The sequence below is a fragment of the Mytilus edulis genome, chromosome 2 (genome assembly GCF_963676685.1).
Source record: "Mytilus edulis chromosome 2, xbMytEdul2.2, whole genome shotgun sequence".
Taxonomy (NCBI): Eukaryota; Metazoa; Mollusca; class Bivalvia; order Mytilida; family Mytilidae; genus Mytilus; species Mytilus edulis.
In genome coordinates, this window is record NC_092345.1 from 18471970 (window position 1) to 18616148 (window position 144179).

General features: G+C 32.3%; 6 protein-coding genes across 6 annotated transcripts; 1 reads left to right on the top strand and 5 right to left on the bottom strand.

Annotated features, from left to right (window-relative positions):
• Positions 1 to 20443: 20443 nt before the first annotated feature.
• On the bottom strand, positions 20444 to 31968 carry LOC139510511 (carbohydrate sulfotransferase 11-like). The gene is made up of 2 exons (XM_071297085.1): positions 31854 to 31968; positions 20444 to 22076 (listed from the first exon to the last, which is right to left on the bottom strand). Exon 2 carries the CDS (start codon positions 21933 to 21935, stop codon positions 21192 to 21194), a length of 744 nt encoding a protein of 247 aa, XP_071153186.1. The 5' UTR covers positions 21936 to 22076; positions 31854 to 31968; the 3' UTR covers positions 20444 to 21191.
• Positions 31969 to 40231: 8263 nt separating this feature from the next.
• LOC139511626 (uncharacterized) lies at positions 40232 to 48530 on the bottom strand. Its single transcript, XM_071298549.1, has 2 exons — positions 47220 to 48530; positions 40232 to 44847 (listed from the first exon to the last, which is right to left on the bottom strand). Exon 2 carries the CDS (start codon positions 43817 to 43819, stop codon positions 42689 to 42691), a length of 1131 nt encoding a protein of 376 aa, XP_071154650.1. The 5' UTR covers positions 43820 to 44847; positions 47220 to 48530; the 3' UTR covers positions 40232 to 42688.
• Positions 48531 to 53545: 5015 nt separating this feature from the next.
• LOC139511627 (cysteine-rich secretory protein LCCL domain-containing 2-like) lies at positions 53546 to 64996 on the bottom strand. The gene is made up of 9 exons (XM_071298550.1): positions 64880 to 64996; positions 63525 to 64020; positions 63060 to 63136; positions 60695 to 60845; positions 59568 to 59695; positions 57963 to 58072; positions 56956 to 56991; positions 55407 to 55533; positions 53546 to 53980 (listed from the first exon to the last, which is right to left on the bottom strand). The coding sequence occupies exons 1-9, from the start codon at positions 64993 to 64995 to the stop codon at positions 53938 to 53940; spliced, it is 1284 nt and encodes a 427-aa protein (XP_071154651.1). The 5' UTR covers position 64996; the 3' UTR covers positions 53546 to 53937.
• Positions 64997 to 73926: 8930 nt separating this feature from the next.
• LOC139511628 (peptidase inhibitor 15-like) lies at positions 73927 to 95749 on the bottom strand. The gene is made up of 9 exons (XM_071298551.1): positions 95652 to 95749; positions 92685 to 93129; positions 91269 to 91345; positions 89395 to 89545; positions 87808 to 87935; positions 84318 to 84427; positions 77288 to 77323; positions 75256 to 75382; positions 73927 to 74417 (listed from the first exon to the last, which is right to left on the bottom strand). Exons 1-9 carry the CDS (start codon positions 95738 to 95740, stop codon positions 74381 to 74383), a joined length of 1200 nt encoding a protein of 399 aa, XP_071154652.1. The 5' UTR covers positions 95741 to 95749; the 3' UTR covers positions 73927 to 74380.
• A 5845-nt stretch (positions 95750 to 101594) lies between these two features.
• Positions 101595 to 111168, bottom strand: LOC139511629 (50 kDa spicule matrix protein-like). Its single transcript, XM_071298552.1, has 5 exons — positions 111060 to 111168; positions 105135 to 106069; positions 104318 to 104353; positions 103030 to 103156; positions 101595 to 102160 (listed from the first exon to the last, which is right to left on the bottom strand). The coding sequence occupies exons 1-5, from the start codon at positions 111146 to 111148 to the stop codon at positions 102118 to 102120; spliced, it is 1230 nt and encodes a 409-aa protein (XP_071154653.1). The 5' UTR covers positions 111149 to 111168; the 3' UTR covers positions 101595 to 102117.
• A 25298-nt stretch (positions 111169 to 136466) lies between these two features.
• On the top strand, positions 136467 to 141856 carry LOC139511630 (uncharacterized). Its single transcript, XM_071298553.1, has 6 exons — positions 136467 to 136527; positions 137200 to 137277; positions 139637 to 139809; positions 140414 to 140578; positions 141156 to 141202; positions 141741 to 141856. Exons 2-6 carry the CDS (start codon positions 137222 to 137224, stop codon positions 141810 to 141812), a joined length of 513 nt encoding a protein of 170 aa, XP_071154654.1. The 5' UTR covers positions 136467 to 136527; positions 137200 to 137221; the 3' UTR covers positions 141813 to 141856.
• The last annotated feature ends 2323 nt before the right edge of the window (positions 141857 to 144179 follow it).

The following is a 144179-nucleotide window of genomic DNA, read 5'->3' on the forward strand; positions in this document are numbered from 1 at the left end:
CATGTACAGTTTGCAACAGATAAAGTCACTATTGCATATCATTTACTTAAGGGTCATGTGTGTAACCAATGTAACCAATGTAACCATTGCTTCAATGGGGGTAACAAAACAAAATACCTATATTCGGGTGCACATTTTGTGCCATATCTAGAAAAGAAGGAATTTAAACTGACAAGTAAGTACTAATGAATTGAATATACAAGTTCAAAGAGCGATTCACGACCACTGAAAAATAACCTTTAAGCGTAAATAAATTTCAAAACAATATCCTTGTCGAACAACATAACAATGACACCCCCCCCCCCCTTTTCAGGCTGAAAATTAATTAGGAATTTAACTAAAGGCATAGCTCATGGTACTTTTATCATGTAATAGATTTGAAAATTTGTAGACCAGAGAAATATGTCATCTGCATAGGGTTCAGAACATTTAGGTTTCTGGGAGAAAAGGTCATGATTCATGAAAGTAGGGGGTTTATTAGTCCAAATAATTATGACGTCTGGCAAGGCTATTTTATTTTTTTCTGGTCTAGGAAGGCGTCCCAGAAAACAAAAAAATAGCCTTGCCAGACGTCCTAATTATTTGGACTAGGGGTTTATATAATTACATGTATATGCAAACAGAATTTTCTTGTTGTAAACCTGGAGTATTCGAATGTGAATGCAGTTGATTTTGCTAGGATTCCAGTTATAACATTTTTGGTTAAGCATGCACACTTAAAATTTAGACCTGTTAGAACAAAACCCATCTATATAAAAAAGATGTGGTATGATTGCCAATGAAACAACTTCAATGTATCCAAAAGAGACCAAAATGGCACAGACATAAACAGCTATAGGTCACCGTTCGGCCTTCAACAATGAGCAAAGCCCATACCGCATATATAGTCAGCAATGAAAGGCCCAGATATGACAATGTACATGATGTACAACAATTTAAACAAGAAACAAACGGCCTTGTTTGTTTAAAAAAAAATGAATGAAAAACAAATATGTAACACATAAACAAATGACAACCACTGAATTACAGGCTCCTGACTTGGGACAGACACATACATAAATAATGTGGTGGGGTTAAACAAGTTAGCATGCAGGATCTAGACTGTATAAATTATTTTTGAATATGAATCATTTCACAAAACTACCTTTCTTACCAATGGTCTGGATGGAGGGTCCTTCATTTCATTCCTATCTAATTCTTTATACCATTTATCTCTATTTATTTTTTTTTCCATTTTTCTGTACTTCTTATAATTTAACAACCCGTTTTTCTTCATTGTTACATGTATGTCTATTTTCTTTTATATTTACAAATGTATTGTGAACATTTCATGCATTATTCTCTATTCTTTAAATCTTTTCCTTACCCTCCTATAATATATTTGATCCTACAGAATCTTCATGAGAGAAAACAAAACTTTTACTACCTAAACAGGAAAAGCGGTCTTGTCATAAAATGATATTTTTCTAAATTAAAAAGCCTGTTAAGTCTCTACACAGTTATTTCGAAGTGCATTTCTTTAATATGTTAAAGACATTAAATGCAAACTTTTAAAAATTACACCTGCACTAAGTGGGTGTCATATTCTCTTGATGGCTTCAGGCATTGTAATGTTCACACAAGATATAAAAAAGAAGATGTGGTATGACTGCCAATGAGACAACTATCCACAAAAGACCAAAATGACACAAACATTAACAACTATAGGTCATCGTATGGCCTTCAACAATGAGCAAAGCCCATACCGCATAGTCAGCTATTAAAGGCCCCGGTAAGACACTGTAAAACAATTCAAACGAGAAAACTAAAGTCTTTATTTTGTAAATAAAGATAAAATCAAAGGATAATAAATTAACTATGTTCCTATCTAATAGGATATAGTAGGAACTAACTGATCTTAACCAACTTTGTGTGACCAGAGCTTACTAAATTAAAAGCCTACAGACCAAGTTTCATGGCAATTATAAGATATATGTTATAGACAAATGTTTTAAAGACTAATTTGATGTACATGTACATGTATCAGACATGTAGAATGTATAATAATTATTCAAAAGTCAAAATTATAAAAATGTATGAGTATGTGCCTTTCAGCATGTTTGGGCTTGTATGAAGAGGTGATATTTTCCTGCAATTTAAATCCTCGTGAATGTTTTTGTTGTATAAATAATCCCAGTGGCGGATCCAGAATTTTTCATAAGTGGGGGCTCACTGACTGCCTAAAAGGGGACCCGCTCAGGTCATGCTCCAGTGATTCCCTGGGCACCTCTGAATCCTCTGATATGTTTAAAATGTACTTTAAATAGAAAGGAAATTACAAATGGCATAGTATATTACATGTAATAATTTAATAGTACGTAATGTATTAAAAAGTCTAAGGCCAAAAACACTTGAAATAATTCAGGGTCAATTTAGGCCCCTAGCACATACATTGTAGAATGAAATTCAAAACAGTGTGGCTGTGGCCATTGATTGACACATTAAATTCATCCATTGACTGGGAAAATTTACGTGAACGTTTGTCTGTAACGACCACTGTTCACGACGTACCTACGATAGACATTTAAACTGTGGGGTCACCAAAGGTTTCTTAACGCCTTTAATTATAAAATAATTCGAAAAATTAATCAGGAATAACCTTTATGTTTTGATTTATTTAATTGATATAAATCAAAACATCGTGTTATTTCTGATGAATTTTTTGAATTACTGTATTAAGGTGTTGAGAACCTTTGGTGACCCCATAGTTTAAGTGTCTTTAAAAAGTACATAGTGAGCAGTGGTCGTTACATACAAACGTTCACCTAAATTGTCCCAGTCAATGGATGAATTTAATGTGTCAATCAATGGCCACAGCCACACTGTTTTGAATTTCATTCTATTTACATTTAAAAATGCATACTACAGCTGTAGTTATCAAATATTGCTTTTTTGGGGGCTGATTTTTATTGCATGTAATTTTAGTCTCAAGAGGCATTGTTTTCCATATATTTAGCCTATTTGCACTCATTTTCATAGGTCAAAAAATCTCTTGGGTGGCCGGTGACCCCTAAATTTTATTTCAATTTTATAAAATAGAGACATCAAGCTTTACAGTATGAAAAAATGAGCAACTTCTGTCATTTATTTTGCATTGACAATTCAATCAAATTGTTTTTTTGTCCATTTTCCCTATATTTCCATATAACCTATTTGCACACATTTTCAGAGGTCAAAATATCTCTTAGATGGCCGGTGACCCCCAATTTTTTTTGCATTTTTTCATTTACAATACTTCAAAGTTAAATTTCACAAAGTATAAGAAAATTCTGTCATTTTTTTTCTAAACCTCTGAACTACCTTAATTCACATCAAATCGAAAATCTTAGCAGTTCATTTATAAAGTTGGTTAATTGCTGTCTTCGATTGTTTCCCCCCTTATGTTACACCCCATTTTAATTATTTACGATTCAATTTTGTTGAAAAAGGTACCAAATTTCCGGACAAGACTACTTTTGTTTACATCATAAAAAGATGTAGTGGTACTAAGTTGATTGAAATCCTACCTGAATTGGTCACATATTAGGGGAGAGTTGAGTGCTTGCAAACATGTTTAACCCCGCCATTTTATTTATGTAACTATTAGGAGCCTGTAACTCAGAGGTTGTTGTTGGTTCACGATTGTCATATTTATTTCTCGTTTATTGTTTTTTTTTTTTTTATAAATAATGCCTTTAGTTTTCTCAATTTAATTGCTTCATATTTTTCTTGTCTGTGCTTTTTATAGCCGACTTTACGGTATCGTTTGTTCTCATTGTTGAATGTTGTATGGTTGCATGTAATTGCTAACATCTACTTAATTTCAACTTTTATGGATAGTTGTCTCATAGGCATTCATACCACATTTTCTAATTTTTATATCATGGTATTTCTAGTCTATCTTTGATAGAAGTAGTTTTGTAAGAAATATTAAAGCAACAACTTATGTTCATGCACTACACTATTCACAACGTAATGATTATCAATCATAAGTTCAAACTGCTCGAATGTACTGATGGCATCAGGAAGGCGCATTTCATTGAATGCACCTTACCGCAAACATGCGTATTTTCAATTAGTTTTAATCGCTCGTTTAGTAATCATTAAATGGAAAATCCGGATGTATATCAGTCTGTCCGCTATATAGAAGCTGTGACGAATACTATACGTTAGTATGATTATGGTATATGTCTGTCTGTCTTAAAAGAAGGACGAAAGATACCAAAGGGACAGTCAAACTCATAAATGTAGACCAAACTGACAACAGCATGGCTAAAAATGAAAAAGACAAACAAACAACAGCACACATGACACAACATAGAAAACTAAAGAATAAACAACACGAACACAACCAAAAGACTAGGGATAATCTCAGGTGTTCTGGAAGGGTAAGCAGATCCTGCTCCACATGTGGCACCCGTCGTGATTCTTATGTGATAACACATCCGGTAAATAGTCTAATTCGGTAGGTCACATTCATGAAAGGGAAGGGGATTGTAGTTACGACGTGAGGAGCTTATCCGATATCATTTGGGAAACGTTTATTCCATAACGGTCAACCAACTCGTGATGGCGTCCGTAAAATTTACAAAGGGATGATTTCAACTTCACCATTTGGAACTCTTGGTTTAATAGCTTCCTTGTGAGCAGCAACCCTCTATAAATAAAATCATGATATGAAATGCAAGCAGGGGAATATCGTATCAATTGGGAGATATATACCCCGTATGCAGGTGCTGCTGGAATGTTGCTACTTAGAAATGGAAAATTCACAATTGGAAAGCTGAAATCATCTCTTTTGTCGTAAAGTTTTGTTTTCAACCGACCCTCATTGTCAATTGCGAGATGTAAGTCAAGATATGAGGCCGACTTAACTGTATCTGTAGTATTCTTTATCTCTAGGTCGATGGGATAGATGCGTTCCACAAAGTCACCAAATTTTGAATTATTTAGTGAAAGAACATCATCTATAGCGGAAAGTAGAGTTAAAGGATATTGCTAACTTCTTGTCTTTCTTTCTAAGAAGTTCCTTAAATATTCCTACTTTGATCAGTATCATTGAGATGGTTGAAAATATTTTGGTTCGTGAGATTCTCGAAAAGTTAAACGTATGAATGTGATCTAGTTCTGTTAACTTCATAAACAATCAACGTTATTTTGATGCATAATTTAAATGGAGATCTAGGCGAAGGAGCTGTTGTTTCTAAGATATTTTGCAACATTCTTAAAGTTCTACTCTTATACTAATTTTAGTGTTAATTTTATCCTAATTGTATAGACATATGTTCCCTTTACAGCACTGAAGCACTCTTCCGGGAGTCTTTCAAATCTCATGAAGTAATATGATGAAATAAAATTTAAATACTATCAAAGACATTGGCTTTTTCTTCAACTATCGTCTCTTATAATATCTAATCGATATGACGTGAAACAAATAAGAATTTATAGAGCATTAAAACCTTATGATTATGAAAAAATACCTTAGTGGGACAATTTTCATAAGAAAGAGCGAATAGAACTGTTTTTCGTATAATTTTATGAATTTAATCGTTCTGAATACCACTGAACACTTAAGAAAGTAGTGAGCAATGTAACTACATGTATAACGAGTATTCGACTTATAGTATACAATGAATACGTCTTACTGTAAACACTAATATAAAAAAAAAGATGTGGTATGATTGCCAATGAGACAACTATCCTCAAAAGACCAAAATGACACAGACATTAACATCGTAAGTAGAATATGATTGTATTCTTATATTGTTGCAATTTTCTGACCAAATATCTTTTTCTGTTGTTACATGTCAATATAAAATTGTTGCATGTCTGTTCATTGTCAGTTGTAAAATACCCAGGGGTTCTCTTTTATCAAGTGAGAGTATCTTTGGTAGATCTCCCACTCTCGATCAATCGACCGTTGGTATATACCTACAAGCAGTATGAAACATTTTTATGGCTAAACACAGTCTTTCGTATTCTATTTGTATTCCACAATACTTTTTTTTAATATACTGAGATGTTAAATAAATGATACAAGTTAAAAAATATTTTTTAAAGAAAACGAGTAGATTTTATTCACATTTTATATGTATTCTAAAAAGTTTGTATCAGAAGAACGTTGACTCACTATTTTGTAGGCTCATATTTTTTTTTCTTAAAAGTACCACCTACAAATGTTTTGTAGTGAATTAAATCTGCTCGGAAAGAATTTTTGTAATGGAAATCAATCCTTGTTGCATAATATTTACTTTCATTATCTCCTGTTCAGACTCACATACAGAATCTCTCATTTTTTTTTGTACTTCTATTCCAGCTTAGAAGGCAATCAGAGAGGTTTTTTTTCTGAAGTAGCGACAGTGGTGGTTGACAAATTCATGTAACAAAATAAGGATGTCATGCAAATAGATAAAGAAAAGAGGGAAAACGAGTTCATGGACCCCTCATTTTTAAAATGCCATTTAATTGAAATATGTTAGAAGATTATATGTGTCAATTTTCGTGAAAACGTAAATAGTGCATTTTTTAAATTTGATAAATATACAGCAAGAAATGACGTTTTTTTCTACATTCGTGAACATTTGATAAATAAACATGAGTTATTTGAAAAACAAATTGCACAAATTTTAAGGTCATTTATATAAAACAGAATTTACAACAGATTTAACAGAAAAGAGCTTGTGTTTATCTTTTGAAACAAAATAGTTATGTATTTCTGTTGAAACGAAAAATACTTCATCAAATCCAAGTTTTGAGCAAATATATAAAATTTGGACATCATTTGACTCAAAAAGTAGCGCAAGAAGATATATTTTTTTTAATTATATATTTGATTTAATCAGACAAAAAGTAGCCGATATGCAAATTGTCAGCAAAATTTCAATATGGGTTCAGAACTGTATCGTATGTCTTTTAGTAAACAATCAATAAATAGTCAATGATTTTGCAACTTGTGAACCTTGTTTTCCTTTTAAAGGGTTACAATCTATCTTAATTTTAATTATTCCAATTAATAGTTATCAAAAGTACCAGGATTATAATTTTATACGCCAGACGCGCGTTTCGTCTACATCCTGTAATAGAAAACAAAGAATATGTGGAATCCTTCCATGGCAAGAAATCAGTTCATGCAGAATAAAAAAATAACTTAACTAACAAACTATGTACTTAATATGAATCAATCTTCACCATAATCTAATTGAATACAGATAGTATGTTCAAACTTTGTTTACAAGAATCTGAAAACGATCCGTGTAACGTTCTGTTTTACAGACTTTTTGGAATCCTCTGGTTTTAATGGTCTTAATACACAACCTTAAAAAACTTTCTTCTTCTTCTTCTTCTTCTTCTTCTTCTTCTTCTTCTTCTTCTTCTTCTTCTTCTTCTTCTTCTTCTTCTTCTTCTTCTTCTTCTTCTTCTTCTTCTTCTTCTTCTTCTTCTTCTTCTTCTTCTTCTTCTTCTTCTTCTTCTTCTTCTTCTTCTTCTTCTTCTTCTTCTTCTTTCGTATTTTTAGCTCACCTGGCCCGAAGGGCCAAGTGAGATATTCCCATCACTTTGCGTCCGGCGTCCGTCGTCGTCCGTCGTCGTCGTCCTGCGTCCGGCGTTAACTTTTACAAAAATCTTCTCCTCTGAAACTACTGGGCCAAATTAATCCAAACTTGGCCACCATCATCATTGGGGTATCTAGTTAAAAATATGTGTCCGGTGACCCGCCCAACCAACCAAGATGGCCGCCATGGCTAAAAATAGAACATGGGGGTATAATGCAGTTTTTGGCTTATAACTCAAAAACCAAATGAGCAAATCTGACAAGGGACAATTGTTCATCAGGTCAAGATCTATCTGCCCTGAAATTTTCAGATGAATCGGACATTCCGTTGTTGGGTTGCTGCCCCTGAAATGGTAATTTTAAGGAAATTTTGCTGTTTTTGGTTATTATCTTGAATATTATTATAGATAGAGATAAACTGTAAACAGCAATAATGTTCAGCAAAGTAAGATCTACAAATAAGTCAACATTACCAAAATGGTCATTTGACCACTTTAGGAGTTATTGCCCTTTATAGTCAATTTTTAACCACTTTTCGTAAATCTTAGTAATCTTTTAGAAAAATCTTCTCCTCTGAAACTACTGGGCCTAATTTAACCAAACTTGGCCATAATCATCTTTGGGGTATTTTTTTGAAAAATGTGTCCAGTGACACCAACCAACCAACCAAGATGGCCGCCATGGCTAAAAATAGAACATAGGGGTAAAATGCATTTTTTGACTTATAACTCAACAACCAAAGCATTTAGAGCAAATCTGACAGAGTAAAATTGTTAATCAGGTCAAGATCTATCTACCCTAAAATTTTCAGATGAATTGGACAACCCATTGTTGGGTTGCAGCCCCTGAATTGGTAATTTAAAGGAAATTTTGCTGTTTTGGTTATTATCTTAAATACTATTATAGATAGAGATAAACTGTAAACAGCAATAATGTTCAGCAAAGTAAGATTTACAAATAAGTCAACATGACCGAAATGGTCAGTTGACCCCTTTAGGAGTTATTGCCCTTTATGGTCAATTTTTAACCATTTTTCGTAAATCTTAGTAATCTTTTAGAAAAATCTTCTCCTCTGAAACTACTGGGCCAAATTAATCCGAACTTGGCCACAATCATCTTTGGGGTATCTAATTTAAAAATGTGTCCGGTGACCCGGCCATCCAACCAAGATGGCCGCAATGGCTAAAAATAGAACATGGGGGTATAATGCAGTTTTTGGCTCATAACTCAAAAACCAAATGAGCAAATCTGACAAGGGACAATTGTTCATCAGGTCAAGATCTATCTGCCCTGAAATTTTCAGATGAATCGGACATTCCGTTGTTGGGTTGCTGCCCCTGAAATGGTAATTTTAAGGAAATTTTGCTGTTTTTGGTTATTATCTTGAATATTATTATAGATAGAGATAAACTGTAAAAGCAATAATGTTTAGCAAAGTAAGATCTACAAATAAGTCAACATTACCAACATGGTCATTTAACCACTTTAGGAGTTATTGCCCTTTATAGTAAATTTTTAACCATTTTTCGTAAATCTTTGTAATCTTTTAGAAAAATCTTCTCCTCTGAAACTACTGGGCCAAATTTAACCAAACTTGGCCATAATCATCTTTGGGGTATCTATTTTGAAAAATGTGTCCAGTGACCTGGCCAACCAACCAAGATGGCCGCCATGACTAAAAATAGAACATAGGGGGTAAAATGCAGTTTTTGGCTTATAACTCAAAAACCAAAGCATTTAGAGCAAATCTGACAGGGTAAAATTGTTAATCAGGTCAAGATCTATCTGCCCTGAAATTTTAAGATGAATTGGACAACCCATTGTTGGGTTGCAGCCCCTGAATTGGTAATTTAAAGGAAATTTTGCTGTTTTGGTTATTATCTTAAATACTATTATAGATAGAGATAAACTGTAAACAGCAATAATGTTCAGCAAAGTAAGATTTACAAATAAGTCAACATGACCGAAATGGTCAGTTGACCCCTTTAGGAGTTATTGCCCTTTATGGTCAATTTTTAACCATTTTTCGTAAATCTTAGTAATCTTTTAGAAAAATCTTCTCCTCTGAAACTACTGGGCCAAATTAATCCGAACTTGGCCACAATCATCTTTGGGGTATCTAGTTTAAAAATGTGTCAGGTGACCCGGCCATCCAACCAAGATGGCCGCAATGGCTAAAAATAGAACATAGGGGTAAAATGCAGTTTTTGGCTTATAACTCAAAAACCAAAGCATTTAGAGCAAAACTGACAAGGTAAAATTGTTCATCAGGTCAACATCTATCTGCCCTGAAAGGAGTAGGTTCAGTTAGACCCATTTTTGGCCTCAAAATATAGCAGTTTTAGAAAATTGTGAAAATGTAATCGTTTAGATATTCATTGCAAAGTAGAATGCCTCTGCTACATAAATATGGGCTGTTTTTGACAACACAATGAACATATATCGGGTACTAGCATCATTAAGTCATGCTAAATTACTGAAATCTTCACAATTGTAGCATTTTAGTTAAATTTTAGACGGTTTCCGTCTGAAATGAAAGTGGCCGAATTCGTGTTCATTCATAATATTGAAATGTAAGTTGTACTTGATGATAATACATAATATATATAAAGATTGAGAATGAACACGGATGCGGCCACTTTCATTTTTGACAAAAACCATCTGAAAAGTGACGATTTTTGGCATATTTGATAGATTTTTCATATTTAAGCTTGAATCGGGGCGTTTTAAATGACTTATTAAGTTAAAATCTTCCACATTAACGAATTGAATCAATTGAAATAGACACTTAAGTGTTTAGAAAGTGTCTAAAATCTTTCGTTAGATGAACTTGAAAATTGAGGCCGAAATTGGCCCTTACCGGACCTACTCCTTTTCAGATGAATGGGACAACCCGTTGTTGGGTTGCTGCCTCTAAATTGGTAATTTAAAGGAACTTTTACTGTTTTTGGTTATTATCTTGAATATTATTATAGATAGAGATAAACTGTAAACAGCAATAATTTTCAGCAAAGTAAGATTTACAAATAAGTCAAACCGACCGAAATGGTCAGTTGACCCCTTTAGGAGTTATTGCTCTTTATAGTAAATTTTTAACAATTTTCATAAAATCTGTAAATTTTGACTAACATTTTCCACTGAAACTACTGGGCCAAGTTCATTATAGATAGAGATAATTGTAAGCAGCAAGAATGTTCAGTAAAGTAAGATGTACACACACATCACCATCACCAAAACACAATTTTGTCATGAATCCATCTGCTTCCTTTGTTTAATATTCACATAGACTAAGGTGAGCGAAACAGGCTCTTTAGAGCCTCTAGTTTTTTATTCTTGTGGAATCTGATTTTGGAGGCAGAACTTTTTAAGAATAATTAACAATCATTTCAGACAAAGGCCATGAAAATGTAATTTTACGTATAATGGTTTACTTTTTACAGATTGTGACTTGGATGAGAGAGTTGTCTCTTTGGTACTCAAACCACATCTTCTTATATCTATACACACAATGTAGGGACATATTTCTATTATTATAACCATATGTTGACATGTTCATGCCAATACCGGTAGAAAAGATATCCAAAAAAGTGTATAATTTTATAAATAAAGGCAACAGTAGTATACATGTAGGACTAAAATCTATGGCGGGTTCCAAATATATGGCAGATTTCTAATCGGCAAATGTGACGTTACAAATAAAGGCAACAGTATACCGCTGTTCAAAACTCATAAATCAATGGACAAAAAACAAAATCGGGGTAACAAACTAAAACTGAGGAAAACGCATTAAATATTAGAGGGGAACAACGACACAACATTAAAATGTAACACACACAGCAACGGACTAAGCATTGGACAAAATCCGATGAGAATAACCAATATAACATCAAAACCAAATACATGAATTTTGGATAGAAAAGTACCGTGACACGTCTTATAGTACACTCAAATATAGGAGAAAACAAACGCCAACACAACTCAATTCCATGGCAGATTTTTTGTTTTCTCCAAATCTATGGCAGATCTTTTACATAACGTCACAATTCAATAACGCCATATTACATCGTATCCGCCGCTTACGATGGCGGAACCAATACATGTGAACACCATTCCAGATAAAGGTATTTCCCTCGACAGCAATTTGCAGATGGTTTATTCGACTTTAAAGGAAGCCATGATGAGACCTTTTATCCGAAAGAGGGGCAAAATGTGATGTACCGGCCGACGCTCGCGTTGAATAATGACACTGCAGTTTCAATACCGGACATTTTCGCAAGGAGTTATGATAAATATTTTACGACATGCAAAGTTTATAAAGTGAAAGATCAAAATACCAGATACCAATTTGATTTAAATTGTCATGAAATAAAAAAAAGTATACGACGAAATAACATTATGTAAAAACCTAACTGTTCATTCTTATTTATCTTTTTTTTTTCATGATATATAAAAAAAACTGCCTTTTTATTTTTTATAGGACTTACTAGTTGGTTTAATAAATGTGTTAAACAGATTAAAAAATATCTATTTTTTACGGGCAGCATCATTTCAATTTTTACGTTTGTATTAAGTTATATATGAATTCATCATTTACGAAATGTTTTGTTTTTACCAGTATGGAACGTTTATTTCACAAATGTTTATAGACATGCTTACATTGTCGTATATTTCCACTTGTTTAAGACAAGTCATTTGTCGTATATGTATTGCATTGCTTGCCATTTGCAAAACATTTGCCATAGATTTTGAAACAACAAAAAAGATTAGGAATCTACACAACTTGCCATAGATTAGGATTGTAAAAAGATTTTGAAACAACAAAAAAGATTAGGAATCTACATAACTTGCCATAGATTAGGATTGTAAAAATTCTGCCATGACGTCATATTTGCCATAGATTAGGAATCTGCCAAAGATTTGGAGCCTACCATAGGTTTGAGCCTTGCATACATAAGGACAACAGTAGTATACATAAGAAGGACAAAAAAGATTAACAGAATCATAGTAATATAGGCATTGGTATCTTATCGCCTCGTGTCTTGCAATCACATGACTGATGTTATTTTATTGATTCATAATAACAATTCAAAGGGATAAATTAAAGCCTGGTTGCACTTTATGCTTTTTTATAACAGAACAAAACCAAATTTCACCTAAGAGAAACAGTCAGTAATTAAGATCAACATCGCTTGAGGGAGTTATAAACATGCTATTAATTAAGATCAACATCGCTTGAGGGAGTTATAAACATGCTATTAAATAGCATGTTTATAACTCCCTCAAGCGATGTTGATCTTAATTACTGACAAATGCACGTTACTGACTTTTAAAAAGAAATTGCTGGAAAAGATACAAATGTCAATAAAATACCACTTCACAATGAGCTGACATAAGCGTACTACTTTAAACTATCATCTTCCTCTTCCGTGTTAAATGTATATTTCATTACGTGCATTTTTGCAGATAGTAGCCTAGAGTTGCACCTTTCATACATCAATAACTGATTGAATTGTGTTGTTGTTTGATTATAGGAAAAATAAGCATATAAGGAAATGTGGGGTAAAAGTCAAATTATGCAGCAAATCAACAGCGACAGAAATCCGACATTTGTTATCTTTTGATAACCGTTTTTTTGTACGCTCGATTTATATATCAGTACAATGAATGTCCTTAGAATGTATAGCCTCGGTCACACCTTACCGGATAACACGAACGAACGCCTAAAGCCTCGGTCACACCTTAACGGATAGCTCGAACGGATGCCTAACGGATAACTGTTTTTCAATCCATACATGTCAGTTATACATCCGTCTTTATCCGTTAGACGTCCATCCACATCCGTTGTTGTTAAGCGTAAGTTTTATCCATCGACGTCCGTTCTGTCCGGTGGAAAACTTTTAACGGACGTCCAACGGGTGAAATGTCCATTGCACGTCTGGTAAGCGTCCGTTTTGTACGGTACTCGTCCGTTTCGTTTCCGTTATACATCCGTTTGAGGTCTTGCAGATAGATTCATCAACGGACTTCTAACGGACGTCTAACGGATAAAACAGATGTTAAACGAATGTGAAATGGACTTCTACCGGACGGATATAGGATAAAACGGATGATGAACGGATCTGAAACGGATAAATGCCAATTCAAAATTCCGCGTCAGAAAAGCCAATTAGATTTTCTGAGGTTTGTGAATTCTTATTATTCATAATTCATCTTAGAGTAAGGGCACGTATTTTTATTCACCGGGAGAAAAGCTGTAGTAAAAATACTACTCAATGTACAACAAAGTTGTAATAACACATGAAGGAAAACAAAATAAAGGGTCGAATGACATTCTCGTTTTTTTGAAAAATAAAGCTTATGATATAAATAGGTGACCAAACTTGTGAATGTATAGCAATTCTTGGTTGTTTATTACTTCTACTGCATACTCGGAAGTCGGATTAACGCACATGTGTTTCATATCATTTGTGTATGACTTAGTTGGATTTGTGGCCGTGACTAAGTTATTAAAACAAAGTATTTCAAAATAAAGTATGGGTTTTGCTAATTTCTGAAGGCTATCATTGTTAACTTTTGTGCTGATGTGTCTTTTTTTTAGACAGTCATACCACATCTTCTTATTTTTATATTTTAAATTTAAATAACACAAAGGGAATTAAAAGCAATGAAATAAAAATGAGAATGGAAATAGGGAATGTGTCAAAGAGACAACAACCCGACCATAGAGCAGACAACAGCAGAAGGTCACCAACAGGTCTTCAATGCAACGAGAAATTCTCGCACCCGGAGGCGTCCTTCAGCTGGCCCCTAAACAAATATATACTAGTTCAGTGACAATGAACACCATACTAAACTCCAAATTGTACACAAGTAACTAAAAGTTAAAATAATACAAGACTAACAAAGGCTAGAGGCTCCTGACTTGGGACAGGCGCAAAAATGCGGCGGGGTTAAACATGTTTGTGAGATCTCAACCCTCCCCCTATACGTCTAGCCAATGCAGAAAAATTCAGTTCAAGAGAAGTCCGAGTCTGATGTCAGAAGATGTAACCAAAGAAAATAAACAAAATGACAATAATACATAAATAACATCAGACTACTAACAGTTAACTGACATGCCAGCTCCAGACTTCAATTTAACTGATTGAAAATTATGTCTTCATCATATGAATATCAGGCAAAATCCTCCCCGTGAAGGGTTTAGTACCATACCATCATAACATATATGAGAAGAGCATAACCCGTGTCATGCCAACAACTGGTTTATTAATAATAAGTGTGTTTAGTTCCGATGTAAAGACCCTATAAGTGAATCAATATTAACGCCAAAATATGCAATCTTTAATGACTTGACAACAGTATCGTAACTATATCCGTTTTTAATAAGTCTATTTAAAGGTTTTGTTAGTTTCTGAGGTGAATACTGACATTTTTGTGCTTTATAAAGAATATTTCCATAAAATATTGGATGTGAAATACCTGAACGTATAAGAAGTCTGCATGTTGAGCTATATTTACGAATGATGTCCTTATACCGATGATAAAATTTAAAACATTGTTACATACACGAGCGAATCGTACAAGTTGAGATATATAAACACCGTAAGATGGTGACAATGGAACGTCACCATCTAAAAATGGATAATTAACGATAGGAAATGAGAAATCATCTCTTTTATCATAAATTTTAGTATTAAGCTTTCCGTTAATGATATATATATCAAGATCGAGGAAAGGGCAGTGGTCATTGTTAGTATTAGCTTTATTTAAGTTCAACAGGATAAATTTCTTTAGTATACATGCTGAAGTCGTCATTATTGAGAGCCAAAACATCATCCAAATATCTAAAAGTATTATTAAATTTGTGTATCAGATGTTGTTTCGATGGGTCTTTGCTGATTTTTGTCATAAATTGTAACTCATAGCAATACAAAAACAGGTCCGCAATAAGTGGTGCACAGTTAGTCCCCATTAAAAATCCGATAACCTGACGATATACCAAAGCGAATCTCCAAAGCGAACAAAAATGTTATCTAGTAAATATTCCAGGGCAGATATAGTATCAAAGCATGTCCAATTGACATAGTTTTTTTGTTTTTACTACTAAAAATGACCTAGAAGAGTTTGAACATATATATTCACATTCTGACTTTTTAAATGTCATACAAGTGAGAGGTTTACTAGCTATAAAACCAGGTTCAATCCACCTTTTTCTACATTTGAAAATGCCTGTACCAAGTCAGGAATATGACAGTTCTTGTCCATTCGTTTTTGATGCGTTTTGTTATTTGATTTTGCCATGTGATTATGGACTTTCCGAATTGATTTTCCTCTGAGTTCAGTATTTTTGTGATTTTACTTTTTATTAATTAGGTGTGTGAATTTTTTCTTAATGAGAATGTGAGGCAATGTTGTATATAGGGTAGAAAAATCAAAACTTTAAACAGATTCAAAATCACCTATATAAGCATGCAATTTATCAACTACTTCCAACGAGTTTTTGACACTCCAAAAGTAATCAATTCCACTATTTTCGAAGGCCTTATTTGAACAATTTATTATCAGGTTTTTGATTGTACCAAGTGTACTGGTAAGAAGAATAGATAATTTAGTAGTGGAGCAATGGCTAGAAGACGAAATAAATCTATATTTGTAAGGTGTTTTGTGTAGTTTCGGAAGCCAATACATGTTGGGACTTTCATTTATTTTGGTTTTGCTTGAAAAGCGGTAAATGTTTGTTACAGATGTCGTTTTCTGAAAATGGAGTCAGTTGGAATGTTGGTGAATTGGTGATTTCTTTATGTAGAACCTCAATGTAAAATTTACGTCAGACAATAATAATATTATCAGCAGCTTTATCAGCCGGTACAAAAACAAATTGCTTGGCTAGTTCTTTTAGTTTATGTTTGATACGAGAAATAGGTTTATTGTTGTTATTGTTAAGAGTAAAATGTTCTTTAAAATGTTGAATACGTATATCAACTATGTTCATTACTGAATTGAAAAAAGAGTTCAAAGATTTTTTGTCAGCTTTTCCCCCGTTTTATCCATTTCAAACAGTAAGTACGGAGTGAGTCGTGGATGAGATCACGACACTCATTCCAATTAATAATTGACAGGGGACGATATTTAGGTCCTTTACTGAGGAATGATTTTAACTCTCGGTCTTGAACGATGTTAAGATCTCCTGTTATAACATGGGAAATGGGTCCATTTAAATGTAATTGGAATTACTGCAATTACATGAAGTAGGTGTATTTTCACTGATATTAACATCTTTGCACAATTGGCTATAATTAAACACAAATTTCCGAGTAGATTTCTTGTAAATATAACAAATAAGAGGGAGTTCAGTATTATCAAAATATCCAGGAATTTGTTCTTTAACAGAAATGTTGAAAATACTAGCAATATTAACAAAATCAAAACCTTTATTGACATACTTTATTTTAATAAAATGTTTTTTTATGATTTTCAGCACGATCAATTTTAGGAAACAGTTTAGAATAACAATATGCCATTGTAATTTGAACGATTCCATACTTAGGACTGCTATATGAAATTGTGTTGCAATCCTCTTAAACTTTATTTAACTTATTAATCGGTAATGAACAGAGCTTTGTTAAAAGATAATGTCTGCAGTTGTTTTTTGAAATAGAAATTAGGTCCGAAATATTGGTATGATTGGTCCGAAATTGTCTTTGATTGCGATTTTTTCTACGACCATGAGAACGGTTTTTTCGAACAGTTTTAGAAACAATATCCAAAATGTTAACAGAACATTCTTGATATATTGCCAATTTCCATGATATTATCATTAAGACCGAGAGTGTAGACTGTCTGTAATTTTTTAATCCAATTTAATTCAATTATTTTCCGTGATCGTACAAATAAAGGCAACGGTAGTATACCGCTGTTCAAAACTCATAAATCTATGGACAAAAAACAAAATCGGGGTAACAAACTAAAACTGAGGGAAACGCATTAAATATTTGAGAACAACGACACAACATTAAAATGTAACACACACAGCAACGGACTAATTTAAAGCATTAGACAACATGCGATGAGAATAACCAATATAACATCAAAACCAAATACATGAATTTGGGATAGAAAAGTACCGTGACACGTCTTATAGTTATGTGAATTCACACTCAAAAATAGGAGAAACTATATATAATAAATAGAATACTGTAAATTCAGAAATTAATGCGAGGTTTTTATTATTGCGAAAAATGCGACTGAGTTGTAAACGCAATAATTTAAACTCGCATTTTGAAATATTTTATATGAATTTAACAGGATTTTTCTCAAAATCGTAAAAATTAAAATCGCATTCAAGTCTAAAATGACAAAATCGCAAAAATAAATGCACGCAATAATTTCTGAATTTACAGTAATAGAATACAAACTTTGAATGAGATTCACCAGGCTGCTTATTTACCACTTCCAAAGGTTGAACTGCTAAATATTTAATAGGATGATTGTGCTTCTTAAGGTGTTGATAAATGATACTTTTGAATTAATTGGGTCTTTTAAAACGATACAGATGTTCTTGAGTGCGTTTAGATAAATACCGTCCAGTTTCACCTACGTACTGAATATCGCATCCCGGTTTGTTTCATGTGAGTAAATAAATAAGACTGTTTGTTTTTGAAGTTATATCAGTTTCAAATTTTAAAGAACAAGTTCAGTATTTAATATTTTTCCATTTCTAATGAAAAACTATTTTTAAGACTAAAGTACAAATTTCCTGTCATATTCAAATATAACATCCTACATTCTAGACTAAATCGTTATTGTATTAGAATGTAAAGTATGATATATATAGCATATTGTAGACATTGCGTGTTTAAACTTTTATATGTCATTGAACTGTTAACGAACAATCTGCCTTCTGTAGATTCGTACAATCAAATCCTAATGTTGAATATTAATGTTGTTTTATTCCAAAACTAATGACATAGAATGCCATTCTTAAATTGTTCCTAATATGGAATGATAAACAGTTATTGTCTTTTGAAGAGGTAAATATACGGTTTCTTGACTTTTGAGCAAAATAAATATCAGTTTGTTTCTCAAAATATGATTAAACGCCATGTTTACAGAAATAAATGACTGTAATTGTTTCATTCAACATTTCAAGAGAAACATCACGGTGACAAATATTTACTTGAACCAATTGTACATCAATCATGATACCAAATGTTACATGTAAAAGCACGCAACGTTTGCATGGCACGGTAAATATTACTTTTCTTCAGGCGAATATGGATCTTATTCAAAATGCAATTAATATAGAAAACCCCACTAAAAGACTTCTCTTTCCAACAAAAAATTTCTCGAATTCCCCGAAATAAAATAAATAAAGGTAGTATTTGACAGTGCGCAGCAACATCGGTGTTGAAAAAAATTGTGATGTGGAAGTTCTTAAAAAGATTTTAAAATTTTATTCCCCGCTATTTTACAATTGGTGTGGAAACTCTTCATGAGAATTAAGTTCGTTGTCATGGTTTAATTAGGGATGTAAGGAATGTTACCCCGGTCTAAAATTCTGTTCACCTCTGAGTACACTAAGATTACGAATTATTTTCACTCACAACTAATTTCAAAATGTACAGAATGATCTTGGTTTTCTTAACAAGGATTTTTTTAGGTGATCATATTTACAGCGTTAAGCTTTACTGATATGTAATCAATGGTGGACTATCAATCCCGAGGGTGTCAGTAGTCAGTACTTCAGATAATGCCATGATGTATAGCTTAACTTTTTAAGATTGTCGTTTATATTTATGAATTGTAAACTAAGGTTTCAAGCCCTCAGGCAAGTTGGTTCTAAATTGATTTGGCTATTATCTTTTTTATCCTTTTTCACGATATTTTCTTTTAAATCACACCCCAAGATGGGTATAGAAATATGGTCACTTGGTCTTCTCCCGACCGGCAGTAAAACGCTTGCCGAAGTGGGGGCGTCCGTTTGGCTGTGCGGGATGTATCAAGTTCGCAGTCACGTCCGGTCAGAAGGGTGACGTTAAATCCGATGCCTCATGTAAAGAGAGTGTCACGCTCTTTGCACGTTAAGAACTCTTGCAACAACTCTTTGAGGGGTCCGTAGGTGGCCTGTTGCAAGGCAAAATTTCTGTCCCTATCCAATATACCCTCACTTTCCAGTGGCAGTCCAAATTTCCCCGACCATCATTCCAGATGGCCTCTATTGTATCAACCTACCTATTGTATTTATTGTGAACTTGTTCTCGTCCTGAATATGCATGAAATATTTGCCACTGGACGTTAAGCAACCAACAATCAATCAATCTTTTAAATCACATCAACATATAGACTTTAAGAACAATTGATTAACCTATAAACTTTGTATCTTAAAATGCAGTTTATGTTTAAAATTGTTTTTTTTTTTCATTCCTTTAAATTGTATGTGTGTAAATATTGTGTTATTCAGTCGATTTAAACATTTAATCAATGGTATGCATCCATGGTGCTTTTCTTGATTATCATTTACAGGGAACGCTAAGATTCGGATATTTGAAAGCCAATGATGTAAAAATAGATAAAACTTTCATACTTTGATCGTATCAAATTTTATTTTTATTTTTTGCAGTGGGCAGCCGCACAATGTCCAATGATATCAAATATAGAAGATGAACAATACGGTACATCGTCATCAAGTGAACTAGAAAGGGCACAAACTTCCAGACGATTTCTTACAATAATCCTTAACTTTATAAGAATGAACCAATCAACGAGCAATGAAGAAGTTGGCTTAAAAATAAGCTCATTAGATTGTCAAGTATGATGAACGTATGCTGTATGATATTTGATACAATGCATTAGTATTTGTGCATGAATATGTTTATTGGTTAAGTATCTACATGTACATGCATACGAGGGAAGTTACATAAATTGTGTAAATGATACATTTTATTTGCTAATATTTTCAGATTATGAATATTGTTATTACTTTCAAGGTAATGTAATTACTGGCTGTCTTGTGTTTGGGCTTTTTTTGGATATCCTCACACTGATCATTGCTATATTAGAAATGAGAATTTTACCTTAAATTAAAAACTAGAAATGGTTGTACCAAGTCAGGATCATAAAAGTTGTCCATTTCGTTTGATGTGTCATTTTGCAGTGTAATATTTTTGTAAAATGAACAAAGATTTACTGTAACTTTTTCCTTTTTATAGATAATTCCGTTTGACCTAATCCACGAAAATTTAGATACAAGGATAAACAATTTTAAATTCACATGATGAATACTTTGTACACATCACCATATTTGTATGCACGCTAAATGTAAATATATTTCATATAAAAGTAACAAGAATACAGAATGTATTTCAATTTCAGCACATATTGTCGTTTCCCACTTGTTCTCATTCACTGTTTATTGCTGAGATGCAGCCATACACACACGTATCATTATACAACAAAAGTCTTTTGTTATTCATCGATGTTTGACACATGTAAATATGTATGTTCATATGAAGTGACATGAATCAATATATATTTCAATTCCAGAAAAACTGTCGTTTTCAACTTTGTCTCGTGTGCATTCCTGACATGAGCACACGTATCATTGTAGATGCACGATTGTCCTCTATTAATTATCGATGCCGGACAAATAATCTGGCATATGATAAGAAAACATATGAAAATCAATTTTATACAGATGCCAAAGTTTTTTCAGATACGTTTTAGGTAATTGGTTGTAAAATGTTTGAGTGATTTTGGAACTTTCTGTATTCTTGTAAGATACGCTTCTGTCGGGGAAAACTGTCTCATTGAATATTTTAATTCCAAGGTATTTGAAGGTCCTTGAAATGTCATTTTTCATTGTTTCAAATTTACCGACGAAATCGTAATTCATCAAACAAGGTTGACATAGATTCTCGTATTTTGCCCAGTGCTGTTCATAAGATGACTCAAAGGTATCTGGGTCAGTTAAATATTTAACAAACTCAACAAATTTTATCGCGTCACTATGGTTAACTTCTTTACTTCTCTTTAATCTGATTATTTTCTCTGCAATATTTTTAAAAACCGGTGTGTCTTTTCGAAACATTTTGTCTTTAAAAGCTGAGAGTAGCCTTTCGAAAGGATCACGAACAAAGACAATTTTCTTGTATGTTTGCAGCTTTGTCTGAATGTCAGAGTAGGAATATTTATCCAGGGTGTTTCCATGTTTCGGCCAGGTGTCATGCACATCACCAGACCCCATTTTATTTATCACGAAATCTTTATTTGGAAAGTTATCACTTAACGCTAGAAATATTCTCTTCCAGTTTGTACATGCCAATTTCGGCATCATACAAAAGATAAATTTGTACTCGTCATTTACATACATATACTGGTAACTATGTCTCGGTATTGCTACGGGAATGTGTCCAATGTCTTTCAGCTTTCGACATACGTTCTGGAGTTGTTGTGCTCTAATTTCTGGCCCTTCGGTAAAACTACGATTACTCAAAATGTTCTCTTCGTGAGCCTATAATAAATAGAAAAAATATCCACAATTTAAAAAAAGAGCTTCTGCTTAGCGGGATATGATAGTATATATGATTATTATTTACAGTAGAACAGAAGATTCTTATTTAGAGATCATTCTATAACAAAATTGAGTTTAGGTCATACTTAACATTGATTATTGTTTTCTATCATAACACGTGTTATCTTAACAGTTCTTTATACCTTCCATCTACCAGACTGTATTATTTTTCCAGCTGGTCCGAGTACACAGTTATCGTCCTTTGATTTTCGTTGTCCTATTACAAATATAGTCCTTAGTGCGGACAGTGTGTTACTTGCCAATTTTTTTTATACCCCTTCCAAATTTATTTCTGCATGTTTTGTCCCTCATATAGCAAGTATGGGGGTGAAATGACACTGTAAAAAAAAATTGGGTCATAAATATTAATGTAAAGTAGTGATTAGGTCCAGCTGAAAAGGGTAAAAAATTAGCACTTCGGAAGCTGTCAAAAGATTTCAAGACCCCCATAACATGAAATTGTCCATATTTTGAGTTAGAGCTGATGAAGTTTTCTATAATTTTGATAACATTTGTCCCAAAAGTAGTACAACACACTGTAAAAATATTATTGAGAAAGCGCAGGTGGGATTTTTTAAATTTTCATTTATTGTCTAAAAGAAATGCACTACGAAATAACTGTGTACTCGGACCAGCTGAAATATTAGATTGACACTGGAAATAGAATAATATCATGCTACTGTTTTGCTTTTTCCTTAAATCTATTAAATGTGTTTTATGACCATAATAGTATTCTCAACAGTCAACTATAAACCCTCTTACATGACACAATTTCTGATCTACACATTTGATGAACTTAATTTGTAACGTGTTGACAACTTTTAAAGAAGACTTGCTATTATCCAAGGAAAATAATATTACAGATTGTGAATTGTCACGCCGTTCCGTGATAAAAAAAAGTTAATACATAGTTATGTTTTAAAGAAATATATAGAACTGCTTTGAAGACACTCAAGTAGTCGAAAGTCTAACACTAATTGGGCTGGTTAACGAAGATATATATATTTTGTAATGCAAACATCTTTCACCGCTGTATCTTGTGTCCGTGTGAACCATATATAGAGCAAGAATGGATGCGTAGGACGTAAAAAAGTCTAAACCGAATTGTTGCTGTATTCTTATTCATTGTGATTTTCATCATTTGTCCTAGTTTGAATCACGGCCGACACTCGGCTAACCGAGAGATTGGTCGGTTAATCTATATTGAGTATGCGGCTATATGGGCGATTGGTCTGTTAATCGGGTTGGTTATACGTCTGTTAAGAGTAAAACGCTTAATTTAATGTTAAAATCCAATAAATATACAGATTTTTGGCATGTTATAAGAACCAAATCAAAAAAAGAAAAGTGTCTGACAAAATGATATCTATCATAGAACATTTTGCATTTGTAAAAACATTTCTTAGTCTGCGCAGTTTTCAGTAAAACTAAAAGGCGTCGCGCAAGTATGTAGTATTTATGCTTATACGCATAGCAATTTTTTGAATAAAAGGCGAAACAAACAAATTTAGATATCATTTAAAGGACAAAAAATAGTACTGTGGTTCTAAAAAATAAATTGACATTAGTAAATATTTCATAATTGTAAAATAACGTGAATAATACCACGTTTTAGTGAAAATTATGGGAATAAAGTCTGTTAATGGGTTGGACAATTGAAATTGTGTCAGTTAAGAGTTATTTAGCCACAACAAATTTAAGAATGAGATGTTCCTGAGTAAACACAAATGACAATACGGTGCCACAGTATCCTAGAAAGAGCATTTTTATTTTGACTTTCTTTGCATTTTATTGAAGGGTGTGTCACTTCAATATAGCGTGATATGTATTGGCCTCTGGAATATGCATGAATTTTTTATTGACGTTTTCAATCAGCCTTAAGTTTTGTGTCTGTTTGAAGTAGCACGTTCTCAATTCCGACTGAAAGTGTCTTTCTAATACAACACAGGGTACATATAACGTGTTCTCGTTCACATATGAACATGATATTTGTCACTGGACGTTAAACCCTAATTCGTCAGCATCATCCAATTGGTTCTTTTCTTCTATTACTAAATCATATGTTGTTTACAAATCACTCTAAAGAAGTAAACGGAAAGGAGCGAATGCAGCTACATTTGGTTATTTTAAGTTTCAATTAATTTTATTCCGTTTAGTTCCTTTCTACATAAGTGCAGAGGAGAACTACAGTTGTCTATGGTGGCCGGTGAAGTCCATTTCGCGTTTTCGCGATTTCGCCTTTCATATTCTATAGGGCGAAAACGCGAAATAGCGAAAAGGCGAAATCGCAAAGTCGAAAACGCGAAAACGCGAAGTCGAAAACGAGAAATCGATTTCGCATTTTCGCGTTTTCGACTTCGCAAATTCGCGTTTCCGCCATATAGAATATGTAAGGCGAAAACGCTAAAGCGCTAAAACGCAAAATGGCATTAACCTGCCACCATAGTTGTCCGCATGTAAACCTCTAGAATTTGTCACCAATATAAGTACATCGCAATCCGTTACTGTTTCAACAGCCATCGGTGTTTCATGTGTGTATTCTTAAACAAGTATTATTTTTCTCTCGTTTTTAGCAATGTATCACTCTCTACTGTCCTTATATATTATTCTATATTCTGCGTTTCCATCCAGATTCTCGTGTATACCATGAGGGTCCGGATTGGGGTTTTTGTTGATTTCTGTACTCTTTAAATTGTTATGTCATTTTTTTTCTACATTTTGTTTATCTTACTCATTATTCTTTCTTTCTTTTCATATTTTGTCATCCCAATATATTATACTTACTGATGTTTAGTTACATTACGACGTTTATCTCTGATTTATATATATTGGTTACCAATGTAGATGACAAATTTGTGTCATGCATGACAATTAAGCAGAATCAACATGATATATGCGATCATTCTTGGATGAAATTAATATTACTTTAATATTACACTTTTTGAAACCATTTTTATCAATTTTCAATTTCATGTGTTGTTTCTGTATATGCTATGTTTCATTGCTCATGTGGTGTTTCCGTATATTTTAGCCGCTCGTCTTGAGCCTACTCATTTGATCCGATAACACCCCATATATCAATAAAATTATACTTTTATTGCCATTCATAACTCTTAACAGACCAATTAACAGACCGAGTTTTATACATCCGACCCATTAACAGACCCGGTTTTAAATAAAGATTGATTTATGTCACCAAAATACAGATTTTCGTGTAGATTTTTCACACAATGATATCAATATGGTTAACAAACATAATGCCTTTCTTTTTTCGATGTTCAAAATATTGAATGCAAGTAAATTTAACCAATGTGTCATTTTGTGTACATTTTATGTGTGTAAAATGTGTATAAATTTATTGATGAGTAACCCGCCTTTTCATTTTATAGATCTTACATCGAAGCTAGAAAAATAATAATTACACCACTGAATTCAGTACATTGAATTGTTTTGTTAGACATGAATACTTTTTATGATGAAAATATATTTAGAAAGTTATACCATGAAACATGCTGAACTTTCAATGATTTTCTCGATAACACCTGATTAACAGACTTTAGCCAACCCGATTAACAGACCAACCGCCGATATAGCCGCATACTCAATATAGATTAACCGACCAATCTCTCGGTTAGCCGAGTGTCGGCCGTGTGAATGTTCTCCATTTAATATGATAGATTATCAATCGACACGTACATGTATTTTAATTTCCATGCTTTAATATGGTCTGCTCTTCGGTCGAGTTGGTGTCACTTTGACATATACCCCGTTTGCATTCTCAATTGTATTCAATATCGACAAAATGATTATCTCCGAATCATGGAACAGTATGTGCTAGTACATGTATGTTAACAAATCAACACAAATGTGCACCTTAACTTCTTTATGGTAAACAACTTACTTATAATAAGTTGCAGTAAATTCACAATCTACTACAAAAGTTGAATGCATATGATATAAACTGTTCAAAAATTCTGACAACTTTTAGTTGTATAGAATATAAACTCAGTCAAAAATTTCAAAATGGAGTTTATCATTAATTCTCTACTTTCCACAATAAGTTACAGTATTCTCGCGTAAGAGCAACTCTTCCTAAAAATGCTACATAATATTGATTAAAGCTTCACACAGTTATAGTACACTACCTACTCAAATATAAACCGTGTCCTAGATCTTAAAGGAGTGATCATCAAATTTAATAACCTAAATATTTCTAAATTGAATAACGACTAGTGGAAGCTAAAAGGATATTAATAAAACACAGTAAACTGTTGTAGAACATAACAACATTGCGCACGATGTTGGTACGAATTCCATTTTCACGGGTGTCATTCGGTTTAACGAGAGAAATGATCGTGAAAGAATATCTAATGGTGGTCAAGTATTGCGAGACAATCGTGAAAGCTGTGTAACGGATCGTGAAAGAAATTCAATCGAGAAAACATAATATGAAAAGTCAATAAATAATGTAATTTGATTAAATGTAATTTAATTAATTACACTGACACATTTACAACAAATTATAGCTCTGTCAAAATGGTTCAACATTATGATCAGTATGTGAGAAAATCCAGTTTTAAAGTACTGTAACATTGTTTTCACTAAACAACAAATGGCAGATTGCTTCTGGACACTTCAATGACATAAAAAATGTAAACAGACATGATTTTTTCCCCAAATTTAAATAAAATAAAGTACTTTTATTGGAATAAGGGCATTCTATTTGGATAAATCAAATGGTTCTCATAATTATTTTGTATAAACATAATCTGAAACTTGGTAAAAAAAAAATAATATTTACACAAAATTGATTTTACGGATCGTGAAAGATCACGTACCGCTTTTTGAAGATCGTGAAAAGGATCGTGAACGATCTGATGCCACAAAGACGTTCAAGTTATTCTTCAATTATATGATAACTGATATTTGTTATTGGTATTGAGAAAAACTAGATTCGCCAAGATCCTCAATAAATTAAAGCATTTCAAAGTATCATTATTTTCACCTGACCTCGACTTTGCCTCATTTTATAGATAAAGATTTAGTGGTGTGGTCAAGTCCGTATCGCGGATTCGTTAAGCTTTAGGATAACTGTCTGTTGTTGTGATTGTAAGTTGTACATTTTCTGCTTCTGCAAGGTTTCAAATAACATTGACCTCATTATCATGAATCATTTGGCAATGTTCGTTTCATGTTGTTTGGCCTTTTGCTTATATACATTGTACCTGTATGCTATAGCGCCACGGTATTTGGTGTATGGTCTTCATGTCTGTCTGCATGTTTCATTTAAGGAATGACTGTAATATTTTTTCTGTCTATGAAGAAATAACATAAAAAATGTGGTGCACACTGAATAACGCGCGTAGCTCTTGCAGATGCACGAAAAACAAGAGACAGTGCAAAAGTGGGTGCCACAGTTTAACAAATTATTTTAACTCTAATTTCTAGCAAGTTATTATATTTTTTAAAGTATTACTTGATGAGTTTTGATGTATGCGATAACATATTTTATTAGTGATTTATTTCCGGTAGATGATATTTTAAACTTCAGTTCTCATAATGTTATTATGTAACAAATGTAATTTAATTAAAAAAAATTATTTGCTCACATTTATATTTTAGGCATTAAGCTTAATGCCTGCACACATTTTGCAGGATTCAACTATAGCTATTATTTAAGCTTAAATCCTAGGATTTAAGACTAATGCCTAACATTAGTTAGGTATTAGACTTACTGCCTAGGCGTTAGCTTATTGCCTAGGATTTAAGCTTAATGCTTAATTTCACATATTGCCGCTAACATATATATATATATATATGACGTCCATTGTGTTTGGTATATTAAATGATAGTAAGATGTCTTTGTCTGAGCCAGTGGATGTCGGTCAGGGTTCATATACTTTCGACCTTATGTTCCAAATTAATTGGCAAAACATAACTCTCACATTTGTCAGTTTCTGTAAGGACCGGATCGCCTATATTTGGTGTACGGGTGTTTGTAGAGATCTGTATGGCATGTTTCATCTGACATTGACCTGTTTTTATGAACCATTCACAATATTAAGTGTATTTAAAACTTCTAGTTAAACCCTTAATATTACAGACGTTCAACAACTAACTATACTATCATAAGTAAAGCAGACGAGACATTTTAGCATTTGCGCTCTTGTTTTCTTTAGTCAGAAATATAAACGGTAACGTAGCAGATGTGGATTGATTTCCAATGAGATAACTATATTATAGTTAAAAAAGTACTTCTGCACAAAATGTTGGTTATCGTTCAATTTCAAATTGTTCAGAAAAATGCTGTTTTTGCTATAAGTTTTTGGTTGATGGTTAACATTTTGCTTACCCATATCATTGCCTTAGTAGTGGCAGTCTGCCTGAAATGTACTAGACCGATACTCAGAGCTGAATTTATCACACTAATTTAGACACATTTACATAGACATCATTCACGATCAAAATAATGCGTTAACGTTGTCTGATCTTTCACGATCAACAAAATTCAACGTTTTCATATAAAAAAAAAAGAACACTTTTAAGGGAAACGCATACTTTAGTTTTACTGTACTATCAGGTACACCAAAGATTAAATTTCAAATATATCATGATATATTGAAATATGACCTTTATATATACAGAAATAGCATGGTTTTTTTTAAATTTATTCCATAGACATGCATTGAGCCTTTTGTGTTTTTTCAGCTCCATATTTTCCATAATCTTATTGCACAGTAATGTTGAGGAAGTTAAACCATTTTGGCAGACATAGTTTTTTGTTCGGATTTGTTACCCGTTTTGAAAATTAAGCGATCTTTTCATAAATTCAGAACTAGAATTTACATTTGAATTCTTTCACGATCTGGTACCAGAGCTTTCACGATCGTCTCGCAATACTTGACCACCGTTAGATATTCTTTCACGATAATTTTTCTCGTTAAACCGAATGACATCCGTGATTTTGCTATTTTAGATTAGCATGAAAATAAATACGTAGACTGGTCAGTTTGATAAAAATGTAGTGATTTCTGGTTGAATTCATTACATTAAACTTGAAAATAAAGACAAAAAAGGAACCGAAATTTAAAATATCAAGAATTATAACACTTAATTATCCCATGTTTACGCAAAATCGCCATGACCAACGTTACATTTTGTGCAAAAGATCCTACGTTTTTTTTTTCTGATCATCGTAAAACTTCACAGGAGTATAACTATTGTTATTTGTTATAAGTATTCGCGTGTTAAAGCAAAATCAGTATCACTGAAACCGTAAACCGGAAAAGGGTACTTTAGAAAACGGTCTGAAAAATGTCCAAGCATAATATGCAAGGTAGGCATATATCGGGTTTGCACATTTATATCGCGAAATTGGAAAAGCTGAGAGAATTTTTTTTATGATATTATTAAAGTTTTTTTACTTTTCTCCTGGTTAATGATATTTTTTTTGCCGGAAACCATGCGTATAGTTTCTATTGCAATTAGTTTTGAAAGTATAGTCATCTTGTCCCAACGAAAAAAGACCGCTGTATTTTCTTTACAATTGAGGTTTTAACCGGCTGGATATTAAATAAGCATGGTTAGATCAAAGATATTATAACTAGGCGGTAAAGATTTTTCTGCTTTTCTTTTTAAACAATTTAGTGTTTAATATTTTCTCGTTAGGCAACAAGGTTTTTAGATCGTTTCAAAAATTCAGCCATTTACGATATAATTTGTTTCCAGTTCAATTCGAATGAAAATAAAAATACATGTATAAGTTACAATACACCCAATGTATGAGAAAGAAATAGTTTAAACTCAAATGTTGACTAAATGAGATTATTTTATAAAAAAAAATATCAGGATCTTAGGTTTTTTTTTATAGCATATTTGTTTTATGTAAAAAACATTGTCTATCTGCAAATTTTTAATCGTCAAAAGTAACATGTATAAGAGAAAAAAAAACATTTCTGGCAATTATAACAAAAAAAGGATATGCATAATGCCACAAAAATACGAAAATGAGAAATGAATCCCGAATGTTAAACTTCCTAAGTATTTTGCGACAAAGAAAGCATCACGAAATGATAAAATGTTGTGAGGAAACGGAACCGGAAGAAATGCAACACCAGGAGTATGTAAAAATGTATAAATATGCAAAAAATAGGACAATATGAATTCAAATTCTTATTTATGATAAAAATAAATCTGTGTAAATTTGGAAATTAATATATCGGATTCATTAATGCGAACTGCTGCCGAAATGAAAATTATCAATTATTGCCTTGAAAGACTGACAACTCCTGTAAAAAAATAATCATTTAAAAAATATCTATACAACCACTTTGAGATTTATTTGTAAAACTGTGCATTTTTTCAGACAAACCGAAATCGGTTACCAAATTAACAACAGTAAAGTGACCTCATCAATAATATGCTTGAACGCCTGAAACTTTCTTTGAAATCGTCGTAATCGTCTTATTTTGAGAACCAACATCGTGCACAACGTCATCAGTTGTATATATCATACAGTAACAAGTTACTTACTCACTTACTTTTAAATAAGAAGATGTGGTATAAGTGCCGATAAGACACCTCTATATCCAAGTCACAATTTGTAAAAGTAAACCATTATCGGCCAAAGATAGGCCAAAGTACGGTCTTCAACACGGAGCCTTGGCTCACATCGAACAGTAAGTTAAAATTGACCCAAAAATTGACTAGTGTAAAACCATTCAAACGGGAATACCAAAGGTCTAATTTATATTTAAAAAAATGAGAAACGATAAGCTTTTATGAACCACATCAACAAATAACAACCCCTGAACATCAGATTCATGACTTAGGACAGATGCAAACAAATGCAACGGGTTCAAACGTTTTATAGGCACCAACCTTCACCCTTACCTAGCTAACAATAGTGTAAAGATTTTAACCCTTGACATCTGCCATTGTTCGATACAAACTAGTGTACACATGAAGGAGGATCTGGATTGGTTTTATAACATTGAAAATAATGGACAAAACATACAGAATAAAGAAAACAGGAAAACAGGCAAAACAAGATAACGAATAGAGAACAATTGGGTGCTAAAATGTAAAGAATAGAAAAAAAACCCAGACAATATTTATTAAGAATAGAGACAATTGGCTTGAAAAATTAAAGCATGCATAATACAGAATTGAAGGACACCACATCGAGACCCTCATATAGAAAGATACAAATTATAAGACATGTTTAAGTACAATGTCTTTTAGTTTTCTTACTTAAAAGTTTAAGGAAGTTCGCTTGTCATGTTTAGGATTTTGTCAGATTTTCGGAATCCTCTGGTTTTATCCGTTTAAATGCCTTTAAAAAAATGCCCGTTGACCACCATTTTTTTTTTTGAGAACTTAGACTTGTCAATAATAAAGCTATGAAAAGTCAAGAGAGAATATTTTCCCGCCAAAGTTTCAATGGCTGATATCTCGAAAACAAGCACATTGACCTATATCTATTTTTTGCTCTTTTGATTCCTTTATTAATCCCCTATCAATATAAACAAGTGTTTTGAAAATTCAATTATTTTGAAACTGAGCAACGAACATCTTTAATTCAAAATAGATAGCAACCAAGTGTTAGTATTGGTATCGATCTATGCTATGACCCAGACATTTATTGTTAAATTATTCAATTCTAACTTACCTGCCTTAACCATTTATAATTGTATATCGTAAGAAGATTAAACTTACAATTGACTTTAAATGCTGCTCCGGTCTATTAACAGCGATGTTAGAATCTGAAATATACCTAAGGGCATAAATATCTTTTAAATGGTCAACACATACATGTATATAGTTTTATTCTATGTATAATTGACCATAATATCATTAGAAATGTTTGTCAGACATTTACACATTTTAATTTCATGATATGCAGATTGGTTTTAATTTCGGAAAAAAAAACTTTCCTGTTAAAGTCATATATATGAAACGAGTTTCTTGGATTTTAATGTTTTTAACTTATTGAACCAAAGCATGCATATATTATTAGATCGTTGGTTTTCCCGTTTGAATGGTTTTACACTTGTAATTTTGGGGCCCTTTTATAGCTTGTTGTTCTGTGTGAGCCAAGGCTCCGTGTTGACCGTACATTGACCTATAATGGTTTACTTTTATAAATTGTTATTTGGATGGAGAGTTGTCTCATTGGCACTCATTCTACATCTGCCTATATCTATATACTAAAGTAATTCTCGCATGTACGTTTGTTTTTTAATATATTTATCACCAGTCCTATCAAATTATTATGTATTCTCGGCAAATAAAGTTTCATTCAGTGGTTGTTGCTCACAGGCTCATTAACTTTCGAGTTTGTCGCCGTAATTTACTGAATCGTGACAACGATAACCAATAAGAACAGAGCACGTGGAAAGTTTGACAGATGAGTGATTATAAAGAGCTACATGTATGACATAAAATATGCACATAAAAAACACGTTTCTGCCGTCACTGTTCTGTTTTTCAAGCTAAGCCTGTAGCGTTTCTCACGAAGTTTGTTAATTTGTATATAAGAATTACGCTTTTCAATGAATTATTGTCTGATAATTATACACGATTTTAATAGTTTGAAATAAAGCATCAGCATTAATATCACTGTGATGACAAGCCATAAGCTTGTAATGGTTGTCGTTGGTTTATATCTGTCATATTTTTTTCTCGTTAACTGTTTGGAGCTGCTAGTTTTTTTCAATTAAAATGTTTCATATTTTTCAAACATACCACACGGTAATGGGTTTTCTCATTACTGAAGGCCGTACGGTTGCCTATAATTGCTAACATCAACGTCATTTGAACTTTGTTTGACGGTTTGGAGGATAGTTGTCTCAATGGCATTCATATCAAATATCCCTATTGTTATAGTTAAGTCTGAAAAAAAATGACACAAGCTACATGTATGGCCCTCGTAAGGTAAACGTCTTCCGGTGACAGTTATTAAAATAAGTAACTCAACTTTGAATTATACGACAATTTCTACTAAAAATTAAAGATAAATATACATATTTAAGCTATCATTTCTAAACTTACTTTTATATTGATTTGTTTTACATGTTAAAAATAAGCTCCCAATTATTAAACCAGCTATAAATGTAAACGGAGTTTTTAACAGTCTCACACTTTTCTTTAACATTTCACTAAATTGGAATGTGTACGAACTTTTAAATCCTCATTGTTAGAATGAAACTTGACCATTAGTAATTCATTATTATCTTTGTTTGGTCAACCGAATGTATGTATATGTACAGTAAGTGTTATTTAAGAATTCTATTTGTTTTTCTATTTAATATATAATTCATTGAATATGTATTTAAAAAATCAACATTAATCGATATATGCATGGTTAACGAAAAGAGAACAAAGAAAATACAGAGAAAATTTTAGAGGAATGTATCAAAATGATAGATGATAGATCAGCATATTTTATGAAATATAATTTTAAACTCATCATATATATACAAAAGAGATAAATGCTTCTAACCTGTGTTTCGTAAAGATGTATGAATTAATTCTAAATTGGTAAACTTCAAATTAGAGATCTTCATTTTATAAAGCCTAGGAATGCAGTAAATAGAAACGTGATATAAGCTGGAAAACTTCAAATTGGAGGTCTATATAGTATGAAACGTTTCACATGGAACCAGTGAAAACCTTTTACAGCCGATTTCACTGAGTGTGTAACCACAGGTAATATCTTTGGTTAGCTTACTTGTTAGCTGAACCGTGGAGTCATTACTAGGTCAGGTATATTAACCTCCGTTGGAAGTAGTATAGTCCAACAGACAGATAGATTGAATATCTGTCGAACTAGTTTTCTCTTAAAGGAGGTTAGTTTACCTATCCTAACAATGACTTCACGGTTCAGCTAACAAACAAACTAACCAAAGATATTACCTTTGGCTACACACTCAATGAAATCGGGTGTAAAATAATCGTGGCAATTTCAATTTTGCTGGATTAGTGGTATTATTCAAATAAATAAATATGGTATATATCATGACCAATTAGCTTTTAAATTATTAACTGAACTGAGAACATTAAGGTCTTGTTCCGTTTTTTCTACCTTGATTTGTATCTTGTAAAAGAATTGATATAGACTACTTTTGCTTCAAATTTCACAATATTCCTCCACAAGTTTGACGGTCACCTTCAAAAACTACATGTAGTTGACTTGTACCTGTATATTATGTTTTCTTATTGTAGATTTTCTAATTTCAGTAGCTTAATAACATTGGCAATGGCAACGGGGAATGTGTCAAAGAGACAACAAGCTGTCCAAAAAAACCCATAAATCACCTCAAGGCTATTTTAAATAACAGGAACTGCAGTAGGGTTAGTTTTAAAACAGAAAAACTGCAACATGTACAATTTTCCAAATCTATCCGTCCAGCCAATTATTTAAAGGTTCATATCAATCATTCATTGCTCATTTTAAAATTCTGTCTGGGCTTCTCAGGATGAATTATTTCTCGTATACAGTTGTGTATTTTCATAAGGTCATGGGTTCGAATCCCGGCGAGGGAAGAACCAAAAATTTGCGAAAGCAAATTTACAGATCTAACATTGTTGGGTTGATGTTTAGACGAGTTGTATATACATTATGTACACAGCCATGTATCACCATCATTGATGGCGATCCGATGGATACATCTGTTGTAGAGTTGTCACTGACTCAGACGTACTTATAAATATAATTATTTTCTGTGACTGTATATTACATTAATTTGTAGGATCCTTTACTATAGATACTTTAGCTGATCTGTAACAATAACATCTTCATGCCTTATATATCATGTACTGTAGTACGCCGCTAGATTAAAACTGACGAGGATAGGTAACACACGGCCAGCGAAAGCTCTTTTAATGAGAGCCCAGGTGGTCGTGTGGTCTAGCGGGACGGCTGCAGTGCAGGCGATTTGGTGTCACGATATCACAGCATGGGTTCGAATCCCGGCGAGGGAAGAACCAAAAATTTGCGAAAGCAAATTTACAGATCTAACATTGTTGGGTTGATGTTTAGACGAGTTGTATATATATATATATACAACTCGTCTAAACATCAACCCAACAATGTTAGATCTGTATATATATATATATATATATATAAGTACGTCTGAGTCAGTGACAACTCTACAACAGATGTATCCATCGGATCACCATCAATGATGGTGATACATGGCTGTGTACATAATGTATATATCTGTAACAATAACATCGTCATGCCTTATATATCATGTACTGTAGTACGCCGCTAGATTAAAACTGACGAGGAAAGGTAACACACGGCCAGCGAAAGCTCTTTTCTGAGAGCCCAGGTGGTCGTGTGGTCTAGCGGGACGGCTGCAGTGCAGGCGATTTGGTGTCACGATATCACAGTAGCATGGGTTCGAATCTCGGCCAGGGAAGAACCAAAAATTTGCGAAAGCAAATTTACAGATCTAACATTGTTGGGTTGATGTTTAGACGAGTTGTATATATATGCCAGCGAAAGCTCTTTTCTGAGAGCCCAGGTGGTCGTGTGGTCTAGCGGGACGGCTGCAGTGCAGGCGATTTGGTGTCACGATATCACAGTAGCATGGGCTCGAATCCCGGCGAGGGAAGAACCAAAAATTTGCGAAAGCAAATTTACAGATCTAACATTGTTGGGTTGATGTTTAGACGAGTTATATATATATATATATATATATATATATATATACCTCCCTCTATACTAATATATATATATACCTCCCTCTATACTAATATCCCCCATGATGATGGTATTGAAGCCTGTAGGGAAGTCTGGAACTCTCGTAACACCTTACATCCACCAACTGAATGTCTCATCCAGCTTCTAACTTGGTTTTAAAATGCAATAACTTCACATTCAATGGTGAACACTTTCTCCAAGTTAATGGAACAGCAATGGGAACAAAGATGGCCCCGTCTTATGCCAATATTTTTATGGGGAAATTAGAACAGAAAATTCTCAATTCCTTTCTTTATCAACCCCTCTCTTGGTTCCGATTTATTGACGATATTGACATGAAGTGGGATAATACTGAACAAGAACTAGATTTGTTTATTCAACATGCCAACGATGCCCATCCCTCAATAAAATTCACATATCAAATTTCTGACTCTAAGATCACATTTCTTGACACTACAACGCAAGTGAGGGATGGAAACATATTTACAGATCTGTATTGCAAGCCCACAGACAAACATCAATATCTGTCTCCTTCAAGTTGTCACCCTAAACATTGCACCAAGAGCATTCCCTACAGCCAGGCCATACGAATAAAAAGGATTTGCTCCACCAACGATGTTGCCAAAAAACGACTACAAGAACTTCGCGGTCACCTAAAACATCGAGGCTACAAAAGGAAAGACATTGATAAAGGTTTTTCTCGTGCTAGCAACATCAGCCGAGATGAACTTCTACAATATAAAGTCAAAAAGGTCAACAGGAGGATGCCTTTTGTGTTGACTTACAATCCAAAATTTGACAACTTGTCTCACCTTATCCACGAAAGTTGGAAAGATATCGAAAAACATCCTAAACTATCCAAGATCTTTCCCGAGCCACCTGTACTGGCTTTCCGCAGGCCCAAAAGCCTTAAAGACTTGCTGGTGAGAGCTGAGTTATCCTCTCAAGCAGGCTCTTCGTCAGTGGGCTCTTGTAAGGGTTGTGGAAACAAACGATGTCTGACTTGCAAACAAATACTGGATACCCAGACTTTTAACAGTCACTCCACTGGTACAGAATAAACCATATTTTGCAATGTTAATTGCAAGACTACAAATGTTGTGTATCTCCTACAGTGTAAATGTGGTAAACAGTATGTAGGCGAGTCAGAACAGCCGTTTCACAAACGAATGAACGGTCATCGTAGCGACTACCAATGCAAGCCAGACCTCCCTCTTAGTCGACATTTGAGATCCCCTGGCCACACTAAGGCAGATCTCAATCGACTGACCATTACTATCATTGACCACAACTCTGCTTGGTCTAGGGAGGATAGACTTACTCGGGAAAGATTTTGGATTAGAAAATTAACAACTTTGGCACCAAATGGGATAAATGAAAAGATGTAGTTCGACACCATGCAGTGTTTCACATCTGGGTTATATTACTTATTATTACAGTCTCCGTTTCTATTTCTTTACCTTACTCATCTCTAAAATAAATCTGTTGAATACAACAATTTAAATTGCTTAATTTTTTGAGGGATGTATAAGTACCAAGCCACGTCCAACTATTTTACTTTAGTCAAAATTTGTTATTATATTTTAACGGCCGTTTGTTTTAAACATCGCAGACTCTAATGTAACTACACTACAGTTGTCAAATCTGAAATATTTAGAAATTTAGACCGTTCAGTGCTGTTTATTTGGAATTCTTATTGACGCAATCTTTCTTGTAACATCATAGTATCGACACCGTTAAAGCTTTAAAATTGTGCTAGTTCACATCGCACATTATTATTTTTATTTATAGCATAGACTATATGTGAACTCTCTGATGTAATTAGTCATATAACCTATGTCATATTCAACAAATTTTTAGAATGGTGCAAGCGTCTTAACTGATGTTCGGTTTGCCTTTTTTATTGTATAAATTTCAAGATTTAGTAAAAGTTTAATCTAAGAAGACTTAAAGATGATTCATTTAACATCAGAATCTGACTGACGAAGGATATCTGTTATCCGAAATATTTATAAATAATTACATTTATAGTTCCTTTTTATATCATTGGTGTTGTTATGTACACTTTTTAGGCGTTTATATATATATATATATATATATATATATATATATATATATATAGGCGTAAAAAATAAATGTCACATGTGCAGATGTATATATTCATTAAATAAAATAATAAAATAAGTAAAAAGTTAACAGTTCCATTCTATCGATTTCATCCTTCCATTGGGACTCTTCAGGATAACTGATGTAGTGTCGCTATAGGCGACGTCGTCAAGGAGGTTTATGACGTTCCGTCATTGTTCATTATTAGTAATTCTCTGGGTTTAATTTCGATCGGAACGTTGTTATGAAATAACGTTCCATCTCTTTCCTATATGCTTCATCCCGTCTACATTTAAAGATAGGCATTATTTGAAAATGCTTTTTACCACAAATATCAAGATGTGCACTTATTGGCGAATTTCTGTATTGTGGGTGTTTTATTTGTTCTTTGTGAACTCGCACCCGTTCACAGAGACTATTCCCGGTCTGTCCAATATAATTTTCGTGACAACCAGGACATGTGACGCAATAAATAAGATTTGTTGTCTTACAAGTCATATTGGCGTTCACATGAAATTTTTTGCCATCTTTAAACGATTTCATTTTACCCGTTTCTAAATATTTTGTATCTTGACCGCAAACACCGCATCTTGAATCTCCGCAAGACTTTATTTCAAAGTCACTAACCTTCGGTTCGAACCGAGCTCTAGTTAAGTGTTTCTTTAAGTTTTTAGGTTGTCTTCGGCTGTAGATTAAGTTTCCTTCCGGTATCAACTTTTTCATAGTTTCACTTTCGTGTAGGATCGGAAGGTTTGATTTAATTGTATTAAAAACGTCTGGTAAACACGGATCATGTGTACTAACAAACGGTATTTTCTTTAAGTTTTCATCCGTGTCTTTCACTTTCGGGGTTCGTAATTCTTGTAGTGTTAATAGTTTAGATTTTCGAATTCCACTTTCGATTAGACCCTCTGGGTATAACTGTTGTGTCAAATAGCCTTTTAATTCCTTCAAACGTACTTCCCGAATGTTATATATATAACTCGTCTAAACATCAACCCAACAATGTTAGATCTGTAAATTTGCTTTCGCAAATTGTTGGTTCTTCCCTCGCCGGGATTCGAACCCATGCTACTGGGATATCGTGACACCAAATCGCCTGCACTGCAGCCGTCCCGCTAGACCACACGACCACCTGGGCTCTCAAAAAAAGAGCTTTCGGTGGGCATGTGTTACCTTTCCACGTCAGTTTTAATCTAGCGGCGTACTACAGTACATGATATATAAGGCATGAAGATGTTATTGTTACAGATCAGCTAAATATCTATAGTAAAGGATCCTACAAATTAATGTAATATACAGTCACAGAAAATAATTATATTCATAAGTACGTCTGAGTCAGTGACAACTCTACAACAGATGTATCCATCGGATCGCCATCAATGATGGTGATACATGGCTGTGTACATAATGTATATACAACTCGTCTAAACATCAACCCAACAATGTTAGATCTGTAAATTTGCTTTCGCAAATTTTTGGTTCTTCCCTCGCCGGGATTCGAACCCATGCTACTGGGATATCGTGACACCAAATCGCCTGCACTGCAGCCGTCCCGCTAGACCACACGACCACCTGGGCTCTCAAAAAAAGAGCTTTCGGTGGGCATGTGTTACCTTTCCACGTCAGTTTTAATCTAGCGGCGTACTACAGTACATGATATATAAGGCATGAAGATGTTATTGTTACAGATCAGCTAAATATCTATAGTAAAGGATCCTACAAATTAATGTAATATACAGTCACAGAAAATAATTATATTCATAAGTACGTCTGAGTCAGTGACAACTCTACAACAGATGTATCCATCGGATCGCCATCAATGATGGTGATACATGGCTGTGTACATAATGTATATACAACTCGTCTAAACATCAACCCAACAATGTTAGATCTGTAAATTTGCTTTCGCAAATTTTTGGTTCTTCCCTCGCCGGGATTCGAACCCATGCTACTGGGATATCGTGACACCAAATCGCCTGCACTGCAGCCGTCCCGCTAGACCACACGACCACCTGGGCTCTCAAAAAAAGAGCTTTCGGTGGGCATGTGTTACCTTTCCACGTCAGTTTTAATCTAGCGGCGTACTACAGTACATGATATATAAGGCATGAAGATGTTATTGTTACAGATCAGCTAAATATCTATAGTAAAGGATCCTACAAATTAATGTAATATACAGTCACAGAAAATAATTATATTAATGAGTACGTCTGAGTCAGTGACAACTCTACAACAGATATATATATATAAGAAAATTATTAAAAGATAATAACGGTTTCAATGCATCACTTTTTTACTAGTACTTTCACTGCTTCCGCAGATCTTCAGGTAATGTGACTTGTATATAAATAAAACAATTGATTGACGTTAACAATAGTATGACGTTAACAAATACAAGGGAGACTACTAATGTCATTTTAAAACTTTAAAATGTTACGTTAAAATTAGAATATCATTTATCATTTAATCCCGGGTTGAGAATGTTTATGAATAAGTCTTCTTTCTTCCTCCGGAGAAAATCATTTTGACGATTGACCATATACAATGGAAATATTTTAAATCGTCCATTAGAACAACGATGGAAATGGTCGTTTGCCCTGATGAGTGTTAAATCTTCATGGTTGGTTTGCTGTCTATGTAAAGTCATTCTAGTCCGCAGTTCATTTTTTGTCTCTCCAACATAGAATTCCTCACAATTAGAACATATGATAGAATAGATGACGTTTGAACTTTTACAAGACATATTTTGCTTAACAGTAAAATGTTTTCCATTTTTGAAATAAATTGAACTTCCTTCTATTAAATTTGGACAAGTCATACAACGTTTATCGGTACATTTTGTTACAATTGGCACAGTTTCATCAAAGTCAAATTTTGAAGATGTTAAATATCGTTTCAGACTTTTCGACTGTCTTTTGCTGTTGATAATCTTCTTTTTCTGTAAGACTTTGTCCATTCTTTCACTTTTGTGTAAATTTGTTTCAATTTGTCGCATAAAAACTAAATATGTCATAATCTCGCGGATTATAAGTTGTGACAAACGGAATAATTTTGTTTAAATTGTTCGATGATTCCTCAGTAGTTTCGGATCGCCGTGATTCTGTAATAATTGGTCCTTTTGTTAGTGCCTTTTGAATTCCGTAATTTATTACTTGTTCCGGGTAGTGTTGCTTCTTTAAATACACTTTTAATTCTTCCAGTCTTTTGTTGCGTAATATGTCTGTACTTGTAATAGTGATTATTCTTGACGCTAGATTAAAAGGTATATTTAATTTTACATGTTTTGGATGGTTTGAGTAAAAATTTAAATACATATGTGTATCAGTGTCTTTAGAGAAGATATCTGTAACAATCTTATTTTCCTCCGTTATAATAACCAAAATATCCAAAAACGGCATTTCCCTGACATTTCTGTTAATAGTAAAACGAATATATGGATTTAAAGAATTTAAATCAGAATGAAAATCTGAAACAGATATATCCGAATTCCAAATTATAAAACAATCGTCAAGAAATCGTTTCCAGTTTTGACGTATGTAAATGGCAAATTCATTTCCGTACTTGTCACTCATTTTTTCGTATAATAATTGTTCCAAATATCCAAGTACCAAAGTGGCATATGAAGGCGCCATTTTAGTACCCATAGCTGTTCCTTTTTTCTGATGATAGTATGTTCCGTTAAAGTAAAAAATATTTCTTTCTAGTATAAGTTTCAAAGATGCAAGGATAAATTCTTTTGTTAATCTGTTTTCAATGACGTTTTCCGTATTTTCTAACCAATATTTTACGGCTGTAATTCCTAAGTCATGAGGGATATTTGTGTATAGGCTGACAATATCAAAAGTAATAAGTTCTGAATTCGGGTTGACAGTTTTTGGTAGATGATTTAAAAAGTCCAAATCGTCTCGTATAAAACTTGGAACTTCACGACATAAAGGTTTAAGCACAATGTCTATAAAATGGCTTAAATTCTGTGTAACGCTGCTGGGTCCGCCCACAATAGGTCGAAATTTTAAATCATTTGGTGTTAAAAGTTCGATGTATTCACTGTTTTGTTCTGATATCGCATTTGAAATTTCCTTACTTTTGTGAATTTTTGGTAAACCATAGAAATAGCTTTCTGAAAATTTAGAATTTGAAATGTAATCTATCTCTTCTTCAAACAATTCCGTTTTATGTTTCTTTAGTAATTTTTTAATCATTGTACTTGTTTGTCTGTCCAATTTTTTATCTGTCACCTCATAAGACATTTCATCTTGTAACATATTTAAAATATTATCTCTGTAATACTCACGGTCCATGATTACAACTGCATTACCTTTATCCGCTTCTTTTATTATTATTGATTTATCTGATTTTAAATTTTGTAAAGCTGTTTTCTCCTCTCGGGTTAGATTGTCCTTGACATTTTTATTGCTTGTAAGTGAATTTGTTTTTAATGTTTTAATAGTTTCTTCTAAATCTTTATCTTTTGTTGGTTTTGGAATCCAGTCTGATTTATTACTTACCAGTGGTTTATTTTCTTCTTCTTCGTTTTCTTCATTATCCTCACAAAAAATATAATTTATCCTTAATCTTCTGCCAAATTCATCAATGTCGGCTCCAAGTTGTGTTTTATCCTCATTAGGTGTTGGTGTTAATTTTAATCCTCTTTTTAAAAGATTTATTTCCCTTATTTGTAATTTTCTATGCGACAAGTTTATGATTCTAGGGTGAATTTTTTCCGTGTTTGTTAGGCTATTTCTTTCAAGAATGTCTCCTCGTAACTCGTGTTGACTGATGATTGAATTTGGTTCCGTATACTGCGATCTGGTGTCCCTCCCCCTTTGTCGTTCATCCTGCGTTGTCCTAAAAAATGATTCTGTACGTTTTTCCCTATGTATGTAGTACCATTATCATTTACAAAATTTTGTTGTCTTCTATCTGGTGCAGGATTTCTTTGTAATCTTAAATTATAGTTATTCTGATTCGTATTTGTTGTTTGTTTAGAATAATGCTTTTGATTTTGATGATACTTTGGTTTATTACGGGGCTGGATATTTGTGTGCGGACTATGTGATACTACTGCTTGGTTACTTAGGTCATTGTTGGTATTGTGTGAAGTTCCGGGATTATTTCCTTGTACTTTCCTTTCTTTCCGTGGAAAGGTTTTCTTTCTATATGCGTTATCAAACTGTGTGGTTTCTTCAGTAACGAATAAATCACCGAAATGTTCTTCGTATTCTTCAAGCCATAGCTGTTTCCGTTCCCAGATTTGTACAGATTTAGTTTCTTCTTTTTCACAATCAGATCTCCATAAATTGTTAATACTTTCTGTGATTTCGGCGTTAAATTTTGCAACAAAAGTTTCGTACATTTCTTCATCTATTTTTTTGTAGTTATGTTCATATCTGTTAGCTTTATTTTTCAAAAGTTTGATTTCAACCTCAAAATTACGAATAGCATTCTCGCGGCGAATATTAATGTCATCAGTGTGTTCTCCGGGAATGGTTTTTGGTCTTAACTTTCTTGGAATTACTGGCATTTCTTTTCCCAACCATGTTTCGTAAATAATTACAGTATTTTGACTTTTAAGAAAGTTCCAGAAATTTTGTTTTCTCTCATTTAATTTTCGTTTCCATAATGAGATAATGGATTTTCTTACATTGTAAATATCTTGTGAAGAATTTATCAAAAGTTCTTGTGAGTTGACTGCTTGCTGCTCATCCACAATATTGAAAGATATTTTCAGTTCTCGTTTAAGAGTTTCAATGATTTTAGATTCATCAATTTTTTGAGTCTTTGAAATATTTATCAGCTCTCTTAAATCTTCATGAATTAATATCAACTTACTTGATAATTCTTTAAATGCTGTAGTCTCCATATTAATAATGATCCTCAATTGTTCGAATCCCGAGTATTATCATGCCAATACATACGTAAGTAGATAAGAAAAAGTTAAGTAAAGTCCGTATGCTGGTAACACATAAGAAAATTATTAAAAGATAATAACGGTTTCAATGCATCACTTTTTTACTAGAACTTTCACTGCTTCCGCAGATCTTCAGGTAATGTGACTTGTATATAAATAAAACAATTGATTGACGTTAACAATAGTATGACGTTAACAAATACAAGGGAGACTACTAATGTCATTTTAAAACTTTAAAATGTTACGTTAAAATTAGAATATCATTTATCATTTAATCCCGGGTTGAGAATGTTTATGAATAATTCTTCTTTCTTCCTCCGGAGAAAATCATTTTGACGATTGACCATATACAATGGAAATATTTTAAATCGTCCATTAGAACAACGATGGAAATGGTCGTTTGCCCTGATGAGTGTTAAATCTTCATGGTTGGTTTGCTGTCTATGTAAAGTCATTCTAGTCCGCAGTTCATTTTTTGTCTCTCCAACATAGAATTCCTCACAATTAGAACATATGATAGAATAGATGACGTTTGAACTTTTACAAGACATATTTTGCTTAACAGTAAAATGTTTTCCATTTTTGAAATAAATTGAACTTCCTTTTATTAAATTTGGACAAGTCATACAACGTTTATCGGTACATTTTGTTACAATTGGCACAGTTTCATTAAAGTCAAATTTTGAAGATGTTAAATATCGTTTCAGACTTTTCGACTGTCTTTTGCTGTTGATAATCTTCTTTTTCTGTAAGACTTTGTCCATTCTTTCACTTTTGTGTAAATTTGTTTCAATTTGTCGCATGAAACTAAATATGTCATAATCTCGCGGATTATAAGTTGTGACAAACGGAATAATTTTGTTTAAATTGTTCGAAGATTCCTCAGTAGTTTCGGATCGCCGTGATTCTGTAATAATTGGTCCTTTTGTTAGTGCCTTTTGAATTCCGTAATTTATTACTTGTTCCGGGTAGTGTTGCTTCTTTAGGTAGCAATACACAGTTAGGAAAAAAACTTAAAATTGACACTCATAATTTTTAAACACCCTCTTTCCCCTCCTGTCTGACAAAGAAGGCTTTATATATGTGTTATGCATGTATATACTTGTAGAAAGAAAATCTTCCATAGATTTGATTTCTAATGGTCATAAGGGTGAAATATAATCCCTTTTGGGTGTAACCATGGCAACAATCTGCATTTCTTAGATACAAAATATAGCAAAAAAGGGGGGTGAACATGTCACAAAAGTCTCCAAAATTTGATCTAAAGGAAAATTTCAATGAATTACAGTGATACCTTTCCTGAATCCATAGGTTTATATCTATCAAGTGGTCCCAAAAAATCATATGCTTTCCTGCTCGTTTTTCCATAAAATTGAATTGAAAAGATCGAGCGCAAAATCTTTGTTGATAAACACTACAATAATTTATGGACCTATGAACGGTACGGATAGGAAAATACGGACTGTCAATCATAGAAATGGCCTATAAAACATGTTAAAATCAATCTAAATGTTCATATAAACCCACTAAGAAGGCTATATTATTCTTTAGTTATCTAAAAATCAATTTTATTGTACAAAAACTTTCACATTTAAAAAATTCACAGGGGCCATAATGCGAAACTAAACTTCTAACTGTGTATTGCTACCTTTAGGATTAATAATTTTTTTTCCCAATTCCACTTTAAATGGATTTCTGTTTTCTACTAGTTAAAACGAGCATTTTCGCCTGCTAGTTTTGAAAATCGGTTCAGAAATAAATATTTTATGAAGGTTAGCAGTTGACACTGTAATGCAACAAAAAAGTGATTTTATGAAACATGCCATGTCAAAGTGCATTTTCTCCTTTTTTAGTCAATTTTCTAAAACTATGCCTTCTAATCCTGTCTTTTCTTGTTTAAAAACTTAAATTAACCTTTACAGTAGACAACTTTTACAAGTTAAAGCTATTTTAAAGCTCTAGAATGTCAATTTTGTAGTGTATTACCATACCAAAGCCTTGGTTAAAATTTAGTAAATACTGAATTTATTTATAACAGTGGGAAAAAATTTAGGCTAATTCATGCTAAATTGTGACTTAATACTTGCTAAAATAATAAATTTGATTTAGTCGCATGAAAAAATATAAAACGTTCCCTTCTAAGGTTTCTACATAACGCGCAATCTTCTTTTCCAAGGGGTAGCCAATAAAGTATCAATTTATAACGGAACCAAGTCTTTGTGTCAAAATGTCTATATTGGTTGCTAAGGACAATAAACAACAAAACTAACATATATTGTCATACTAAAGGTTGTTTCTCCCTTAGAATTGTATCTATAACATAAATATCAATAGTTTTGTGGTATGTTTGTCTATAAAAAAAGCAATTATTTGCTTTGTCAAATGCCATAAGGTAGCAATACACAGTTAGGAAAAAAACTTAAAATTGACACTCATAATTTTTAAACACCCTCTTTCCCCTCCTGTCTGACAAAGAAGGCTTTATATGTGTGTTATGCATGTATATACTTGTAGAAAGAAAATCTTCCATAGATTTGATTTCTAATGGTCATAGGGGTGAAATATAATCCCTTTTGGGTGTAACCATGGCAACAATCTGCATTTCTTAGATACAAAATATAGCAAACAAGAATGTGTCCTCAGTACACGAATGCCCCACTCGCACTATCATTTTCTATGTTCAGTGGACCGTAAAATTGGGGTAAAATCTCTAATTTGGCATTAAAATTAGAAAGATCATATCATAGGGAACATGTGTACCAAGTTTGAAGTCGATTGGACTTCAACTTCATCAAAAACTACCTCGACCAAAAACTTTAACCTGAAGCGGGACAGACGGACGAACGAACGGACGAACGAACGAACGAACGGACGCACAGACCAGAAAACATAATGCCCCTCTACTATCGTAGGTGGGGCATAAAAAGGGGGGTGAACATGTCACAAAAGTCTCCAAAATTTGATCTAAAGGAAAATTTCAATGAATTACAGTGATACCTTTCCTGAATCCATAGGTTTATATCTATCAAGTGGTCCCAAAAAAATCATATGCTTTCCTGCTCGTTTTTCCATAAAATTGAATTGAAAAGATCGAGCGCAAAATCTTTGTTGATAAACACTACAAAAATTTATGGACCTATGAACGGTACGGATAGGAAAATACGGACTGTCAATCATAGAAATGGCCTATAAAACATGTTAAAATCAATCTAAATGTTCATATAAACCCACTAAGAAGGCTATATTATTCTTCAGTTATCTAAAAATCAATTTTATTGTACAAAAACTTTCACATTTAAAAAATTCACAGGGGCCATAATGCGAAACTAAACTTCTAACTGTGTATTGCTACCTTAAATACACTTTTAATTCTTCCAGTCGTTTGTTGCGTAATATGTCTGTACTTGTAATAGTGATTATTCTTGACGCTAGATTAAAAGGTATATTTAATTTTACATGTTTTGGATGGTTTGAGTAAAAATTCAAATACATTTGTGTATCAGTGTCTTTAGAGAAGATATGTGTAACAATCTTATTTTCCTCCGTTATAATAACCAAAATATCCAAAAACGGCATTTCCCTGACATTTCTGTTAATAGTAAAACGAATATATGGATTTAAAGAATTTAAATCAGAATGAAAATCTGAAACAGATATATCCGAATTCCAAATTATAAAACAATCGTCAAGAAATCGTTTCCAGTTTTGACGTATGTAAATGGCAAATTCATTTCCGTACTTGTCACTCATTTTTTCGTATAATAATTGTTCCAAATATCCAAGTACCAAAGTGGCATATGAAGGCGCCATTTTAGTACCCATAGCTGTTCCTTTTTTCTGATGATAGTATGTTCCGTTAAAGTAAAAAATATTTCTTTCTAGTATAAGTTTCAAAGATGCAAGGATAAATTCTTTTGTTAATCTGTTTTCAATGACGTTTTCCGTATTTTCTTACCAATATTTTACGGCTGTAATTCCTAAGTCATGAGGGATATTTGTGTATAGGCTGACAATATCAAAAGTAATAAGTTCTGAATTCGGGTTGACAGTTTTTGGTAGATGATTTAAAAAGTCCAAATCGTCTCGTATAAAACTTGGAACTTCACGACATAAAGGTTTAAGCACAATGTCTATAAAATGGCTTAAATTCTGTGTAACGCTGCTGGGTCCGCCCACAATAGGTCGAAATTTTAAATCATTTGGTGTTAAAAGTTCGATGTATTCACTGTTTTGTTCTGATATCGCATTTGAAATTTCCTTACTTTTGTGAATTTTTGGTAAACCATAGAAATAGCTTTCTGAAAATTTAGAATTTGAAATGTAATCTATCTCTTCTTCAAACAATTCCGTTTTATGTTTCTTTAGTAATTTTTTAATCATTGTACTTGTTTGTCTGTCCAATTTTTTATCTGTCACCTCATAAGACATTTCATCTTGTAACATATTTAAAATATTATCTCTGTAATACTCACGGTCCATGATTACAACTGCATTACCTTTATCCGCTTCTTTTATTATTATTGATTTATCTGATTTTAAATTTTGTAAAGCTGTTTTCTCCTCTCGGGTTAGATTGTCCTTGACATTTTTATTGCTTGTAAGTGAATTTGTTTTTAATGTTTTAATAGTTTCTTCTAAATCTTTATCTTTTGTTGGTTTTGGATTTTTAAAGAATTTAAATCAGAATGAAATTTTAATCAACGTTCAGTCATTATATATATATTGGCTTTCTGAACGTTCGGTCTCGGTTTTACTTGATGAAAATTATTTTAAAACACATGTACTCATTTGTTTAACTTGTTTACATATTAAAATTTTGTTTACAACAATTAAAACACTTTTTAACAATAATAAAGTTATTATGCATTAGTATTTCTGTGTTATACACGCTGAATACACCCACAGTACATATGAAATGTGACCAGGGCAATAATACAATCTAATGAAAACAGACAGCACCATTGCTGAAATGGAATTAAACCTAACAAACAAAGGTCCATAAGTTAGAGCTGGACAGTTTCCCAGAATTCGAATCTCTTAAACTATTTGAAATGTAGAAAACAAGCCAAAAATTGGAATGAATAGCATGAAATCCACCAAAAGTAAGACCGTGTTCGAAATGGTGGAAGGAGTCTACTGCAACTTCAGAGGCAAGGTTGTCGGCTATTCCCGAACTCCTGCGTTTATTAAATTGTGGAATATATGAGCTTTTCCCTTGCTTGGAAGTTGCATCTACTGCTATACACGCACCACCTGAAATTTTAATCAACGTTCAGTCATTAGGTCTTAATATGGAATAGGAAGAAATCAGAAATTGTCAGAGCAAACGATTGTAGTGATAAATATATATAAAACAAAGTTGTGTTCGGTCGATTTCAGTAAATAATTCCCGTTACCTTGTTGAGCTAAGTTAAACTCTTGCATTAACAAGACACTCCTGTTAAAGGGGCACTAGCTGTCAAATTGATGGTCACCGATTTTCCTCAAATTCATATATTTTAATAATAACAATGTAAAACATTTATCCAAACCATCAAAAGTCTAAAATAAACAATTTACAGAGCATGGGGTCGATTTTATGTAGCTTGCATTTCGTGTGTTTTAGTCTATACGCCATCTAATTAACTATCGAGTTGACCTCAGGTGACCATATAAGCGATGTAAACATAAATATAGATATACATAGATTAAGCCAACTCGTGCAATTGAATTTTTATAGGTCTGTTTAGTTCTATTTTTTAGATTAAAAATATATGTTTATTATCGTTTTAACCTGTATAAGAATGATTTTTTGTGGATCGAACCAGTCATCAATGATTTACCTTTGTTTCACTTTCTATGTTGTCATTATTTTCCTTTAAATAACCAGTATTGTCCATTTGACTTTTATATATTTGCAGAAAAAAATTCTTAAAAAATCATTTTTATAAATTAGTATTGTTTTCTTTAATGTATATTAATATATGATATATACGAACTCTGATTCTAAATTTCATAATTTTTGGTCAATAATTAAAAAAGTTTTCCATTAGGTCTCTATGTTAATTTTATTTTTTGAAGTGTTGATTACCTGATGGAATAAGTATAAGTAGTGGAACGGCCTTCCAACCACATCAAAAACAACACACATGTGCTTTTAATGTTTGTTTATTTGTACCATGTGACTTTGTATGTTTTAATATTAATGACCTTTACTGACCAGCAAACAAAGCTAGATTTCATGTCATGAGATTGTAATAATTTTTCTATATATGATAGGATTCTGCATTTTTCATTTTCTGTTTCAAAAAATATTAGATACAATGTACAGTCTGTAGTATAAACTAGTTAAACAGCACTTTATAGGCAAGGGATATGAAAATGAATATTGTTTTTATATGTTTACCTTCATATGTTATGTTAGTGGACATGAGTTATGACAGGATTTATCAACTATAAAACATACTTTTTTATGTTCCTAAATTGTTTGCTTCCAAGATGTGCATGTTGCACATTAATAAATAACTTGATGTATATTAATTTTAGTCTGTTTTTTAATAAAACTTTTCAGAGCCTCTTTGTCTTGTTATGCAACTCACCATGCTAATAGCAGGAAAAGCTTGTGTAAAGTAAGTTAACTTATATAATGATATAAAATCAATAATCAATACTACAAAGTGATAATAATTTGCATTGGTCAATTTGGTGTCCGTTATCTTTTAATATTGAATTATTCAATAATTTAATAGGTATAGTCACATGGTACAAATTAACAAAAATTAAAAGCACATGTATGTTGTTTTTGTTTTGATTTGAAGGCCTTTACACTACTTATACTTACTCCATCAGTTAATCGACACTTTAAAAAATAAAAATAACATAGAGACCTAATGGCAAACTTTTTAATTATAATTGGGTAAAAATGGGTCAATTTTGTCAAATTAAGCTAAAGAACATTGATAATGAATTATTCACTTGCAAGTGCAAGTGAATAATTCGACCTCATTAAATCCGTATTCATATGAACTTCAATTTAACCCCTTAGCTAGAGATGGACAACGCATGCATTTAACTTCTATATATTTGCAGAAAAACAATCTTAAAAATTCTATTTTTTCAAATTTATATGTTTTCCTTGATGTGTATTAAAATATGACATATACGAACTCTGACTATTAATTTCATAATTTTTGGTCAATTATTTTGGTAAATTATTAATAATTGACCAAAAGTTATGAAATTAATAGTCATCGTTCGTTAAATTGAAGTTCACTGGAATACGGATTTAATGAGGTCGAATTATTCACTTGCAAGTTTTGACAAAATTGACCCATTTTGCCTGCTAAAACAAATTATTATTTCACTATTTCACTTTCATTAATGATTGAACAAAAAAAAATTCTACTTTGTATTTTGTATATCTCTCGTAGCTAGTGCCCCTTCGATTAAGCGATTATAAATGCGTTATAGTGGCAAATATTCAATTAATGAAATAATGTATTAGGTTGTCAAACAAGTTAAAGGATCAACTCATCACGTTCATCAAAACTTGTATGTGTTGAATAAAAGTGTTGCCATAATGATTGTTGAAGAAATTTCCCAAACGCTATCCAACATGTCCAAGATATCCCGAAATTATAAATCTTTTGTCTTGTGTTTGCAAGCACCTGCGTCTAAGCGAAATGACCTCCAGTTATGACCCCTACAGTACTAAATAAAACTAGTTACGACTTAAGTAAAAAAAAAAAGGGGGACCTCGGATGTTGTGGGTAACCATGCTCAGAAGTCATTGTTAAGCCGATAACATTTAACATTACATTATATCTGTTTATTTCACGCACGCATCATTGTAGATATAACGGAATTTGATGACACTGTCGTACATAGAGGTTTAGGGCTATAAAATCAGGTTTAATCAACCATTTTCTACATTCGAAAATGCCTGTACCAAGTCAGGAATATGACAGTTGTTGCCCATTCGTTTTTGATGTGTTTTGTCATTTGATTTTGCCATGTGATTAGGGACTTTCCGATTTGATTTTCCTCTGAGTTCGGCAGTGTTTTTGTGATTTTACTTTTAAAAACACTTATGCATTGCATATTTAGAAACGTATGACTGTGCAATGTAAATACTTATTAAAGGTACCAGGCTTTTTTTTTTATTTTGTAACTTGAAAGCTGCATTACGGTGTCGAAATAGAAGTAATTTTAACGTTATGTTAAATAATCATAAGTCATTTTACATAAATAAGGCAAGACTTTTTTTTTCTCTTGAAGTTCGTGTCTCATAAAGTACTGCAAGTTTAATTTACAACACTAATAAGCGTAATCAAGTAACCGTATCCGTTTATTATCAAACTGACCCATTTCTTGATAGACTGAATTGGGTCATTCTAGATTTACATAACCTACCATGAGAGCTTATATATCATGTATAAAACATACATGTGCTGGTTTTTTTTTTATTTCTTTACTAAGTAAGTGGTCCTCATGTTAGCGACTGCACTGTGCATGTGGTTTTAATTGTGGGCTCACTTTTATGACATACTGTCTAGATAAACAAGGTAAAATGTTTGTGCGCATAAAAAATATGTTTAACCACATCACTGTATGACTTATAAATTGACCACGTGTTGTTGTGTTCTGTTTGTTTTATTTTTTTATTCTGTTTTTGTTTTGTACGAGTGACTCCAGTGTTAGCGTTTGATTTGGTCTATTGCATCGTCCAGTATTTGGGGGATTTCTGTTATTCTGTTATGTATTTAAAAGTTAAAATTTAACCCATCTGCATATTCTGAAACAATATAAGTTCATTTTCGTATGTACTGGCATCTCATATATTGAAGTGAACTTAACATTAAAGATACTATTGAAACTATAAGCTCACATAAACTTCTCCAAAATGAGGCAAAACAATTTCTGAGTTTATGTGCCTTGTATCTTCTTTATTGAGTTATGATATTTGAACATCTGTACACTTCTGTTGCCTATATTTTAACAGTATGTTCTATGAAAGACTTACTTTAAGGTGGAAGACTTTCGTTCGAGGAGATAACTCTTTAAATGAGTAATGCGTTTATAAAAGTCAAGTTTCATCAATTTATATTAAGCATTTACCTGAATCAGATTGAAAATTATCTATGTATACTGGAAGCTTAAAAATATATTGATAAAAATGGCTGACACAAACATACTGCTGATTTTAAGAGTTATTTCCCTTAACTGAAGTATACCTCCTTAATTCAACACTTGTTTCTGTTATCAACGAATGTCAGATTTCTTGACACGATTACATTATATAAAACAAAAATAGGCGGAAGATAATACCGTGGCGACATTCAAACTCATAATTTACATGATTAAGTTAGTGGGGAACCGAAAATGAAAAGGCAAAACAAAAACAAAAACAAAAACAAAAACAAAATACTAAAAGACAAATATGTTCACAAAACACTGCAGAGAAAACTAAAGACTGTGCAACATAAACGCAACACGAACAAGGCGTTTATGAGGTCAGAATTAAAGTGAAAGATAATGTAAACAAACACGCCAGTTTGTTTTGTCTTACTCAATTCATTTTATTGTTGGTTGTTTTCTTTGGAAATAGTACAGATGATAGATATGTCGAAATGGATATTGTTAAATGAATATAGTAATAAATTGTTTTACTCATGGTAATGAAATAACTGAACTATTTGATCAATGAAGATTATTTATTTGCTACTGCTTTTCTACAAACAAATGAAGTTATTGTTTAATCACAAATTTGATGAAATAAAAACATGAATACTTGCATGAGGCAAGCAGAATTGAAGCAAGAGGAGAATGCTCAAGAAATAAATAATTAAACAAATGCATTTCAAACATGAATAACAATGATACAAAAAAAAATTGTAATTAGGTTTTGAAATTAAACATGATAAAAAAATAATGTCCTTGCTTTGTGTAATATCCAAATTGTTTAAAATAAGTCCTGGTGTATTTAAAGTTGATATATACATATGAGAATTACAAGCATGTTCTACTGTTGGTTCATAGGAATATCTGTGTGCGATTCAATTCATTTCCAATTATAGTTTATCCACAGCTGGTTAGGATTCGTCTGCGAATGCATCATTTACCGTTGAACACAATCTTGAAATTAAAAGGAACATCAAGTTATAATAGATGATATCCACATATTAGTCAACATTATAAAAAAGTAAATCTTCAGCTTCACGTAGACATATTAGTTGTAAAAAGACTCTGAGATAGGTTCATTGATTGCGAGCATTCTTTTACACAATATATACTAAATAATGAATAACTAGCATTGCGTGTGTCTTCAATCTATGCTTCTTCTTCTCCAAGTCAATACTTAACAAACCACTATACTGATTCTTACACAGAATGTTAATTTTCAAACAAAATCGAATAAAAATAATCTTCTTATATAAATTATCTGACCTACATATACAGCATACATGTAAATCTTCGAAAGTTCGGTTAACAATAACACTAAGATCTGCGTATTAAGAACTTACTTTATGTCAATAAACTATTGAATATTAATAACAACAGCTGTATTGACTGTCATGCAATTCAACTTGCTATTCCTCGAAATATTTTTTTATACGCCGAATTAAAGAATCTTGGTTATTCAGGAACATTATTGCAGAAAAATATATATTTCCATTCTTCTTTAGTTACGGAATACCATCAACTTTTTGAGGATTACATTCATGAGTGTCTTACCTCATCTGTTAATTGCTGCTTGTATATTAAATTCTTATAACTTTCCCTTGATGTTTTTTTTTATTCGTTAAATTTGTTTTATTATTAGTTCTTGTCTTTTAAAATACCCGTTCCCATATGTTTTTAAAGGTGCATTTGTTATCCTGAAAATCATCGGCAGTATTTTGTTCTCGAAAACCTTGGTAAAATTTGTACCATGTTCTTGTGTTTGTCGAAAGGCAGGAAGCTCTTAATATATCGCCTTGAATATTTCTTACTGTCAATTGATCTTGTTATTGCAAAAAATTGTTTTTAGTGACAAATTAAAAGCCTACCACATGGTATAGAAGTAATATATATACTTTTAGTTTTCATGTCTTATTTACATATTAAAAGTTTGTTAATTATTTGTCACAAACTTATTGTTCAGAGTTTATATGACAATAAATATTTGAATTGAATTGAATTGTTAAGAGGTAACTCCAGCAACAGTGGATTTTTTTTTAATATTCAAAATTAATTTAAATAGTTAATCAAAATCAAACGAATAGTTAACTATCCTGGTTCCCGGTACTACGTTCCAGGTTTAGCTAATAGCCATATATATACTCTCTCTGAGAAGGAGCGTCTCCATGGACGCCATCTTTCAAAAGTTCGCCAACAGACTGCGTTCTGTTAAGAAATACCTCCGATTTTGAAGGGGGATGTAAACCAGTTCAAGGTAACGTTAAGCTCGTTATATTGGTATATGTGTTACATACTGAATATTGCGATCAGGAACCAGTCTAATAGTTTACTAATTTTAAATGATAGCACATGTCTTTATAGGTAGATAATGTGGACTTACTTGCACGATGTCTGGCAATATATTAAACTCCACTTGAAATTGTGACCTCCACACATTCCGAATGATGCAATATGTGGACACATTGGATCCTTGTCGTCATTGAATTCAGTGCACTCCTTCGATTGTTCTGTTGGAAAACAAACAACTAATATTAGTATGTGGTAAATTAAATTTGAATCAATTTATATCAAATTTGTTTATTTTTCATTTTATAGTTACACATTTTACACTAAACACTAATCTGAATCCCGGTATCTATGATGAGTTTATCTGAACAAGTATACGATTATTTCCTGGCATTTTCTTGGAGCTGACACAAGTCTGTGCAAGTGATAATAAGACCAGACCAGATTAATATACTTCCGAGAACATGTGAAATCACAATTTTTACGACAACACAGTAATTGTTTGATAGTATGCAATATATAATTGATATTCAATTAGACATTTATGTAAGTTGAACATATATATCGAGGTAAAATGACACAAAATACATATAAGTGACATCTGCATACATGGTACAATCAATACATTGACACATATATATTCACACTCATGCTTTAATTTCATTTTAAAGGAAAATGTACAACAGAATTCCTTTAGATATAGGAAGATGTGGTATGAGTGCCAATGAGACAACTCTCCATCCAAATAACAATTTATAAAAGTAAACCATTATAGGTCAAGGTACGGCCTTCAACTTAGAGCCTTGGCTCACACCGAACAACAAGCTATAAAGGGCCCAAAATTACTAGACAAAGTGTAAAATCATTCAAACAGGAAAACCAACGGTCTTATCTATTATATTAAAAAAGTAATAGGTTTAGTTAAAACACATTTTATTGTCTAAATAACAATAGGATTTGATACAATTTATAACAACTTAGGATAATCCTCTCCATATAAGTACAATATACAAAATTTCAAGTTGACAGCCATTATATATCCATTAAGTATCTGTTTAGACTACATGTAACTTAATATTCACGTTGGCATTTGGTGTAATGTCGGAACATCGGTTATCAATCCTATCAACATTTATATTGGAATGAAAAAAACATTTGATATCTAATTCGCTCGTAATAATGCGCCGATCTCTAGTTACCACTGAACTTGCATTTTCCAAAAATATACTTATGCCGGGTATACTTACTTGGGTGGTTAAAGAAAAGCTATTGGCAGAAAGATGCTATATCCGTTAATCAGCTTAAATCAGTTCCGTCTTCGTATTACTAGATTTATTTCACATGACGGGGGGGGGGGGGGGGGGGGTTAAGAAGTTCGCTTATTTAAGACCAGTCCATCTATAGACAGCATTTTTTGGATATATTCAACAATGAAGTGTCCAGTTATTCGTCCCATATCATACACTCAATTATTTTTAATATGCGTTTGGTGGCACTGACAGGTGATAAGAATTCAATATTAATTATAACGGCAATTATCCTTATCACACACATCTTTAAATAGATTGTCCTTATGCAAATTCAAACATAAGGTCCGCCCGATCAGTTGAAATAACATTGGTAATAACATTAGAAATACTTACTACAGCTTGGGTCAGTTCCGTCAAGCTTACAATCCTCTGAAATAATCAACAAGTTTCATAATTATTTCAAAAGACATTTGTATGAAAAAAGAACAAGTAATGATAAAAGTCGACCAAAGTTGATCTTGGTTGAACTTAACTATCCTTTTTAGGTTTCCTGTGGTCATATGACTAGTAGCTTTGCATCTTGATCTAGCTTCGAACTGGTAACGTTTGAGACTTCCTGAGGAAAATAATACCAGAAAAGCGCATCTGATGCACAAAATTTATAAAGTGCTAAATTCATTTACACAATAAAATGACAGCTTAACGATTCAAATTTAAAATTACTCACCTATTATAATTAGAAGTTTGGTCTGAGATATTGTAAATTTTGATAGAACTGGTTCCCGGATATTATTATTGGTTTTACAGTTATCGACTTATCGCATTAGACCTGTTACCTTTTATTGCACTTACATGAACAGGATCTGCTCACCCTTCCGGAGCAACTCAGATCACAACAGTTTATGGCGGAGTTCATGTTGCCTATTCTTCAGTTATCTATGCTGTGTTTTGTGTAATATTGTTTGTATGTTTGTCTTTTTCTGTTTTATTCATGGCGTTGTCAGTTAATTTTCGATTTATTAGTTTGGAATCCCCTCTGGTATCGTGCTCCCCTCTTCTATTCAAAGACTGATAATATACACGTATAGGTAGTTATTTGATTTATCAAAAGATCCAAAGACATTGTTTGTCTTCAGTTATTTATATGCTATATTTGAGGAGTGTTTCTGTAGCGCGTCTCCATTTCTTTCGTTGAGTGTATTTTATTTAGAATTGTACGTTTGGACCGTTCTTGACTAGTTGTATGACGAAAAGTTTTATTTGATATGAAAGCAGGAATTCCTTAGGTTTTGTGAACGTTTAGACTTTCGGCGAATAACACACTATTGTAACATTCATGTTTTTTTTCCCTTTAAAACATTAGAAAAAAATGTAATACTATATTCCTTATTTCATCTTACGGCATGTTTGATCTTCACATCTCCATCCAAGTCCACTGTCTTTCGGCACCATACATTCGGAACATACTTGACCATCCTTATAGTCGTAAGGTCTTGTTTTGTAAGATACACTTTAAAAATAAAAGAATAATCAGCCTATTTTGAAGATTTTCTTTCTCCTTGTTATTCAATCATATATTAAACATGAAATTCATTTTATTGTTTCATTTTATTTGTCATACTGTTTGCAAGTTTAATTAACCGATTGAATATATATTTTTCCTCGTTCAAAACCCTTTTCTAGCAAATACAGTAACCGCTAACTGATATTTTATCTGGTAGAAATCCCTATTCTTCTGAGCGTCTGTTTAAATCATCTAAAAAATGTATCAATATCATACAATTCCGTCCGGTCTAATTAGCAAAATAAAGTTTATCATTATCAGTTTACTGGTATTTACACAAAGAAAAAAAGCTTGAATCAGCCTATCGATGTCCTGTAGGAACCTACACTGTCGGTTTGTTGTTCTGATCACCGGTAGAAAGAAACTAATAAACAACATGCTAAATTCCGGTTACATTTGCAATCGTCATGAATATATATCTGAACATGATCACACAAGTAAACACACATGCAACAATTAGAAACAAATCATAGATATCATGTATTTTTTTTTCCAGACGCGTATTTCGGCTTCAATGACGCTCTAATGAAAAATCAAAAAGGACAAATAAAGTACGAAGACAAAGATTGAGAGTTTCCAGTGTTACATTTGTCACTTGTTGCAGTATCAAACTAAAATGCATTATATTTCATTAATTTTACATCTTTGAAATCCGTTAGATCATTTAAAGATACAGCACTTCAGTACTTTGAGAAAACAAATATTATCAATTCTAATGTGACATTCGTCAATTGCGTTGATTACACACCCGTTGCAAAATGTGAATATATGGTAAGTAGGCAAATTCAGGGGTGAGTTCAGTTATTTTAAAAATGGGAAAAGGGGGGGGGGGGTTCCAACCCAGGATAAAAGGGGGTTCTATTTATATCTCCCCATTCAAATGCATTGGTCGACCAACAAAAGCGGGGATTCAAACCCACGGATCCCCTGGATGGTCAATGCCATAGTTTGCTAAGGCTGTTACTATTATTCCACATCGTATGCTTTATATGAACGACCAACAAGAGGCCAATCGGTGTAAATGACGTCAATTGAAAAAAAAACGTAAGATTTAAGCATTCTACCAATATGGAACTTATTGTCAACAAACCCGGCAGATGCATACACATAGATAGCTAAATAAACAACATGAACATAAAATCAAACCAAACAATAAAAGGTTCATTCTGACAGAGGGAGTAACAACCTTAATTTGTTAATTTGTAACACACAACCTTTAACAGAAAATCTATAAAACATGTGTAATAAGCCACAGCCGAATTAAACATTGACTTCTGTTGTATAATAATTACATTCTGGAATAAAAGTGCAGTGATAGAAGAATTGATTATACAATGCCGGATGCACTTTTATCGTCTGCACGACTTTCTGTAATTTTAATTTCTTAAAGACATTTCAAATTGGAAACTTTTTATTTTATTACTTAACTGTAAGTACTTACGGAGGCCAATAATCACAGACCCAATACCAAGCATTGTTCCATACTTCTTGTTGATTTTCGTGTGAAATGTACAAGTTGTCACATTTATTTACTGCACAACCAACTTTAATGGTCCTCCAATTAACAACCTGGAACAGTTTTTGACATAACTAATTAAATCATTGATGTTTTTGTTACATGTTGAATTATTTCAATATCAGTTGTTTAAAATTCATGCATAAAGTTGTGGATTCAGAGGGGAGCGTAGATTCTTTTGATTATTTTTTATAAATATTAACATATAAAATCTTCAAAAATAACTTTTTGACTTTCTTCTCACGGTTGTATTTACGGATTTGAAAAAAGGGTTCTCTACCATGCATATATTTTTTTTTTGCACGTTATTTTTATGTATTACAAACATATAACATATCATCGATACATGTTGTTTCATTCGATGATTGTTGAATGCAAGTTGATTTACGTCCGATTTTAACGCTGAAGTTTACTCGATCGTGACATTGATAAACAATCAACATAGAGACTGAGTTCCCTTTTGTTGATAAAATCGTGCTTAACAGTTGTTATATAATTTGGTGTATATCATTTGTTCTTTAAAAATCAGTTGTATTTTTTTCAGCAAGTTCGGGAAGTCAATAATTACTAGCTTAAGGAAAACTTGGATAATATAAAGGATTTTTTTTTCAAAAAGGTTCAAGCACAATTTTTTCACGGTAAAACTAAGCCATTCAATTTAATGAAAAATCTTCAACTTTGTTTAAAATTTGAAGTTTTTTATGACGTAACACAATATGAAACCCATAAGTGTGCAACGTTATGTGGCAATTTTTTCAACAAACATGTGAACGTGTGGGTTTGATTTGATTGAAGCTAATTATGTTAGACGTCTGAAGTAGTTTTGATGTACGGAAGATATACAAATTAGATTTAAAAGAATGATTGCATTAGAAGAAATGCGCTTGTAAGGCAAACGTATTATACTATATTTTTATAATTCGTATATACATTACAAATCAATACTAATTCGTATATACATTACAAATCAATACTAATTCGTATAAACATTACAAATCAAAACTAATTCGAAAACACACTACAGTATTATTTGACTTGAAAAACAAACTTACTTGTAAATAATGTCCAACAACATTAGTCCATTTGTGTTCCATATAATTATAATCGGCTTTTTCGTTCATAAACAAGTGAACCATTCTCTCAATAGAATGATTACTTCCTGTAGTAGCGCCTAAATTTTGACCAACACGTACACCATTCGCGCTAGAATAAAAATTACATCTGATATAAAATTATAGCCCTGTTATATAGCTTAATTGAAAACCAATGTATACATAAATACGAAGAGGAGTATACGACATTTAGACAGTTACTTAATAACATAAAAAAAAATGAATGTGTTATCTTAACTTATGATCAAATCAGTATACCTACGATCAATCTTAGTCTTATTTTTTTTTTAAATCGACTCCAGATCAAACTTAATCACACCGAAGTGTAGAAAGTAGTGGTAGCATGTACATTTAGTAGTATTAATGAATAACTGATAATCATATTTTGATTGGTCCATACGTGGTAGATATTCTGCATTAACCAAGATGCTTGATCATTTGTTAGCTGTATTTATTAGATATAGAACAATAGTCAACGAGTTAACAGGAAACGTATTAATTATCAGAGTTGTTCGACCACGATTTATTTTACATGTGAAATCATCGGTTTTTCGATTTGAGCGTCACTGATGAGTCTTATGTAGACGAAACGCGCGTCTGGCGTACTAAATTATAATCCTGGTACTTTTGATAACTATTATTTCACTGAGAAATCACAATAAACCATTTCACACAATGTAATGAATACGGATGTTTGTTATGTTCTTGACGTCATAGTCTTTTCTTTTCAAATAAATAAAAGACCAAACTTACACAATATATATTCAGTATATAAATTAGAAAACACAAAACTGAGATAGTGATAGTAATCCTTCGAAGAAAAACATTGTTAACATTCATTTCAAGGGGTAAAGTATAATGTACACCTCCGTTGTGACCTTTGAAAGAAATCTTTTACCTTACGAGTTGACAATGGAGACATTAGAAGGTTGTAAATTACCATTGTGTTACATAATCAGGTTATACTATTACAAATTAAATTTACAAGATGACTAGAACATTTTAATTAAGAATTGAATGCTTCTTTTTGTAAATTTATTAGGGGTGTAAAAGCGTTGACCGAAGTACATTTTTTATGAAGCGCGGAAGCGCTTCATTCTAAAAATGTACGCACGGTCAACGCTTTTACAACTCTATAAAGTTACAAAAAGAAGCATTCAATACTTATAATTACATTTTTTAGCTATGATCATGAAAACACGAATTTTATATATTTTATTATTTAATTCACCTGTGCACTATTGTTGGAGCACGTGTTATCATGAGTGAAAAGTTGTATTGAGCAATGCAACTGCTTACGGAATAACACGTGATGTGCAGTTAGCCAATCAGAATAAAATATTATAACGAAACATATATCTAATGTAATTATTGTGATATGAATGTAATCCATGTTTTGTATCTGAACGACACGCGGTGCCGGATTTTTAGTGCACAAGGCATCAGTTAATATGAAGTATATCCAGACACATTATTTGGATTTCGGACCAACTAGTCTTTGTTCTTACTCATTTAACCTATTATGTCTGTTTGTTTTGTACACGTATCGTTGTCAATATAATGAAATTTGAGGCGACTGTCATACAAGTAAAAGGTTTTTAACTAGCTATAAAACCAACCAGATTTATTCATTCATTTTCTACATGAGAAAAAGCCTGTACCATGTCAGGAATATGACAGTTGTTATCCATTCGATAAATGTGTTTGAGCTTTTGATTTTGCCATTTGATTATGGACTTTCCGTTTTGAATTGTCATCGGAGTTCAGTATTTTTGTGATTTTATTTTTTTTCATTAATACCACGTGGATAGCAGAGAAACAGTAATACAAATAATTAAGGTTTAAGTGTTCTTTTGCTGCAGATGGAACCCTCGATCTCCCGTACAAGAGAACATGCTACCACGATATTGTCAAGATGTTTTTCAAAATAGTTGACCAAAAGTAAAAGGCAAAATTACAACAATACACGAAACACTTCACAAACAAAAAGGCTGTGCTACTTGCGTACTATATTTTAGACTTTGCAGATTGATATAATACTACTTCGTTATTTCATCATTATTTCATTAAGTATATTAATAAGAATGTTAATTTGATGTTAGACAGCTGGTGCATTGAAATAACCAAAAATATTTCGTTCAAGCTTATATTTTTGGAACAGGCAAGGTCAATAGTCAAAGTCACAATTCCCTTTCCATACCATTCTCGTTAATCAATTAGCCTTCATTGCAAATATAGCTATTTGAAATATTTTTTAAATGGTTATTTCTGTACGCGTCTAAAAATATTTCTACTCTGTACTTACAACTCTAGGTTTGTGTGCTTAAATACACATTCATCGGCTAATCCTTGTGCTAATTCAGCAAGATCTTGGTCCCAATCCTGAAATGGAAAAAAAATTAATCATCTTGAAAATAGGTGTTTACATTATTATTATGACTGTTTTCTCTCTAATCATCGTCAATCATACTGTTATTAACTTTAAACAAACATGAATATAGTGAAATAGTTATCGAAAGGAATATTAAGAAGAGGGAGGACAAATGAAGCAGGCAATAAAAATCAGTTAGTCGAAGGACGAGACATGAACACTTTTCAATAACAATAACTTGTTTTTTAATTTCCATAATTGCGATCTTTTCCCCGATTATAAGCTCAGAAAATGATTACTTACAGTTACCACTCTGTAGCAGAATTTGCTTGTCCTTTCAATCTATAACCACGAATATAATTGAATAAGCCGATTTTAAAGTGTGTGCAGATGACTTACCAGCGACCACATATTGCGAGCGTGTTCCTCTTTTCGATATGCTCTGTGTACATTGAGTGCCATGGCGGCCTCCTCGTCTGATATACGACAAGGTTTCTTGACTCCTTTAATGTGTAGAGATGCAGCCTCGGTTTCGGTATTAACCTGTTTCTTCTGAGGGTTCCTTGTTATATTCCTTTTAGCGTTTACACCAAATGCTGCTTTCTTTCCACGCTTGATTCTATTATTCAAGCTTTTCCATCCACGCCATATGTGATTCCATTTCTTATCTTTGTGATTCTGAACTTTGGTTCTTCTTTTGATTTTAATTTGGTCTCTTTTACTTGTTTTTATTCCATTTCTTACACTGAAGCTGCGTGAAATAAAACCTTGTTGGTCATTTCCCGTCATATTTTTCACTTTTTCGCTCATCGCATTTGCAATCCATTTCTCAGCACTCTCGTCAGAGATCGTCGAATCGGAATCTCCATTTGATGCAGTTTCATCGTTCCCATCTCTGTAAAACAAAATATATTCAGGCTTCATTTGATAAAAAAAAAAATCACTAACAAATCAAATGAGATATGCTATTGAAATTTCAAGCATTGTATTCCGTTTTATTTAACGTAATATGGTATTGAAATAAATTTGAGAAAGGAAAAGGGAAATGTGTCAAAGCGACAACAACCCGACCATAGATCAGACAGCAGTCGAAGGCCACCAATAGGTCTTCACTGTAGCGAGAAACTCCCGCACACGTAGGCGTCCTACAGCGGTCCCCTTAAAAATATGTATACTAGTACAATGATAATGGACGTCATACTAAACTTCGAATTATACACAAGAAACTAAAATTAAAAACCATACAAGACTAACAAAGGCCAGTGGCTCCTGACTTGGGACAGGCGCAACATTTCGGCGGGGTTAAACATGTTTATGAGATCCCAACCCTCCCCATATCTCTAGACAATGTAGAAAAGTAAACGCATAACAATACGCATATTGAAATTCAGTTCAAGAGAAGTCCGAGTCCGATGTCAGAAGATGTAACAAAAGAAAATAAATAAAATGACAATAATACATAAATAACAACAGACTACTAGCAGTTAACTAACATGACAGCTTCAGACCTCAAATAACTGATTGAAAGATTATGTCTTCATCATATGAAGTATTCAGTTTTTAAAGTTTTCAAATTAATCGGGCTTCCTTGAATAAATCTTGACATATGAATTGTATTCTTCAAGTAGGAAGAGCATACATATGGTTCTAAATCTACATTCATGAAAGTGCATTTAAAGTGTTGTTTTATATTTTCGAGGAATATTTAAAAAAAAAGTCATACTCTATTCACTTCAAATAACAATACTACTTACTCTTCTGAAAGAGGTGGTCCAAGGGCGATATGGTCTGGCAGAGTAACAACACCAGTAAACAACACTGTCAAAATTAGCAAGTGCATTGCTGTAATTATGATGCTTGCAAATCGCATACAGTCGTGTATTTATACCAAATTTGCCATGCTGGGTGTGACACTTTTGCAAATTAAAATATAAAAATTTTCATTTTGTTGAATACGTAAAATTTCAAATCTGCATCTAATAGTTAATTTAACTAAGGTAATCAGTCTAATCCCAAATTAATGAAACCGCGAATAACATTTCTGATTTTCTCACCGTATATATTTGCATAACGAAACGTCTTATGACCTTTCTATAAAATTAAGGAACATATTTGTTTTGTATCATATTGTTTCGGATGATCCGCCTTTCAAATGCAGATTGTGATTTTACCACGTAATAATAATTTCACATTGAAACTACGTCTGTTTCATATCTTAAGACAAATTTATGAACAGCATGAGAAAAAAATGTAATGGGAAAATTCAAACAAACTTGCAATTAAATTAAATGTATTACAGATAATAATGTGTCATAATCACACATGAGGAATGTCTGGGTCAGGGAACTCAAATTCTAAAAAAAAGATTACCTCAAATTTTCAATTCTAGAATCACATCTGCATATTAATAAGCTATATGTCATTTGATGTGATATTAGAGATACTTAGTTTTCTGTTTCAGTATCTCGTAAAAAAAGGGTTTCTGTCTACTAAATTACAAGATATATTGACAGGTTAAGTTAACCTACGACTAGCGATTTATTTGATGTATAGAATTCTTCACTTCTGGTTTGACGGAAAGACTTGAGAGAAAAAATCAAATACTTTGAATTTATTTATTAGTTTATAATAGAAAATAAACACCATCTAGAGTTTTGACAGGCTACGTTTAAGATAACGTGATCTTCTCTTTGTTCACCTTGAAATATCAAAAAAGGAAATCTGATAGTATTGACCATGGTTCATTTAAATAATGATGGAGAGTTGTATCATTGGCAATCATACCACATCTTCACAAAATCTTCAATTACGGCAAATGAACTTCAAATAAAACATTCGTGTTGTTGTTAATTAAACCTCATAAAATGAAATAAAAAATTAAGGAAATACTAATTTAGGAGCAATCATAAGAAAGCCGGCGAAAGCCACATTAAATTTAAAGAAAAATATATACATGACTTCCGTTAAATTAAAAAAAACTGAAATCTTATTATTGAGCGTTGATTAAATGCAAATGTTGTTCAACCTTAAATCTGATATATAAGATGATTCACATGAAATCAGTTTTGTTGCATTTAATCAATACAATAGGTATATATTTTTTAAATTAAGTTTATTATAGAGTAATGAAAAGCCAAACCCGTTTGTATTCTTACAACACAGTGCTTTGTATATATTTCACCTCCCAAGCAATAAATTAAAATATCATTGATTTGCACATTATCACCCCCATCAATTTATAAAAGTCTCATTAATTTGCGCTTATGTTCGACCACCCGGAATTTCGTTAATTTAAAATTTCCTACGTTTAGTTTATCACGTGATAAGTTAAATATCTATTTTTTCAAACATTTTATGCTTAATACATTGCACAACTTATACGGCTTTCCTATGCCGTATTCTTGTTCATGATATATACTCTATTACAGTTCTTGTCCATTCGTTTTTGATGCGTTTTGTTATTTGATTTTGCCATGTGATTATGGACTTTCCGAATTGATTTTCCTGTAAGTTCAGTATTTTTGTGATTTTACTTTTTTCCATCTTTATTTTCGGATACAGTTAAAGGTGCAATAATTTTTATTTCGTTATTGTTTATAAAGTTTATACCTATCTATTGAAGATAATTTAAATAATAGGCTTACATAACATGTAAGAATAAAAACAGGATATTAATTTCATGTCATACATCCAGAGAATTCTTTTAACTTTCATATTAGAAATGATACATGTATTCAAAAATGGAAAAAAACCCAATTGGTATAATTCTTCATTTAATTGCAATACTCGCTTGGCGTCATAAACATTTAGCAGATATCATCGTTCTAAACATTATTTTCCTGTCAAATTATATCTATGTAAAGCGGGTTTCAAGAAATTTTGACAAACATTGCCATTAGCTCAAATAATTTATTTCCAGCCATGTCATCGGACACTTTCACAGATTTCCATTTTAATGATGATACATAATCATGGGGTCACTGATTTTGTTATTTATGGTATTTAACAATCTGTTATCTAGTTGCTATTGAAAAACGACAAAAATCTACGATTTACGGTATATAACGCGATGTCGTTATGCTTATTTTGACGATTTGTTGTATTTTGTTCACCTACATTGAATGAAATATACTGTACAAACGAAGTCGGTGAGCCAATGATAATTTTTAACGTCATTAAAACAGAAATTCATGTACTTGTGTAAAAAAACTATAAAGTAGTAATTTTATGATTTTAATACAAGTTTAAAAACGTTTTTCGCTAATTTTATGTGCTTTTTATACAAATATTTATCTGTTTTGAGTGTAATATTTTTTGGATGAGTACAGTGTTGGTATTTGATTTTGTCGGTACCACTGACCAGTATTTTTGGTGATTTCTGCTATAATTTTTATGCAATGTTTTTTTGCACATTTGCCTTCATCTCATATACCTTGAAATTAGATATGATACCAAAAGTAGAATGCCTGTTTCATATGTTGAAATTTTTCTTGATATTGACACTGGTTGACGACTTTCAACTAGAATTTATAAGATTTCATATTTTCAATTGTCAATTACCAATTTCGCTGCAGTAGCATATCCTCCATAATTGTATGTCGTATACATATCTAACTCATAAATTTATTCTTACGAGTAAGCTCCATTCATGCTGAGAGAAAGCATGGACCTTATTCGATAGGCTTGCAGTTTATGTAACAATCATTGTCATGTTCCATTAAAATATCAGTAAAATCTATTACAATTCTATAAAATGGAAAGTAAAGCATTATAGAGGAAACTTATATAAGACCTGTGTAAACATCTGGTCTGTTTAAATACAATAAAACAAAACTAACAATAAAATAGATAAGCTATTCTTGAATAGTACTGTGTTATGGTAGGATAGAAATGTCAGGTCTCCACGAACAGTAAATATCTTTCAAACATTTACTTATCATATTTATTAATAATCTTTTTTTTTATAACACAAAATACTTCAATTTTATAATTAATCTATATTAATATACATTTTACTATAAAATATGATACATAAAAGTCATCAACAATCAAAACCAAAATAATGGTGATATATTTTTTTTTATAAAAATGTAAGCTTAGTTCTTTGATAGAAAATAAGGACTACTTTGGGAATAGTTGAAATTCGTTATTGGAAGACTAGTTTGAAGGTCGAAAACACCATACATTTTCTCATATTAGCTATAGTCATTGTGAAATCAATTGGCATTCATCCAAAACATTGTGGAGATTTTATCATATCAGAAATACTTGGCATACGTAAAGTGTTATCCCATCCAGTACTACAGTCAAAATTAACATTAAATTATTTCCCCCCTTTAAGTCTTGTTTACATTGACATTTTTCTAACAATATGAAGAATGATTTTTTGACCTGATCAGTACTACAGCAAAAATATACCATAACATTTGATTACATATACAATAGTAAACATAAACCCATGAATTAAGAAATGATCATCTTAAAACTTTCCAGTTTATATCATATATAAAATATTTTGAGAAAAGATGTTGTCTTTAATAGACAAATTGGATTCCAGTACAAAGTGTACAGTTTTGTCATAAAGTTTTTTTGTTCTATATAACTCTTTTAATTTTTGATTATTATAGAAACACAATAAAAGTAAAATATCAAGAAAAGGAACTAAAACCCATGTATTACAACTAAAATATTGTGTCTAATTCCAATCTAGACTTCCAATTACGTATTGAACTTTTCCAAACGTAGCAATCATTGTCTATTTAAGAACTAAGTTTGTAATTGTATATGTTGTGAACTAATTGTTATGTTGTACAAATTATAATTTTTGAAAGTAATCAGTGTTTTAACACATTTTGTATGGTTCTTTGTTACATATGACGTGGCTCTGTACTTTTAAGATCCCGCTATTATGTTATCGTTCTATTATAATTTTGAAAATACTTTGAACGACAAAATTATTTTATATTTCTTCCTGGGCCCCGTTCACATGACTCTACACTAACAGTTGATATGAATGTATTCACAGGACTCCAAATCAATCCTTTATGGGTTGATTTAAAATAAATATATAAGTAAGCTATGAAATTGTGGTTGTTAAATTTGATAAATGCTTATTGTGCTTCTTAGTTCGATATTTGTTTGTATTTGTTCTAATTGAGATTGTGACACAGTGATGACTGCTGTGCCCTATTTTGACGATTTTACCTTATGTCTGTTATGTTAACGCATCGTTGTAAATATAATGGAACTTGATGCGACTGTCATATACAAGTGAGATGTTTAGCGCTATAAAACCATGTTCAATCCACCATTTTTCTTCATATGAAAGTGCCTGTACCAAGTCCGGAATATGACAGTTGTTTTTCATTTGTTCGATGTGTTTTATCATTTGATTTTGCCATTTGATTAGGGACTTTCCGTTTTGAATTGTTATCGGAGTTCAGTATTTAATGATTTTACTTTTTATGAACCTCTAAACACAAATCGATGATACAAGCACTCAGTCTTTTCTAACGAATATTTTTGTCATATTTTCAATGACTACATAATACTGACTAATACTGAGCATTGATACAAAAAAAACCATTATAAGTACACAAACATATTTTTTCATGGATATAACTTTGATATACGGAGAAAATAAAAATAGAATTAAAACCATTCAGGTGTCATTACTGCCAGTTTTAGGACAGGGAGAATAACATTTAATGTTACATTAAGTATATATGAATTTGAATTTAAGACATTAAGCTGATAAATTTAAGAAGATACACTTTTATCACCTGGTTTAAAAGGATGTGTTTTAAAAAAATCTTATACTTTGTACAAAACCCTGTACAGATTTTCATTTGTACCAACTTGTAACTTGTTCACGACATATATACAATTTTACAAATGAGTATAAAATTTGAGTATTTTGTCTGCCTTAAAAAAAAAGATTAATATGAGAAAATATTTTCACTAACTTTTTGTGAAAATTTTATATTTCTATCCTTCAGGTTTACAGTGACGGTTTTTTTTTTTTTTTCTAAACTTATTTTTTGTTAAATTTCATGAAAGATGTGTTTGAATAGGCCAAATGTTTACACCAGTGTTAATAAAGCTTTCTCAATAGTACTTTAACATCCTTTTAATAAAGTGTTATGTATTTGCTTGACGTCTTTTAAATGTATAAAGATAATGGTTGCTACATAAACTGCAGAGTTGAACCTACTTCCTTTCATCATGCATGTTGGTATCATCCTAATAAGAATACATTTATGAATCTCAAATCGACAAAACATGGATTGTATCGTTACCATGCATGAATAATGCGTTTTCTGATACGATGTTTCTATGTTAAAAACTAACAAGCAACAAGTGTACGTGGCTTTATTGAGCTGGAGTTAATCCCTAACTTTTTGTTTTTACATTTGTATCTTTGTTTCAGACCATATGAATATTTGGACGTATGCGTATACTCGTATGGTTTAGTTCGAGATGGACCATACTTGTATTTGAACCAAATTACCTTCCAACATTTAAAAATGCCTAATGGGGGTTGTACGTGCAATATTGCTCCTGTAGTACCACATAATCTTTAATGGGGCCTTAAAATGTATTGTAATGTTGTTTATTTACTTCTTCATGTTTTTATAATCCTATAGCCCTGGTAGATTGCTTGTTTTGATCAAATTGTGGACATAATTGTTCTTTCAAAATATTTCAATTTGAAGCCTCCCATGAAGGAAATCCCCTATAAATATTGCCAGGTATGCCATATGGGGTCATTGTAGACAAACAGGTATCAAAACGTTGTATTGAGTTTTACACAAATTAATATTATTACAATTAGACGAATAAAGTGAATCAGTGTACATTGAATCAATTGAAATTAAATTATTCTAATCCTATTTTGCAACTCTCTCCCCGGATGGTACTTGCTGCTACAAGGAACGTCAGATTTCCTGCGTTTATATGTTTTGTTCATTAAATGTTTGTGTCCATGCACGTTCCTTTGCATTTGCATCGTTTGTTTCCAAGAGAAAAACTTGCCTGTTTTGCGGCAGCATGTACTGCAATTCTTTCTGTTTTCAATTATGCAGTTTTTAAAATTAACGTGTGTCAAAAGTTCGTTATTACTGATATCATAACAAGAGTTCAATATGCCAAATTTGTACTAACTTGCATCTTTACCAATAATATCATCAACCCTGCATCCCAAAATGCCCTATCAAATTACTTAATTGAACGTTTTATATTAATTCGATATTTCAGTTATGTTGTTCTGTAATATACATTTGTATCTATTAAACTTGACCAACTTCTTAAAATCAGTCAGATCGTGCGCATACAGTCCGACCGAATGAACTTAAACATCTTCTCAATGGCCATGGTTTAATGAAATTTGGCAAACAGCACACTACTGTTAACTTGATTTTAAACAGTCTTTTCTGTTGTGTACCATATACAGATATCATTTACTCTTTACAAAACTTTAAACTTTTGAAATACTAAGACTTATCTACCTAGGTATAGTTTATCAAAGCTGTATTTCGAAAAGCTTTAATTATTTTGGTCCTCAATGCACTTTAACTTTGTACTTTATTTGTCCTTATTAACTCTTTTTTCGAGTTTCACCAATGAGTCTTTCGTAGACGAAACGCTTGTCTGGCGCAAATACAAAATTTCAATCCTGGTATTTTTTATCAGTTTTTTTTACTTTCAGATTATGAGAATGGTAGTAAAAACAAGGCGCACTTCAATTTATGTTTGACTACTTATTAATTCCGGAGCAACAAGGACCATCCCCGGTTTCTTGTGTGGTTCTGGTTTTTCTGGTTTTTTTTTCTTCTATTTTTTGTACTGTTTACTGTTGTTTGATTGTTTGTCAATTCGTGTTTGCCTTCGGATGGTCATTATGGTTTTGATTTACGAGTTCAAATATTCCTTTGATATCTTTTGGGTTTCTTTTGTTGGATTATGAGCAATGCAATCGTGAATACAAAAACTGAGTACAACACTTGTTATTCTAGAGCAACACATTTAAAGACTACTTGACACAATTCAGTTATAGGAATAATAAATAGAATATAGTTATTAGTGATGGAACATTCACAACTAGAAAGTCAAAGACAAAACAACGACATAAAGACAAAAGACAAAGCAGTAAAAAACACTAAAGAGACAACAAAGGTTATGTAACACAAACCAGCAACTAACGGGAATTATTTCAAATCAGCAACTAACGAACATTATTTCAAACCAGCAACTAACGGGCATTATCTCAAACCAGCAACTAACGGGCATTATTTCAAACCAGCAACTAACGGGCATTATCTCAAACCAGCAACTAACGGGCATTATCTCAAATTCAGGGGAAAGTTAATGAAAACAAATGCTTGCAGTTTTGATTTGTCTTACACAATTCATTTTGTCTTTTTTCGTCTTGTTAAAATGCTATGTATATGTTGAATTCAGTAACTAGTAACCTTTTCTCTAGGTTTTGTCGGACAATTTTTATTGACATGATTTATCATTGTTATGATCAACTGTTCACAAAACACTCAATCTGTTTTAATACTTGGGAGTATCTGGTGAGAAATAGGTTATCTGAGCAATATCTGAGCAATATCTTTGGATTTGTGGTCCTCAGTGCTCTTCAACTTCGTATTTTTTTCTCGATTCAAGCGTCCCTGATGAATCTTTTGAAAAACGAAATGCGCGTCTGGCGAACAAATGTTTTATCCTGGTACATGTATCTATGATGAGTGTATTTGTATATTTTCACACTTGGTGATCATCTTTAAAAATATCAAATAAAGTAACGGAACTATATGAACAATGCAGATAATTTATTTGCTATCGCTTTTCTACAAACAAATGCAGACATTCTTGAATGATACATTTTATGAAATAAAAATATATATGATGTAGGTAGCTATAGATTAAAAGAGGATAATTTGACAAGTTTGATATTAATAAAAGGGTAAGCTTACGTAAGGAATAATCAAACAAAATATTTATAAATGAGTAGCTTATTTAACAAAACAATCACAAAAGAGAAAGCATAAGTATGAATAATATAAAAAAGATAATAACAAAAGAGAAAGCATAAGTAAGGAATATCATAACAAAATAATAAGAAAAGAGAAAGCTTAAGTAAGGAATATCATAACAAAATATTAACAAAAGAGAAAGCATAAGTAAGGAATATCATAACAAAATAATAAGAAAAGAGAAAGCTTAAGTAAGGAATATCATAACAAAATATTAACAAAAGAGAAAGCATAAGTAAGGAATATCATAACAAAATAATTAACAAAAGAGAAAGCATAAGTAAGGAATATCATAACAAAATATTAACAAAAGAGAAAGCATAAGTAAGGAATATCATAACAAAATAATTAACAAAAGAGAAAGCATAAGTAAGGAATATCATAACAAAATAATTAACAAAAGAGAAAGCATAAGTAAGGAATATCATAACAAAATAATAAGAAAAGAGAAAGCTTAAGTAAGGAATATCATAACAAAATAATAAGAAAAGAGAAAGCTTAAGTAAGGAATATCATAACAAAATATTAACAAAAGAGAAAGCATAAGTAAGGAATATCATAACAAAATAATTAACAAAAGAGAAAGCATAAGTAAGGAATATCATAACAAAATAATAAGAAAAGAGAAAGCTTAAGTAAGGAATATCATAACAAAATATTAACAAAAGAGAAAGCATAAGTAAGGAATATCATAACAAAATAATTAACAAAAGAGAAAGCATAAGTAAGGAATATCATAACAAAATATTAACAAAAGAGAAAGCATAAGTAAGGAATATCATAACAAAATAATTAACAAAAGAGAAAGCATAAGTAAGGAATATCATAACAAAATAATTAACAAAAGAGAAAGCATAAGTAAGGAATAATATAACAAAATAACAACAAAAGAGAAAGCATAAGTAAGGAATAATATAACAAAATAACAACAAAAGAGGAAGCTTGAGTGAGGAATAATATAACAAAATCATTTGAAACATTAGTTACAAGAATAACAAAAGCTATACAATAAATACTTGATATATTTTATAATTGAAATTGATAAAGAAATAAGTGTCTTTCTCTCGCTTAATGTCCAAAAGTTTTTTACTATGATATGATGTTGTTAAGCTTGGTGTACAAATGAAAATTAAAAGCATGTTCTACTGTTAGTCCATAACAATATCCGTAGGCGATTCAGTTCATTTCCAATCATAGTTTCTCCATAGCTGGTTAGGATTATTCTACGAAAGCGTCATTTACCGTGGAACATAATCTTGAAAATAAAATAAAATTTCAGAAATTAAAAAAGTCAATATCCACTTTGAAATTAATCTTTATAAAGTAGATTTATAACTATGTCGGAGTGTCAATTGCTAAATGACATTTGTTTTAAAGGTGAAGTCGTTCTTCAATTTACTATCAATTTTATTTTTTACTAAAATCTGAGAGAGGGTTCAGTTCTCGAAAACCTACATTAATCTTCCAACATGTTTTTATCAACTGTCTCCAAACAGGAGGCTCTTAAGTAAATTTGTCTCGTATATGTAAGTTGTCCTGCAAATGAGAGGTTTATCTGCCTATTAAACCAGGTTTAATCCACAATTTTCTACATTAGAGAATTCCAGTACCAATTCAGGAATATGACAGTAGTTAGCCATTCGTTTGATGTGTTTGAGCTTTTGATCTTTCCATTTGACTACGGGCTTTTCTTTTGGAATATTCCTCAGAGTTAATTTGTTGTTGTTGTTTTTTTACTTTTTATTTCTTTTAAGAAAAACTAGGTATTTCAGCATATCAAGAGCTTGAAACATCGTTTCTAAAATTGTCTCTTGTCCCTTGCAAAAATTATCTAATTAAAATGATATCGTTGTTTTTATTTGTTGTTGTGTTATTATCTCGCTTACATATCCCAGAAATCCATTTCTCTCGTAGAGTTTTAAATTTTCAATATAAGGTTTTTTTCCATTATTATCATATACACGATATTTCGGCAACGGCAATTCACAAAGAAAGGATTGTAAACTTATGTCGACATCTAATCAAAATTAAGAAAACAGTTTAATAGATTTAATTGGTAATTCATGTCGCTATGAGCAGTTAAATGGACTTACTTGCACGATGTCTGGCAATTAATTAAAGCCCATTTGAAATTTTCACCTCCACACATTCCCATTGATGCAATAAATGGACACATTGGATCCTTGTCGTCATTGAATTCAGTACACTCCTTCGATTGTTCTGTTGGAAAACAAACAGCTAATTTAAGTATGTGATGAACTTAAATTAAATGGTGGCACTTAGATATACAATTCAGTGTCAAATTTTTTTTAATATAGCTTCCTAAACGCTGAGTTAACGCTCGATTGTCCCCTGGCAAGTTCGTGGAGCTGACATAAACCTGTTACAGTTTTTTGTTGATGAAACTAATACCACTAATAGCATCTCCGAGAACTTTCGAAATCTCTATGACCTCATTAAACGACAACAGTTTTGTGGATGGTTTGATAACTGGCAATTTGTTTTTTTTATATTGGCCTGTATGAAAGTGAGGCTAACTAAATGACCATATATATCTTAGCAAATTTATGCATTGGACACATAGGTAACATATGCATACATAAAAACAATACATTGAGATATATATGTATAAGTACGTCTAAACAAGTGAAACCGTACGACAGATCCATCCATTGTAACACCAGTGAAGGTGATACACAACTGAAAACACATATCATATCTATAATTACTATATAAATATAAACACTCATTCTGTCGAGCACCTGACCACATATAGTTGATATAGCTGTTACATGTTATCTTTATTTTCTAATGGGCAAACCTAGATATCTGGTGGGTATTCAATAGACTTTTATGGACGTGGACCTACCTGCTTTCAAGCAGAAAATATAAGAATTCATTGATAACTTTTGGCATGTGTTTAATATGAGTATTTCAAAATGTGACAGAACTATTGTTATGGAGTTATAATTGGTTGAACCATTTAGAATAATTCTTTCCGGATCTTGTTCATTCAAGAAGAAGAGATAGGTATCGTTTTGCATTTGAAACTCGCACTTTCAGCTGACCAATTATATACCTCAATATTTCTTCCCAAGGTCAGCGGTTCTTCTGACTTACTACACCAAGAAAACTGATATTATTAGTTACATAGTGTGCTAGTGACCTAATACGGTATATGGGTTACTGACCCCATATATACCGTATTACGTCACTAGCACACTATGTAACGAATTTATCTTACCGACTATCTTAACGTGTGAAATTAAGACTAGTGATTCTCAAAATGAGCATTCAAAACTGTTAGCATTAAGAAAATACTTCCATTGATCCTACAAAAACAGATGCCAACAATAACGACTTGTAAGGTTTAAATGAACTTATTTCAATCTTAATCATCAATTTCTTCGTCTGTTGGAACTTTTAAGTTTTTTTCTCAGTACCGTTTGGTTTTTATAAAGGGACATAACACCATTACTAACCGTGTATGAAATAAGCCCCGCCCCCTTCTTACCTAATATGGAATATAAAAGGGACGTAACTCCACTACTAACCGTGTATGAGATAAGCCCCGCCTCCCTACTAACCTAATATCAAATATACACGGTTTGCACGCGGACGCTTTTAACCAATCATATTCCTAGAAATATATAGGAGGTAAGGTAAATATATATAGGTTACATTATGTTGAGAGTGATGCTATCAATCGAATTTTAATTACTCTTAGTTAAATCATAGTTAAATCATAGAATATTTTGTCATAATTTCTTAAAAGAAAAGATAAAAGCTTTATGTGTTAGGTTACAAAATGCATTGTTGGGTCGTCCGTTTGATGTTTTGACATATATAATCACAAGTACCATTTCATTAACGTTATATCATCATTTGCATTCGGCGTAATAATGTATAATAATTGTTGTTTATCAATCCTCTCAACTTTATAATTTATCACGAAATATTTACATTTCAATAAAAATAAACGATAAATGAATTTTGTCCGCTTTATTGTATAGATTGCTAGATGACGATGAACATTTCCGGTTAATAAAGCTATGTAAAGAAATACGTCCTACCCATTACTTCAGATTTCATAAATTCCGAATAACTTTCATTAGATATACTTACGACAGTCTGGATCAGATCCGTCAAGCTTACAATCGCCTAAAATAATCAATTTGTTTCATAATTATTCAAATTTCTGGGTTTGAGCGTTCCTAATGAAGGTTAATCCAGACATGCACATCTGACGGAAGAAATATATATTGTGCTTATTTAATCAACATAATAAAATCACAACTGAAAGTTAAAAGATTTTAAAGTTCACTCTTACTATATATCAATTTCAATTTAGTCTTTTTCGTTCATTGTTTTTTATATAAATAAGGCCGTTAGTTTTCTCGTTTGAATTGTTTTACATTGTCTTATCGGGGCCTATTATAGCTGACTATGCGGTATGGGCTTTGCTCATTGTTGAAGGCCGTACGGTGACCTATAGTTGTTAATGTCTGAGTCATTTTGGTCTTTTGTGGATAGTTATCTCATTGGCAATCATACCACATCTTCTTTTTTTATATATTACGCTATCACAAGTTTTGATAAGTTTTGCTCTTGTATAAACCGGCAGTTATCTTCTTATTGGTTGCATACAGAAATTCCAATAAAACATGTATATATTTTCTTTATTTTGTAATATGTATGTTATTTAACTAACATATATATTCTTCCACTTCATCAAGTGTCGATGATATTTATCCAATCGAAACAATCGAAACAGTAAAATTTCGATTTTTTAACATGCAATGCTTACAAACGTTTTGAATATTTAAAATTAAACTGTCGAGAGTGAATAAATATCGTATTGCACGAGATTTGGTGGTGGAACCTCTAAAGATTTTTAGATAATATACAGACAATCATAATTCATTTTTCCGCATGATCTGAAAAAAAATGTGCTCCTTTTATGTGACGTCAACAGACATGGTCACCTTTTTTTATGACGTCACAATGGAAGTTCAAAAAGAGGGAAAACAATTATACGTCATAATCGATATTTTTAACAATGACAAACTAAGTTCAATCAAACCACATGTTGATTAAATAAAAATAATCAACAGGTCAGGAAAAATATTAATCGAGTAAGAATTAGAGAAATGAGGATAACATACAACTTTTGATTTATTGAAAGATACCAACACATGGTTATTCCTCAGATGTTTCATTTTAATTTTGTATTTGCTTAGCTTATGTTGTGCGTTTCCAATCTTTTCGTTGTGTTTTGTTAGATTTTTGCTCTGACTTATCTCATGTTATCTCTCGGCGTGTAATTTTGCATAAAATGGGATTGGGAGTTCCTTAAAGATTTGTGATTTTCGGCAAATGACAAACTATATTTTTGGATTCGAGCGTCACTGGTGAGTCTTTTGTAGACGAAACGCGCGTCTGGCATATATACTAAATTTAATCCTGTTATCTATGATGAGTTTATTTACACGCAGTAATTGTAACTGATATGTTTTTTATTTGTTTTAAACATTTATTTGGTGATTTTTAATATAATATTGAATATTATAAATAGTTATCAAAAGTACCAGGATTATAATTTTATACGCCAGACGCGCGTTTCGTCTACATAAGACTCATCAGTGACGCTCAGATCAAAATAGTTAAAAAGCCAAACAAATACAAAGTTGAAGAGCATTGAGGACCCAAAATTCCAAAAAGTTGTGCCAAATACGGCTAAGGTAATCTACTCCTGGGGTAAGAAAATCCTTAGTTTTTCGAATAATTCAAAGTTTTGTAAACAGAAAATTTATAAAAATGACCATATAATTGATATTCATGTCAACACCGAAGTGCTGACTACTGGGCTGGTGATACCCTCGGGGACGAAACGTCCACCAGCAGTGGCATCGACCCAGTGGTGTAAATAGTTATCAAAAGTACCAGGATTATAATTTTATACGCCAGACGCGCGTTTCGTCTACATAAGACTCATCAGTGACGCTCAGATCAAAATAGTTAAAAAGCCAAACAAATACAAAGTTGAAGAGCATTGAGGACCCAAAATTCCAAAAAGTTGTGCCAAATACGGCTAAGGTAATCTACTCCTGGGGTAAGAAAATCCTTAGTTTTTCGAATAATTCAAAGTTTTGTAAACAGAAAATTTATAAAAATGACCATATAATTGATATTCATGTCAACACCGAAGTGCTGACTACTGGGCTGGTGATACCCTCGGGGACGAAACGTCCACCAGCAGTGGCATCGACCCAGTGGTGTAAATAGTTATCAAAAGTACCAGGATTATAATTTTATACGCCAGACGCGCGTTTCGTCTACATAAGACTCATCAGTGACGCTCAGATCAAAATAGTTAAAAAGCCAAACAAATACAAAGTTGAAGAGCATTGAGGACCCAAAATTCCAAAAAGTTGTGCCAAATACGGCTAAGGTAATCTACTCCTGGGGTAAGAAAATCCTTAGTTTTTCGAATAATTCAAAGTTTTGTAAACAGAAAATTTATAAAAATGACCATATAATTGATATTCATGTCAACACCGAAGTGCTGACTACTGGGCTGGTGATACCCTCGGGGACGAAACGTCCACCAGCAGTGGCATCGACCCAGTGGTGTAAATAGTTATCAAAAGTACCAGGATTATAATTTTATACGCCAGACGCGCGTTTCGTCTACATAAGACTCATCAGTGACGCTCAGATCAAAATAGTTAAAAAGCCAAACAAATACAAAGTTGAAGAGCATTGAGGACCCAAAATTCCAAAAAGTTGTGCCAAATACGGCTAAGGTAATCTACTCCTGGGGTAAGAAAATCCTTAGTTTTTCGAATAATTCAAAGTTTTGTAAACAGAAAATTTATAAAAATGACCATATAATTGATATTCATGTCAACACCGAAGTGCTGACTACTGGGCTGGTGATACCCTCGGGGACGAAACGTCCACCAGCAGTGGCATCGACCCAGTGGTGTAAATAGTTATCAAAAGTACCAGGATTATAATTTTATACGCCAGACGCGCGTTTCGTCTACATAAGACTCATCAGTGACGCTCAGATCAAAATAGTTAAAAAGCCAAACAAATACAAAGTTGAAGAGCATTGAGGACCCAAAATTCCAAAAAGTTGTGCCAAATACGGCTAAGGTAATCTACTCCTGGGGTAAGAAAATCCTTAGTTTTTCGAATAATTCAAAGTTTTGTAAACAGAAAATTTATAAAAATGACCATATAATTGATATTCATGTCAACACCGAAGTGCTGACTACTGGGCTGGTGATACCCTCGGGGACGAAACGTCCACCAGCAGTGGCATCGACCCAGTGGTGTAAATAGTTATCAAAAGTACCAGGATTATAATTTTATACGCCAGACGCGCGTTTCGTCTACATAAGACTCATCAGTGACGCTCAGATCAAAATAGTTAAAAAGCCAAACAAATACAAAGTTGAAGAGCATTGAGGACCCAAAATTCCAAAAAGTTGTGCCAAATACGGCTAAGGTAATCTACTCCTGGGGTAAGAAAATCCTTAGTTTTTCGAATAATTCAAAGTTTTGTAAACAGAAAATTTATAAAAATGACCATATAATTGATATTCATGTCAACACCGAAGTGCTGACTACTGGGCTGGTGATACCCTCGGGGACGAAACGTCCACCAGCAGTGGCATCGACCCAGTGGTGTAAATAGTTATCAAAAGTACCAGGATTATAATTTTATACGCCAGACGCGCGTTTCGTCTACATAAGACTCATCAGTGACGCTCAGATCAAAATAGTTAAAAAGCCAAACAAATACAAAGTTGAAGAGCATTGAGGACCCAAAATTCCAAAAAGTTGTGCCAAATACGGCTAAGGTAATCTACTCCTGGGGTAAGAAAATCCTTAGTTTTTCGAATAATTCAAAGTTTTGTAAACAGAAAATTTATAAAAATGACCATATAATTGATATTCATGTCAACACCGAAGTGCTGACTACTGGGCTGGTGATACCCTCGGGGACGAAACGTCCACCAGCAGTGGCATCGACCCAGTGGTGTAAATAGTTATCAAAAGTACCAGGATTATAATTTTATACGCCAGACGCGCGTTTCGTCTACATAAGACTCATCAGTGACGCTCAGATCAAAATAGTTAAAAAGCCAAACAAATACAAAGTTGAAGAGCATTGAGGACCCAAAATTCCAAAAAGTTGTGCCAAATACGGCTAAGGTAATCTACTCCTGGGGTAAGAAAATCCTTAGTTTTTCGAATAATTCAAAGTTTTGTAAACAGAAAATTTATAAAAATGACCATATAATTGATATTCATGTCAACACCGAAGTGCTGACTACTGGGCTGGTGATACCCTCGGGGACGAAACGTCCACCAGCAGTGGCATCGACCCAGTGGTGTAAATAGTTATCAAAAGTACCAGGATTATAATTTTATACGCCAGACGCGCGTTTCGTCTACATAAGACTCATCAGTGACGCTCAGATCAAAATAGTTAAAAAGCCAAACAAATACAAAGTTGAAGAGCATTGAGGACCCAAAATTCCAAAAAGTTGTGCCAAATACGGCTAAGGTAATCTACTCCTGGGGTAAGAAAATCCTTAGTTTTTCGAATAATTCAAAGTTTTGTAAACAGAAAATTTATAAAAATGACCATATAATTGATATTCATGTCAACACCGAAGTGCTGACTACTGGGCTGGTGATACCCTCGGGGACGAAACGTCCACCAGCAGTGGCATCGACCCAGTGGTGTAAATAGTTATCAAAAGTACCAGGATTATAATTTTATACGCCAGACGCGCGTTTCGTCTACATAAGACTCATCAGTGACGCTCAGATCAAAATAGTTAAAAAGCCAAACAAATACAAAGTTGAAGAGCATTGAGGACCCAAAATTCCAAAAAGTTGTGCCAAATACGGCTAAGGTAATCTACTCCTGGGGTAAGAAAATCCTTAGTTTTTCGAATAATTCAAAGTTTTGTAAACAGAAAATTTATAAAAATGACCATATAATTGATATTCATGTCAACACCGAAGTGCTGACTACTGGGCTGGTGATACCCTCGGGGACGAAACGTCCACCAGCAGTGGCATCGACCCAGTGGTGTAAATAGTTATCAAAAGTACCAGGATTATAATTTTATACGCCAGACGCGCGTTTCGTCTACATAAGACTCATCAGTGACGCTCAGATCAAAATAGTTAAAAAGCCAAACAAATACAAAGTTGAAGAGCATTGAGGACCCAAAATTCCAAAAAGTTGTGCCAAATACGGCTAAGGTAATCTACTCCTGGGGTAAGAAAATCCTTAGTTTTTCGAATAATTCAAAGTTTTGTAAACAGAAAATTTATAAAAATGACCATATAATTGATATTCATGTCAACACCGAAGTGCTGACTACTGGGCTGGTGATACCCTCGGGGACGAAACGTCCACCAGCAGTGGCATCGACCCAGTGGTGTAAATAGTTATCAAAAGTACCAGGATTATAATTTTATACGCCAGACGCGCGTTTCGTCTACATAAGACTCATCAGTGACGCTCAGATCAAAATAGTTAAAAAGCCAAACAAATACAAAGTTGAAGAGCATTGAGGACCCAAAATTCCAAAAAGTTGTGCCAAATACGGCTAAGGTAATCTACTCCTGGGGTAAGAAAATCCTTAGTTTTTCGAATAATTCAAAGTTTTGTAAACAGAAAATTTATAAAAATGACCATATAATTGATATTCATGTCAACACCGAAGTGCTGACTACTGGGCTGGTGATACCCTCGGGGACGAAACGTCCACCAGCAGTGGCATCGACCCAGTGGTGTAAATAGTTATCAAAAGTACCAGGATTATAATTTTATACGCCAGACGCGCGTTTCGTCTACATAAGACTCATCAGTGACGCTCAGATCAAAATAGTTAAAAAGCCAAACAAATACAAAGTTGAAGAGCATTGAGGACCCAAAATTCCAAAAAGTTGTGCCAAATACGGCTAAGGTAATCTACTCCTGGGGTAAGAAAATCCTTAGTTTTTCGAATAATTCAAAGTTTTGTAAACAGAAAATTTATAAAAATGACCATATAATTGATATTCATGTCAACACCGAAGTGCTGACTACTGGGCTGGTGATACCCTCGGGGACGAAACGTCCACCAGCAGTGGCATCGACCCAGTGGTGTAAATAGTTATCAAAAGTACCAGGATTATAATTTTATACGCCAGACGCGCGTTTCGTCTACATAAGACTCATCAGTGACGCTCAGATCAAAATAGTTAAAAAGCCAAACAAATACAAAGTTGAAGAGCATTGAGGACCCAAAATTCCAAAAAGTTGTGCCAAATACGGCTAAGGTAATCTACTCCTGGGGTAAGAAAATCCTTAGTTTTTCGAATAATTCAAAGTTTTGTAAACAGAAAATTTATAAAAATGACCATATAATTGATATTCATGTCAACACCGAAGTGCTGACTACTGGGCTGGTGATACCCTCGGGGACGAAACGTCCACCAGCAGTGGCATCGACCCAGTGGTGTAAATAGTTATCAAAAGTACCAGGATTATAATTTTATACGCCAGACGCGCGTTTCGTCTACATAAGACTCATCAGTGACGCTCAGATCAAAATAGTTAAAAAGCCAAACAAATACAAAGTTGAAGAGCATTGAGGACCCAAAATTCCAAAAAGTTGTGCCAAATACGGCTAAGGTAATCTACTCCTGGGGTAAGAAAATCCTTAGTTTTTCGAATAATTCAAAGTTTTGTAAACAGAAAATTTATAAAAATGACCATATAATTGATATTCATGTCAACACCGAAGTGCTGACTACTGGGCTGGTGATACCCTCGGGGACGAAACGTCCACCAGCAGTGGCATCGACCCAGTGGTGTAAATAGTTATCAAAAGTACCAGGATTATAATTTTATACGCCAGACGCGCGTTTCGTCTACATAAGACTCATCAGTGACGCTCAGATCAAAATAGTTAAAAAGCCAAACAAATACAAAGTTGAAGAGCATTGAGGACCCAAAATTCCAAAAAGTTGTGCCAAATACGGCTAAGGTAATCTACTCCTGGGGTAAGAAAATCCTTAGTTTTTCGAATAATTCAAAGTTTTGTAAACAAAAAAATAAAAATTAATCTCAACTTACGGCATGCTTGATCTACACATTTCCATCCAAGTCCACTGTCCTTTGGTACCATGCATTCAGAACATGCTTGGCCATTCGTATAGTCGTAAGGTCTCAATTTGGAAGATACACTTAACAAAATATAAGAATATTTTTTTTTAAAGTTTTGCTTTCTCCCTGTAACATAATATTTTATTATAGCTCATAGGTATATCAATTCGATATACTGGATTACTATATTTGTAACAAAAGTCAAGGACAGCTGTGCATTTTATAAATAATTAAAAAGTTTTAATTGATGTTTATATAAATGTTTAATGTTCTGTTCGACCCTGCTTCTGTCAAAATCCATTATTTATTTAGCTGGACGATACACATTGTATTACTAGATTTATATTTGTGGTAGAGACTGCCATGTTTTCTTAACCGTCTCGTGAACTTGGTGCACGTGTTAATTTTCAATCTTTGTTAGGTTTATTCATTCAGTTGCATTAATTAGTTAGTAGCAGTATAGCAGTGCAAAAATTCAAATCAACTTTTTACAGTTCCTAAAAATACCGCCAGTTCGTAAAAAGCGTATTTCCAGTAAGAAAAGTAAGAAAAGTGACACACCAGTTGTACATATTTTCAGTTATACGGAATTGACATTTGACGGAAATACTAAGAAAGCAAGGCTTCAGGGCTCCTTCAACTTTCACCAAAGGGTAGTTATTGGAACTATTAAATGAGAATACAGGACAGGATAATGCAGTCATGCCCAAAATGCCAGCATTAACTCAACCTACCACCAGTTCAAACAACATGGAGCAAATTATTCAAAATCAAGGAACTTTAATTCAGTCGCTTTTAGTTCAAGAATCAAATATCATTAGTCAACCTGCAGTCGTTAGAACATTCTGAAGCAGATTTTAGAAGGCAAGTACATTAATATGGCTGCTCTACTAAACAATCAAGAAACGTACAAGATTATAAAACCGTTGATGAATCTGACGGGTCCGTTCTGCTTATTAACCATCGCGATCCTCGACTTCAAAAAAACTTGTCAATTCAACAATTTTTAGAAGCTTTCAATATTTACAAAAATATTATTTGTGAAAAGCAAGACCGACTCATCGAATTCAATTTGTATATTCAAGATGTCATTGATATCTCTTCAAGATATAAAGGTCCAGTGTTCTACGAGTATCACAAGGCTTTCACAAATAATGTAGCTGCTATCAAACTGACCCACGGTAAAGTTGTAGATTGGTCCAGCAGAGACGAAAAACTCTATTGATCCATCACAAGTGGACACATTTTTAAGGAATATGAAACATGCGATAGTCTTGGGCATCTCACAGCTGTTTGTCAAACGTTTCCAAGCTTTGGTTAATCGAATAATCGATCTATACCAACTTCTAATCAAACTCATTTTCAGAAATAACAAGTTGGGAGTAACGGTCGTGCTGATTCCAATACAGATATACGAGGACGCACCGTTCTTTTCTTTCGTGGTCGGGAAGTGAGTAAAACTTTCTTATCAGGAAATTGTTCCAATGGGACAAAATGTTTATTCGCCCATGTCAATACTAGATCATCTAGTGGTGCTACTCCGAACAGTAGGCCGTCACAAGAACAACCGTCGGCTAAGGATTGACTAGTGTCTACGCCTATTGATGTCGATCAATCATCAATAATTTAATAAATAAGGAAGACTATGCATTAACCTATGTAAGAATTGACGACGCTATAAGTATAAGTAAGTCATTAGGAATTGAAAGTCAATTATGAAAGTGTGACGTAACCGATAAATTCAAATTAATACCTGTACATAATTCTTTATGGCGATTGTATGGATTAAAATGGAATGACATGTACTATTTTTATACTCGTTTAGTATTTGCTTTCCGTTCAAGCCCCAAGATATTCGATACATTATAAATGGCAATGTGTTGGATCTTAAACAATAATTATGGTTTGCGGCACGTGCTACATTTATTTGACGATTTTCTCCTGATTAAAAATCCTAAGTCACTACAAGGAATATGAACACAATGTTATATGTATTTAATAGTTTAAAGATTCCTCTCAGCGCTCATAAAACAGTCGGTCCATCTACTTCATTAGAATATATAGACATAATACTTGATTTAAAGCACATGGTTGCTGATATTATTAAAGGAAACAAGATGTTTTCATAATTGGGGGCGAGTCGGCAGACCTTTATTCATAGGGATTTTAACACTTTTTATAAATAAGGCGAGTTGTCAGACTGATTGTTTAATGGGATTTTACCCTTTTTCATAAGTGGATCGAGTTTGTAAACAAGAGTGGGGCGAATTTTTAGAAAGTGGCGATTTAGTATGGGCCAATTAGCCAGTGGGGCGAGTTGACATCGTTTCGTGTTTAAACATCTTGATCGAGGGTGATAAAGGGTATATATTATATAATAATATATACCCTTTATGACTGTATATATTATATAATAATGTTTACAGTATAGTATAATGGTTGTGGGACGTTCTCAACTAGATTTTATGAATTGTAAATTGTTTTTCGTTGAATTTAAAACAGCTGGGATGTACAATAGTTATCCCATTTTGACTTGGTGTGTCTGTGTAAGATCACCCTCTTGCTTACTCCTTGACATTAACACCCTCCGTAAAAGAACTTAATCATCATGTTACAATTACAAAGAGATGTACCTAAGTCAGTAGAATGGTATATCATTTTTTATCAGCGATAACGTTATTAATGTGTCCGATTTTCATTTATTTACGGATACTTCATCAACAATTGGATACGGAGGTTATTTAAGGAAAAAATGGTTTCAAGGAATTTGGCCCGACGGTTTTATTCGGCCCGATGAGGAGTCTTTGGCAATGGCTTACTTAGAATTGTATCTAATTGTTAGTTTTGCTATATATTTGCATTTCTCATATTGTGTTCAAGTTTAGTTAACCGACAAACATTTTTCTTATTTCAACAATTTATCACAGAAAATAAATTCGCCGCCATTGAGAGGTGTATTCGGTCTTGTAAACTAAACGTCTGTTCTAATGTATTCAATAAATTTATAGATATAAAGCAGGTATGTACGGTCTGAATGGGATTATATTTTTTTTATAATGTTCAATCTACAAGGGTTGTCATTGACTTTGCAGAAAAGAAAACTTGAATTAACCTATTCAGAACTTTGATATTCTGTAGCAACCTACACTTCCGATATTCTGTTCCGACCCCCTGTTGGACGAATCCAATAAACAACATTTTTAGGTATTGATGTTTATTTTTCAATTCTATATATTTTAAAAATAAAAATAAAAACAATCACAGTGATGAGATTTCTGTGACTTGTTAGGGCTGAGTACACATCCACAAAATTCCAAATCGTCATAAATATGTACATATTGATCTTTACCACAAGAGGTAAGCATACCAACAATCATAATTGTATTATATTTCGTTAATTTTAAAAATCGAATACTAGGACCATCCACATTTTCTTTGTTACTTAACTGTTAGTACTTACGGAGGCCAGTAGTCACAAACCCAATACCAAGCGTTTTTCCATACTTCTTGTTGGGTTGGGGTTGATATATACAAGTTGTCGCATTTATTCATTGCACAACCAACTTGAATGGTCTTCCAATTAACTACCTAAAACAGTAATATGACAGTCAATTGTGAACTATACATTTCTATGTAGCAACATTCCATCAGCGCATACATACGGAGTATATATATCCCAATTGATACGATATTCCCGGGCTTGTATTTCCTATCATGATTTCCTTGATAGAAGGTTGCTAGTCACAAGGAAGCTATTAAATCAAGAGTTCCAAATAGTGAAGTTGAAATCATCACTTCGTGAATTTTACGGAAGCCATCACGAGTTGTTTGACAGTTATGAATAACCATCTCATATATGATATCGGATATGTTCCTTATGTTCCTAACTACAATTCCGAATGTGACCTACCGAATTAGAATATATACCGGGTTTGTAATAACATAAGCAACACGACGGTTACCCTTCCGGAACACCTGAGATCACCCCCATATTTAGGTGGGGTTCGTGTCGCTTACTTTTTAGTTTTCTATGTTGTGTCTTGTGTACTATTATTTGTTTGCTGTCTTTTTTTTCAAACATGGCGTTGTCATGTTTTTTTTCGATATATGAGTATGACTGTCCTTCTGGTATCTTTCGCTACTCTGTGACATTGTATGTGATCCTTCATTTTTTTGTACTTGACTATCGATTGTTCATCTATTTATATATATAGTGACGTGTTCAAGGGGGCGTAGACGGTGTACGTATCCACCATTCGATTGGGAAACTAATAAATTTTAGCAAAGATATTGTTTAACTCCCTTCAATCGGCAGTACACATAATTTTAACGTTCCCTTTAAATAAAAAATCGATCTTCGTGCATTTCAGTTGAACCGTATTCAGTTTAATTTACAGTAAATGCAAGACTAATTTAAAAATAAATCATCTGTTAATTTAACATTTCGCCTCAGCATTATCGAACAAAGTTATCTGTGATTCTATTATGCGATCGCGATTAAGTCATGTGACAGACCAGTTATATTAATCTATCATGTGAGCGAGACTTAATCGTGAGACAGTCACGCTTTGTAATTTCATCATGTGATCGCGATTAAATCGTGATTCTATCTTTCAATCGCGATTAAATAATGAAACAGTCAAGCACTGTAATTCTATCAAGAGCACACGATAAAATTTCTGCAGTTTCATCATGTGATGCAGATTAAAATATGTGACCGTCAAGCTATGTGATTATAAGCGCGAATAAATCGTGAGACAGTCAAGAACAGTAGTTCTATCATGTGAACACGATTAAATCATGTTATAGTCAAACGCATTATGTACACCATACGTTTTGAATTCATAATAAAATGCGACAATCATATTAAATCTCGGTTTAATCATACCTATACCAAGATAAATCGTGTTCCGCGTTTGAAGAAGTTACGGAAGTGATACATGTATAGTTTTGATGTATATAAGTGATGCAAATTTGGGGGAAAATATTTAGTAATCGAACATAATCTATATAGTGGGAAGTGATGTACATATCATAGTGAACTTACTTGTAAATAGTGTCCTACAACACCAATCCATTGATGGTCCTTATAATTATAATTGTCTTTCTCGTTCATATACAAGTCCACCATTCTCTCAATAGAATGGTCACTTCCTGTTGTAGCGCCTAAATTTTGACCAACACGTACACCATCAGGGCTAGAACAGAAATAAATCTCGGGTATAAGATTAAAGCATTTCTTTGGAACCAAGTATACATGAAAAAATGATGTGGAGTAATTTTCAATTAGACAGTTACCAAACAACACATGTAGCGGCCAAACCGTCTTCAAAAAAAAGATGCTATGTTAAAAAAAATGACTCGAGCTATAGAAAGTTGTGATGATATATAAATTTATTTATCTAAAAAAAAATTAACAGATGATTATATCTTTCATACGAAGCGAGAATTGAATACCACTTGTTATTATACTTCAAGTTAAAATTACCCGATTTTGATTGGTAAAAAGGAAATTGGCAACACATTTTACATAGAATGATTTTAAACCCAAATGGATTAAAAATTCATAAACAAAAATAAAGCTTTATGTAAACACAGAAAAAAATTATATTTGACGGTTGTAAATAAACTTGACGTTACATAATCAGGTAAAACTATGAGAGAAGTTAAATGATATATAGGCGAGAACATGTCAATCTGTTCATAATATAAACTCTGCTATGTACCTGACCAACAAGTGTTTTCTCTTACTCCTAAATGACACGTGCTAAGCAAATATAGACATCAGTACTATACCGCTGTTAAAAAGTCATAAATCGATTGAGAGAAAACAAATCCGGGTTACAAACTAAAACTGAGAGAAACACATCAAATATACGTGGAAAAGGACTAAACAACAGAAATACTAAAGTGCAACAAAAAACCTAACGATAATGCAAAACACTTAGAAACGAACTATAAAATAACAATTGCCATTTTCCTGACTTGGTACAGGACATTTTAAGAAAAAATGGTGGGAAACAAAGTAGTAGCAATATCAATTATCAAGTCTCAGGTTAAGCAAGGCCGACGATTGAGCATACGGCATCCTGAAATCGAGGAGAACATGATACGTCGATATTATCGAGATGTCCTAAAAAAAGATAATAATCACCATGGTCAAAAGTAAAAGGCAGAATTAAAAACAACGATATACGAAACGATACACAGAAAACGAAACCAGGCTAAAAAACACCAAATAATGTGAGAGTAATTTTACTCCACGTTGACTACCTTTTTTCAGTTCATGGTACATGTAACGAAAGGATAACTTATTATATAATTTACAGGGTTATATTTTTCAAACTAATATAACATTGGTAATGACAAACGAACCATTTGACACTCGACGCCGTTACTTCATCGTTGTTTAAATTTTAAAATGTTGGTATATTAAAAACATATACTTGGGATGGGAAATCGCTGCGTCGTGGAGGCTACATGGTTTGATATATTTCGTTCAAGCTTTTAATTTATCAGGAATAGGGACCATAGTCAGTTTTAATTTTAGTTAAGGAGACAATATAAAAAAAAATGCGATGCTAATGAGACAACTCTCAAAAAGAGACCAAATTAAATGACAAAGAAATTAATAACTATAGGTTACAATACGGCTTTAAACAATGAGCAAAGACCATACCGCACAGTCAGCCATAAACAGTTCCAATATGACAAATGACAATGAAATTCTAGAATCTGACTCAACCATACTCATTAGCAGAAAAGGTTTCCTGAATTATTTCGCCCATTGAATTTTTCTTTTTTGTGTTGGTTACAACAATTTAAATTTTTTTTCTAGGTTCTGCAGGACAATTCTTTAGGTATCGTTTTTCTTTGGACGCCCCCCCCCCCCCCCCCTTTACAAAAATAATCATCACTTACGACTGCAGGTTTGTGTGCTTAAATGTGCATTCATCTGCTAATCCTTGTGCTAAGTCAGCAAGTGTTCCATTCCAATCCTGAAATCAAAAAAAAAGTTGTGCTGTAAATTAAAATGTTTAGGCTATTTTCATTTTAAATCAGTTCCGGATCTATTTTCGCTAAAGTGATTTATGACTTCTTAAAAGCGATAAACTACTGTTGCCTTTATTGTTTTTCTCAGTATAAATGTTAAGTGTTTTTTTCTTCTCCAGTGTCTTCTTTAGATGGTGTTTATATATATAAAAAAATATATGTATAGTGATTGTATGCTTCTAAAGATAGATTAGCATCCTGTAATTCAAAAATGTATACTGAAGAGATGAGTAGATGTTCATTGCGTGTATTGTATCAGAGATTCTTGTTTAATTCCTACGAGAAGGTAACACCTCCCGACACGAAAACTTATTTTCATAAATAAAGGCAACAGTAGTATACCGCTGTTCAAAACTCATAAATCCAGGGACAAAAAACAAAATCGGGGTAACAAACTAAAACCGAGGGAAACGCATTAAATATAAGAGGAGAACAACGACATAACACCGAAACGTAACACACACAGAAACGGCTAAGCATCAGACAAAACACCACGAGAATAACAAATATAACAAGAAAACCAAATAAGCTAGAGTTAGAGTAGGGGATAAGGTCTCTGCGCAATGCTAGGCGATGTTGTCGTAGAAGTTAGAAATAAAAAGTACAGATTCCATCACCGGTCGGAGAGGAAGTTACAAATCAGATCTACTCTAACATCGTAAGGTTGATTCTCTAGACACTTGCTATATATATATATATATATAAATTTGATATATATATATATATATATGTGTGTGTGTATATGTGTGCGTATTGATCAGGAGTTGTGTTACTATTTCAGAGGCTACAACTGTTCATCAAACCCCAAAGGAATGATGTGAACAATTACAGATAAACGTACGTATAGCTAATGCTATTTTAAATTATTTTGCTATTTTCTACAATTCCGTTTCTGATTTCTCGATTATAATATTGGCGAGTTTTTACTTTTTCCATGAGGCACATGATGGAAGCCATTTTGTAGTTGGATGTGCTCATCCTTTCTTTTTGCACTCCTACTTTTGTTGGGGTTCTTGTTCCTCAGTCTTATGTTTTGCTGTACTTTTTGGAGGACGAAGTTGTAGACTGTTGTTTGTATTTTCTTCGTCATTTCCATTTTTGATCATTTTTGGTCATGGTGTTGTATTGTTGTTCTTTTATTCTTTTTCGTTTTGATAAATGGTCATGGTGTTGTAAGTTTTTCTTGTGATTGTTTACTGTCTTCATGGTGTATTCTGCCTCTGTTGAATAATTTTTAATAAAATTAAATAAAGTTGATTTAAAAAGTTTATGTCAAGTACTTACCATTGTCCACATATTGTTTGCGGATTCTTTTTTTCGATACGCTCTGTGTACAGCCACTGCCCTGGTGGCCTCCTCGTCTGATAAACGACAAGGTTTCATGACTCCTTTAATGTCAAGTGATGCAGCTTCGGTTGCGCTATTAACCTGTCTCTTTTGGGGAAGATCATTACCAAGTACCAAATTCCTTCCACGATTGCCAGGTTGATAATCAAATACTGAATTCCTTCCTCGTTTCATTCTGTAAGAATGGTTTTCAGTTTTCTCTCTTTTAATTGCTTTTATGATATCTCTGTCCGTAAGTTTTCGTGTACTAGAATCTTGTTGATCATTTTCAGTACTACTTTTCTCTTTATCACTTATCGCATTTGCTATCAATTTCTCAGCAATGTCTTCAGAGATTTTCGAATCAAAATCATCATGTGGTGGATTTTCATCGCTCACATTTCTGTAACACAAAATGTATATAGGATAAACTCGATAAAAACTACAATTAAATATATTAAACCTTCAAATGAGGTTTGTCATAACATTTATGCATCTTTGTTCGTTCTTGCATTGCTTAGCGTAACATGAAACTGAAGCTTTGCAGTTTTTAAAGGTTTTATATATTAGCTGTACATTACATTTTGATGTTGATGTAACTGTGTCCTCAAACTATCACAATGTCATTTTACAAATAACATTGTTTGATCTACAATCGTATTCCAATCTTTATTTTATAGAAATAACAGATGATTTGATAAAAGTGATGGATTTTCACGCCTACATTTAACTGATGTCCTATGAACTGACTGCATATATCTGAGGGAAAATATTCCAGCTATATTAATTCATTTAGCTGAGAACTAGTATTCGATATTCCGAGAAAAAAAGAATTTTCCACCTGCATCCGAAAAATAAATCAATGATTTCGAAAGTATCCCTTCTAGAGTTCAGTTTATTTAATTTTCCGCAATTAAAATCAACAAAATTATTTAATGTATACTAGCTGGTCTTGATTTTAATGATAAATATATATTATATACATATATATATCATTAAAATCCAGACCAGCTAGTATATGTAACATATATCAATTTACCTGTCTGAAGATAAATTTGTGTAAAAAAAAATTATTATATTATATTAAATTATATGTAACCAATACAAGCATAAAATATATATAGATTATAACATGCTATTTTTCATATCAGACGCCTTATCAGCCCGAGAGCCGACAATGGGCTGATAAGGGAGTCTAATATGAAAATGACATGTTATGTTCTTTTTATCATAAACTTCAGCAGAAGACATACAGAATAAAACTATTTTTAAAACTTTGAAACAATGCATTTGTTGTTATATTTGTTTTCATTTTTTAATAATTTATATTTTCCAGATTCTTAATATTTTGTATCCAATTGTGTTGTTTTACACCATTGAGGTGCATTTTCCGGAAGCAGTTGATATAAAACGGAAGCAGTTGATATAAACCGGAATTAGTTGATAACAACAGTCATATCACACGGGTAATACAATTCTTAAAATTCAATGAATAATATTATGTACAAATCAATTTTATAAAGGGGTACAATTATACCATCATTTTCTTTTAATACTAGTATAGGATAAATTTTGTGAAAGGTCTCGGACACTGTCAGACTGTCTTTCTTTTATATAATACTTATGCGGAACATCAAAGATGAGATTTGTTTTTAACCCGACATTGACTCATTGTACTTTAAAATGTACCACAGAACTTAAATGCACTTGAATACATTGACCTCTTATCTTGTCGACTTTAAAGTCCGTCAACAGAAAAGACCATGATGAAATTTGAAATTTAAATAACTCTTAATTTTCACGGTAACGTAGATTTTGCTACAACGTCGTAGTGATAAGTTCATCATTGAAGTATTTGAAAAATAAAACACCAAGGTCGAAAATAGCTCTAGTTTTTAGTAAATTGAAAAAATGGGAATCGTCTGAAAGAATGAAGATCTCCGATTGTACACTAAGTTTAGCTTAGTTTGTGAACCTATGTTGCTGGTTGATAGTTTAGAATCAATAAAAATCATTTTAAAAACCTATTTGGTAAAAAAATTACATATAATTTACAGTTTTTTGTTGTGTTTTTGGTTATAACTCGCAATACACATTTTATATATTTAACGATTTGTTTCCGATTCGGAACAGCCATTAAATTAAATAGATCATGAAATGTCCATCTACCAAAGGCAGAAAATATCCACCATATTTAATAAAATATGCAAATTGATATTCACAATATTTAGTTTATTTCCATATTCAAAACATTTTGCATTATTTTATAATTTTTAAAGCTTTTTAGAGAATTTATGGAATTTTAAACAGCTATTTAATGATTTGGTTTAGGTACACTATTGAAAAAGGAGAAGTGTTATGACTGCCAATATGAAAACTTTCCACAAATGACAAAATAACAGCAATTATTGTCTATGAAGAACTGTGATACTAAAACACATCGGATGGCATTGTCGTAAATGAACGAAAATTAAGAATTGAATGCTTCTTTTTGTAAATTCATGGGGTGTAAAAGCATTGACCCAAGTACATTTAGTATTAGGTCGGAATGCAGACAATAGCAACAATCCCGGCAGTATTGAGGGACCATAAATTCATTTATGCTTTACATAAATACCTTTGTTGAAACTTGCATTTAATGTAATTATTTTGAAATGAAGGTTAATTTCCGATTGACACGAGATTGCTTTTAGCCAATCCAAATAACGTATTATAATAAGTATTTATTGCTGTACAAGTTATTAAGATAAATTTGAATTTGCAAGTAGCTTTGCAATCACTGGCATGATGATAGGTGCATTTTCTCAAGTGAGAAGATAATACATACCGTTCTGAATCTACATACACAAAAAGTATTTTTTTTCTTATTATACATGATTATTAAAAAAAATCATACTTTTCACGCAGAATATTAATACTACTTACTCTGCTGAAAGTGGTGGTCCAAGAGCGGTGTGTTCATGTGGTAAAGCAAGAACACCAGATAAAAGTACTGTAAAAATTAGCAAGTGCATTGTAAAAATGATGATACTTACAAGTCTCATGCAGTCGTGTATTTATACCAAACATGTTATTCTGGGTGGGACATTCACTTTGCAAATTAAAATTTAAAAAAAGGACACTTAGGTTATTTTCATTATGTATATTACCTTAAATTTCAAATCTGCATCTAATTAATGTTTAATTGAAAAAAGTTAATCAGTGTAATCCAAAATTAATGAGACCGCGAATAAAATTTATTTGTTCTCACATATTATAGTTACATAACGGTACGTCTTAAGACCTGTCTATGAAAGCAATGAACATGTTTGTTTTGTTTGACATTGTTTCGAAAGATCCGCCTTTAAGATGCAGACTAAATGCGAGTTACGTAAGAAGAATTTCGCTTTGAATCTAGGTCTGTAATATATAGATTTTAATTCAGTCAGGGATGTCAAAAGATCTGAAATTAAACATGTTTTAAATACTCGATTTCTCGGTCCTGATACTCGCGAGTACTCAAGTACTCGAACAAATCTTTAACGTCGAAATATGAAAAATCCTCTCGGAAGGAACGGACTATGCTGTTACTGCTAAAACACGTTTGGCGATTAAAGATAAAGCTATGACTAGTTTATAACATATAGAAGTCTCAGGATAAACGTCAATATTTTGTGAATAGATATAATTTTTATTAGTAGTACGAATGATATTTCAATGGCACCTAAAGTGAGGGGAAATGTAAGGAGAAATATCGAAAAGATTTATTGAAGGCAAATGACTATCCGAATACTGAAACTGAACGGAGTACTCGTTGTCATCCCTAATTTAAAGACAAATGAAAATACAACATGAGAGAAGGTCTTTTGGCAAAATTCAGTGAACTTAAACTAAGGATGATGCAGATACAGATTAGTATGTAGTTACATAATGAAATGAGGACGAGGGAACCCATTTAAAAAAGAGATCACCTTAAAATTTCGATCTGCAGCTGCATGTTTAGTTAATATAAATAAGATGTGATATGCGTGCAAATGAAACAAATCTCCGTCCAAGTCATAATGTATACAATTTTAACAATTATAGGTCAAATTAAGGCCTTTAACATGGAACGTAAGCCCAACATGACCAATGTAAAACACAGCCTACATCGCATCCATCGCCCTATACCACTCGAACAAATAGGCTACATAAAAATAAAGCGTTCAGTAGTCGAAGTAATGCCTTTCCTCCTTGGCTTAATCTTGGATTTTAATCCAGTAAATGATGTATACTAAAAGTAGATATGTACAAGTTGTAATCATCGGGACGTAGACTTTTGCATTTGTTATTAAAACTATGAAATCGCACATTTGAACATTTGTGTTGGTCATGCTTACTCATTACATGGGTCATAACTTAACCAACCCTCACTAAGAGATGTTAAAGAAAGGGAGTTTACAGATGGGTATGGTCATTACTTAAAACTTAAAAGAGGGACGAAAGATACCAAAGGGACAGTCAAACTTATAATTCGAAAATAAACAACGCCATGGCTAAAAATGAAAAAGACAAACAGTACAAACTATAGTACTTGTAAAGCAAGTACACTTGATTACCAGACATTTTGACAGGTCAAAATTAACCTGCGATTAGCGGTTATAATTCTACATTTCCAAATTCTACATAAAAGCTTGACTAAAAAAGTCTGACAACTTTCAAATACTATTCGGTATAGGGAAGTTATCATCGATATTGTGGAAACTTAAATTTAAAGAACAAAGTAATTTTCTGGGTTTTTATTCTTCTTCAGAAATACATATCAATTTCTCATTCAACAGAATTTTTTAAACCGATTGTCCTAGATAATTTACACACAAATACTTTATGATACAAACATACGACAAAATCACCAATAACTGCAAATGAAATGCAAATAAAACATTCTTGATGTTGTACAATAACCCGCGAGGAGAACAAATTTTAAACAGGAGATACAAATTAAGCAGCAATTATACGGAAGCCGGTTAAGGTCTCATTGAAAAATATGTTGAAATTGCGAGATCCGTTCAATCAAAAATGAAACTTCGTTATTGAGATGTTTAACACGTGATACGTTTTAGTGCTTTTAATCAATACTGATGATAAATATATATATATATATTTTAGCTTAATATAAAGTAATGAAAGGCCAAACCTGTATGTTTTCAACCGTAAAGCATTATATGTATATATATATATATTTCACTTCCCCATCAAATCTCATTAAATTGAGCTTATGGTCGACCACCCGGAATTTCAATAATTTAAAATTTAAAATATTAATTATATCACGTCTAGACTGTAGATATCATTTTAGATATATAATATTATAATTATTATGTATATTACATGTAAAAAGTATTGGACCTTCCCACGTGTTCTTATACTCATTATTATACCACACGCCTACCTGTTATCTAAACAAAGGTTCTATCTGATTCGATTGATTATTGATATTTGCTCAATGTCCAGTTGCAAATATTTCACGCATGTTCAGGACGAGATAATTTGAATGAAGAGCGATTATTACTAAAACATAATTTCTCTCTTTTTTTGTACTTGCTAGTTTTTGGTCGCGCTAATTTAACAGCTCCAGTTCTATTTTTTGCGGTATTGTATAGCATACAAAGCAAAGAGGAAACAACAACTGTTTTCTTGTGAAATCATCTTTCTTAGATGTTGTCCACATGATTATTATAAATTTTCCTCCAGTGCTTGGTGAAACACAGTAGTAAGATAATCGTATAGCCGTTTTCTTTCGTTATTTAACTAAGAGAAGTCTTTGTATGTACAAATGAACTACGTTGCATGTGTAAATACGTACATTCTCATTTTTATGGAGATGTTGCTTACCAGAAATTTAGAAACGATACTGATAAACTTTTCGATTTTTTATATAAACTTCTTTTAAAAGGTTACCAATTCAACACTGTCATTAAATCTTTGAATATTGTTTTTATTGGTATTTATAGTGATTTTGTTATCAGTTAATCAATAAGGCCTAGACATCACATGAAATCCGGAATGATTGTAATTGTATAAATGTAGTTTAAAGAAACAAATAACCATAAGCACTTTCCTGGATCTATAATCTGTCGACTCCTGTATCTTGGCATGTATAGCACACATTGGATGTGATAATCAAGTCTTAAACGCAAATTGTTTTATCAGTTGGCTTGATAAACCATTGATTTTTCCATATTAATCTTTGTTACATTAGTTGGCCTTCTTTGAAATCATATTTATCTTTGTCATCTCAGAAATACTTATCATGAGTAAATTTTTATCCTGGCCATTACTACAGTAAAAATGTACTCATAACATTGTTTTCCCCCTTTTAGTCTTTGTTTTATTGGAATTTAAAACAAAATGCATAAAGTTTTATCCTGATCAGTACTACAGCAAATATATATAGCATATCATTTGACTGCATATACAAAAGTGAAGATAAACTGATGAAATAATAAATCATCTTCTCAAAATTTTCCGGTTTATATCATATATAAAATAATTTGATCAAAGATGTCGTCTTAAATAGACAGATTGGATTCCAGTACACAGTGTACATTTTTGTCATAGAGTTATTGTTCCACAGAATTCAATTAATTTATAATTTTCATAGAATCAAAAGAAAAAATCGTTTTGCTGTACAAATTGTATATTTGTACAGAGTTTTAAAAGTTATCAGTGTTTTATGAACCTCTTAATACAAATCGACGATACGAGCAATAAGTCTTTTAGTTCTTTCGCATATTTCTATGACAACATGATACTGTGTAGTACTAAGCATTGATAAAAAACACGTTTTAATTTATAAGAACACAAAAAGTTGTTTTTATTATTGATATGATTTTGATATATGGAAAGAATGAAAATGGATTTAAACTATTCAGGTGTCCTTATTTCCAGTTTTAGGACAGGGAGAATAGCATTAAATATTCGGTTATAGTATATCAATTTGAATTTAATACATTAAGCTGATAAATTTTATAGAGGATACACTTTGTATCACCTAGTATGAAAGGGTGTGTCAACAAATACTTGTACAACAACCCTGTACAGGTTATAATTTGTACAAACTTGAAACTTTAACACGACATATATGCATGTTTGCCCTCACTTTTTGTAGAAACTTGATATTTCTATCCATCCATTCAACAGTGAAGACATTTTTTATATATCTCCTTAAGTTTTGTAAAATCTCAGGAAAGATGTGTTTGAATAAGCCAAACGTTTACATACGTGTTCACTGAGCTTCTTCTGTATTTTTTTACTTCCCTTTTTTATATAAGATTAAATATCTGATTGCCATCTTAACAGAATTTGATAACGGTTGTCACATAAACTGTTCAGTTGAGTCTATTTATCAGCTGGGATACTCTTTGTAAGAATAAATCTGTAATCATCAAATCGACGCTGAATATAGTTTACGTTCACCATGAATAATGAGTTAACTGATACGTTGTGTCTGTGTCGAAAAATAGCTAACAACATGTTTTCGTGGCTCCGAAGTTTTATTTTTTTTTATTTTGATTTGGATCTTCCAAATGGATTAATGAGATTTGACTATAGGCACACTACTGTTGACTCTGTTTTAGACATACTTTATCGTTCTGTTACATGTACAGATCACTAGATTGGTTCCCTCCGTAAAATATTCAGTATGCCTTCGGGATAGACAAGTAGTGTCAACATTTCCAACGGGCGGGTACCAATCTAAGATATCATCTACTTCCTTCCAGATGATGAAAATGGTAGTGAAATTTAAACAGAAAAAGGTGCACCCAAAGTTTTACTACTTTAAAATGTTGGAGCATCTGTGGTCACCACCGGTTCTGGTGGGTTTTGTGTTACTCAGTGTATATTGTCCAATGTTGTGTTTTGTGTAATGTTTGATTCTTTGTCGATTTTTTTATTTTGCCTTAGGTTGGTCAATACGAGTTTAAATATTCCTTTTATATTTTTCGCCTCTCTTTTTGGTGGATTATGTGCCATGAACTTGTGCATACAAAAACTGAGTTCAACTCATGGTTTTTTTTGTCAGATTAGATGTCAGGACTACTTGACACGATTCCGTTATTGAAATAATAAAGAGGCTGTGAACTCTAGTTAGGGGACATTCAAAACTCGAAAGTCGAAGAGAAAACGACATGGTTAGAGCACAAAGGACAAAAGACAAACCAGTCATAAACCACTATAGAAAAACAAACAACTATGCAACACAAACCCGTAACAAACGGGGATTATCTGAAGTCAAAGTTCACTGAATTAAAGTAAACAAACGTTTACAGATTTTACTTGTCTTTTACAATTGATTTTGTCAATTTGTCGTCTTCTAAAAAAAACGTGTATGATGGTAGAATAGCTATTGGTTCTTTTATGTAGGTTTTGTAGAGCGAGTTTTGTTGACATGATTTATCATTGTTATGGTTATAATCACACATCAACTGTTCACAAAATTTTTAATCTGTTTTGAGATGTTTAATACTAAGGAATATCTATCTACGAAATAGATATCTTAGCAATATTTGGGAATTGTCGGTCCTAAATGCTATTTAATTTCGTATTTTGTTAGGCCCTATTAGTTTTTCCGATTCAAGCGCCACTGATGAATCTTTTGATAAACGAATTGCGCGTCTGGCGTACCAAAGTTCGATCCTTGTATCAATGATGATAAAATTGAGAATGGAAATGGGGAATGTGTCAAAGAGACAACAACCCGACCAAATAAAAAACAACAGCAGAAGGTCACCAACAGGTCTTCAATGTAGCGAGAAATTCCCGCACCCGGAGGCGTCCTTCTTTGTTTAGTTTTAGGCTTGGTGATCATCTATAAAAGGATCAAATAAAACAAGTGAACTATGTGAACAATGTAGATTATGTATTTGCTATTGCTTTTCTTCGAAGAAATGCAGTCGTTCTTTAATAACACATTTTATGAAACAAAAACATATTTAATACAAGTACAATTGAAATAGGATGATCTGACAAAAGAGTAATTTAAGTAAGGAATGATATAACAAAATTATTACCCAACAGTTCGCATAAGTAGGAAATAATATAACAAAATAATTACAATAGAGTAAACAAAATAGTAAGCGTAATTAAGGAATAATATAACAAAATAATAACAAAAGAGAAAAATAGTAAATCAAAATAATTCCAAATACGAATTACAAGAATAACATTTTTTTTTAAATATCTTTTATAACTGAAAATGATAAAGAAATAAATGTCTTTCTCTCGCTTAATATCCAAAAGGTTTTAACTATGATATGATGTTTTTAAGCTTGGTGTACAAATGAAAATTAAAAGCAGGTTCTACTTTAAGTCCATAAGAATAACCGTGGGCGATTCCATTTATTTCCAATCATAATTCATCCACAGCTGGTTATGATTCTTCTTCGAAAGCGTCATTTGCAATGGAACATAATCTTGAAAATATAATAAAATACAAGAAATTAAAATAAACAATATCATCTTTTAAATCAACTTTTTAAAAGTAGATCTATTACTTCTATGTCGGAGTGTCAATTGCAAAATGACATTTGTGTTAAAGGTGTATTTGTCTTCAATTTATAATTAAGTTTACTTATTTCTAAGATCAGAGGGAGGGTTAAGTTTTCGAAAACCTACATTAATCTTGCAACATGTTGAATTTACTGTTTACAGATAGGAAGATCTTAAGTAATTCTGTCTCGTATATGAAAGTTGTCGTTGTCATACAAGTGAGAGGTTTAGCTACCTATTAAACCAGGTTTTATCCACTTTTGTCTACATTAGAGAATGTCAGTACCAAATCAGGAATATGACAGCAGTTAGCCATTCGTTTGATGTGTTTGAGCTTTTGATTTTGCCATTTGACTACCGGCTTTTCTTTTGGAATATTCCTCGGAGTTGAATTTTTTTTGTTGTTATTTTACTTATCATTTCTTATAAGAAAAACTAGGTTTTATAGCATATCAAGAACTTGACACATCGTCTATATAATTGTCTCTTGTCCCTTGCAGAAAGAATCTAATTAAAATGATATCGTTGTTTCAGTTTGTTGCTGTTTTTTTTTTTTTTTTTTTTTATCTCATTTATATATACTGCAATCAATTTCCCTCTTATAGTAATAAATGTTCAATACAAGTCATGTAAAGTTTTTTTTTCATTATCATCATATAAACTATATTTCAGCAACAGCAATTCACAAAGAAAAGATTGAAAACTTATGTCGACATCTAATCAAAATTAAGAAAACAGTTTAATAGGTTAACATGGTAGTGCATGTCGCTATGAACAGATAAAATGGACTTACTTGCACGATGTTTGGCAATTTTTTAATGTCCAAGGTAAATATGCACCTCTACACATTCCCATTAATGCAAGACGAGGACACACGTCCTCCTTGTCGTCATTGAATTCAGTGCACTCCTGCGATTGTTCTGTTGGAAAACAACAACTAATTTAAGTATGTGATGAACTTAAATTCAATGGTGGCACTTAGTTATAAAATTCCCTATTAAGTTGTTTATTTCATTATAGTTTCATCAAAGCTGAGTTCACGCTCGATTATCCCCTGGCACGTTCTTGGAGCTGACATAAACCTGTTCAAGTTATTGTTAGTGACATGTTATCATGTTGGTGCACCTCTGACAACCTTCGAAATCTCCGTTACATCATTTTAGGACAACAATTTTTTGGGAGGTTATGATAATTTTATATAATTGATATGGACTGGTATGGAAGTTAACATATTTACATTGTATCAAAGAAATTGAAGTAGTAGACACATAGGTGACATATTCTGACATAAACAGAATACATTAAGATACATATATATGTATAATGTTAGTTTATTTCCTAAGGGTAAACCAGGATATCTGGTTGGTATTCTACGTTTTTTTATCGATCTGGACATACCTGCTTCCAAGCAGAAAATAAAGGACTCGTTGATAATTTTAAGCATTTGTTTAAAATGGGTATTTTAAATATGTAATTCACAGCAATTTTGTTATGTAGGACTTGTCAAGGTCTGAACATTTAAAATTATCCTGTAAAGATTTTGGTCATATAAAAAGATAAAAGTATCGTCTTGTTTTTTAAACACGCACTTTCAGTCAATCTATAATATCAATAATATGCCCAAGTTCAGCGGCTCTTCTGACTTCCTACACCAATAAAACTGACCGCTATGATATACATGTAGGTGCAATTTTGCTAAAAGCAATACTTTAAAATGTTGACTATTAACTCTACCAATCAATTAATTACGTATCTTACAATATAGTGCCATATTCCTGTATAAGAAAAGATCAAAACTTTAGGGCTTAGGTTACAAAATTCATAATTGGATCAACTGTAAGATGTTTACAAGTACCATCTCAGCAACTTAATGTCATTATTTGCATTCGGTATACTAATGTATTGTTGCTTATAAATCCTCTCAACTTAAGTATTTATCCAAACATATTCATATTTGAAGAAAAAAAACGGCTTGATGCCGTTGAATATTTTCCAATTGAACAAGGCTATGTACAGAAATGCAATTTATTCATTACTTTACATTTCATCAGTTCCTCATAGCTTTCATTAGATATACTTACGACATTCTGGATCAGTTCCGTCAAGCTTACAATCACCTAAAATAATCAATGTGTTTTCTTCAAATATTATCACTTTGAAAAAGGACAAGTAAAGATTAAAGTCAGGCAAAATTCATCAGTTGAATTTGACCATTATGTTTGGGTCCATTGCCCACACGCCTCTTAACGTTCGATTGCTTGCTATTTAATTTTGGGTTTGAGCGTTACTGATGAAGGTAAATCTAGAACAAAACACATCTGACGGACGAAATGTATAAAGTGCTTATTTCATTAACAAAACAAAGTCACAGCTAAACGATTAGAAATTTCAATGTGCACTTCTACTAGCAATTTCAATTAAGTCTTACGATGTGAGAAGTTGTGATTATCTTCGCTCCTGTACATATGTATCATGGTTATTGGTCGCATACAGAAGTTCCAATAAAACATGTGTTTCTATTCTTTTTTTTATAACATGCGTTTTATGAATCATACATTTATATATACAAAATCTGATTTATTAAAAGAAATGATAAGAAGACATGGTTATTTCTCAAACTCTACATTTCATTTATATGTTATATTGTCAGTGCTTCTGTAGTGCGTTTCGGATAATTTTGCTGTGTTTTGAAAGATATGTTTGCTTGAACTGTTCTCGCATCATTCTCCTGACGTAAAATTTGTTTGACATGAAATCCAGGGCTCCTTAAGTTTGTGAAGGAGTATACCGTCGATAAATGAAAAACTATATTACCTGCAGTGATTGTAACTGATATGTTTTTTTTTATTTGTTTTAAACATTTATTTGGTGAATTTTAATATGATATTGTAACATTACCAAATACAGAATTCCTTCCACGTTTGTCAGATGGATTACCAATTCCTGGTCTCCTTCCACGTTTGTCGGGTGGGTTACCAAATACTGAATTCCTTTCATGTTTGTCAGGTGGATTACCAAATACAGAATTCCTTCCACGTTTGTCAGGTGGATTACCAATTCCTGGTCTCCTTCCACGTTTGTCGGGTGGGTTACCAAATACTGAATTCCTTTCATGTTTGTCAGGTGGATTACCAAATACAGAATTCCTTCCACGTTTGTCAGGTGGATTACCAATTCCTGGTCTCCTTCCACGTTTGTCGGGTGGGTTACCAAATACTGAATTCCTTTCATGTTTGTCAGGTGGATTACTAAATACAGAATTCCTTCCACGTTTGTCGGGTGGGTTACCAAATACTGAATTCCTTTCATGTTTGTCAGGTGGAGTACCAAATATTGAATTCCTTCCACGTTTGTCAGGTTGGTTACCAAATACTGAATTCCTACCACGTTTGTCAGGTTGACTACCAAATACCGAATTCCTTCCTGGCATTCCAGGTTGATTACCAAATACTGAATTCCTTTCACGTTTGTCAGGTGGATTACCAATATATGGATTCTTTCCACGTTTGTCAGGTTGATTACCAAATACTGAATTCCTTCCACGCTTGATTCTGTCAGGATCGTTGAACCATTCGTAATACCGTTTCATTGTATTGGTTGTTTCATTATTGTCCCCATCCTTCTTGAATTTCCTTGGGTTTTCAGTTTGCTCTCTTTTAATTGCTTTTATAATATCTCTGTCTGTAAGCTGTCGTGTACTAGAATCTTGTTGATCATTTTCAGTACTGCTTTTCTCTGTATCACTTATCGCATTTGCTATCAATTTCTCAGCTATCTCTTCCGGGATCATAGAATCGAAATCATCATGTGGTGGATTTTCGTCGCTCACATTTCTGTAACACAAATTGTATTAAAGCTAAACTCAATAAAAACTACAAGTAAGATTTACCATAAGAGTTATACATCTTCGTTCGTTCTGGCATTGCTTTGCGTTTTTACTTTAACATTTTAACGTAACATGAGACTGAACATTTGCATTTTTTTAAGGTTTTATATATTAGCTGTACATGTACATTGTTGATGTAAATGCGTCCTTTAACTCTCACAATGTCATTAAATAAATAATATTGTCTCAACTAAAATCGTACACCAAACTTTATCATAAAGATTTCCACGCCTATATTAAACTGAGGTCCAGACCTATGTATGAACTGACTTCACATATCTGTCAATATGAGGGAAAATATTCAAGCTATGTTTAGACATATAGCTGAAACTAGTATTCGATATTTGAAAAAAAATATATTGACATCTCTTATTGTTGCAGTATTCAAAGTGTCGATAACATTGATTCGTTGAACACAAACTGTAGATGAAGTTTGGAAAGTCCTGTACATGCCCCTTTTTTAGTCATTCCACAGAAAAATATTCAAAATAAATTTGTAGGAATTTATAAGATTTACACATATTTAACAAATTTAAATTCTTATAAAGAATGATTTTTTTAGATTTTTTTTATCAACAATGTCTGCTGAAGAGACAGAGAGAGTAGGAGGGTGTCATCCCGAATTTCCGAAAAAAATAATTTAAGATTATTATAATAATGAAAATAGTAAAGACTGTTTTATAATTTGGCAAACTTTAAGATATTTTGGTTAACTTTGCAAGTTAAAAACAAATGCAGGGGAAATTGGTAGAAAATTCGGTGAAAACCTTTTATATCTATCACATATTTGTTTATAAAAGAAATTGCGAGTTTTTAGTTAAGATTGACATCTAAGACTAGTATGTGAAATACATTTGCTCTTTTGAAAATGTACATTCACGCCCGTAACGAAAATATATAAATTTCAATTGATAAAGAGAGGCTCGTTTTCCCTGACTTTTATGATTAAGATGATAACACAATGTTGACTGCTGTACCCCTATTTTTGACATTTTTACTCTTTGAGTTTACTCTTTGAGTATGTTTGTTTTGTTCACGCATCGTTTACAATGTGATGGAAGATGATGCGACTGTCATACAAGTGAGAGGTTTAGCTAGCTATAAAACCAGGTTCAATCCACCATTTTCTACATTAGAAAATGCCTGTACCAAGTCAGGTATATGACTGTTGTTATCCAATCGTTTGATGTGTTTGGACTTTTGATTTTGCCTTTTTATTTTGGATTTTCCTTTATGAATTTTCCTCGGAGTTCAGTATTTTTGTGTTTTTACTTTTTATGCAAAAGAGAACTTTCCCTTTATACACAATATTTTCAAGTAAATACAATGTAATCATACAGTCATATAACTCCTGATTACTCCTCTGTTTTCATAAATTATTTAAAGGAAATCAATTCATCTCGTAAAAATTACGATCCCAGAATATCTTTCAGATTTGATTACTATTTGCAACATTCGTACTAAATATATCATGCTGGAATTTTCTTTCTTATGCACCGATTTTGTTATTCCTTTTTTGGAAGAGGGAATGCACTTTTGTTAGATGAAATGTTTGGCTAAAAGTCTTCAAAAGCGCATTGCTTGTTCCGAAATGGAATGAAAAAAAATATTTTTATTTCTACTGAAAATCATTTTTAGTGTGATAGATTTATTTTTCAAAATGTTTTCATTTAAGTTGTCCTAATAAGACATTCAAATTAGGTTGTCAATGAATTTAAAACGATCATTGGTACATGTATTCGGTAAATGGTCATTGTCATAAGCTTCTTTTCTTTAAATGCATTGGGGTGTAGGAAGTCATTTGTATTAAGTCGGAAAGCCTTTTATTCCAAAATGTGTGCACGGTGAACGCTTTTACAACCATATAAAATAACTAAAAGAAGCATTCAATACTTAAGAGACATTCTCTGTAAGCATCAAAATGGGTTGGCCACGGCTATCTGCAGATTTTATCCATTCTTTATAAATTAGTTGACTGTTGTATGAAACTTTGAAAAATAAGTCTAGTTTTGTATAAATGTCTCCTTGGTTACCATAGCAACCACATCAACAATGCAGGATAGATTTAACCAAATCATTTGATGTTGAAAAATTAAAAAGCAATGAGACCTGACTTGTTGTTAAATTTTCTTACACAGTTCAGAGCTCTGGTGAAACAGACTTAGATCAAGGATGGGCTTTGCGGTAACAACATAAAACCACTTGCTTCAACGATAAGCAAAAGAAATTTCTAGATAAGAAGTTTAAACAGGGAACCATAACAGGAAACAAAGCTGATCCTACTGAAGTCGCTAATGAAATGATACATAAAAAACTAGCAAATGGAGACAGAATTTTTTAAATAAGTGAATTCCTTTCTTCGCAACAAATAAATAGCTACTTTTCTAGGACATTCAGAAACTTAAAAAGCAGTTCAGATCAGGATCAACTAGCAGCAGCTCAGTTTGAACCAAATCTTACAAATTTAAATACATTAGTCTTGTCTAAGCTGTCCGTAACCAATTAATGGCATATAATACAGATATAAATTTTGTAGATTTTGTAGATTTATTTCTTCATAATTTTGACACAACTTTTCTTTAAGATTTGAAATCTAAATATGCGTATAAAAAAAAATATACATTCATGACTAATTTTCTTAAGATATTACCATTTGATTTTGAATGTTTGAGGTTAAAAGGTAAAGAAAATCATAATTCAAATCTTAAATGAAAAAAAATTCAAATATTTCAATGAAAAGAAAAAGTTCATAAAGTATTTGGTACATAAAGAGTTGTGTATTCTTTAAATAAAGATACCCTTTAGTAACATAAAACATAAGATTGTTTTGAATTTTGCAATTTGTAACAATTACTCTTGCTGCTTATTATTTGCCCATACATTAGGTGAAAAAATATGAACAAGTTATTATTTCCCAAATTATATGTAAATTTGTATATATACATCTGAAACCATTTATTGTCTCCTATGTTGTCATTTGACACGACTTTAATCTGTCATATGTTTGCTTCCCTTTTATATTTTGACATCTTTTTATGAAACGTGTATGTACACAGAATGAAATCCACAACGCTACATCTTATTTTTTCTGGAAAAGGGGGTGGGGATGGCTATTGATTTGTTCTGGTGTATTGCCATTGATTTCTTTTTAATGCATTGCATATTATTGAAACATGAAAGGAGATGTCCTCACTATGTCAGTATATAATGCTAATCTTAATTGGACTTAAATATCCCTTCTATCTGTATAAACTTAAATTTGACAACATTTCATATAAACCATACGTTTTGATTGGTCTATAAAGTATTTGCAATAAAGAGGGGGAATTTTAGTTATAAAAAACTAATCAAGGCATTGGAATAAACAAGCAAATGTTAATAGAAAGAAAAAGTTATCCATTTAATGATTATTCAGATCCAAGATTGTGGTTTTTAAGGTAAAGCATGCACACAAAAGTTTGTATTGTGTACGTTGGTGGTAAAACTAGTACCCCTCAGAAAAGCAGATATATATGTTTGTCTTGTTTTTCTATGTAATACTGTTATTTTTTATATAATGCTAATTAAATGTTACATATTTTCACAAAAATAAGGCACATTTTAGCTTATAACTTTTATATCCTACAATATAAAAAAAATCCATGCATGAAAAGTTTTATACTAAATGACCTTGAATTAAAGACAGTGACCTTGAAATATTTTTTTTATAAATTGCTTTCATTCATTCTAATTGCATAATATTTTACACTGCATATGTTTCACAAGTTATAATAGTATGCATGTCAATGCTTACTGTTAGTAAAGACAATCTATGGGGTATGAGAAATTAAATTTGACTAAATTTTCTCAAATTTCATGAAAAATTGAAATTTTTCAAATTTTTGTAAAAAAAAATCAGTAAATTTACTCATTCTAAATTTTTAACTTATAATTGTTGAATATCTTAATTTTTACTGGGCTATTAACAATTTGGCTGGAAAAATCGCGAAAATATTTTTTTTTTAATTTGAAAATGTGTTATTTTTGGAATTTGGAGGTTCTTTATACTTTTGGAAAATATGCAAAATTCACTAAATAATTTCCCATTTTTAGCTTTCCATATTTCTTGTTGTTTTTGCATATAAGAGTAGACCTAATCATATTCTTTTCATCTGCAAACAGTATATTAATATTTCAGATCAATAAAATATGATAATTTCATCACAAAAATACCAGTTTTTCACTTTTTTGACCATTTCTAAGCAAGTTAAAAAGCCAAAATCTATGACCATGCGTAACCATGGCAACCACATAGAATTTGTTCAAATTTAATTTTTTTTTTTTTTTATATTTAGGTTAACACCAACATATAAAACAAAAATTACTTAAATCTGAAAATATGAGTGGCCGTCAATATTCCTTATCCTTTGATGCTTACAGAGAATGTCTCTTAAAATCTTTGTGCTAGGATCATGAAATCACGATTTATATCAAGCTTTAATTTAATTTACCGGTGCACTTAATTGTGGAAGCTCGTGTCATCATGAATGTTACATTTCATTTTGAAATGACGCAAAATTGCTGTAAGCCAATCAAAATAACGTATTCGTTGAAACTTTAATTCACTGTAATATAATTATTTTGAAATGAAGGTTAATTTTAGAATGACGCGAGATTGCTGTTAGTCAATCTAAATAACGTATTATAATAAAATATACATGTAATATAATTATTGTTGTATAAAAAATCAAAATAAATTTGAAATTGACAAGTAGCTTTGCAACCAGTGTCATGATGATGCATGTAAGTGCATATCTGCAAGTGAGAAAATAATCAATTATTTATACGGTTCTATATCTACAGACACGAGACGTGTATTTAAAGTATGTTTTTCTCATAATACATTATCATCTAAAAAAACATTAATTCTTTGCACGTGAAATAATAATACTACTTACTTTTCTGAAAGTGGTGTTCCAAGAGCGATATGTTCATTTGGTAGAGCAAGAACACTAGTTAACAGCACTGTAAAAATTAGCAAGTGCATTGTTAAAATTGTGATACTTACAAGTCGCATGCAGTCGTGTATTTTATACCAAACATGTTATACTGGGCGTAACCCTCAGTTTTGCAAATTAAAACTTGAAAAAGGACAGTGAGGTTATTTTCATTATGTATATTTCCTTAAATTTCAAATCTGCATCTAATTAATGTGTAATTAAATCAAATTAATTAGTGTAATCCAAAATTAATGAGACCGCGAATAAAATTTCATATTTTCCCAGATATTATAGTTACATAAAAGTACGTCTTAAGACCTTCCTATGAAAGCAAGGAACATGTTTGTTTTGTTTCACATTGTTTCGAAAGATCCGCCTTTAAGATGCAGAATAAATGCGATTTACGTAAGAATCATTTCGCTTTGAATCTAGGTCTGTAATATATGGATTTATATTCAGTCAGGGATGTCAAAAGATCTGAAATTGAACATGTTTTAAATACTCGGTTTCTCGGTCATGATACTCGCGAGTACTCAAGTACTCGAACAAATCTTTAACGTCGAAACATGAAAGATCCTCTCGGGGGGGGGGGGGGGGGGGGGGGACGGACTATGCTGGTACTGTTAAAACACGTGTTGCGATTATAGATAAACCTGTGACTAATTTATAACATATAGAAGTCTAATGATAAACGTCTATAAATTGTGAATAGATAATATTGTTATGCCCCCACCTACGATAGTAGAGGGGCATTATGTTTTCTGGTCTGTGGGTCCGTCCGTTCGTCCGTTCGTCCGTTCGTCCGTCCGCCCGTTCGTCCCGCTTCAGGTTAAAGTTTTTGGTCAAGGTAGTTTTTGATGAAGTTGAAGTCACATCAACTTGAAACTTAGTACATATGTTTCCTATGATATGGTCTTTCTCATTTCAATTCCAAATTAAAGTTTTGACCCCAATTTCACGGTCTACTGAACATAGAAAATGATAGTGCAAAGTTCATGTTAAAGTTTTGGTTAAAGTTTTTGGTCAAGGTAGTTTTTGTTGAAGTTGGAGTCACATCAACTTGAAACTTAGTCCACATGTTTCCTATGATATGGTCTTTCTCATTTTAATTCCAAATTAAAGTTTTGATCCCAATTTCACGGTCCACTGAACATGGAAAATAATAGTGCGAGTGGGGCATCCGTGTACTATGGACACATTCTTGTTATTAGTATTACGAAGGATATTTAAATGGGACCTGAAGTGAGGGGATAGGTAAGGAGAAATATCTGTAAGATTTATAAAATGCAAATGAGTATCCGAATGCTGAAACTGTACGCAGTACTCGTTTTCATCCCTAATTTAAAAACAAATAAAAACAAAAGAAAATACAACATGAGAGAAGGTCTTTTGGCAAAATTCCTAGAACTTGAACTAAGGATGATGCAGATACATATAAGTATTTAGTGACATAATCTAATGAGGACCAGGGAACTCAATTTAAGGGGGTAGACCTTGGTTCAGAGAGATAACTCTTTAAATCAGTTATGCATTTGTAAAAGTCAAGTTTTGTCAATGAATTTTAAGCATTTACCTGAAACAGATTGGAAATAATCTATGTATCCAAGAAGCTTAGAACATATTTATGAAAATGGCTGACACAAACGTACTGATGATTTTTAGAGTTATTTCCCTTAACCTAGGTCTACCTCCTTAAAAAAGAGATCACTTTTCCGACCTGCATGTTTAACTAATATAATTAAGATGTGGTATTTGTGCCAATGAAACAACTCTCAATCCAAGTCACAATGTATAAAATCTTAACAATTATATGTCAAAGTAAGGCCTTTAACACGGAGCTTTGGCCCTCATTACAGCAAGCTATAAAGGGTCCAGAATGAAAAATGTAAAACATAGCCTAAACCGTATGCAACGCCCTAGACCCCTCGAACATCTAGGTTGCATAAAATATAGCGTTTAGTAGTCGATGTAAAGCCTTTCCTCGGTCGTCGGATTTATCTAGTGTTGTAACACAGTACATGATGTATAGTGGCAACTAGATGTTGTACAAGTTGTAATCTCCGGGACGTAGACTTTTTACATTTGTTATTTTAAAAAAAACTATGAAATGAATATGTTGGCCAATATGTTGTGTCATAACTTGACCTACCCTCACTAAAAGATGGTCAAGAAAAGAAGTATACAGATGAGTGTGGTCCTAACTTGTACATCAAGTAAACTTGATTACAAGATATTTTGAAAGGTCTTTTAACTTGCGACTAGCGGTTACTATGTTGTATGGAATCTTTCATTTCCAGTTTAACGAAAAGCTTTACTTAAAATATTTGACAATTTTAAATTACTAGTATATATAGAAAAAAAGGTATCATCTTTATAAATAGAACGTAATTTTTTTTTATTGAGAATGGAAATGGGGAATGTGTCAAAGAGACAACAACCCGACCAAATAAAAAAACAACAGCAGAGGGTCACCAACAGTTCTTCAATGTAGCGAGAAATTCCCGCACCCGGAGGCGTCCTTCAGCTGGCCCCTAAACAAATATATACTAGTCCAGTGATAATGAACGCCATACTAATTTCCAAATTGTACACAAGAAACTAAAATTAAAATAATACAAGACTTACAAAGGCCAGAGGCTCCTGACTTGGGACAGGCGCGAAAATGCGGCGGGGTTAAACATGTTTGTGAGATCTCAACCCTCCCCCTATACCTATAACCAATGTAGAAAAGTAAACGCATAACAATACGCACATTAAAATTCAGTTCAAGAGTCCGAGTCTGATGTCAGAAGATGTAACCAAAGAAAATAAATGAAATGACAATAATACATAAATAACAACAGACTACTAGCAGTTAACTGACATGCCATCTCCAGACTTCAATTAAACTGACTGAAAGATTATGATTTCATCATATGAACATCAGGCACAATCCTTCCCGTTAGGGGTTTAGTATCATACCATCATAACATATATGAGAAGAACATAACCCGTGTCATGCCAACAACTGTTTTTAGAATAAATGTGTTTAGTTCTGATGCAAAGACCTTATCAGTGAGTCAATATTAACGCCAAAATATGCAATCTTTAATGACTTGACAACAGTATCGTAATTATATCCCTTCTTAATAAGTCTATTCAAAGGTTTTGTAAGTTTCTGAGGTGAATACTGACACCTTTGTGCTTTATAAAGAATATTTCCATAAAAAATTGGATGTGAAATACCTGAACGTATTAGAAGTCTGCATGTTGAGCTATATTTACGAATGATGTCTTTATACCGATGATAAAATTTAGTAAATGTTTTGACTAGTTTGTGATATCGAAAACCCTGGTGTAATAATTTTTCAGTAATACATAAATTTCTCTCGTTAAAATCTAAAACATTGTTACATACACGAGCGAATCGTACAAGTTGAGATATATAAACACCGTACATTTGAAGAAGAAAGTCATGTTCTGTTCGTTTCTTCTTGAGAAGTACAGAATAATTGCTCATACAAAAGATTATTTTAAATCGATTGACCTTTTAGATAATTTACCCACAAACATTATATAACACAAACATACGTCAAAATCATAAATAAATGCAAATTAACTGGAAATAAAACATTCTTGATGTTGTACAATAACCCGCGATGAGAACAAATTTAAAACAGGAGATACAAATTAAGGAGCAATCATACGGACTCCGGTTAAGGTCTCATTGAGAAAAAAAATCGAAATTGCGATATCCGTTCAATCAAAACAGAAATTTCGTTTTTGAGTGTTGATTATAAGCATATGCTGTTCAACCATAAAGCTATTATATAAGATGTTTAACACGTGATAAGTTTTCATGCTTTTAATCAATACAAATGATATTTTTAGCTTATTATAAAGCAATGAAAGGCCAAAGCCGTAGGTTTTCAACCGTACAACATTATATATACATTTTACTTCCCAATCAATTTATAAAAATCTCATTAATATAAGATTATGGTCAACCACCCGGAATATCAATAATTTAAAATATTTAATATTTAATATAATATAATTTTTTATAAACCTTATCAATTGTATTCAGATATATAATATTATATGTATTTTTACATGTAAAAAGAATATAAAAAATATACCTTCCCACGTGTTCTGATACTACACGCCTATCTTTAATCTCACAGAAAGTTCTATCTGATTCTATAGATGATTTATGTTTGCTAAACGTCCAGTGGCAAATATTTCATGCGTGTTCAGGACGATATAATTCGAAAGTATTCACATAGGTAGAGTGATTATTAGTGAAACATAATAATACAGATGAACATTTGTTTCCTTTAGATAAATAAATTCATTTTTACATTAAACATTAGAATCTAAACTTGAATATTTAGCTTGTATATAACATGTATCATACACCATGCTGTACACGTTTCCTTTATGGTTCGAGAAATGGGTTTCTCTTCGAAACCCAACTGAAGAGAAACCCAACTTGAAATATATTTTTTTCATATAAAAAAAATCGAAATATGTTAAAACTTTCCTGTCGAAATTGAAATTAAGAAGTTAAACGAAACTAATGACAGTCTATTACAGTGTATATAAAGTGCGAATCCAGCTAGTTCATTTTCACTGTCATATGCGGGTATGTCTATTGTAGAATAAAGGATCATGGGAAAACTGTATTTGTTTACGTTTTGAAAATACCAAATTAATTGATTTGAAGGAAAGTTTTTACATATTTTCATTGTGATATGTCTTTATTATGTACAAACATAGCATTAAAGTTCAAATAAGTGTTATAAAAGCAACATAATATAGCATATCGATTTTTGAAAGCGATCCATTTTAACTATAGATGCGATGAATTATCACTGTTAGTGCAGTCATTTCTGATGTGGAATTTTCGAAGATGCGAGGAATTTTTATTGTAGAATTATGTGATAAATGCACTTGAAACAAATGAAAAAACTTAGTTGATGACTTTAGAATTTATGATTAATGTATTTTCAAATTGAAATACAAACTCCTCATTCATTCTTTATCAAATATATATATAGCTTTACAAACTTGTAACAAAAACACTTCTCAAAATGTCATATTGTATTCTTCAAATTACGTTTTTCCTTGATTTAAAAAAAAAATTAAAAGATATTTCTGTATTTTTTTTAAGTCAAAGATTGATATTGCGGAGTTTAAGTGCAGTCTGTGTAAAATAGAGACGAGTACATTTGAGGACCTTATCTTCCACGCAATAAATACACTTGCGAACAGAGAAATATGCATCTTGAAACGCAATGGTGACAGAAAAGCTTATAAAAATTAACTTTCCCCAGTTGTACCCTCAACTGCTTCAATTTCCATATTCTGAAAAAGACAGTTTTGGTAGAACAAATGTTCTTGACTCGATTGTTGCTTGCATGATTTTAACTGTATAAGGTGAAACGGTATGTGACATAAATTATCCACAGTCATTAAAACATGAAATGTAAGGTGTGGGCGAACTTTTTTGTTTGCATTGGTACGTGAAGTAGAGCACCCTTAATACAAAAAAAATTATCCGTAATGAACAGCTCGATACCAGAGGAGGATTTAGGGGGACAGGGGGTTGCCCCCTTTTTGGGAAAACATTTGGTTACTTTTATATGGAATCACTGGAGCGGGCCCCCTCTTAGGTAGTCATTGGACCCCTACTTATAAAAATTTCTAGACCCGCGAGTGGATACTACCACAGAGGTCAAACAATGCACATTTGGGTAATTGTACACAACATGCATGCTACAATTCATGTTTAATGATCTTAGACCCTTTGGACCTCTATGTGGGCTATTTCGGTAACTTGGTAAAAATCCCCAAACTGGATACAAGGTTAGATTCAGCTAGTCAATGAACCCCAAATATCCATAAGGTCTTTTGTCTATAAAAATGCATGCATGGGATACATTTGTTATTGGAGGCATGACTGTAACAATAGGATGGAGATAAAAAAAATTATCTTATTCTGGGGTCTCATTGGGGGGGGGGGGGGTCTGATCCCTTTTATTAATTTTCCGTGTCCCGCTATACTTTATTTCTCGTTTTCACGACACAATCATTTGACTATCACGTGTCACGCTTATACCCCAACGCGACCCACTATTCTACTCTTTTCTGACTCATATTAAGCCCATTATAAATATATTAAAAAAGTGTGTTTTTCATTCCTTTTTATCCCGTCTCGTTTCGGGTTGAGCCACAGATAGATTAGATGTCATATGTGACAATGAGACAACTCTCAAAACGAGTCACAATTTATAAAAGTATACCTTTATACGTCAAAATACGGTCTTCAACATGGAGTCTTGGCTCACACCGAACAGCAAGTTATAAAGGGCCCCAGTGTAAAACCTTTTAAACGGGAAAACCAACGATTCAATCTTTATCAAGATGTACGTAATTAGTGGTGAAGTGCCATGGAAATGGATAAAAAAAAACAAGGATAAAGATCCCTATACGATTCATAAGAAATTTTAAAAATGGAATACATTTGAAATAAATGTTATTTCTATTGAATTTATTTAGAGTGTTTTAAAACCAAACTTTCCTCCGTAAGTTAAATTTTATCAAATCCGTCTCTTACTTTATTTATTGTTTGAGCAAGTCGGCTAAATTAAGGCTTTACATCTAATTTCCTAATGCATGTAAAGCAAAACTTTAGTTGACTTGATTGCTTAGTTTGTATAATTGTTTATACAAACTCTGTAAATAAGATTGGCATCTTTAAACAATATGTATCGGCATAGTTTAACCTGTATTTATATAATTATTATCTTTGAATTAAATTGGGTGTAATCATAATGATTGTACAAAATAAACCCAAAGCAAGCACGCTAACTAAAGTCTTGCTTTACATGCTTTAAAAAATACGCTGTAATAGATAACAAAAAATATATATCATACAGTGAAAATGCGTCGCATATACAATACTAATGAATCGCTCTACAGTGAAAATGAAAGAATAGTATCATTATTCGACAGTAAACATGACTCGCATAAAGAAAGCATCATAGTGGAATTCAGTTCAATATGAAGAAACTGAACGACAAACCTATTCTACGTTACACAACTTTCACTGGGGTAAAGCTGATGACCGTAACTGCATTCACGGTCATCCCAAGATGTCGGATGAAAAATTAGGTCAGTTTCTGTATTGTCTGTTAAAGTGTTTCTTTATCATTTTCTTTACAAATCATACATTGAAACGATGTAAATTTATAAAAGAATCACTCGGAAATCACTAATTACTTCTGAGAAATGTGCATGAAACGGGAAATTCGATTTGAAAAAATCGCCAAGATGACCGTAAATCACAATCGAGATGACCGTAACAGAATCAGCGATTCATAACAAGGTTGACCGTAACTGCTTTTAAGATGACCGTAATTTGTAAATGATGACCGTAACTTTTAAAGGATGACCCTCAATTCTAAGAAATATCCGTATTTATATAACTCTCTTTTTGTATCAAATAATTAATCGTGTTGGTATACGCATATTAATGGGAGAGTTTTATCCTATAGGTAGAAGAAAATAAGACGTGCTTCAAATGCAAAGATTACCACATGTATCTTTTTACAGTAGAGGGTTTAATTTTTAAAATGAATTTGCCAAAAGACATGCAAATGAACAGGAAGGGAAAACATGCTACAAAAGCGCGATAAAATGACACCTTACAAGCATAATGAAAAAAATGCAGTGCACAGCCTTCAACTGCTCGACAAAAGATTTTTTTTGTTTCTGGGATTCCTTTTAATGACATATAATAAATACACATTTTTAAAAATGCCAAAAAATTGCATGTACACCCATTGATATTATATCGTCTTTCATTTTGTCGTGCAAATAAAATAACAGAAATATTTTGAAAATATCATTCGAATAAACTAGTGAAGGTGAGCTCCAGCAAAGTAGATCCTTAAAATAGTATTGTACGAAAAGCGTACCACAAGGCGGAACGTTGTCAATTTGTATATATACAGAAATGTTATTCATACAGTCAGGATTCTAATTCTTCAAAATTATCTCCTCATTACGCCAGTTCATGCTCACAATCGTAGAAATGGAAGCCATTGTAGGGATGACGCTCTGCCAATTTTGCTCTTGAAAACTGATAAATTTATCCACATAGCACCATTACGATCGATCGTTATATGTCAGTTATATTTTAAAAGACAAATGTATCTACTATCTAATGAGCATTAGTTAATGATCTTGTCTGCATTGATTCAACTTAAAACTATTGTCTGTTCGGATGTCAGATGGAATTTTTGAAAATTCTTAAGCATTTAAAAAAAATTCTAATTAAATATTTCGTGGAAGGGCAGACTAAACATTTTCAGTGGTTGAAGATTATAAACCCTAGTTATCACACACAAGAAAATCATATTTCTTCGAAGAAATCCATTTTCATCATCCAAATTAAAAGACTGTCGTCAAGTACTTTTAGAAAAAATAGCTATTCGAACACACCTACTCTGTTTTTTGTGATTCATTATTTCATCTTTTCGTACTGTCATTTTTTTACGTTATAAAGTCAACCTGTAGCTTTGATATATAATAATGATAGAATCTGAAGCGTGATGCTATATAAAATACTCTTGCTTTGTACGTTTTAAAGACAAAATATACACCCCAAACATGCCCTAACATAAAAAGGTGCACTCGATTTTTCTCTTTTCGATACAATCGTTACCTGTTTTGGGGAATTTTTTCTTGATTCACATAATGGAAGGGCAGACACGAAAATTTCGGAACTAAAAGATTGATATGTTCTCCGTCCGTGATAAAAAAAAATCGGAGGTTATGCATTTTCTACATCCAACTTATAGATACTATATATAAAAAAGAAGATGTGGTATTATTGCCAATGAGACAACTATCCAGAAAAGACCAAAATGACACAAACATTAACAACTATAGATAACCGTAAGGCCTTCAACAATGAGCAAAGTCCATACCGCATAGTCAGCTATAAAAGGCCCCGATAAGAACCATGTCGTCGACTTGATATCTTATTGTTTTGCATTACTATGTAATAGATACATTGAAAACTTATGCAAATGGTGTTTTTAAAATAAGAAAATTGTCGTTTTATTTGTTTCTATTAACTTTTTAAAATTTTGTTACTATATCAAACATTACAGTTAACATTTATCGCTTTCTCGATAAACACAGAGCTTCGATTCTTTTGTTCTATTTCAAAAGTGTTTCCGCCTGCATATATCAAGACAAATTAAGATTTTAATCTGCTTCCTTTGGAACCATACACATGGGCTCGATTACCAAATATTCGTATGTATTATTAATGTTTTTAATGCTCCATTTATTGGCATTATGTTTTTCTGGTCTGTGCGTACGTTCGTCCGTTCGTCTGTTTGTTTGTCCGTTTGTCCAGCTTCAAGTTAAATAAAATTGAAACTTAGTACACATTTTCCCTATGGTATGATCTTTTTAATTCTAATGCCAAATTACAGTTTTATTCCATTTTCATAGTCCACTAAACATAGAAAATGATAGTGTAGATGAGGCATCCGTGTACTAGGGACACATTCATGTTTCTTCAAATTTTCGTCGTATCGCTGTCAATTTGTGTTAAAATTTTAACGTCGATATCAATAAATATTTCATTGTTTACGAGAAATATGCAACTTACTATCATTGTTATAAATCCTAAATATGGCCAATTATATTATAGTTTAAAAAAAGTAATTCATGAAACATATTTATATCCGCTAACCGAGCCCCTATTGAGATCGACAAACTCAACAAAAAAGCTTTGAATACAATACGGATATTCCTTAGAATTGATGGTCATCCTATAAAAGTTACGTCAGTCTTTACAAATAACGGTCATCCTTTACCAGTTACGGTCATCTTTTTACCAATCACGGTCATCCTTGTTTTATGTTACGGTCATCTTGAAAATATTTTGATTATGATTTACGGCCATCTTAACGATTTTTTCAAATCGAATTTCCCGTTTCATGCACATTTCTCGGAAGTAATTAGTGATTTTCGAGTGATTCTTTTATAAATTTACATCGTTTCAAGGTATAATTTGTAAAGAAAATGATATAGAAACACTTTAACAGACAATACAGAAACTGACCTAATTTTTCATCCGACATCTTGGGATGACCGTGAATGCAGTTACGGTCATCAGCTTTACCCCAGTGAACTTAAATAATTGTGTCGAAATGAATATTTTTTCTGCAACAACATCTTACCTGTTAGTTATAAAACACCTGCACGATCTGTTCGTGAAATGTCCTAAATATTCACCTATTTTGGTATATATTTCACAGCTATTTGGATTTAGGCGCGAAAAAAACCCGTTCGCATCTCTTACTTTGTTTTATTAGTATTATGTGTTTCTTAACATATACTTTTTAACTAATTTTCTTCATTTTCTTCAAAAATAAAAAAAAAAGTCGTCTGTTTATTTATCATTCTACATCAAAAATTTCTGGCATATACAGTGAAAATGATATTTTAGGATCCGCACTTTACATACACTGCTATTATATATTTTGTGAAACTGAGGATTTGCGACAAATGTTTTTTTTATTTTTTTGATACATGGTCATTATATGGAAGACTATATAAGTTTCGATCAATAAGGAGTAGATTAGCAATGAATGTGAAAGCACAAGATACAGTTTTTCATTATTTCTGAAATAGTGATTATTTTTATTTAGCAACAAAAGAACTTAAAACGTAAAATGAATAAAATTCCAGATATTCGATCATGTCATCATGATTAAATGTTGTTATATTTGAAACCAATAATAAATCACAGCAATTTAATATCATTAGAAAGCAGAGTATACGAGAAGACAACCAATCAATTATAGATGACTTTCCTTTGAAGTTTTATGCTGAAAATTTAAACAAAATTATGAACGTACTGGTTAAAGGTACTGAATTTATAGAAATAGTAAATGTACCGTTTTTGTATGATAATAAACAGTAATGAATAAACAAAAAGTATAACATTACAACTTTTCTGTCTTGCCGAACAGTACTGATATATACGAGGGTAGTAATGTACCGAAAAAACGTGAGTAAATTCTTGGTAGTGTAGTAGAAAGAAAGATACAAAAAATATGTTCAAACAAAAACTAACATTGTCATGTCAAAAAACGAAAAACGATCAAACCACAAACAACAGTATACAAAACACGACATAGAAAATTAGAGACTGAGCTACTAGAACCCAACAAAAGCCTGGGTGACATCCGGTACTACTAGAACCCAACAAAAGCCTGGGTGACAGCCGGTACTACTAGAACCCAACAAAAACCTGGGTGACATCCGGTACTACTAGAACCCAACAAAAGCCTGGGTGACAGCCGGTACTACTAAAACCCAACAAAAACCTGGGTGACATCCGGTACTACTAGAGCCCAACAAAAGCCTGGGTGACAGCCGGTACTACTAAAACCCAACAAAAACCTGGGTGACATCCGGTACTACTAGAACCCAACAAAAACCTGGGTGACATCCGGTACTACTAAAACCCAACAAAAAACCTGGGTGTCATCCGGTACTACTAGAACCCAACAAAAACCTGGGTGACATCCGGTACTACTACAACCCAACAAAAACCTGGGTGACATCCGGTACTACTACAACCCAACAAAAACCTGGGTGACATCCGGTACTACAAAAACCCAACAAAAACCTGGGTGACATCCGGTACTACTAAAACCCAACAAAAACCTGGGTGACGTCCGGTACTACTAGAACCCAACAAAAACCTGGGTGACATCCGGTACTACTAAAACCCAACAAAAACCTGGGTAACATCCGGTACTACTAGAACCCAACAAAAACCTGGGTGACATCCGGTACTCCGTGGAGTTAAGCAGAACTTGCTTCACATGTGACACTTGTCGTATTACGCCTATAAAACACATTTATAAACTATATCAAGTGATTAGGCATCACACAATATCAGATTGTAAATCGACTCATATCTGTATTACCAAATTAATAAATCTTTACTAAAGTAATGTTTTAACCACTTATTTCAAATGTATATGAATCTGATTTTTTTTTATGAATGTTGAAAAATCTTCTTAAATACTTGAAAGTGATATTGGTATAAAAATAGGCATGTCTATTTCTCATTGGAAATAGAGTAATGATTTAATCAAGATATGTAATAAATTAGATTAAAGGAAAAACAGAATTGTACTTTTAGAATTCAATAAGGCTGCAACTCCTTGACAGTGATATGATTATTACGCTGATGATATTGCACCAAGCATAAGAGTCACCGTTTAAAAGTACAAAGTTTCATGTTTATGTCAATCTTATAAGTCGAAGACATTTAAATCCTTATAACTGACGGCCAATTTTTTAATACCAGCTTTAAACATTATACAAGCAAAGTTTTAAACTGAAACTCTATAACAGTATTTGGAATATTGGAAAATCACTGAATGACATCGACGAAATCGTGGTTAATATTTAAATTGAAGTATGGTGCTTTGCTGCAACACTATGAGCAATAAAGAAGCTATCAGTTCTAATGTAATTTCTTTATAACGCAAGTATAGGGAATATCATATGGCCATCTCAGCTCGAGGTTGCCTGGTGCAGTACGATTGATATTGATTCTATAACAAATTAAATTTTCTTGTGTTTACTGCTAAATATGATAGATATATATATATATTATAGAGAGAGAGAGTATATTGTATACTTATTGACTGGGTACGAGGGGAATAGTAAGTTTACTGCCCCCCTTTTCCGTCGTAAAATTCGTAAAGCTTCCACTTAACCAAGTGTCTCCCCTACGTTTGCTGTTAGTCGAATTAGGCTCAATAAAAGTGGGGAAAAATAATAAAAATGTTCCTCTATTGTAAGAAATTTCTGTACAAAAATACAAAATTTCCTTCTAGATACCAGCTTTAGATTACAAACAAGCTTCTGTCTAAGTTTGGTAGAAATTCAGGATATTTTAAGAAAGTTATTAAAATTTCAAAAACTTCAACCACAAAGTGAATATTGTGAACGCCGCCGCCGACGACGAATGTAGTATCCCTGTGTATCACTTTTGCGACAAAAGTCGCAGGCTCGCCAATAAAAAGAAAGAAAAAAACACAAATTTAACACTATATATACTAGTACATATCGTCCATCTATAGACTGTACAGTTAAAACAAGTAAAACATATGTCCTTGGGAGATGAACCCTAGCCTTTTTATAGTACATAAAAAAATGTTAATAATAATTGCACAAAATTTTAAATAACACGTAATACGATCAATTTATATACGTTCATCATTGTGTTATCTTAAATGATATCATAATCATTTGTAATTATTATTCATAAACATGATATTATCAATAATTAATCAAATACTTCAGTCATACTTGAGATGCTTTGTTTCTAAAATATACATTTGTTTGTTCAATCTCACACGCGTTGTTCATTGAGGCTCTATAAGGTCTATTAAAATACAAAAGAATAACTTACAAAAAATAAAGATTGAGGAATAAATGAGGGTCGAAACATACAAAAGGGAAACGAATGTATTTATTTGGCTTTTAGTGTTCGTGGTAAAGATGAATTAAAACAACGCATCGGACGCATGGAATTTATAAATAAAGTGTTGTTTTCGGTTATTAGAAAAATGAATTTTTGTAAAATTTCTTACACAATCTTTTGAAAAATTTCAATCTTATATTATGAAGATTTCATGTCCAATAGCATTGAGTCATTACATGTATACGAAAGTGTCTAAACTTTTGAGTGCTTACATCGGTTTTAAATACCAAGCAAGGATGTTGATTGAGACGGTTTTTAATTAGTGCCTGGTTATTGTTAAAAAAAAAAAATTTTATTAAATTTGTGATCATATTCCTAACATATAGTTGTACCTATGATATGATTACAGCTCAGCCTCGATAGTATTTTATTAAGATACCGTGGGATTCTGCCTATACTGTGAATATTTGAAAAGAACACTATTGGAACAGAACTGCTAGACCTTCCATAGCACCCGACTTCACTCAAGGATTTTTTGGGACTCGTGTTACCAGATCTTATACAGGATTCGGTACTTTAAGGACTGAAAGTTGTCATACATATTGATACCTATGGATCTTCAGAACGCTGACACTGTTGTATCATTAGTCTATATTCTGTCTCACTTCATCGTCGCTAAATTTCATTGTACGTTTCTCACTTCGAAATTATGCAATAAAATTGGCCTAAAATTAATTTAATCTATTTTTAAAAGTGTTTAAAAATTTTGCAGATATAAAAAATATCTTCTTCAAGGAGGCTGTTCCATATGTCCACGACTCTGTTGGTGAAAAAATACTTCCTCAGATCCAGACGACTTCGTTGTTTCTTCAGTTTCATTGAGTGGCCTCTTGTCGATTAAGTTGTGCAACTCTAGTCAACCACTTGTTACTCTCTTGTCGTATAATCCTGTTAATAACTTGTAGGCTTCTATCATGTCACCTCGCAAACGGCGGAAACGGAGGGTTGGAAGTTTGAGTTTTCGCAGGCGGTCTTCATATGACAGGTCTCTCATTGTAGGTAACTGTTTACATCCTCCAGATGCTAGTAAGGTAAATGTGCGATTGTCTAGGTGGACAAAGGAACGGCGAGAGAGGCAAATAGTAAGATTAGCTTTATTGATTTGATTGTGAATATGATTTGCAAATAATCGAAACTTTTTCTCTAATTCGAAAAGTGCATATGGCGAAGGAAAAATAATGCGGCCAATTAAGGAAATGTAGGCTAAATTTAAACTCTTATGAAAGCTTTATGGATTGGCTTTTTAATCTGCGGTAATGCTTCATAATCTAGACCCTCGTATAACCGTGTCCAGTATATCGTTAGGTTAATTATACTCCTTTATTTAAACATGTAATGCCAATGAAGGGGATAAAGATCTAAAAACGACCTGAACAATAAACATCAACAAGTTATTTAAGTAATTGTAGTACCTAAGATTTATTTATTTAATCAAGGTGTATGTCTTTAATTAAATGTAAAGATCCAGGTCACGGGGTTTTGTTTTAAATGTCAAGTTTAAAATAATACACGCATTGAAATATTGCATTTAAAATTATTTACGGCATTTCCAAAAGATTTTGGAAGAGTTCAGCTAGTTTGTATTAGGATAAAAAAAAAAAAAAAAAAAGGATGCAACGTTTTATTTGGAATGTGAATTTTCGTCTCGCAAGAAACGAAAAACTGATGGAAGGTTGATTCAGTTGGATTTTTACTAAAATTTGTGTGAATAGTTACGTTAAAAATGAATGAAGGAAGATTAGGGGCGGTGAAAAGACAGGAAAATAGTAATCGGAAATATATGGTTATTATGAACGATGTTGCTAAATATAGAAAAGATGCTCTAAAACATTACTTTGACCAAGAAAAGAAAGAAGAACAACAAAGGAACGAAAGATCAGCTGGACGTGTACGTAAGAAAGCTGTCCAGTCAATGGTCCTTGAAAAATGTCTAAAAATGAGTAGAGAAGATACTTTAACTTCGCCAACCGGAAATCTATTTGGACACTACAACGGTCGCCCGATTGCATCGTTTTCTACGGATGTCGAAAAATATATTGCAAGTAAAGATCCAAAAGTTAGAAAAGAAAGAGAAATGGACTTCTTGATGAAGAAATACAAAGAAACTGGAAAAATACTTGAAGAAGATCAGATGAAAAATAAAGTGAAACATTATTTTCAATCACGGTGGGGTGTGCATTACAAATCGGAAGACAAGGAGAAAGGTGAGTCCGAGGTAGTAGAACAACCTCAAATTAGATTTAAAGATGATAAGCTGCCAGATATATTTTCTTTCTATAAGACAAACATGCAAACTCGAGTTAAAGGTAAAACTTCTGAGAGAAGCACGAGTAGAATTGAAGTTCGAGATGAAAGTGGTCAATATGTTCCTTTGGATTCCAGTAATACGTTGAAAGGCCGACGTAGAAGCATGTTTCCAACCGTAGACAATTCGCCACGACGTCAAAGTACGATCAGAAGACCCAGCCAATTACCACAAATGTCAATGCAGCAATCATCAAGACGACGAAGTGAACTAACACAATTTCCAAGTCAGAGTTTACGCAAGAGGAGTATGCTTCCTCCAATTTCTTAATTGAAAATTGTCGAAATTTGCTTGTAACATCATTTTTTTTTAAATTTCTGACTAGTGTTTCATAGCTTAAAGAATAACTGACGATGAGGAGAATTCAGACATGGTATGTTTCACTTAGCCTTTAAACATTTTGTTAATTAAGTTATTAAAATATTCGAAGCAATAACAAAATACATGTAAATTTAAATATTTTTTTCTGTTATGTCTTTGCAATTGTTGATCGTAAACTTGTATGTTATTAAGGCCGTGTCCGTTTATACTTAGTTTTGCCTTAACTCGAAGTCAAATTTTTAAAAACATACATAAAGCCAATCAGAAAAAGTCATAACAATAGAACTACGGGTAACATACAAACTCAAATAATCACGCATGCAGACAGTTTAATGACAATTTTACTACAGCATAACATCATTATTGACCAAATATTTTACCAAGTAAACTAAACATATACATCAGTTTATATAATTTTTTAAATTTCAACTCAAAGATAGTTTATGATTTACATATGACTAAAGGATCAAATGCTCCCTTTTAAAAAAAATTTATTTTTTTATTTTAAAGATTTTTGTATTATAGACATATTTCTTGTTTGCATCTCGGACCATCAATATTAAGCAACAGACCAACACACGCGGACGCAGGCCAAAGGGTCTTTCATTTATCTTCACATTTTGTTAGTACTATTTGCATCTTGGACCTTCAAAATTAAGCAGAAAACAGAGACACGCTGACGAAGGAAAACTGCTCTCCATTTATCCTCACAGTTTGTTAGTTTTATTTGAATGTAAATTTGAAAATATAATTACTGATAGTTTCATCTAATCTTTTAAAGGTTACTAAGATCGCATACATTGTATCAAATTTAATGAAAGTTTTTTTTTGTTTGTTTTTTTGTTTTTAATTTAATGAATTTAATTTTTTTATATTCAAATTATTAGTTTTTGATTTTGCTCTAAAAAACAGTTCTCTTCATGATGATCGCTGTGCATAGAGATACTATCTATACTTTGTGGTTCCATGGTCGAAAGTTTTATATGTGCAAATGAAAAGAGACTTATGAAAGATCAAAGCTATTTCCATTATTTATCTCGTTGCAGTACATAGACACAAAGTTTAAAATGTAAAGGTCACTTGCAAAATGTGAAGGTCAATTGCAAAATGTTAAGATAACATACAAAATGGTAAGGTTACTTATTTCATTTCGTTTTAAATTTTCAACATTAACATTCTGTTCCATAATGAACGCGGTAAATAATAATAACAAATACTTTTTCAAACCATGGTTGAATTAGTTTTAAAACTAGTGTGGTGTTATATTTGTAATATTTTTTGTATAGTTTTTTTTTTGTTTTTTTTTTTGTCTCACTTGCTTTTATGTTTGAATATACAGGAACTGATAAAACAAGATGTACTAATTGTGTGTTCTATTGATTATGAATTTGAATGTAGATGGCAATTATAAAAATAATATGACACAAAGTAAGAATGGAGGTCGTACGGGAAAATCAGTCAGTGTAGTTGATATTTTTATCAACTAACATGCTAGTATACTGGACAAGCAATCACTGAGTATTAACCTTTTTTACAATAATAAAGGGATATTTTATAAATCAAGGAATACTAGGAAGACGATAAAATAAATATTTGTTCAATGCTGTGAATACAAAAAAAAAAGGGGGGGGGAGAATGCAAAGGGGCGTAACTAAGTTTAGATGTATAAAAAAACGGAATTTACAAAAAATGATAACGCATTCATAAGGTATATTCAAAAAGGAGGAAGTCCATAAACAAAGACAAAATCAATCGTTAGAATTTATGAACAATTTAACGAAATTGAATTGAAAACAAGTGTCATGACTAGATACATGCATTTTTCTAAGAAAATTGGGGGTGACCGTATTTAATTTTCCTTTTTTCATTTAACTTTTATAACTCTTGACGTATCATTGTTTTACTTGATATTATAAATATTTGGAACTATTGGTGCATAACACATGTCATATATCAGTTTTTACAAATATAGCTACATATATGTGATATGATTTGACTTTACTATAATGATTTTGAATGTTTATGTTAATAAAATAATGATTTTAAAAACTTGTATTGTAAACAGCTGTCACGACTTTTTCTTTTTCGATGGGCATCTACCTCTCTTTATTCAAAAACATTAATCCGCCATTGATGATAATTGCTACAAATTTAAACATCAGATTCTATTTGTATATAACGGTGTCAGATATAATGTCTTTTGGCAAACATTTGTAATGTACATTGTAATACTTACTGTTTTATATGATAAGATTAAATAAATACAAGTTATATTGACTACATTTATAAATAATAAATTAGGACGATCATTGCTTAAATGCACGTCCTTATGTCTATGCTTGATATTTTCTTCATTGACAATCAAACCCCATCCGCTTTCTTGAGACCTAGAGTTGTTTACATTTTGTCTCTGCTTTATAGTTGTCTCATTGACAATAATACCACATCTCATGAATTGAGACCTAGAGGGGTCAATATTCCCGTCCTTTGGGCTCTGCTGAATAGTTGTCTCATTGGCAAACATGTGTATAGTGACCTACCGAATTAGACTATTTACCGGATTTGTAATAACATAAGTAACACGACGGGTGACACATATGGAACAGGATCTGCTTGCCCTTCTTGAGCACCTGAGATCACCCCCAGTTTTTAGTGGGGTTCGTGTTGCTTAGTCTTTAGTTTTCTATGTTGTGCTTTGAGTACTATTATTTGTCTGTTTGTCTTGACGAAATGTTCTTTTTTAGCCATGTCGTTGTCAGTTTATTTTCGATCTATGAGCTAGCTTGACTGTCCCTTTGGTGTCTTTTGCCCCTCGACCCTCCTTAAATAATAAAAACAAATGTCAACAAGTCATATAATGCAAACGAGAAAAAAAGTACTAAACAAGAAATTAAAAAAAAATGTGATAGACAACAACCCAAGATAACACTGACGTAGAGGCTCTAGACTTGGAACATACACATACATAATATGGTAAGGTTAAACCTGATTATTAACGTTTAATCATTACCCATTACCTGGCACAGTGGTGTAACAGCGCAGTATAAAAAAAACTGTCTCGATATGTAGTAACATTAAATATGCATATTATATGATACATTTTTTCACTGTCTTATCATTCTATAGTTGAAGCGTTCTTTGTTCAGGTTTTGATATAGAAAACGTATTCAAGCGTTTAAATAAAAAAATAAAAATAATCTACACTGGTACATGCAGATACTGCGTCAGCTTTTGTCAAAATCTGCATTGGTTTCAAATTAAGGCAGAGCGAGATAACTCTAATTTTATTAACGTATGATACACATTCACAAATATTTGCAATGCAGACTTTCATGACATTAGTTATGTACTAGTATTAGTATTGATTTGGTTTTTTCGGAGCGTTTTTCAGGATTTTAATTACCTTTATAATCAGGAATGTAAAAAAAAACATTCCAATAATGCATTTTTTTTATGTAGAACATGCATTGTTAAAAATGGTCTCACTACAACAAAATTAATTTCTAAAACCATAAATTTGTCAACAGATGTTCATTATTAGGCATTATACAGCGCATAGATGACATAGATGTGTAATGATTGCCAATTAGACGACTTTCAACATAAGACAATATGACTGGAATTTAATCATCTAAAGGGTACTGTAAAGCCTTAAACAGGTCGAGAACTCTAGATTTTCTGACGTCAGAATATATTTGCATAGTAATTTCCAAAAACACAAAACTGACCAATCGACTCAATGAACTACAATGCATTGTGGGCTACTACGAGTAAACTACTACTTAAAACACGTGGAATTAGTGGGAAAACAGTCAATTAATATATTGTCTGGGACTCTCATTACCAAAGTTTTTATTCTGCAAATATATTTAATGTAAAATATATAACGTAATCTTCAATTTGCATGCTCAGATTAAAAAAAAAATTGTTTATTGGCTTCACGATTCGACTTTCTTTTTCGCCTTGCAAAAGTAGTTGAACCGGTTTTGTGCATTGTTATGAATTGAACCTGCATTAATTTCACGACATGACACAGTGAAATATCCAATGAAGTGACCACTGTCCAGTAAGAAAATCATTTGAGCTCTTTTAAACCTGTATAATGTCATTGCAAAATCATTTCTGCCTAGAAAAACACGAAACTTTCATTGAAACACTTCTTTCTGTACTGAATGTGTATTTTGTTTTTATCAGGACCTGAACTAAAAGTAAGAACATCATAATATTCAGTATGCTAAAAAGAAGTGTTATGAAAACGGCAGGGGCGGGTCCAGCCATTTTAAAAAGGGGGGTCCTAACCCTGGACAAAAGGGGAGGGGGTTCCAACTACATGTCCCCATCCAAATGCACTGATCGTCCAAAAAAAAGGGTCCATCCCCGGAACCCCCGCCCCCCCCCCCTGGATCCGCCACTGAACGGGTACGGTATATAGCTCAATACATTTTTTTTATAGTTTCATCCATCGATAATATCCGTTTGTTGCTAATTTTATCACAAAATATACCTCAGAGGATTTTTTATCGTTCGGCTGCTGTCCTGTTGACATATGTAAAATATCTCCAATATCAAAAGTCTCTGGATCATAGTGGGTGCCATATTACCTATTATTTTTTTTTCTAAAACGTGCTTTGTATATAGAAATAAGAAGATGAGGTATGAGTGCCAAATGAGACATCTTTCCAACAAAGACCAATGCTAAAAAGTAAGCTATTGATGACCCAAAAATCACTTGTGTAAAACAATCCAAACAAAAAAAGAAAACAAAAAAAACGGCCCAATTAAATATATAAAAGGACAAGAAATCTATCCCATCAAAACAAAATATATTGTATAGGAGCCTGTATTTCAGTGGTTGTCGTTTGTTTATGTGTTACATATTTGTTTTTCGTTCATTTTTTTTTTTATATAATTAAGGCCGTTAGTTTTCTCGTTTGAATTGTTTAACATTGTCATATCGGGGACTTTTATAGCTGACTATGCGGTATGGGCTTTGCTCATTGTTGAAGGCCGTAAGGTGATCTATAAATGTCTTTTATTTTCTGTGTCATTTTGGTCTCTTGTGGACAGCTGTCTCATTGGCAATCATACCACATCTTCTTTTTTATTATAGATCCAACGCTTCAATTTTCACAAAACATATCAAATTTTCAACCTTGTCGCACATACATATTGATAAAATCATTACAGCTTATTTTCTTATGCATGTGGAGCAAAACTTTGGTTAGCTTGCTTGCTTTGTTTATATATTGTACAAAATATAAAATATACAAGTTAAACTATTCCTATATATATATATTGTTTAAAGATGTCAATCTTATTTTTAAAGCTTGTATAAACAACTATACAAACAAAGCAAGCAAGCCAACCAAAGTTTTACTTTGCAGGTTTAAGAAATCAGCTGTAATGATTTTACTCAGTTTGGAAAATGTCCGAGCCCGTTAAAAAGCGAACAAACTGAAACTACAGTTGCTGACTTCACTACCTTAAAAAAAGGGAACAGTTTGGAAGTCCCATATACTGAAATGTGACCAACAAAAATACTTATAGATTTTGTTAACACTGCCATGTATGTAAATATTTCTTCGCCTTTTTTACGAACACAAAATTCAAGGATCCCACATTTGCCTTTAATTATCTATACGAACATTGCTGTACTCTTGATTATCAGCACCGGCTGTTATCGACGGCTTTCTTTACACCAGTAAGTTTGTCTCATGGGTAATTGTGTTTTTTCGCTGTTGTTTCGTTGCTTCTGGTGGACAAATACATGAAATATCTGTGCCATCATCAAACATGTTAATGGCTATATATCGGGTAATTCAAACCCTTTTTTTCTTCGCACAGAAACAACTCTTCGTTAATCTGAGCATGGAAGTAATACTTTATATCACGAACTATAAATGAGGATACACAAAATGGAAAACTAAGCGAAATTGTGAATCCCGCATTGCACGAAAAAATGTGTTGTATTTCAGTAAATAACACGTGTTATTGGTTGATTGTAAACACGTAGTAGTCCATCATGCATTGTGACTCATTTAGTGGATTGGTCAAAAACCTAGGTAAAAATAAATTGCGTCACATAAATAAACAATTACATGTGCGAGAACATAAGTATGCTAATTTATGCATTTCCATATAAGGTAGTGGTCCCGACCTGTTAAAAGGTAAATAAAACGCATTCTGTATAGATAGCGACAAAAAGCACATACGATTATATCAACCAGTTCATTTATCAGTAAAAGTGACGTCATCATGATAAATTATGGTATTATTGACATGAATACGACGTTAGAAGTGACCTTTCTGTATATACGATTATACCAACATGTGCGTTATTCAGTTATAGAGAAGTCATCAGGATCAAGTATGACAATATCGTCATAAGTATGATTACATATAAGAATGCTAATATGAATTTTGATAGCCATTGTATTTTTCGCATATTCTTATATTTTTTCCTCTTTTCAAACGAATTTGCCTGTTTTTCACCATTGCCGGTGAATTTGCATCAAATACCATGGTATATGCCATTTTGGATATTCTTTTGCGTCTTCCCATCAAAATTATTCGGAAACTTTCTAACTTTATCATGTTCATTAAAAGACAACATGGTTAAGCACTATATTGATCGAGTTAAACAGAAAACTTTTATAACAAAAATGTCGGATATAAAGTGGAAAAAAGACGTATATATAAATGAACTATTTATGATGGAATAACAATGATTTTACACATAGATACCATGACGTAACATAAAGACAGCACTAACACGTATATAAGTACATGTATAGTTCCCGCGGTACTACGATTTCCCTTCTCTGTACAGACAGTTTCAATCAAAATCTAGCGGCTTGGGAAATTTCTCAGTCCCTCGACTGGTATTTTTCGCAAATACCCCTCAATAACATGATATATCTGTTCAAAATAAACTCATCAAAGATACCAGGTACGAAATTTTATATTTGCATCAGATGCGCGTTTCGTTTACTAAAAGACTCATCAGTGACGTTTAGATAAAAAAAAAAGTAGTTAAAAAGGCCAAATAAAGTACAAAGTTGAAGAGCATTGAGGACCAATAATTCCTAAAAATTTTGCTAAATACAGCTAAGGTAATCTATTTCTGAGGTAGAAAAGCCTTAGTATTTCAAAAATTCTAAGTCTTGTAAATAGTCAATTTATAAGTATGACCATATCAATGATAAAGTATTTTATCTTATAACACATGATGATTTAAAATAAAACCATTCAGACTTTGCACGCGAAATACTAAGAACTATTTACTCTTCTAAAAGTGGTGGTCCATGAGCAATATGTTCACGTGGTAAAGTAAGAACACGAATTATTGTAAACAGTTAATTTATAATTATGACCAAATCAATGATAATTCATGTCAACACAGAAGTGCTGACTACTGGGCTGGTGATACCCTCGGAAACTCCACCAGCAGAGGAAAAACTATATATAACTTCTTCTGGTGAAATACTACTTGCACTTGCGCTATTCAAAATAAACAGCTGAATAGTCACTTTCTTTTTGATATGATACCTTGAACACAAACACCTTCTATGTTGTTGGCACTGCATGATTCCTGAAAAATTATAAAACAAGTTAATCATTGAATTTCGACTTCGACAGAGCCACGTAATTTACAAAGGAATATTTTCACCGCGTAAATAAAAACACCTTTGCAAGATAAAAACCTTAGAAATATGCCATTTGTAAAAGGTCTGCATTATTACCTTGATAAAAAGCGAAAAATAAAAGTGAGTATTTGCTGTGAGAAAAAAAGCATTACGACAAACGATAAACGTAAAGAAAAATCAACATAACATAAACCCCTTCAATAAAAAATAAAAGAACAGAGGGACGATAAAAAAAGTAAATTTGAGAGCACTGAAAATACAAAGATTTGTGCCAAATATATTGCCCATCAAAAAATATCTTTGCCTTGGAGTTGATGTAGCATCGTGCCATTAATTAGACAGTCTATAGTATTTGCGAGTATAATGATAAAAAAGCATTAAACATATTAAGTTTATCGATTATGTTATTCAGTAAGAAATGGATAGGGACAATAAACAAGATTAATACGGCTTTGAAAAAAACGAAAAGAAAAACAACAGTCCCCAAACACATGAACAATACCAAACATCAGATAGGAAACAAAATGCCCCGGAAGGTTAAGAAATTCATATTTCGCAAGAAGCACCCTGTTTATATTCGACTAAACTTTGCATTCGGTGGTGTGACTTATTTCATATTTCAAAATGTTAACATAATCATAAGGACGATCGTAAAACCGTTCAGTGGAATTGCTCCAACTTTAACCTCAGGAACTTTTCTAGTAAGTAACAAACTTAAATTAAAGGTTAAAATTCACTTGAGTAAGTTGGATTGTTTTTATATTGTGGTTGATCTGTTGGGGATATTTTGGTTTATATGCGCTTAAAGTTTTTCTTATAATCAGTTTTCCAATTATGTTGTTTGCTTATATATTTAATTTCTGAATGAGGATTTTCTTTTAAGTGAAGTGTGATGTATCATACATGTACGTTTTGTTTTTATATATGATAATTCAATTTAGAAAGAATTTAGCCTTGGTGTGATACAAAGACACAAGTTCACCTCCTGTTTTTAAAAAATTGTAGTTTTGCTCAAACTTTAATTTTCTGTGTAGTGTAGTATTTTGTTGGCTGTTGTTTTTACATGTTTTTGTCTTGATTCTTTTGGTCAAGATATTATCTGTCTTTTTAATTTGTGTTTTTGACTTAACGTTGGTATTTTCTACTTTTTAGAGATATGTCATCCCTGGAGCAAGATCTGCTTACAATTTTAACTTAACATTTTGTAGCCGTTCAGTCCAGGGCCTTTGTGATTTACATCCTTTTTATTGTATTTGTTTTTAACATTTAGAAACACTGTTCATAACTAAATCACGTGATTTTCACAAAGTGTCACGCAATATTCCGATGTCAGTGGAAATAGTCAAATAGTCTACAGATACTATTTCTTGGTCTTGAAAGTTTTGTAATTAGTTATATGGTCGACCCTAAATTTGATGAAAGATCATAATTATCAAAAAAAATATGAAACTGATTTCATGTTCATGGCACGTGTCTTGAATAACTAATCTGAGACATGACGTTTCTTATCTCTGCATTTAACCAGACAAAACTGATAACCTCTATACTATCGTTCTTCAGTCTTTCTTGTAGATCAGAGTAAGTACAGTTTAAATTCTTTCAATGGTGAAAATGTGAAAGATTATTATTTTTTCCAACGGTTTACAATACTTTTTAAACAAACTGCAACTTCAAGTTATTCGGACATGCATATGTATCAAATAATACAACACAAACAAGTCGCCGCAATATACAATATGTTTTTCCTGTATTCCTCACAAGAATGAATTTTAATGATTGTACTTATTTATTTCATATAATGAATTTATGATGTCTCCGTTTGCATTTACTTTACGCGTATTCAGGTCTGATTCCTTAACCATAGTTCAAATGTATGAAACGAAATTGTAGGCTTTTCAAAAGTGTTTCGTTCTTACCAAAAACCAAAATATTGATAATAAACATCAGGACTACAATAATTTGCATGAAGTTGGTAGGCTACATAATGATTTTTTTAAAAAGGGATTAATTGTAAGGTAAATGTATGCTATAACTCATACTCATTTTCTTGCAAAGTTAAGATACACCTATGTATACATTGACGAATTAGGTAATACACTTTATTTTGAGATGCTTTAATAACTTAATCAAGCTATTTTTACGAAAACTACCTATTCATATTACAATTTATCTTTATCATTATTTTTTTTTAATGATTTACGTTAATATTTCCTACATGATGTTGACCAAATCCAATACAACATTTTTCAGATCTTAAGCAACATATAGCAAGATGATTAAAGTGCTTTGTCTTGCGTTAATGGTATGCAGTAGTCTGGCTGTTCCACTGTGAGTAATATGATATTCATGTCAAAAATACTGTAGCAAATACAATAATCCGGCTAAACGGTACAACAATGAACATTTAGACAACGAATGTCTCTTCGCTGATGCTTGAGGCCAAATTATTTAAAAGAAAAACGCGAACTGAAATGTTGCAAAGCTGATCTAATCGAAGAGGTATGATTTGGGCCCTTCAATGGCAACAAAGTAAATTATTCAAGCTTTCCAAATGTTTGTAATTTGTAAGAAAAAAATACGCAGGTTGATATTATATGGACATTTGAGTGCAGATAGGTTACTTGTCGATATGATGTCATAATGCCGTATTGTATACACATGATTTTGAACAGTAGTAAAACAAAGAGACCGACCTTTAAAAATAGTAGAAAAAATATATTTGAGACGGACACATGTGTGTGTATATGAAGTTTTTTTTATACGCCAAGAAGTACATTTTTTTCACACCATTAACAGAAACAATGAATCTACTCAAAAGCTTTTTTTTTACAAATTTACATCGACAAAGATGCACACAGGATTGAATGAGTGTATCGTATTTCAAAGACATTTTTTGTAAGATAATTGTAAAATACCGTCATACCAACATATACCCCACGAAACTAACTAAAATGGAAATCCTGAATACTCAAAAGTCTGTTCTATGTTTCTTTGGAATTTCAACCAAAGATGAAGAACTGGATAGTCCATCACTGTATTGGATATAAAGTGTTCTTACAAATAACGTTAATATATTGCTTGGTCTTCCAAGTGATCCAAGAAACCTCTTTCTAGATTATAAACATCAATTGTATCATCAATCAAAGCCGGGCTTCAAGTGTCGTTAAACTACATATTCCAAAGGTGGCGTGAATCAGATGTAGATACTAATTCCAAAGATCTTTTAAAGTACATACAATCAAAGTCTCTTATATCTTGCGATATTAATAAAACATTGACTTTTCTAGAATTACTCAAGCATTCCCCATTTATAACTAAAACATTTTAAAAGACAAGTCTAAAGTGTTGGTCCGTAGATACAAGTATCTTATCTTAGGGACGGATGAATCCAGACTCTGATTTAATCAAAAAAATCTTTCAAACTGACATTATCGAGATGCTTGCTTTCTTTCTATCTTATGAAGAAGCTCCCTATCTTAGGAACACCCTTTACTGGGTTATACGGAATATTTAATTACATAAGTGGGTAAATCGTAGATTTATTTCAAGATGCTTGATTTCTTGATTGACAACATATTTTTAACCTTTGGAGAACGTAGTTATATTTTCAACTAACCATTGGCTTTCCCATTGAAACCAACAGTGTCCTTCTTACTGGCGACTTTTTCTATTATTCATATACAGATGAATTTAAAATACATGAACTTCTTAGGAAGAAAGAAAAAAAATAGCAGTATCTTTTGACTTTATATAGATATCACTTAATAGTTCAAATTTTGGAGACAATGTTGAATGCATTCATTCCATCGAGCTTGAGATTGAGGACACAACGTTAACCGATACAGTAAAGTCTGTCTTGTTTTTGCCTCTCTCTTAAAGAATATATTTTTCACGGATATGTCGTATCTAGAATGCCGCTGTCCTTTTCCCTGATCGTATCACTGATAAAAAGACTGATCACCGATTTTGTACTATTTACAACAAATCGGACGCAGACACAATGTTTTGTAAACTGTTATGTGTTTTCGTAGTTTACCTGTTGTAATGAACTATTATATTATTTATGTATGTATTTCTCTGTACTTATCGTTCTTGCGTGAACACTGAAAGCCCCACTATATTTCTTATGTGTCTATCCTATACCAGAATTTAGTAATAGTTGGTTGGTGTTTTTAGATGTCTGTCAAAACTGTTCTCTGAAGTATCAACATTCAGGTTGTTCATTTACTCTTTTGATTTTTTTTCGTTTAGTAAAACGGAATAATTGTATTCCTTAACGGTGTATACTTTTGTTTTTGTTCAAGGTTGTATGGTAACCGATAACTTTTCATAACGTTAAAATTGAGAAAGGAAATGGGGAATGTGTCAAAGCGACAACAACCCGACGTTGTATACCGGTTTGTTCTCCGTTGACAGTTTTCTCATTGTCATTGCATCGCATCTTTAAATATCATGTTGCATTCAGTAGAAGTAGAAAAAATAGATATTTCTAAAGATTTGAAAATGACGAATGGTTATATATCATCATAAATGTAAGGATCGAAATTAGTTAAGCCAGACGCGCATTTTGTCTACAAATGACTCATCAGTGACGCTCCGATTTTCATAAATTTATTCATCAGTCTATACGCGATCTTACCTATGTAAATATCCGTTAAATGACTTAATTCAAATATTATGTTAACAGAACAAGTACTTCAGTTCCTCACTCTACTATGAGCGTACAGAATGCAGTAGCAAAATTACAACAAATTGTGAGACAGGAAGTTGCTGTTTTGTGGCAAAGTGCTGACACAAATAAAGATGGAAAATTTACTGCCTCGGATATGAATGTAATTTTCACTGATTACGATCATGACAGTACGTTCATTATGTGTTATTTTTTAATCAAAAATATATCCATAGTTGGAACATTTCAATTAAAAGTATTCACAGTTTTTTTTATTATAAATACTTTTTCAGTAGGAACAATATTTAGGAAGTAATAAGCAGTAAGATAAACTCAAATTGAAATGCTTACTTTTGTCAATAAAATTACGATCGAACACGGTTCCATGTTAGTATGTACCTTTAACACTGAATGATAAACATTTATATTACGCTCTATTTTACAGATAAGATAGAGTTATCGCACTTTGTTCACACATCTTTTGGCAAGGCTATTTATTTGTCAGAAAAAGTTTTTCATAAGTCTCAAAGAGAACATTAAACATATTTGATTCAATAATTTCGGGAAAAAAATAAACAATCAATACCAATGCATCAAGGACAAAACCTCGGCATAATGAAAAAAGAACAAAGCGAATCATTGCACGGAAAACAAAGGATTCAGCAATACGATAATTTTGAATATTAGTAACATTTTTGTAATTCTCAATTGAAAAAAGACGTATTTTAACCTCATCAACCAGATCATGCAAGCTAACGGAAATATTCTAATTCAAATATGTACTTTTTTTAATAGACGATAGTGTAATTACGAAAGCAGAATTCATTGGGAGATTTGCTCACAATCAACCAGAGATGAAAACCATAGCACAGGGTCTGTTTCTTACATTTGATGTCAACAGAGATGACACTATAACTCATCATGACCTTGATCTGTTTTATCAAAGAATGGATTCTGATCGTAAGTTAATTTTATTGTAATAGAAGCAAAAAAAATCTACTGTGTTTTTTTTTTTTATTGATATGGTAATATTTATTGATAACTTTACAAAACCTTGAAATTTTCAAAAAACCTCCAGATTCCCCCTTCCCAAGAAATTGATTATATTATCTGTAGTTGTCAAAACCTTTCGAAAGTTATGGGTCATTAATTCTCTCCAACTTCGCTCTTGATCTGGATATGTTTGATTTAAGCTTAACATATGTGTTTTTGTAGACAAAATACTGGCGAACAAACAGTTATATTCTCGGATTTTATGATAGAAAAAAAGTGTCCTGGTATTTTTTAATCATTATTATTATTTCTTTTACGAGAATGGACGTTTTGTAGTTACCCAGAAAACGTATATTTTATTTACATCGTATCTCCCGCAAAAGCACCCAAACTGTCAATTATTTATCTAAGTTTGATCTTGGACTAATATATTGAAGTAATAGTTCAAGGTATGAATAAATACCTCTACATTTAATTTGTAATTCTTTTATTTGTTTCAACCGCATTATTTCACTATAAAAGCTTTTGTGTTTTTATTTTGCAGATAGCAACAATGTAAATCAGTCAGAATTCACGAAGTATTTCACAGAAGTAAGTAAGAGTTCATGATCAAGGGTTTGAAATGATTTATTCATACAAATTGCCGGCATAATCATTTCCGAACATATTCCCAGAAGACAATGACGATTTATTCACATCTAGAATAACATATAGAGATAAAAAGGAACAAGTCATATAGACGCATAAATGCATGATGCAAGGTATAATCTTGAAATAGCGGTTTTTCAGATTAATTGTCATAAATGAATTGTAGAAATCCGAAGTGTCAAGATAGTTGTTTAACTGCAATATCACCGTAGTGTAAACAGAAAGTTTTTCTGCACTATCAGACAAATATTTGAAGAGTTTCCAAATTGCTCGTATCGATTATCGTTTATAAATTATTGAGTAAATGTTTGATTATTCATTTCAAATATTCATTTATTTTTGTCAACATTCTATTAAAAATGTTTCGTATCTTCTAGTATGTATTTCCGTTTTTGCAGAGTATCTAGCAACAATAAGCAAGTTCTTCAACGTGTATTATATTGATATATTTTAATATTTATGTTTTTATTTATCGTTATAGGTGATGACTTTACTGTTTGTTATTCAATTACAAGGAGGAAACACTCCCGTTACAACAACGGCTTCTGGATAGAGCAACAAAACGCAGAATTTATTAAAGTTTTTCACCTGTTTCTATCAAGTTGTACCATTTTCTTGTATGAACTTATCATATTGTTCCAATCATCTGCCCCTAATCATCTGAGACACAATCATTCTGTTTTCATAGTCTGACTATATGACAAACTGTATGATAGCATACAATTTAAATTTGTAACGTTTCCCTTATTAGGTGAATATATTTTCTTGCTCGTAAGTGTTATAATAAGATATCTTAAATTTTCTTTATGTCTTAAAACAACCACAATTTTTCAATTGTTGTCTCCTCTGGTAACATTCGTTTCCTTCACTATTGGCCGACAATTTGAGATTTTGCGACAATAATAATGATTATTTCTGAATTAAGAATATCCTATATGAAAAATAGATTCCAATATAAACTAAGGTTTCAACTCACTCAGCCAAATTTGACCTTTGATGGATTTGGATATTACTTAAACTTTTCAACCGTTTGGTTCTTATACATCATTGTCGTTCAAATAAATACAGATAGTGCATAGGACGCATGCAATTTATAAAGTGTAGTTTGACCTTTTTATATTGATTTAACACGTATGTTGGTTGATGTTCGTAGAGAAGAACACGTTACCTTATTGACACCCACAGTCGAGTCCCGATTGGAGTTCTCGGGATTAAACAAATTGTTATTTTTTTTATCACCATTATTTGTATCATCTGAATGGATTTATATTCTTTCATAAATCATATATAACAGGTTTTGGTAAATACATGAAGAATATAATGAAAATAACATTTTATAAATTTTATGCATCAGGAACACTTAAAAATTGAAAGCCAACAATGTTTACAAACATGTGAAGAGCAAAATGACCTAGATGTGTCGGCACATAATAGCTAAATTCATTTAAAGTTAACTTCTCCAGAATGGAGCAGAAACATTAGTTTCTGAACAGTTCGTAATAAGGAAGTATGATAAGAGTCAGTATTTACAATGCAATTGCAAATAGGTCAACTTGTTCAAGCCTTAAAAGACAATGAATGTTTGGGCAGGTTAGTTAAAACAAATTCAGATACAATCAGACAAAAATTGTCATTTCAGAAATTGACTTCTCATTACTTGAAACTGTTGCGAGAGATTTTCATGTTGTTCTTCGATCAGATTTTAAGATGATTTTAAGTAATAATCTCAATCAAAATTAACTTGACACTTCAATCAAGGCAAATAAACTAAATTTTGAAGAATTACAGAATTTCAAAAATGGAGAGAGCCATGGGACGTGAACAAAATAAGCGTGTCATACTATGCAAGTATCACTCACCATGCGAATTCCATAATAGAAAATAAGACATAATTGGCATATACAGATAGGTCCACAATTCAGGCTTCTCATTAATAGACACATGTCGCAAATGAGATGAAATTTAGACCGTTGTAACATGTCATCACCTTGAACATATGAGTTTTTTTAAAGCTGTGACATATACACAATGTTACTCTCTTCAACGCACGTATATTTTACATTTTATATTGTTCCATGTTTATGCGATACCTCTAGTATTCATGTTGCTTAGTCTTTAGTTTTCTATGTTGTGTCTTGTGTACTATTATTTGTTCTTTTTTCTTTTTTAGCCATGGCGTTGTCAGTTTATTTTCGATCTATGAGTTTGAATGTCCCTCTGGTATCTTTCGTCCCTCTTCTATACTAATCTTATAAATATTTTATCTGTGAGTTCTTCAATTGGTCAGGGTTTTTCATTTCAAAGCCACTCGAATTGTTTATATTAACGTTATATATCAAAGTTGGTGATACGATAAGATTTAGCAATACAATTTTAAAAATGCTTCGAAATGAACATAAATAACACTGTTAAACGAACAAACTTATATCTGGTATTACAAAACATGCTATGATCTTTTCAAAGAGAAGAGAATAAAGTTAAAAGCGGTTTTTACTACTTTGATGAAACAATTTTTTTGTATTTAAATGGGATACAGAATTTCATTCCAAAGCTTCTCGAGTTGTCTATCTTAACGTTATATAGTGAGGTGTGCAAAATACAATCTGTTTTGCAAAAGTCCAAACAATGGTCACATTTGTGTACGGTTTTTATGGCTATTTTTGGGTCTATATATCGAAAATAGCCACTTTTATTCTTAAACCAGTTGTTCGTATAAACGGTTAATATTATTCTCATACATTTCATGTTGGTATGATACTTAACCCCTATCGGGAAGGATTGTGTTTGATTTTCATATAATGAAGACATAACCTTTCAATCCGTGTGACTGGGGTCTGGGGCTGGCATGTCAGTAACTGCTAGAAGTCCTTTGTTAATATATGTATCATTGTCAATTTACTTTTTTCTTTTGTTACTTATT

Excerpts from the sequence above, each read along its gene's own strand:
- LOC139510511 (XM_071297085.1), bottom strand. The coding sequence starts at position 21,935 with ATGTATGTAAATGACGAGTACAAATTTATCTTTTGTATGATGCCGAAA.
- LOC139511626 (XM_071298549.1), bottom strand. The coding sequence starts at position 43,819 with ATGGAGACTACAGCATTTAAAGAATTATCAAGTAAGTTGATATTAATT.
- LOC139511627 (XM_071298550.1), bottom strand. The coding sequence starts at position 64,995 with ATGCGATTTGCAAGCATCATAATTACAGCAATGCACTTGCTAATTTTG. Across the intron at positions 60,846-63,059 it reads AAGCACACAAACCTAGAGTT|CGCGAATGGTGTACGTGTTG; the intron begins GTAAGTACAGAG and ends TTTTTATTCTAG. Across the intron at positions 56,992-57,962 it reads ATGTGAAGATCAAACATGCC|AGGATTGTAAGCTTGACGGA; the intron begins GTAAGATGAAAT and ends TGATTATTTCAG.
- LOC139511628 (XM_071298551.1), bottom strand. The coding sequence starts at position 95,740 with ATGCACTTGCTAATTTTTACAGTACTTTTATCTGGTGTTCTTGCTTTA. Across the intron at positions 77,324-84,317 it reads ATGTGTAGATCAAGCATGCC|GCGATTGTAAGCTTGACGGA; the intron begins GTAAGTTGAGAT and ends TGATTATTTTAG. Across the intron at positions 75,383-77,287 it reads CGGATCTGATCCAGACTGTC|AACAATCGAAGGAGTGTACT; the intron begins GTAAGTATATCT and ends GTTTTCCAACAG.
- LOC139511629 (XM_071298552.1), bottom strand. The coding sequence starts at position 111,148 with ATGCACTTGCTAATTTTTACAGTGCTGTTAACTAGTGTTCTTGCTCTA. Across the intron at positions 106,070-111,059 it reads GGAACACCACTTTCAGAAAA|AAATGTGAGCGACGAAAATC; the intron begins GTAAGTAGTATT and ends TTTGTGTTACAG. Across the intron at positions 103,157-104,317 it reads CGGAACTGATCCAGAATGTC|AACAATCGCAGGAGTGCACT; the intron begins GTAAGTATATCT and ends GTTTTCCAACAG.
- LOC139511630 (XM_071298553.1), top strand. The coding sequence starts at position 137,222 with ATGATTAAAGTGCTTTGTCTTGCGTTAATGGTATGCAGTAGTCTGGCT. Across the intron at positions 137,278-139,636 it reads AGTAGTCTGGCTGTTCCACT|AACAAGTACTTCAGTTCCTC; the intron begins GTGAGTAATATG and ends TTATGTTAACAG. Across the intron at positions 141,203-141,740 it reads TCACGAAGTATTTCACAGAA|GTGATGACTTTACTGTTTGT; the intron begins GTAAGTAAGAGT and ends TTATCGTTATAG.